Source organism: Lagenorhynchus albirostris, chromosome 18, assembly GCF_949774975.1.
Source record: "Lagenorhynchus albirostris chromosome 18, mLagAlb1.1, whole genome shotgun sequence".
NCBI lineage: Eukaryota > Metazoa > Chordata > Mammalia > Artiodactyla > Delphinidae > Lagenorhynchus > Lagenorhynchus albirostris.
The window spans coordinates 52,627,414-52,771,592 of record NC_083112.1 but is presented as its reverse complement, the minus strand read 5'-3'; the positions used below and the strand labels follow the sequence as shown (position 1 = coordinate 52,771,592).

The following is a 144,179-nucleotide window of genomic DNA, read 5'->3' as shown; positions in this document are numbered from 1 at the left end:
CGCATGCCAAATAAATACCATAAGTCCAAAGACAACTAAGTGGTGACACACATCACAAAGGGTTAATTTCCCTAATAAAGAGAGACAGCCTACAAAATTAATAAGAAAAGGACTGACAACTCAAAAGAAAACGAGCAAAGGATTATGAACAGTAAGCTCATGGAAAGGAAATACAAATAACTCCGACAGTGATAGCTCACTCATAATAAGAGAAATATATAATACATCTGCGACTAGATACATTTTTCATCTATTAGATTGGCAAAATTCAAAAGTTTGGTAACACTCAGTTGGCAATACTATAACAAAATGGCTCCATTGCTCCTGAGGGAATATAAATTGGTATAACCTTCATGATGTCAATATCCATCAACATTACACACTCACATGTCCTTTTACCTAGCAATCCCACTTTTGGGACTTTATCCTTCAGACATAATTTTCACATGTATAACATGGCACATGTATACAAGATTATTATTGAAGCATTATTTGCAATAGAAAAAGACTGAAAACAACTCAAAAGTTTATCAACTGGGGACTGGTAAATAAATTGTGATATATTCCTAAAATGCACTTGCTATCTACTATACAAATGTCGAAGAAAAAAAGGAGTAATCTACAATAGATTTATGGAAAGATTTCCAAGATATATTAGTAATAAAAGCAAGATACAGAATAGGGTATATGATATGGTGCTTTTTGCATAAGAAAAAAATAGATTAGAATAAGACACATATATATCTGTATATTCATAAAGAAATTCTGGAAGGATACATAAGAAATTAATAATGAATGTTTACCCATGAATGTGGAGGGGCTGAGCATTGAGCTGAGGGAAACACGTTTATGTTTTATTACATATGAAAGAATTACATTTAAAATGTGTCATATTTCAAAGAATAAAACCCAAAAGGTTGGGGAGGTAGCCAAAAGGGGATAGTGCTAATACCAACCTGGCTCCTTTGCTGGGAACCCTTGTTATTTTGTTCTGGATTTATCCAGCGCCATATTTAGAAAAGATTAAATAAAAACTGTGAAATTAAAAAAAATACAATTGATAAGCCTCTATCCATATTGGTCAAGAAAAATAGAGAAAAAAAATAAAAAATAAAATGTGTCATATTTTACCTATCATGTTCTATATTTGCAACTGGAAGGTTTTCATTTTAGTTCAGTCTACCTTACCAGAACCATAAATCTTGGTAAGAAAAAAAATTTTTTTAAGTAAAGGCTATTGGAAAAATAAATGGACAGAATTAATTTTAATTGCCTGCCATTTCTAAGTAAAATAAATGACAATGATATCTCTTTTTGTTTGGGAATATATTTATTATTTTAACAAGAAATAGGATATTCTTTTTAGTAATACATTTATATTATTTAAATAATAACTATATCATTTTTCAGAATCCAGCAGCTTTTAAAAGAGAAAATAAGTTTCTTTAGTTAAAAAACAAAACAAAAACGTTTGAGCTCCCTCTGCTGGATCTGTAGTAGCATGTCAGAGTAAATTTTGGTTTTATTTAGAAACAAACTTGCACATGATTAATGCCATTAATTCATTTGCCAATATTTAAGAGAGTAATTCTAAACTGTGTTTTCCAAAATTTTATAAATGTTAAGTTTTGCTAATATGTCACTAATATTGCCAAGTAAGATGAGCATTTCAATACAAATCTTAAAACGTTATTCAGTATGTGCCTTTAATACATCCTTAAATATGGTACCACATAATTGGGTTGTACAGGAACGAATTCTACATACACCACAATACGTAAAGAAGAACTTTAGTTTTTAAATTTATTATGGCTTTCAAGCTACAGTAATCATAAAACCTACCTGTTGGGTTAGCATATTAACATTTAATTGATTTAAAATATATGCATATTTTGAAGTTAGAAGGAATATAAAATATTTGCATAAACAATGATTAACATGACAATTTAGAGTAACTGTAAATATTGTTTTGTTCTTTGTCATGATAGCATAATCTATGATTACGATGTGCCACGCAAAACTACTAGCTACTTCTCTTCTCTTTTTATTTCTATATTCCAGACCATTGATTAGTGTCTCAGTGGTGACCAACTTATCCTTCTATTTATCTACTAAATTATTTAATTATTTTCTGCTTTACTTAAATTTCTTTAACGATGCCTTAAAAAAGCAATTCAGGTTTTCATCTTTCTGTTTTATCAGTTGTATTTTCCAGTTGTTTGTTCTACTGACATTCCTCTTTCAAACTACTCATGCTTCTTACGTAAGATGTTGTTTTTGTTGGTTGGTTCATGGGTTCAATTCTGATTGTTGAAATATTGGGAATTCCCCATGTGGTGGAAGATAAAGGTGTTTCTAGTCAATGTTGTGCTGATGTCAGCTGTTAGCAGCTTATGAAACGTGACTGTTAATTTTTCAAGAATTTTGCAAGCTAGTTGTTAAAAACAGCTTCTATTAAAAATGAAATTATCTAAACTTAAAATAACATTAATTCTATTAAAAAGGCAAAAAAGTACTCAAAACTGATTTCCTAATTATTCTACTTTATTTTATTATTATTTATGCCACTCAGGTTATTTACATCTATTGTATATGTATAGTGAAAATACTGTATAATGGTGTGTTACTGCAAATTTCTTTCCAACTCTGAATTCAGTGACATCATGTCAGTAACTTGAAACTGGCTATGGTGGGAACATTTGGAAATGGCAAGTGCTACAGAGCTGGGCTTGATTTATTGTTTTGTTGATTGTCTAGATGTAAGAAAGTGATGCAGAAAATGTTACACATATAAGCACTTGGCAAAAATCAACTAAAACATTTTGTGAGAACCAATTTGTTGTATGGAATTTATAATAAAGAGTATTGTATATTTCATTATTTGTAAATTGTGTGCTACACATCTTTTGTATCAGTACAACTTATATACATACATATGTATCTATACATTTTGTTTTCTAGAAAGGCAGTTGATAAACATTAACCAACATATCATTAAAGTCTCTATCCCAAAAGGTAGTATAGGCAGGCAAACAGCCAATTCTCTGCTGAGGCTGCTGAAGGAATCACTGATGTGGTATTCACCCAGCCTCAAGGGTAGTGCCATAGCTTTAAAATACGTCCACAAATTCTTTCATACATCTCATTTCTAAAGGTGAGTACTAATTCCTTCCCCCTTGAATGTGGGCTGTATTTGACTCTAATGAGTAAAATGTGGTGAAATTGAAAGTATTAGACTTCCAAAGCTAATTCATAAAAGATATTGTGGTTTCCTACTTGCTCTCTCTTGGATTGCTTGCTTTGGGGGATGCCAGCTGCAATGTCAAGAGGCACAAACATCCTCATGAAGAGGCCCACATGGTGTGGAACGAAGGACTCCTGCCAACAGCTATTTTGGAAGAAGATTCTCTAGCCCCAGACAAATCTTCAAAGACTGTGGCCCCAGCAGACATCTTTACTGCAACTTCACGAGAGACCCTGATCCAGAACCTCTCAGCTAAGCAGCTCTCATAGATCATTATTGTTTCTTCAATTCCCAGTAAGTCTTTCACAATGATAATTTCCACTGGTTTTGTTTGGCCTATACGGGTGCTTGTGTGTTTTACCTGTGATTTGAATTTGCCTTTTGGACATACAATTCCCAAATTAAATTAATATCCATCTTCTGGAAAATTACATGCAAATAAGGTAATTATTGAAGAAAAAGAATCAGAATTTGATTCCTGTTAAAGTGTTATCTGTGATTACATGCCCTGTCCTCCAATTTACGCTGGTAGTAAATCCCTCTTCCTTGGTGAAGAGACAGACATAGACTCAAGCTCAATCGATTAGCTTCTTTATCCTGATCATTTGTATCTTGAACAGAGAAGCCCAGGGTAGGTGGTTGCTATTGTGTCATTGGAATGCAGGAGCACCCTATAGAAAAAGTCCATGAAGGAACAAATATTGGCTGCTCTGATTCTTAGAGGTGTGCTGGTTCCTATTGCCTAGGCTTGCTGTTCAGCACTCTTTGATGCCATAAGTTACCTTAATTTCATTCAAAACATGAATCTCCTTTTTTTTTTTCAGTAAGCGGGCCTCTCACTGCTGTGGCCTCTTCCGTTGCGGAGCACAGGCTCCGGGCGCGCAGGCTCAGTGGCCATGGCTCACGGGCCCAGCCGCTCCGCGGCATGTGGGATCTTCCCGGACTGGGGCACGAACCCGTGTCCCCTGCATCGGCAGGCAGACTCTCAACCACTGTGCCACCAGGGAAGCCCTGAATCCCCTTTTATAAAAGTAAATCAGCTACGAATATTGGCTGAATGAATGATAGAAGGAAAGTTAGAGCTGTGTCATAAGAAAAATACATGTTGATAGAGACCACAAGCCTGAGCATGTGTTTGTTGGGCTCTGTGTCAGTTAGTGTTCACTACATAACTAACCACCTCAAATTAATGGCTTAAAAGCATTTATTATTTCTTATCATTCTGTGAGTTGCTGGGACATTATCGTTTGGGCTGGCTGGGCAGAAGCTGAGTGGTTTAGGATGGTCTTTCTCACACGTCTGGTGGTTCACAGGCTGGATCTAGTTGGGACTTCTTCACATGGTGGTCTGGGGTTCTCAGGGTTCAAAAGGATGTGCAAGTACTTTTCAAGTTATTGACTTGTATCACATTTATCTCAGCATATTTGCTTTAATCTCATTTAGTCAAAGCAAATCACATGGCCAAGTCCAAAATTGCTGTGGGAGGAAACTGTGAAAGTAGATATGGAATGTGTGAACAAATTGCAGGGCCATTACTGTAGTAATTTACCATGGGCTTGAAAATATGAGTAGAGATAGCCTTTAAACTCCTTTGACTTTCTAGCTCCTTAAAATAGAAGACAAACCCAAAAAACCTTTGTTAATTCTTTTTTAAACCAGTTCATTTTATTTTTTCCCCTTTCTCTGGGAGAATGACAAATATCAAAGAAAGGCCATTAAAAAAAAACCAACAATCTCTCTTGTGACTAATGTTTCACTTTCTGGTACCCTGAGAGATAGACCAAGTGTCAATTACCATCATGAGCACAATACCATCACAATTACTATACAGAATCGCCCCCCCCACCCCCGCCAATGACAAATGACAATTTAAAAAAATGTATTATCTTATTATTCCCATTTTAGAAATGAAAAAATTAATGTGCAGAAAGTTTAAATGACTTGTCCAAGATAAATCAAGGCATCAGGATTCAGACCCTGCTGGCCTAACTACAGCTTAGGCTCGCCACATGCCTACCATTGCCCCTGGTAGGGACAACCACAGGGCCAAAGGAACAAGTCAATCTTAGGTTAAGTTAACCAGTTAATGCAATTAATCCACGAGCATACTCTACAGAAAAAAAAAATAATACATAATTTCCTTCATTTCCAGAATGTACAGTTAGGGCTCACTAGCTGCTGCCATTACCTTTTCCCCGACGCTGTGAAGAAGTAGAATGCCATACCCCAAATTAACAAAGATCATCACTTGTCCAGAGACAATGAAGATTTCCCTGTGCCCACAGCTCCTAATGAGGCTACCTGTCATTAGTCAAATAAGAAAATCACTAGGTTGGTAACAGAAAGGTCAACACTAACACATCTGCTAATTGTCTAATGAGCCCATGTCCCAGAAAATCTGAGGGAAGCTCCATTGCCCAAGGGGGATCAGAATTTTATGCCTTAGTTTTTTGGACTATTTCTTGCTGTCCAAGGAGTAACACTGGGTTACTATTTTACTGGACACTATTTAATCGATACCAGTAAATGCCAATGATGTATGCAAAGAGGGGTGGGTCTGATACAGAATGTGCATGGATTAAGGTCCAACAAGTCCCCTCCTCTTGGTCCCACCACTGCTCTTGCCTCTCCTGACTACTAGCTCTCCATGTCATTTGACTGCCTGCTGTGTTTGGAATATTCTGCACTTTCACAAGCTAAAAGAACACACACTTCTTGGGGCTGTATGGCAGAACAGGCTCTGGAATCAGACAAACCAGGTTGAAATCTTGGCTCTACCAGCTCCCACTATGTGACCTGCCCAAACTCCTGAGTCCTCTGAGCCTCAGTTCTCTCATCTATACAGTTGGGTCATGAACGATACCTACCTCACGGGATTGACGTAAAGAGTAAATGCATGTCAGCTCCCAGAACTCCATAAATAAAAGCTACTATTCAAGAATCTGGATTGACTGAAAGCGGTGACATAAGAATATCTCTAAGTAGCACTTTTCCCCTAAAGGTCTCTTTGCTTAACACACTTCTGGACCTTCTCTTTTGTAACTGCCTCCAGCATGAGTACCTTTGGTAATGACATATCTCTTTCCTTTGGGGATGCATTATGACCAGAACTGTTTTTCAGAGCCAACAGTGGTACTGAGAAGAGGAGCATCCTTTTAGTCAAATGTGAGGGGTGACTGTGAAGTCCAAATCTGGTCCCAATACACAAGTCTATCAGCTGTCACCACTCCCCATCCTATGCATTCAGAGTTCCTCAAACCTCACCATTCCCCAAGTGAGCAGAGACTTTCCTGCTCCCAGGGCTTCTCACAGGGCTCCTCCTCCGAATAGAACGGCACAGCCTTGTTTCTCTGACCCATTCAGAAATATCCTACTTATCCACCACACCAGCCCACTCAACCCTTCTGTAAAGCTTCTTCTCTGCCAGGGAGGCATAATGGCACAGCAGTTAAGAACAAATGTAAGAGCCCAATAACAGTGCTCAGGAGAAGCATCAGAAAAGGTGGTGATGTGCATGGACCACGAAGCCAGGCTGCCTGGGTCTGAATCCTGCCTCTACAATGTGGTCATGAGCTCTGTGATCTTAGATGAGTTACTTTATGTCCCCATGTCTCAGTTTCCTCAATAGTTAAATAGGATAAAGAATGGTGGTTACTTCAAAAGTCTATTTTGGAGATGAGATAAAGCACCTAGAATAGTACCCACCAAATGTTTGTCTAATAAAGTCCTCAATCTATCACTTCTTAGCTGGGTGACCTTCAATGGTTTATTTAACCTTTCTGTATCTCAATTTCTTGACTTTAAAGTGAGGATAAGAAAAATAGCACCAATTTCATAGGATTGTTGAGGATTAAATAAAATAATATATGTAACTTGCCTACTACATAATTGTATATAGATCTTTGCATATGGCAGGATTTAAACAAAATGGTAGTTTTAAAAAAAAGTTAGTTATTTTTCCTGAACTCTGTAACGCCTTACTCATATATCTATTACAGCACATATCAGATTATACTGTAATAGCCTAGACTGGGAACTCCTTGAGGACAGGAAGTTTGTCATTAATCTTCTGGTAAAGGGAAAACCAGTTCAGCTGGCAACTAGGATGTGAGGGGGGAACTGAAACAGAAACCACAACTTGCAAAACTATATAATGAGTCACAAAATAGAAAAACTGTACAAAACCATGATATGCAAGACAAACTAAGTTCAGACCCTTAACGACATCTCATGGTGTTCTAAATAAGACAACAAACTAACCTAACAATAACTCCACACAAAGGCATGTCTTCTAAAGATAAGACCGCTGATTATTCCAACAACTTCCTAGTTTACAAATTCTGACCTGTCTCTGCCAAGGCCATCCAATGACTAACTACAGTCCTGCAAACTCTGTAGATAATCTTCCTTAACTTCCACCTGTTAAAATGTTGAACTCTCCATTATGTGTGCACCTCCTTGCTGCAGCAAGCTAATAAACCTTTGTTTGAAAAAAAAAATACTACCTATTGTACGCTGGACACTGGGAATAAAACCGTGAATGGAAAAAGCTTTTGCCTTCAAGGAACCTAATCTTTTAATGTGGTAACAGACAAATATTAACAATACAGTGTGATATAATTATAAGCAAGGTAAGCACTGTGAACACTTGGCCTAGTCAGGGAAGTCTTTCTGGAGGAAGTGATTTTTAGGATATATCCTGAAGGGTGATTAGGAGTTAGGTAAAGAATAGGGTTGGGCATGGTGAACATTCTAAACAGCAAGGGCTCCTTGTTCGAAGAAGAGAATAAAGGACAGCATGCTTGGAATAGAATAAAGGACAGCTAGGAATAGATTAAGGACCTTATAGGCCCTATGCATCAAGAATACTGCTAAGTTCTTCCATTTGAAATTCAAAATAAAAATTAATGCTAATTATAAAACACATGCAGGGAAAAAGGCACACAAGACCCAGGGCACCACCTCCAGGCATTTGGAGGAAGGAGGGTCAGTGCAGAGCTGGAAGAGCACGCAGCCAGGCGGGGGGTCGCAGCTCCTACAAAGGTGCAAAGAATGTCAGTAAGAGGATACTCTGTGGCTGAGACCACTGGTAAGAGGCTTCTGGCACTTAAAATATCAGAGCCGTGTGGCTGACAGGGTCTTGGTGCTCCCGTCGGGTGTCAGGCCTATCCCTCTGAGGTGGGAGAGCTGAGTTCAGGATATTGGTCCACCAGAGACCTCCTGGCTCTGCTTAATATCAAACAGCGAAAGCTCTCCCAGAGATCTCCATCTCAACGCTAAGACCCAGCTCGCCTCGACGACCAGCAAGCTACAGTGCTGGACGCCCTATGCCAAACAACTAGCAAGACAGGAACTCAACCCTACCCATTAGCAGAGAGGCTGCCTAAAATCATTCTAAGTTCACAGACACCTCAAAACACACCAGACACAGCCCTGCCCACCAGAAAGAAAAGATTCAGCCTCATCCACCAGAACACAGGCACCAGTTCCCTCCACCAGGAAGGCTACCCAACCCACTGAACAAACCTTAGCCCCTGGGGGCAGACACCAAAAACAACGGGAACTATGAACCTGCAGCTGGCGAAAAGGAGACCCCAAACTGAGTAAATTAAGCAAAATGGGAAGACAGAGAAATATGCAACAGATGAAGGAGCAAGGTAAAAACCCAGCAGACCAAACAGATGAAGAGGAAATAGGCAGTCTACCTGAAAAAGATTTCAGGGTAATGATAGTAAAGATGACCCCAAATCTTGGAAATAGAATGGAGAAAATACAAGAAATGTTTAACAAGGACCTAGAAGAATTAAAGAGGAAACAAATAATGATGAACAACACAATAAATGAAAATAAAAATTCTCTAGAAGGAATCAAAAGCAGAATAACTGAGGCAGAAGAACGGATAAGTGATCTGGAAGATAAAATAGTGGAAATAACTACCACAGAGCAGAATAAAGAAAAAAGAATGAAAAGAACTGAGGACAGTCTCAGAGACCTCTGGGACAACATTAAACACACCAACATTCGAATTATAGGGGTTCCAGAAGAAGAAGAGAAAAAGAAAGGGACTGAGAAAATATTTGAAGAGATTACAGTTGAAAACTTCCCTAATATGGGAAAGGATATAGTCAATCAAGTCCAGGAAGCACAGAGAGTCCCATACAGGATAAATGCAAGGAGAAACACGCCAACACACATATTAATCAAATTATCAAAAATTAAATACAAAGAAAAAATATTAAAAGCAGCAAGGGAAAAACAACAAAAAGCATACAAAGGAATCCCCATAAGGTTAACACTGATCTCTCAGCAGAAACCCTACAAGCCAGAAGAGAGTGGCAGGACATATTTAAAGTGATGAAAGGGAAAAACCTACAACCAAGATTACTCTACCCAGCAAGGATCTCATTCAGATTTGATGGAGAAATTAAAACCTTTACAGACAAGCAAAAGCTGAGAGAGTTCAGCACCACCAAACCAGCTTTACAACAACTGCTAAAGGAACTTCTCTAGGCATGAAACACAAGAGAAGGAAAAGACCTACAATAACAAACCGAAAACAATTAAGAAAATGGTAATAGGAACATACATATTGATAACTACCTTAAATGTAAAAGGATTAAATGCTCCAGCCAAAAAGACACAGACTGGCTGAATGTATACAAAAACAAGACCCTTGTATATGCTGTCTACAAGAGACCCACTTCAGACCTAGGGACACATACAGACTGAAGGTGAGGGGATGGAAAAAGATATTCCATGCAAATAGAAATCAAAAGAAAGCTGGAGTACCAATTCTCATATCAGACAAAATGGACTTTAAAATAAAGACTATAAGAAGAGACAAAGAAGGACACCACATAATGGGGTGGTGGATCAATCCAAGAAGAAGATATAACAATTGTAAATATTTATGCACCCAACAGAGGAGCACCTCAATACATAAGGCAAATGCTAACAGCCATAAAAGGGGAAATCGACAGTAACAGATTCATAGTAGGGGACTTCAACACCCCACTTTCACCAATGGACAGAGCATCCAAAATGAAAATAAATAAGGAAACACAAGCTATAAATGATACATTAAACAAGATGGACTTAATTGATATTTATAGGACACTGCATCCAAAAACAACAGAATACACTTTCTTCTCAAATGCTCATGGAACATTCTCCAGGATAGATCATATCTTGGATCACAACTCAAGCCTTGGTAAATTTAAGAAAATTGAAATCATATCAGGTATCTTTTCCGACCACAACGCTACGAGACTAGATATCAATTACAGGAAGAAATCTGTAAAAAATAAAAACACAGGGAGGCTAAACAATACACTACTTAATAACCAAGAGATCACTGAAGAAATCAAAGAGGAAATCAAAAGGCACCTAGAAACAAATGACAATGAAAACACAATTATTCAAAACCTATGGGATGCAGCAAAAGCAGTTCTATGAGGGAAGTTTATAGCAATACAATCCTACCCCAAGAAACAAGAAACATCTCAACTAAATAACCTAACCTTACACATAAAGCAATTAGAGAAAAAAGAACAAAAAAACCCCAAAGTTAGCAGAAGGAAAGAAATCATAAAGATCAGATCACAAATAAATGAAAAAGAAATGAGGGAAACAATAGCAAAGATCAATAAAACTAAAAGCTGGTTCTTTGAGAAGATAAACAAAATCAATAAACCATTAGCCAGACTTATCAAGAAAAAAAGGGAGAAGACTCAGATCAATAGAATTAGAAATGAAACAGGAGAAGTTACAACTGACACTGCAGAAATACAAAAGAACATGAGAGATTACTACAAGCAACTCTATACCAATAAAATGGACAACCTGGAAGAAATGGACAAATTCTTAGAAAAGCACAACCTTCTGAGACTGAACCAGGAAGAAACAGAAAATAGAGACAGACCATCACAAGCACTGAAATTGAAACACTGACTAAAATTCTTCCAACAAACAAAAACCCAGGACCAGATGGCTTCACAGGTAAATTCTATCAAACATTTTGAGACGAGCTAACACCTTTCCTTCTCAAACTCTTCCAAAATATAGCAGAGGGAGGAACACTCCCAAACTTATTCTATGAGGCCACCATCACCCTGATACCAAAACCAGACAAAGATGTCACAAAGAAAGAAAACTACAGGCCAATATCACTGATGAACATAGATGCAAAAATCCTCAACAAAATACTAGCAAACAGAATCCAACAGCACATTAAAAGGATCATACACCATGATCAAGTGGGGTTTATCCCAGGGATGCAAGGATTCTTCAATATATGCAAATCAATCAATGTGATACACCATATTAACAAATTGAAGGAGAAAAACCATATGGTCATCTCAATAGATGCAGAGAAAGCTTTCGACAAAATTCAACACCCATTTATGATAAAAACCCTCCAGAAAGTAGGCGTAGAGGGAACCTACCTCAACATAATAAAGGCCATATATGACAAACCCACAGCCAACATCATTCTCAATGGTGAAAAACTGAAACCATTTCCTCTAAGATCAGGAACAAGACAAAGTTGCCCACCCTCACCACTATTATTCAACACAGTTTTGGAAGTTTTAGTCACAGCAATCAGAGAAGAAAAAGAAATAAAAGGAATCCAAATCAGAAAAGAAGAAGTAAAGCTGTCACTGTTTGCAGATGACATGATGCTACCAGAAAACTACTAGAGTTAATCAATGAATTTGGTAAAGTAGCAGGATACAAAATTAATGCACAGAAATCTCTTGCATTCCTATACACTAATGATGAAAAATCTGACACAGAAATTAAGGAAACACTCCCATTTATCATTGCAACAGAAAGAATAAAATATCTAGGAATAAACCTACCTAAAGAGACAAAAGACCTGTATGCAGAAAACTATAAGACACTGTTGAAAGAAATTAAAGATGATACAAATAGATGGAGAGATATACCATGTTCTTGGATTGGAAGAATGAACATTGTGAAAATGACCATGCTACCCAAAGCAATCTACAGATTCAATGCAATCCCTACGAAACTACCAATGGCATTTTTCACAGAACTAGAACAAAAAATTTCACAATTTGTATGGAAACACAAAAGACCCCAAATAGCCAAAGCAATCTTGAGAAAGAAAAACAGAGCTGGAGGAATCAGGTTCCTGGACTTCAATACTATGATGCTACAGTAATCAAGACAGTATGGTATTGGAACAAAAATAGAAATATAGATCAATGGGACAGAATATAAAGCCCAGAGATAAACCCACACACATATGGTCACCTTATCTTTGATAAAGGAGGCAAGAATATACAATGGAGAAAAGAGAGCCTGTTCAATAAGTGATGCTGGGAAAAGTGGACAGCTACATGTAAAAGGATGAAATTAGAACACTCCCTAACACCATAGAAAAAATAAACTCAAGATGGATTAAAGACCTAAATGTAAGGCCAGACACTATAAAATTCTTAGAGGAAAACATAGGCAGAACCCTCTATGACATAAATCACAGCAAGGTCCTTTTTGACCCACCTACTAGAGAAATGGAAATAAAAACAAAAATAAACAAATGGGATCTAGTGAAACTTAAAAGCTTTTGCAAAGCAAAGGAAACCATAAACAAGACTAAAAGACCACCCTCAGAATGGGAGAAAATATTTGCAAACAAAGCAACTGACAAAGGATTAATCTCCAAAATTTACAAGCAGCTCATGCAGCTCAATATCAAAAAAACAAAACACCCAATCCAAAAATGGGCAGACCTACACAGACATTTCCCCAAAGAAGATATACAGATTGTCAACAAACACATGAAAGAATGCGCAACTTCACTAATCATTAGAGAAATGCAAATCAAAACTAATGAGGTATCCCCTCACACCGGTCAGAATGGCCATCATCAAAAAATCTACAAACAATAAATGCTGGAGAGGGTGTGGAGAAAAGGGAATCCTCTTGCACTGTTGGTGGAATGTAAATTGATACATCCACTATGGAGAACAGTATGGAGGTCTTTAAAAAACTAAAAATAGACCTCCCATACCACCTAGCAGTCCCATTCCTGGGCATATACCCTGAGAAAACCATTATTTAAAAAGCTACATGCACCCCAATGTTCATTGCAGCACTATTTACAATAGCCAGGACATGGAAGCACCCTAAGTGTCCATCGACAGATGAATGGATAAAGAAGATGTGGCACATATATACAATGGAATATTACTCAGCCATAAAAAGAAACAAAATTGAGTTATTTGTAGTGAGGTGGATGGACCTAGAGTGTGTCATACAGAGTGAAATAAGTCAGAAAGAAAAATGCATATACCATATGCTGACACACATATATGGAATCTAAAAGAAAAAATGCCTCTGAAAAACCTAGGGGCAGGACAGGAATAAAGATACAGACGTAGAGAATGGACTTGAGGACACAGGGAGTTGGAAGGGTAAGCTGGGACGAAGTGAGGTAGTGGCATGGACATACATACACTATCAAATGTAAAATAGGTAGATAGTGGGAAGCAGCCACATAGCACAGGGAGATCAGTTTGGTACTTTGTGTCCACCTAGAGGGGTGGGATAGGGAGGGTGGGAGGGAGATGCAAGAGGGAGGAGATATGGGGATATATGTGTATGTATAGCTGATTCACTTTGATATAAAGCAGAAACTAACACACCATTGTAAAGCAATTGTACTCCAATAAAGATGTTTTAAAAATAAATAAATAAATAAAATACATGTAGGAAAGTCCTTCTGGTTTTTCTCATCATGTGTAGTTTAATACTTTAAAAGAAATCTTGAATTCTCTGAAAAATATACTCATGTTCCTGCTTTGGCACTTCAGCATATATGACTTTGTCTATTGCATCATGCACTACTGTTTCTTTAGGGAACTACAAATACTTTAGTGTGGCAGCACTGTAGAGTGTGAAAGGTAAGAGATAAAGCTGGAGAACTAGGCAAGCACCAGTTAATGAAAGATCTAGTAAAGATGTAGTTAAAAGATGTGGTCTTTGTTGTCTACTGACCTGGGTTCAATCTCTGCCATGCTTGGGCACTCACTGTATATGACTGGGCAACTCAAAGCCTTAATTTCCTCAGCAGTAAAATGGAAATGCTAAGCTGTGATGATTAACATAATAAATATAAAGTGCTTAGCACAGTGCTTAATATAAAACACACTAAATTTCAGTTCGGTATTTTTTTAAATAAATTTGTGCTTCAGCCTGAGAAATGGGGAGTCAATAAAGAGTTTTAAGTAGTGAGATGATTAGAATGGGATTTTATGGATTTCTTTGCTGCAGTGTATAGTCTAGGTTGAATGACAATGAGTAGATTCTAGGTGTACTTAAGAGGAAGACTCAAATAATAATGGGGCTTCCCTGGTGGCGCAGTGGTTAAGAATCTGCCTGTCAATGCAGGGGACACACGTTCGAGCCCTGGTCCTGGGAGATCCCACATGCCGCAGAGCAACTAAGCCCGTGCGCCACAACTACTGAGCCTGCGCTCTAGAGCCCCTGAGTCACAACTACTGAGCCCACGTGCCACAGCTACTGAAGCCCGCGTGCCTAGAGCCCGTGCTCCACAACAAGAGAAGCCACTGTAATGAGAAGCCCGCACACCGCAATGAAAAGTAGCTCCCGCTCGCCGCAACCAGAGAAAGCCCACGTGCAGCAACGAACACCCAATGCAGCCAAAAACAAACAAATAAATAGTTATAAAAAAAATAATGATTGGATGGAGTTTGAAGATATATATGCATATATCTATATGTTGCATGTATACATATATTACATATTTATACATACACACACATTTACAAAGTCTCCTATATAAACTGCCACAGATGATGATAGGTGTAAATCTCAGTTTCCAGAAGAATCAAATATGTAACATTATTAAAATCATCTGTCAGTGAAATGATGTGATAATCTGTCAAAATAATTTAAAATGGGCTAAGGAGAGAAGATGGAGTGTCAATGAAATAAAATTGACCAGGAGTTGATTACTGTTAAAACTGGATGACAGGACTTCCATGGTGGGGCAGTGGTTGAGAGTCTGCCTGCCGATGCAGGGGACACGGGTTCGTGCCCCGGTCCGGGAAGATCCCACATGCCGCCGAGCAGCTGGGCCCATGAGCCATGGCCGCTGAGCCTGTGCGTCCGAAGCCTGTGCTCCGCCACGGGAGAGGCCACAACAGTGAGGCCCGCGTACCGCAAAAAACAAAAACAAAAACAAAAGCAAAACCTGGATGACAGGAAAGATTATACTTTTTTCTGCTTTTGGATACATTAAAATTTTTTCCATAACAAAAAACATTTTAAAAAATATACTAAGGTAGGGAGACCCAGAAAACAAAAAGATCCCTGGGGGGCCTAATAGACTGGCTAGAATACAAGTTCCATGAAGGCAAAGACCTTGCCCGTCTTGTTTACATCTGTATCTCCAGGGCCTAGAGCAGTTCATACCCACACAGTAGGCTCTCAGTGTGTCTTTGTTGAAGGAATGAACGCTGGAGAACAAAAACCATAACCTAAGTGAGTCTGACAGCTTAGACTGAGAGCCAAGATTCCTGGGGATCATCTTTTATGCTACATATGATATCTCCCTAGCTACTGTAAGGAAAAAGAGCTCGAGAAAACCATCCCAAGAGAGAGCAGAGCAGATTCACAAACTTCACTTTGGTATTCCATGAGAAGTAGGTATTTACAATGGTAATATGCATTTGATCCCTAGAAAGCTTCTCTGGGGACTCTGCCATATCATTCCATGCCATTGCTTTTTAAAAAACAAATACTTATTGTGGAGATGTCTTTGTCTTGTCTTCAAGCCAAGAATTAGAAGAAAACTATGTATATCCTATCCTCTCCTTCCCTCTCTTATGGCTAATACTACTATGGCTAATAGAAGAGACGGAAGGAATAAACAGTCTTTTGAAGAAGGTTCACCTCTACATTTTGTTCTTATTTCCTTAGTAGCCTTAGGACAAAACTGTCTATTACGAAAGTAATGATGTAGAACCTTAATTAGGGTTTTTGAAATTCAAGCCCACTCTTATGGGGGGCAGAACCTGAGCAGAGGAAAACAACCAATAACACTGAAACAACAGACATCAAGTACAATTAAATGCCCACATGAGGCACCCTCTAAAGTTTTAAAGCTGCACTGTTCAGTACCATAGCCACTAGCAATGTGTGGCTATTGAGCATTTGTGATGCGGCTTGTCTGAATTGAGATGACCTGTAAGTGTAAAAATACATGCCAGATTTCAAAGACTTAGTAACAACAACATAGTAAAATATCTCAATTAGTTTTATATTAATTGCACAGTGAAGTGAAAATATTGTGGATAAGTTACAGAAAATATATCATTAAAAGTAATTTCACTTTTTTTTACTTTTTGAAAAAGTAACCACTAGAAAACTTAAAATTACATATGTGGTTCACACTATATTTTTATTGCACAGCATTTTTTTTTGGTTTGTTTAGTAATTTTCCTCTCCTTACGTGGAATAAAATAAAGAGCTCAGGGTATTAATAGCACAACTCCTAGTCTTCTTTCTCTGTACTGTTTTGGGTCCCTTCTATAAAAGTACTGCTATAGGAGTCGTTATAAGCAATTATAGGTATAAATGGAGTGCCCACTGAAGAACTGGTGATTGTCCCACAAACTCTTTTTTTACTAGAAGTGCTCTGAACTTATTAAGGGGGAAATGATAGAATGTCCTCTGATCCCAATTTACACTATCAGCAATTGCTGAAGTGTTTCCTCTTAAATTACCTAAAGATATACCTTACCACAGCAAGCATTATTTTTCTTTCCAAGTCATCAGTGCCTAGTCTCAGATGAGAAAACTGTATTCCCTTTATTAACATGCTCTTGATTCACTTTTTTTTTTAAATAAATTTATTTTTGGCTGCTTTGGGTCTTCTTTGCTGCGTGCAGGCTTTCTCTAGCTGCGGCAAGCGGGGGCTACTCTCCGTTGCAGTGTGCATGCTTCTCCTTGTGGCTCACGGGCTCTAGAGCGCAGCCTCAGTAGTTGTAGTGCACGGGCTTAGTCGCTCTGGGGCATGTCGGATCTTCCCGGACCAGGGCTCGAATCCATGTCCCCTGCATTGGCGGGCGGATTCTTAACCACTGCGCCACCAGGGAAGTCCAGCTCTTGATTCACTTCTAGCGAAATAAAAATCCTTTTTTTTTTATGTTAACATTATTATGGTAAAAGTGATTTGCCTCCCTTCTGTTTTTATTTAAAAATTCCCAAATTTAATTAAGCTTTTTCTTTTAAAAGAAGTATGTACATATGTTCATGTTTTCAATTCATCCTGTCATACTGAAAAACTTTTCAATGGTTGTGTATCATATTTTAAATAAAATCTAGTTCAAAAATCTTAATGTGGCTCTTGTTTACCTAATTTGACCTACAGCCATGTTTCCCCCTAACTTGATACCCTCCTACCTCTCTGGCTTTCTTTAAGAGCCTAGCTCTTCCTTACCTCTGGAACACCCCACAAGCTATTATGTCTGCCTTGAATATTCCTGTCTCTATTTTGTTTCACATGGCTAACTTCTACTCATTACTCCCTTTCTTAACCATTTAAACACTATATTCTAAGAGAAGCCATGCTTGAGTCTTTCCAGTCTAAATTGTTATCATGGTTCATATTTCTCTCTATTTTCTTTCATAATACCTAATATAATTTGTATTAAAATTTAATTACAAAAATTAAAAAAAAATTTCCTATATGATTTTCCGTTAAATGTCTCCCTTTCTAAATTAGGCTATAAGCTCCATAGGGCAGATACCATGCCTTGTTTGTCCATACTGTATTCTCAGCAAGTAGTAGTATATCTGAAACAGAGCCGACCTTCAGTAAACATTCGTTGAGTGATGAATTGGAAAGACTCAACAGAGTACAAGAGTTGCAAACATGAGAAAAGGAAGTAACTGAGGAAACAAGGTACTAAAGAGGCCACAGGGGATAAAGTATATGTGCATTAAAAAATAAAACGATAGGGGCTAAGTCAATGATGGCCATAGAAAGTCAAAGGTTTGTTAGAATGTATGTCCTGAGAGACATCATGTTAAATGAAGGTGGCTAAGGATGGTTTCAAAGAAGTAATTGGGCCAGAAGGGATGGTTAGATTTTATTAACTATAATTTAAAAAATATTTATAAAAATAGAATGAATCAGATGACTTGTGTCATAGGTTAGGTTCTCTAGGACGTAGATGTTGAGGTGGAGTTAGAAGTACAAAAGGTTTACTGGAGGATAGCATTTGTGAAAGAGAAAGGGAGAAAGTAGGATTAGGCAGGGGGAGCCATCAGACTGCCATGCAGGCCTGAAAAAGCCTCTGTCATCATAATGTTGACATTAGGTCCTTATACTATGCCTTACTCAATCTTTAGTTGAGGATGGGCATGGGAGAGAGGGGTAGCCCTGAAAATAGTGTAACTTCAGCTTGGAAGCTGAGGTGAACCCAGAAGAAGTTAATGACTGAAGGCTGTCAGCTAACTACATGCCTTCGGCAGTGAGTCCTTTCTCGAAAGTAGATCTGAGCAAAGTACCTGTGACTGCGACACAGGATGCCAATTCAACCCAAATTAATCTATAAATTCAATAAAGGATCCTTTTTTTTTTTTGCTAAGCTCAACAATCTTGTTCTAGGAAGTATTCAGTAGACCAAGGGTTCACAGTTAGCTAAGTCAAATTTGAAAGACAAGAGCAAAGGGGAGGGATTTTTCCCTATTACATATTAAGACAGTCTATAAGACAATGGTTAATAAAAACAACATGGTACTGGCGTCATCATGGACAAAGAGACCAACTGAAAAAGAGGTCAGAACCAGAGCCATACATAAATGGAAATATGAATATATGATAAAGGTGGCATTGAAAATCAGTGGGGAAGGGAGAGACTGTTCAGTAGAATTATAGAGAAGAATTGGCTTGCTGTTTGGAGAAAAAATAGGCTAGATCCCCACCTTACACCAAATAAAGGCATGTATTCCAGAGAGAATAAAGACCTAAACGTGATTCTCGGGACAGAGTACTGACTATACAATAGAAGAAAAAATATAGAATATGTTTGTGATGTTGAAATACAGGCTAAGTGTTTAATCAAGACCCCCAAAGCACCACTGAGAGTAATAAGACTGTCTCCACCAGCTAGGTGAGAGAACTGGAAGAACCTAAGGAGGAGTTAAGTATACTCTAGAGAATATTCCTAGGATCAGGGCAGCTAAGTAAACTATAAGGAGATGGAGGCCTACTGGGAGGTATATCATTATGACTTGCCTATCGAAAATATTTCCCCTGCCTCTACTTCCTTCTTATACCCTTCAACAAACATTTCTGAGTTCCACACACTGTGCTACGTGCAGAAAGAACAAACAGGAATCAACTTGAGTCCTAGTCCTTAAAGAGCTCATAATCTAGTTAGACAGACAGATGAAAAACTAAATAAGACGTTTTAACTCCTATTCTACAGGTAAGAACCAAGAGGCAACAACCTTTGCCTAGGGCATCTGGTATTTGAGCTATAAGGAAAGTCATTCCAGGCAAAAGGAACAGCGCTAACAAAGTCACAGGGCTTTGAAGGAACATGGTATGTTGGAAAATGTTAAGGAGGTAACCTAATAATGGACATTCTGAAATGTTTGTTACTGAATACATAAAGTAATCTATGGGGGTTGTTTTAGTCTTTTCTTAGTTGCACTGCTTATCACATTAGCTAATTATCACCTCTGAAGACAAAGCCAAAGAAGATGAAGCACTGAAGTGATGAGGGATAAATAATAGTTAAGAAAGAGAATCATGCTAGGAAGCACTGATGACTAGTCGTGGAGTGATAACAAGCACTGTAACTAAGGATTTAGAGGTGGAAGAGATTGCTATCAGCTACATTGTTCAGGGAAGATTTCCTGGAAGTGGCAGGGCTTCATTTGATCATTCAAAAAATTGAGAAATGACTGTATATATCAGGGGCTGTGCATGGAACAGGAGATTCAAAACCATAGTCTACTAATGAACAGATAATCAGATAATTGCAAAAATAAAGCAATGAGTGTTACAATAGATGCAAGCACAGGCTGATGTCATAAAACCTCAGAGGGACTCCTGCTTTAGAGCAGGGAAGTCAAGGATGGTTTTCTAAAGGTGATGCTGTATGCACTGAATTTAATGGACGAGTAGGATTCAAGTGTAAGGGAGGGAAACACATTTTGCAATGGATCAGTTTAGTGAGAGAACACACCTCTTTCAAGGAGCATGAAATAGTTCAGGGTGGCTGAAGCGAAGGCTGAAAGGCAGTGAAAGAAGTTTCTAAGGCATATAGGAAGAGTTTGATTTTAAAAGGTCCTTTATAGATGTTAAAGAATGTAGATTTTTTATCCTGAAAACAACGTGGAAGTTGATGAAGATTTTAAGCAGGGAACTAACATGATTAGATCCAAATTTTACAATAACTGCTATTAAAGGCAATGATGATGAAGGCAACTGAAGATGAACTGATAAGAAAGCAGCTAAGAGGCAGAGAAATTAAAAGCCTGTTACTATTGTTTAGGAAAAATAAGGAAGGATTCAAAAATACAGTAGTAGTGGTACTGAGAGAGAAGGATGGGCAAGGTTTGAATAGCCAGAGAAAGAAGTAAGTGGAAGCATTCCCTGTGGAAATGATGTGAATAAATGTTTGGAGGAGGGAAAGGTGAGCAAATCTGTTTCCGTGGATTATATAGCATTTAACAGAAGAATGATGATTAGCTGGAGTGCAGAGCCAGAGTTACCCAACAGTTGGTGATGAGGTTGAAAACTGGTGGAGTCAGTCCGCGGCAAGGCTATTAAACAGGCAGGCGAAACAATTGGGATTTTACATTTTCCCTAGCAATATTAAATTTATAAATCATTTTTTTATTGTGGCAAAATATACAAAAATTTACCATTTTAACCTTTTTTTTTTTTTTTTTTTGCGGTACGCGGGCCTCTCACTGTTGCGGCCTCTCCTGTTGCGGAGCAGAGGCTCCGGACGCGCAGGCCCAGCGGCCATGGCTCATGGGCCCAGCCGCTCCGCGGCATGTGGGATCTTCCTGGACTGGGGCACAAACCCGTGTCCCCTGCATCGGCAGGCGGACTCTCAACCACTGAGCCACCAGGGAAGCCCTCACTTTAACCATTTTTAAGTGTACAGTTCACAACACTCACATTATTGTGCAACCATCAACACCGCCTATCTCTAGAACTTTCTCATCATCCCAAACTGAAATTCTTTACTCATTAAAAAATAGCTCCCCATTCTCCCCTACCCCTCTTGCCCCTGGCAACTAAGTGATAACAAGTTGATAAAAATTCTATTTTTCTGTCTCTAGGGGTTTGGCCACTCTAGGTACCTCACATAAGTGGAAACACAGAATAGCTGCCCCTTTGCATCCAGCTTATTTCACTTAGCTAAATCACTTGTTAATTAACACCTGGCTATTCAGTAGCAGCCTTCTAATTTGCATACTACTTTATATGCTATAGTTTAAAACAAATGTCAAGCTTTTCTGACTTTATCAAATCTTTTCCACTTAGTGCTTAAGGACACTTCACTCTAGCAAATTATAAACTCAGAGTTCTTAACAATTTAGTCTACCACTGTGTCTGCCATAAAAAGCTTTTTATTGTTCTACTTTAAATGTCTATATTGTGAATTATTTTCATTACAGTTAACAGGCACTAGACTTTTTGTAAAATTCCACCTAGTACCTTAATGGAAGTAAATAATAGCAAATAGAACAACTGAGGCAGGAATCAAACTTATTTGACCACCCAGGAGAAAGGAAGTTACTTTATTTAGGATGCTGATATGAAGGCTCTCTTTTGATATTATGTAATTTCCCTATCTGGGGCTGAATCGGCTCTAAACGGAGGGAATTAAAAACACTAACACTAAAAAAACACAAAAAACCCCCCCAAAACCACAAACACTCATCTCCTTTTTGGCTGGGGAAAAGTCCGAAAGTTTCAGATGTTTGGAAACTATTTCAGAACTGTCAAGGGTTGAAGGAATCCCTAGGTCATTAGTGCTCTGCCCATGCATGAAGTCGAGTAATTCTGGACAAGACTTAACTAAGCCTCTGGCAGTCTCAGTGCGTTATATTAGACCAGCCCGTTCTTCCCAATCTTGTCCACAGCACATGCAGAATATAGTACTGCAGGACCCTGAGGTAAACGGAGGAGGCAGCACAGCGCAGCACACCTGTAATCCCCAGGTCGTCTGCATCCCGCCACATCCGAGTGGACGCTCTCAGAGGAGCGCTCCCGTCGGTCGTTCCAGCCGATGCGCCACGCCGTCAGTTACAGAGGACGGGCTGGGGTTCCCGCTGATTCTGAAATCAGCGGCCTTTCCCTCCTTGCAAAAAAAAATAAAGCCTTTATTTCTTAAGAGAATCAAGGCGTGAAAAAGCAAAGGGCCCACAAACCACGCAAAGACGCAAAACTCGCCGATCTTGCCTAGCGCGCTCTCCGCTGATCTTACGTCTCTTCCCAGCAGGCTCCGGGAGTCACCGCGACACTTCAATAATTCTCGCGAGATTTATCGGCAGCCATCTTCTTGGGGGTGCTGGGAGCCGGGAAGACCCCCCGAACCGTTCCCATTCAGCTGCCCTTCGTCTTCGCTTTCTTCACTTTTGCCTCTTCTGCGTTGCCAGCCAGCACCTGGTCTCAAAGCTGAGAGAAAGCCCGGGTCTAGGAGCGTGTCGCGCTCTGGTCCAGGAAGATTCGCTGGGGTGGAGAGAAGGGGGAGGGCCCGGGCAAACAGTCGCTGCCTCAGCCGGGGCCGGGGTCCGGGGAGGGGAAGTTCCTGGCACCCCGTGGACTCGCGGCCTGCGGCCGTCCCCCCGGAGCTGTTGGCCCATCGGGGCTCGCGGGAGCCTGCCACCGGCGCCTCCCACCGCGGCCCACGCGGGCGGCGCGCGGAGGAGGGGGCGGGGGCAGCGGCGGCTGTAGCGACCGCGACCTGGGCGGGCGGACTAGTGTGACGGGCCTCTGGGCCGCTGTGGATGGTTTCTAAAATGATCATTGAAAACTTCGAGGCCCTCAAGTCCTGGCTGAGCAAGACTCTCGAGCCCATGTGAGTATCCGGGGGCTATTTCCTTGCAGGGGTGGAAGTGGGAGATAGGTGGCCTCACGGTTGCCTCAAGTGCCTTCCGTGGAGGCCGAAGCGGTGAACGCAGGTCCCAGGGCTCTGTGTTTTCTCGTCCTCTACCACCCTCGTTCCCAGGTTCAGAATACGCCTGGGAGCCTGAGCTGACCTTTACCTTATCGCTGAGTTGGTTCTTAAACGAATGTCTCTTCCTCTTGTTTTCCCGTTATTTGTGGACCGACCCCAACAACCTACACACACAACTCGTATTTGCCCAGGGCCCCCAGATCAATTTCTTCTGGTGAATCCGAGCATAATCCGCTGTCCACTAGACTATTTTTGTTTCTTTAAATGAGGTGAATAGCCCTTATTACGGATTAGAACAGTTCTTGTCTCAGCCACTCACGTTTTACCTACATACAATCCCTGAAAGAAAGGCCATGTCTCCCATGTGCTGTCTGGCTCATCAGCACCTCTGTTAACTGAAGATGTAACAGGTGCTAAGGTGCCCAGTAAAATTCCCCTTTCCCACCTACACGTTTCTTAGCTTGGAGGAAGAAAATGCAATCTATCCATATGGACTATTTAGCAGTTTTAAGTAGGTTTCTATAGGTGGACTCTGTGCATGTGTGTGTTTGAGGGGGTTCAGAGTGCTGAAATGCATTAGATTGGAAAAATGGAGTGTTTTAAGGATTTATCTTTTAATACACGCAAAATATGGGCCAAGTGTTTTATCAAAATTGGTTGATTTACAATAAACAGCTTAAAATACAATGGGGAATATCCATTCATTTAATAAATTTATTAGGCTCCTTCTATGTACTGTGGGAGGGTCAGGGCTAAAGTTTTTAAATTCCAAAATCAGTAAGACATAATAAACAAGTAAATAAGGTAATTTCAGGTAATAAGAGTAATGATGATTGTAACAGTAGAGAATCATGTAAAAGAGTGATTAGAAGGCCTCTCAGAGGAGGTGACATTTGAGCAACACCTAAGGAACAGAAGGAACTATCTGTGTAAAAGTCTGGAGAGAGAATGCTCCTTACAGAAGGAACAGCGAGTGCAAAGCCTCTGTAGTGGAAATGATCACGGTGTGATCTGGGAAGAGAAAGCAGGCAGTTGTGGCTGCAGGGAACCTTGTGATGGGGGAGAGGATGGAAGGTTGTGAAGTTTGAGAAGTATGCAGGGGCCAAATCATGTAGGATCTTCTAGGCTGTGGTCAAGAGCTAGGATTTAATTTAAACTATAATGGGAAGACATTAGATGATTTAAAGCAGGCAGGGATTGATTTGATTTTGTTTTAACTCTGCCTGCTTTGTGGAGGTTAAGGGGTCAAGAAGAGAAGTAAGGAGACCATTCTGAAGGACGTTGTAGGCAGAGCTGTAGATAGTTTGCATTAGAGTGATAGTGGAGACAGAACTAAATATGTTTAATGAATAGATCTGGTAGAACTTGCTGATCGATTGGGTGTGAGAGATAAGGGAAAGGGAAGTCAAGGGTGATAACTAAGAAGTTAGCCTAAGCAACTGAATCCATGTTGGAGAGAACAGGTTGAGGGGAGAAGAGTAGGTTGGTTGGTTTTGATCATTAAGTGTAAGGTATTATATACCTAAGTGAGATGTCAAATAAGTAGTTGGTTATGAGTCTAGAACTCAGGCCAGGACTAGAAATATTTGGAGTCATGCAGATAGTGTTTAAAGCCGTGAGACTGGGAAGTTTCTGAGGAAGAATGTGTAGATAGGGAAGCGAAGAGAGTCCAGGTCTGAGGTAGGAAGAAAATTGGGATACATGTCACTAATGAAACAAATGTATGACAAAAGAGGAGGGTTGTCAACTTGATGTGATACTGCATAATGGATGAAAAAGGTGGAGGCAGATTAGTGGCCCTTAGGTTTGTCAAGGTAGAAGTCATTGGTGAACTAAGTGAAAAGTTTCACTGGAGTAGGGTGGTATGGATAGAAGCCTTGTTTAAGTGGATTGGAGAGAGGGAGTAGGCAGGAGTGTAGTAATAGTGGTTGAGAGGGAGAACCCTGGAGCCAGAATGGCTGCCTTTGAATTCTGCCTCTGCCACTTAACCAGCTGTATGATACTAGGTAAGTTACTTAGCTCAGTGCCTCCTTCCTCATGTCTAAAATGGGGAAAATAATGAGTATGCGTTAAGAAAATCTTTGAACACTGCCTGGTTTGTAATTAGCACTCAATAAGTGTTCGGTGAACAGAAAACTTAGAAGAATGTTTTGAGTTAAAATAGCATTCCCGGGGCTTCCCTGGTGGCGCAGTGGTTGAGAGTCCGCCTGCGGATGCAGGGGACACGGGGTCGTGCCCCGGTCGGGGAAGATCCCACATGCCGCGGAGCGGCTGGGCCCATGAGCCGTGGCCGCTGAGCCTGCGCGTCTGGAGCCTGTGCTCCGCAGTGGGAGAGGCCACAACAGTGAGAGGCCCGCGTACCGCAAAAAAAAAAAAAAAAAAAAAAAAAAAATTAGCATTCCCTTTTTTAAGCATTCAATTCTCAAATTACTTATCAGCTTTATTACCATTTCCTTTTTTTTTCCACTAATTGAAGATTATAGCTACTTTGCTTGTAATTTTTCTTGAGTTTTAATAAAGCATCTTCGGGTATCATATAGCCTACTCAGATGACTGTAGCAGTGCAGTCATTACTGCTGGAATAAAGCACTACTTGTAGAACCTAGACAGTGATAGGAGCTGGGATTGGTCCTTTTATAATGTACACTACTGTGGTAAAAATGAGCCCTTATCCAAGTTCCTGTCCCTTTAATTGCATTTCAGGTGAATACTTTTTTTTTTTTTTTAACAAGCCTGCATCTGACGTTAATTTATTTATTTTTGCTGTGTTGGGTCTTCGTTTCTGTGCAAGGGCTTTCTCTAGTTGCGGCAAGTGGGGGCCACTATTCATCACAGTGCTTGGGCCTCTCACTATCGCGGCCTCTTTTGTTGCGGAGCACAGGCTCCGAACACGCAGGCTCAGTAGTTGTGGCTCACGGGCCCAGTTGCTCCACGGCATGTGGGATCCTCCCAGACCAGGGCTCGAACCTGTGTCCCCTGCATTAGCAGGCAGACTCTCAATCACTGCGCCACCAGGGAAGCCCCTCAGGTGCATTCTTTTAGATGACTTTTAACGCTGATTACAGTTATTTAAGATCTATGGTTTCTAACCTTGGTTTTGTGAAACTTGAAGATGTATTTGTTATCTAAAGAGATTTTTTTGCTTTACTTCGTAATTGCCATATAGCACCTATTTGAGGCAGGACCATATGAAGCACAAAGGATAAGACAGAACTCGAAACGTGTATAGAACTTTTTTAGCTATTTGTGCTAGTAAAGTATCTGATGGTTTTGGACTTGCCTCGTAGTTTAAATGTATTAATTCAGCACATATTTATTGAGCACTTAATCTACTCTGTGCTAAGCACTGTGTTAGATATTGGGGAAATAGTAGGAAACATGACATGAAATGACCATCTTCATATTGTTTACCGCTTAGCACGGAAGACCGATGGTGAACAAGTAACCATAAGACTAGTGAGTGTTATAAATCCAGAATGCTGTCAAAATATATGTCTGGATGTCTGGGAGGTCAAGAAAGGCTTTCCTGGCATGATAATATTTCATCTCAACCGGGATGGATGAAGAGCAGTTTGCTGGGGCAAAAGGATGGGAATGGAGAGCTGTGACAGCAAGGTTTTAGAGGGCAGATGGTATGAAGGCCCTAAAATAAAGGGAAAAAGAGGTGTCTTGGAGGAATTGAAAGAAACTGAAAAAAGAGCCAGTGGATAGCTCCAGAGAGAGGAGCCAGATCGCACGAGACTCTTGAGTCATTTTAAGGATTTGGGATGTCATTGAAGGGTAGTGGGAAGCCAGTGAAGGGTTTTAGGGGAGGAAAGTTTTCATACGGACATTAAGAAAAAAAAAAAGTCAACCTGGTTGCAGTTTCAACATGAAATAAAAGTTGGTAAATCTGTATTTATTTGATTATAAGGTCTGTAGGTATATCAAGATTCTGAGTTTTTTTCATAATTTATTGAAAATATAGGTGTTAAAATTGTCATCTTGAAATACTTGATGTTTTTGTTCTCCCAAACATTTGCTTAGTCATGCATACTAATAATCAAATTAGATGTTGGTCTTCCCTTTTACATTGATTTCTTTTTCATAATGTGCAGTCCTGGAAAAGAATTAAGCTATCTTCTTTCGATTTTTTTTTGTTTTTTTAAACAGAAGAGGTTTTCTGCTGTATTTTAAAACTTTTTCTGAGTTTACACATCACTGAATGTGGTGATTTAATAAAATCATGGATTATTTTTAGTTTAGGGGAAACCTCAAAATCTAATCAAACCCCTTAATTTTTCAGAAAATAAAATTGAGAGACAGATGGACTTAATGATGTGCCCAGATTTTGTTGAGTTTAGTAGTAAAGAACAAAACGCCTAGTTTTGTGCTCCTGCTACTATGTAGTGCTGTGGAGGTAGCATTGTGTAGTGGAAAGAAAACATTTTTGTGTCCACATAGACCAGTGTTCACATCTCAGCTCTGCCACTTATTAACTGAGTAATCTAGGCAAATGAACCTCCCTTTTCCTTGTTGGTGTGATAGGGAGAATTATACTTGTTTCTTTCTGTAGTTGAAAGGATTAAATGAGACATTTTAAAGAGCCTAGCCCTTCCCTCCTTTCTTAAATACCGGATTGATTAAGCACAAATAGGTTACATTACTATTATTGCTACCATTAACATTTGAACACGTTGTTAAAGTTTTGTATTTCAAGTTCTGTGAGGTAAATACTGTACCTCCATTTTGCAAGTGATGACCCCGAGGCACTAGAGCATGAAGTTGAGATACTTGCCCAGAGTCACAGCTTTTACATGTGACTAAACAGTGATTTAAACTCAAGTTTTTGACTCTGGAGCCTTGTTCTTAATTTACTACAACACAATACAATGTATTGTTTCCTATTACTCTGTGTGTGTGTATACACATTTTTTTTTTTTTTTTTTTGCGGTACGTGGGCCTCTCACTGCTGTGGCCTCTCCCGTTGCGGAGCACAGGCTCCGGGCGCGCAGGCTCAGTGGCCGTGGCTCACGGGCGCAGCCGCTCCGCGGCATGTGGGATCCTCCCGGACCGGGGCACGAACGCGTGTCCCCTGCATCGGCAGGCAGACTCTCAACTACTGCGCCACCAGGGAAGCCCTATACACTTTTTTACTATTACATTTTTGGAGTAGTAGCTGCTATTGTAAAGGAACAAAGTTCTAAAGCATCATGGTTATCAGTGCTTTAGAGTTTAAGAAAGAAACCTAGAGTTTTTGTAGTCTTTTCCTCTTCACCCACGCTTGTTATTAAACCTTTCTTACCACATTAAAATTTATTTTTGTTCCAGTTTTACAAGAAGAGCTGAAAGGTGATCTTGTTATTTCTGAACTTTATACCTGTTTCCCTCCCTTGATCTTTTTTTTCCTACAGACTCCTTTGGGCACAGAGTCAGTCTCCCATTCCTTAAGGAAGAAAAGCTTAGCAACAATAGCAAAAAATAAAACAAAAAGTTAAATCATACTTCTAGTCACTTTGCTAGCTTTCTTTTCCTGTCAGTGTTAAATCTTGAAACAGTAGTCAGCCTTTAATTTTTCACTCATTTGCCCCAGCCATTTACTTCTTAATGCCTGTAATATAGTTTCTTGCTACTTGTATTCAACCAAAATTGCTTACCTCAATGTTACCAATGAATTTGTTTATTAAATGTAAATACTTTGTATAAATTTTAATTCTTTGACCTCTGTATATAACATTAGACAGTGTTGATAGCTGCCTTTTTCTTTTTTTTAAACTTCTCATGCCTTGGATCCATAATATTTTGGTTCTCTTCTCAAATCATTCCTATCTCCTTAAGTTCTTTTTCTTGCCTTTGAATTGTATTATTGTTAGTTCTGTTCCCAAGACTTTTTTTTCTTAATCATTCTACTCCTGCTCCCTCATTCACATTCATTCCTATGGATGGTTTCCATTGTAATACGTGCCTGTGGTTTTTAAGAACTTTGTGTGTGTGTTGTAGATGCTTTGAAAGTTTGATTAAAGACTGTTTTCCCCAGGATATTGCATATACACATTTGCATTTGAATTTTAGAGCTTTTCCAACACATACCTGTATGCATTTATTTTTCACACAATTATGTTTAGGCTTAACCACTTCAAAGTTTTAAGCTCTTAACTCCGATTGCTAGCTCTGAACCTGATCCTCTCATCTGAACTTCAAACTATTGTATGTTTCTGAAAATAAAAAGTTCACTTATTTCCATTTCATTTCTCCAAATTATCTGGGCTTGAAGTTTCATTTTTTTGGCTTCTCCTCCCTTCATTTCTTTTCTCCCATTCGAGTTGGTCATTGGGTTCTGTCTCTTTCTTTTAATAATTCTTACTAATGACAGTGCTCAGTAGGGGACTCTTCACTCCTTATCTAAACCATTGCAGTTTGTTTCCTAACAGACCTCCCTATCTCCAGTCTTTTTCTCTCTTCCAGTTCTTCTGGCCTGGATGCCCAACTTGTTTATATCCTATTGTTAAATCAAAATCTTCAGGACTCCTAAGTAATTAATTGCATACTTTTAAACTTGGTTTTCAGGACTCTAATGTCTGTTTCAAATTATCTTTCCAGTTTATATCTTCCTACTTTTTAATGTAAGTCTTAATTTCAGCAAAACTGAACTTTACATTCTGATTCTTTATCACATTGGTCATACTGTCCTTTTCCCCTCAACTTTAAGTAGAAGGTAAGTGCTTCTACTTCATTGAGTGCTATTTGCTAATGCTTGTGCATTCATTGTATGTGAGCTAGGTTCTGTTATACCAATTTTAAGGATGAAGAAGTTGACTCTTAGGAAGATTAAGTAATACACTTCATTCATAGCTTATAAATGATAGAGACAGGATTAAAAACAAGACACTTATATTCCAGAGCTTTGTTGTGCATTATCATGTACTGCCTTTCTCCGTTTCTTTTTTATATGTTGAAATCAAAGGTCAAGTGTGATTCCAGTTCTTCCAGAAAGCCATTTATCATCTATCCAGTTGGAAGCAGTGACTCTCCTCCATGACTCTCCTCTCCTAGCTCTAGTTTGTACTCATCACTTGCAAACTTGTTCAGTAGTTAATTCTTACTTGTTTTAAGGGTACTGTTAAGAGTCTAAGGTCCTTGAAAATAAACTCCAAATCTTAAGGTTAAGTGTTCTCCTGTTCTGTGTGAGCACCCAGCACAATGCCATGTGTGGGGTGTGCATCTGAGTTTCAAATGCATTAGTTGAAATTTCTATTTTGTGCACCCATGACTTAAGAGAGAAGAGGCATTTGTGTAAAACTTTTATTTCAGAGAAGCAGATAAGTGAGCAATTTGAAGATTTACTAATCTCAGGGCCTGTTTTACTTTATTTTTACCTTTTAGCAGTTTCAAATTTACTAAAGCTTAAGTGATTTTTTTAAGGGGGAAAGGACACTGAAGAGTATTAACATTTACTCATTAAAGTATTAGTGAATGCTGCTGTATGCTAGATTGCGCACCTCCATGGAGCTGCACAAAAAATTATGTATGGTAATTCTAGTCTGATGAATTTTACAGCTGGTAGAAGAGTTTTTCTGTAATTAATTATTGGCTAAAATATTTTTCATGACCTTCATTACCACATTTTACTGCTGCAACCTTAGTTGGGTTTTCCATCTGAGTGATGAGTAGTTAAAATGCATTTAGCATTTTCTGTCTATTTTAGCAATTCCTTTTCTTTGGCTTACAGTTCTTTTCAAATGAATTATTTTACATGCATAAATCAAGATATAGGGATAGTATTATGAACAAAATGGAAAATAAGATATTACAGTGTTTGGTGTGTACATATTGAGAATGAATAACTCAAACTTGAGCTAAATGTAGGCTTCTAGGAATTTTTTTTCTTCCTCCTGCTTCCTTAGTCCCAGAGAATAGAGAATGAGTGAAACGAGTGGATGGTAAATGCTTCCTACTAGACTTACTCACTACCCTCCTACCACCTTGTTTCTGTGGGAAAATCCTTTTCAGTTTACAGATTGTAACTTCTGAAATAGGTAAAAGTTTATTTTTTTTATTTATTTATTTTTTTTGCCGTACGCGGGCCTCTCACTGTTGTGGCCTCTCCTGTTGCGGAGCACAGGCTCAGCGGCCATGGCTCACGGGCCCAGCCGCTCCGCGTCATGTGGGATCTTCCCGGACCGGGGCACGAACCCATGTCCCCTGAATCGGCAGGCGGACTCTCAACCACTGCGCCACCAGGGAAGCCCAAAAGTTTATTTTTAACTTAGGGTTATATTTAGTATTTTGTGTGTATATGAAACAATGGAGTATGTTGGAGATATGTTACTCATTGGTTCTCACTGCGATATTTTGCTTATGTACAAGCAAATATGTTTATATATATTTTTCTCTTTTTTTATATAACTGGTTTCATACTTGGAGGTCATTCAATATAATACATAAGAGACTTGCCCCCTTTTTAACGGTTGCATGGCATTTTAATGTAACGTGTGTACCATAATTTATTTAACCAGCCTTTATTGATTTACTGAAAAAATAGTACTATGGTGTATATATCTATCATGTGTCAATTTATACTTAACATAAACATTAGTAGCATAAGGTTTTTTTTTGGCAGATTCTTTTTTATTTTTTAAAATTTTTATTTATTAATTTTATTTATTTTTGGCTGTGTTGGGTCTTCGTTTCTGTGCAAGGGCTTTCTCTAGTTGCGGCAAGCAGGGGCCACTCTTCATCGCAGTGCTTGGGCCTCTCACTATCGCGGCCTCTCTTGTTGGGAGCACAGGCTCCAGACGTGCAGGCTCAGTAGTTGTGGCTCACGGGCCTAGTTGCTCCGCGGCATGTGGCATCTTCCCAGACCAGGGCTCGAACCTGTGTCCCCTGCATTGGCAGGCAGATTCTCAACCACTGCACCACCAGGGAAGCTCAGTTGCATAAGTTTTGACAGTTATATATGCCTATGTAATCACCGTATAAAACAGGATCTAGAACATTCTCTGGAACATTCTCTTGTGCCTCTTTCTGGGTTTTTCTTTCCCTCTCCAACAAAGGTATCTACTTTCTAACTTTGGCATTATGAATGTGGCTGCTATGAATATTCTTATTCAAGTCTTTGTGGAAATATTTTTTTGGGGTAAATACCTAGGAGGATATTTGCTAGATCATAGGGTAGATAGATGTATGTTTTCTGTTATAAGAAACTGCCTAATTGTTGCTACCTGTGATTTATGAGAGTTCCAGTTGCTCCATATCCGCAGCAATATTTAGTATTGTCAAGGGTTTTTTTTTTTGTTGTTTGTTTTTAAACCTTTAGAGTGAGTATAAAATGGCATCTTTCCTTTTTTGGACTGACAGTTTAATTCTCTTTATGGTTTTAATTTGCATTTTCCTGATGACTAATGCTATAGAGGACCTTTCCATGTGCTTATTGACTGTCATATCTTTTGTAAAGTATCTAAGTCTTGCTTATTTTTAAAATTGGGCTGTCTTTTATTGTTGACTTATAGGAGCTCTTTATTCATATACAATACATGTACTGCAGATTTTTTCCCCACTCTGTGACTTTTATACAGTAGTCCCCCCTTACCTGTGCTTTTGCTTTCTGTGGTTTCAGTTACCTGTGATGAGCTGCTGTTTGAAAATATTAAATGGAAAATTCCAGAAGTAAACAATTTATAAGTTTTAAATTGCATGCTGTTCTGAGTAGCATGATGAAATCTTGCACTGTCCTGCCCGAGATGTGAATTAATCCTTTGTCCAGCATATCCCACCTGTTAGTCACTTAGTAGCTGTCCTGGTTATCAGGTCAGCTCTCATGGTATTGCAGCGCTTGTGCTCAAGTAACCCTTATTTTACTTAACAATGACCACAACACACGAGAGCAGTGACGCTGGCAGTGTGGATATACCAAAGAGAAGCCATAAAGTGCTTCCTTTAAGCGAAAAGGTGAAAATTCTCGACTTGATAAGGAAAGAAAAAATTCAGTACTGAAGTTACTGAGATTTACAGTAAGAATGAATCTTCTGTGAAATTGTGAAGAAGGAAAAAAATTCTTTCTGGTTTTGCTGTCACACTTCAAACTGCAAAAAAGTTGCAGCAACAGTGTGTGATAAATGCTTAAGATGGAAAAGGCATTCAATTTGTACTAAAGTATTTTGAAAGGAGGAGAGAGAGACTATACTTACATAACTTTTATTCCAGTATATTGTTATAATTGTTCTATTTTATTATTGTTGTTAATCTCTTACTGTGACTAATTTACATATTAAACTTTTTCATAGGTATATCTGTGTGGGAAAAAATGTAGTGTATATAGGGTGTATTTGTGGTTTCACTGGTTTCACACCCCCCCCCCAGTGGGTGTCTTGAAACATATTTCCCCCATGGATAAGGGGGGACTATTGTATAATGATGTCATTTCGTGAGCAGAAATTTTTAATTTTTATTAAGTCCAATTTATTTTTCTTTTATGGTTAGTGCCCTTTGTGTCTAAGAAGGCTTTATCTCCTCCAACATCATAAAGATATTCTATGTTCTAGAAATTTTCTGCCTCTTGGTTTTATGTTTAGGTCTGTTCATCTCAAATGAATTAAAAAAAATGCATATGGAGGAGTTTGGGTTTTTTGAGCACAAGCCACCTGTTCTTACTTGGCCCTGCAGTAATCGTTTCTCAGTGCCAGACTCCGACATTTTGGTTTGTTTGGCCTAACTGTGTGTCTCTCAGGCAAACGAACTTGCGTTTGGTATCAGTTTTGGTGAGCCAGCCCAGTAGTCTATTCCTGTGGCAGGTTGACCCTGGCCAGGAGCAGCCTCTTCCCTGAGTCCCCAGCAGCTGCCAAAGCTCATTTCGTTCAGAGGCACTCAGAAGGACTCCCAGACAAGCACTGGCTGCCCTGGCTCAAGGCTGTTTGGAGTCGAGAAACGAAAAACAAACAAACAAAAATGGATGTGGAATGAGATAGGGCTAAATGGCTCCTTTTTTTTCTTTAATAAGTATATTAAGTTTTCCAGAAATGGTTCCTAAAAAGACATTCCTTTTCCCATTGGGTGACTTGGCACGTTGGTTGATAATTAAGTTATGTATAAGTCTATTTCTGGATTCTGTCTTGGTCCAATGATATTTGGCATGTTGGTTGATGATTAACTATATATGAGTCTATTTCTGGACTCTGTCTTCGTCTAGTGATATTTATTTATTATGATGCTTATACCACACTGTCTAAAGCCAACTGCCTTTATAATAAGTTTTAAAATCAGGTTATATAAGTCCTCCTAGTTTGTCCTTTTAAAAGATTGAGTTATGCTGGCTTCTTGGCATTTCCCTATAAAGATGAGAATCAGCCTTTCAGTTTCTGCAAGAAAGCCTGTGTGATTGTTGATAGGGATGTGTTGAATGTAGAGATCAATTTTAGAAGAAAGAACATCTTCATAATATTTAGTCTTCCAGTTGATGAATGTGATAATCTCTCCATTTATTCAAGCTTAATTTCTCCTGGCAATGTTTTGTAGCTCTCCGTGTGGAGTCCTTGTAAATCTTTTGTTAGATTTTTTTCCGCTGGGTATGTGATGTTTTATAAAATCATTTTAAAATTTAATTTTTCAATTTTCTTTGTTATTTATAGAAATATGATTGATTTTTGCATATTGACCTTATTCTGCAACTTTCTAAGTACACTTATTAGTTATAGTAGCTATTTTATAGATTCTTTGGAATTTCTTTTACCAGTCATGTCATCTGTGATTAATGACAGTTTTACTTTCTGATTTTTTATGCCTTCATTTCTTACTGAACTGGTTAGGAACGACAGACAGTACAAGTTAAATTGATGTGGTAAGAGTGGACATTCTTGTTTTGTCTCAGTCTTAGGGGAGAGAGACTTAATGTTTCAGTATTAACTGATGTTAGTGCTAGATTGTTTTTTTTGGCCGTGTCAGGTCTTAGTTGCAGCACGCGGGATCTTTGTTGAGGCATGCGGGATCTTTTGTTTTGGCATGCAGGCTTCTCTCTAGTTGTGGCCTGCGGGTTTTCTCTCTCTAGTTGTGTTGTGTGGGCTCCAGGGCGCATGGGCTCTTTAGTTGTGGCGTGCGAGCTCAGTCGTTGTGGTGTGCGGGCTTAGTTGCCCTGCAGCATGTGGGGTCTTGGTTCCCCGACCAGGGATCGAACCTGTGTCCCCTGCATTGGAAGGCAGATTCTTTACCACTGGACTACCAGGGAAGTCCTCAGTGCTAGATTTTTTTTTTTTTTTTTTGCGGTACGCAGGCCTCTCACTGTTGTGGCCTCTTCCGTTGCGGAGCACAGGCTCCGGACGCACAGGCTTAGCGGGCATGGCTTACGGGCCTAGCCGCTCCGCGGCATGTGGGATCTTCCCGGCCCGGGGCACGAACCCGTGTCCCTTGCATTGGCAGGTGGACTCTCAACCACAGCGCCAGCAGGGAATCCCTAGATGTTTTTTATAACTGCCTTTTAAATACCAGATTGAGGAAATTCTCTTTTATTCTTACTTTGCAGAGTGTTTTTGTCATGAAAAGGTATTGAATTTGTCAAATTCTTTTGTCTACATTTATTGAGATGATCATAGGGGTTTTCTCTCTTTTTCTGTTAATATCGTGTATTACATGGATTGGTTTTCAAATGTTAAGCCAGCCTTGCATTCGGGAGATAAACCCTGCTTGGTCATGATGTATTATCGTTTTTATACATATTACCGGATTTGATTTGCTAATATTTTGTTAAGAGGTTTTGGTTTTGTTTATGAGGGCTATCTGCATTTTATTTTTTCTTTAAAATGTTTGGTAGACTTCACTGATGAAGCCATCTGAAACTGAAGATTTTGTTGTGAAATGGACTTTTTATTACGAAATCAGTTTCTTTAATAGGTGTAGGTCTGTTTAGGTATTCTGTTTCTTCTTGTGTCACTTTTGGTAATTTATGTTTTTCAAGGATTTTCCTTTTAAGTTGCCAGATTTATTGACATAGAGTTGTTTCTGTTGTTGCCTTACTATTCATATAATGACTAGAATCTATTGTGATGCTCCCCCTCCCCTTTTAAAAATTATACCTGACGTTGGTAATATTACTCTTTTATTGACCAGTTTTGCTAAGTTTATCAATTTTATTCATCATTTCCAAGAACAGTATTAGCTTTGTTGATTGTTTTCTGTTTCAATATTATATTTTTATTATTTCCTTTTTTCCTACTTTGAATTTAGTTTGCTGGCCTTTCCCTCTTTATGTCATTGGTTTTATATTTTTCTTTTAGTTTCAAAAGCTTGGAGCCTGGAGGTAAAGCACAGGCAAGTATCCAGAATCTTGTTAATGCTGAGATTCCAGTTTTTATGAAAGGGAAAATCCTGATCATGCCCTCAAAACATTTGAAGCCAGTGGTGAACTGAATCAAACTAAAGCTTCTTACAAAGCCCAAACCATGTCAATTACAGAACAAGTGACTCCACTCTAGTGGCCTGACGAAAGGGCCTGGCATTTACTGAAGGTAAATCTTATTTACTTCAGTCTCCATTCACCTCAGTGTTCTTTTACACAAAACGTTCAACATAAGATCAAATAACAAGGAACACAAAATAGTAAGAAAATAAGATCCACATGAGAAGAAATAGTCAATGGAAACATACCCAGAGATGACTCAAATAATAGAATTATTAGTCGAGGACTTTAAAATAACTGTGATAAAAATGCTAAAGAATTTATTTGAACATGTGGACAGCATGCATAAAGATATGGGGAACTTCAGCTAATACACGGAAGCTATTAAAAAGAGCTTAATGGAAAAACCTAGAAATGAAAACTGTAACAGAAATAAAGAATTCTGCTTTGCAACAGACTGGACACCATAGAGGAAAAAAACAGCAGTGAACTTGAATGTAGGAAAATAGAAAATATCCAAACCGGAAACAAAGGGACAAAAGTAATTTTAAAAGATACATCTGAGATCTGTAGGATAGTATCAAGTAATCTAAAATACAAGTTACTGAAGTCTTAGAAAAAGGAAAGAAAAATGAGGCAGAAAAAATGTTGGAAGACATAATGACCAAGGACTTTCCAAAACTGATGAAAGACATCAGAACATAGATCCAAATTGGCAAAACCAAACAGGATAAAATACACACACACACACACACACACACACACACACACACACACACACACACACACAGCCTTAAGCATATTGTAGTCAAACTGCTGACCAAATAAAAAGAATCTTAAAAGTAGCCAAAGGGAGAAAAAAAGACAGATACAGGAAAACAAAGACTTAAATGGTCGCTAATTTCTCTTCATAATCATTGGAGGACAGTGGCAATAGAACAATATCATAAAACAACTAAGTGTACAACCACTCAACACTTACCAACTAAAAACACAAGAGTAGTTCTGCAAGCAAGGAAGGAGAAGTAGAAGAGATCTACCAAGGCACTCCCAGCTTTCAGCTAGCAAAGTCTGAGAACAGGAGGGCTGAGCAAAACTCCTCTTAGGCATTCCAGGCCTTCACAGAGAGTTGGGTGGTTACCCTACAAAAGAAAAGGGAAGGAGCAGCAAAACAACTGCTTTGCCTATATTCTCCATTTATTAATTTTCCACTGCTTACTGGCAGTTTAAAAGTTGATACGGAAAAAAAAAACCCAAATCTTGAAGTCAGTTGTTATAAATAAAAAACATTTGAATGATGTCAAGTCCTGCATATAAGCACTAATAGCAGTTCAGCAGATCATTTGTTGCTCTTTTTAATATAGTTTAAGTGCAAGAAGTATTTTGAAACCTATAACTTAACCTTTTTAGGGCATTTTAAAAAGAAATTATCAGTGTGACTCTTGTTATTTTTATATATTTTCTTTAATGATAGCTGAAGTACTTATTTTACATTTTCAAAACGTTTAATTTTTTATAATAACAGACTGTGAAAGAGATATATCTTATTTTGAAAACTGTTTTATAAACTTGTACTTACCAGGCTGTGAAAGTTTTTCAAGAACTTTCTCAAATTGGATTGTGTTAAAGTTTTTTTTTTTAATTAATTAATTAATTTATGACTGTGTTGGGTCTTTGTTGCTGGGGGTGGGCTTCCTCTAATTGAGTGGGGGCTACTCTTCGCTGCGGTGTGAGGGCTTCTTATTGCAGTGGCTTCTCTTGTTGCGGAGCATGGGCTCTAGGCGCATGGGTTTCAGTAGTTGTGGCACATGGGCTCAGTAGTTGTGGCTCGTGGGCTCTAGAGCACAGGCTCAGTAGTTGTGGCGCACAGGCTTAGTTGCTCCGCGGCATGTGGGATCTTCCCAGACCAGGGCTTGAACCTGTGTCCCCTGCATTGGCAGGTGAATTCTTAACCACTGTGCCACCGGGGAAGTCCCTGTGTTAAAGTTTTGAAGCTCCTGATGACATTGAGTGCCCCAAATTGGATGAATAGTTATGTTCTATGAGGAATTATGACCGTTCATTATGGGTAGGAAAAGGTTTTTGACTCCAGCTAGCCTTTGTTGGTTTCAAATTAAAAAGATTTTATTACCATGTTGAAGTGTTTGGACATTTTGGGGACTAGATTATGGGATACTGGGAAGGTTAATTAAAGTAGCAGAGTAACTTGGTCACATCTCTTTTTAAGAATGAAACTATGGTGTTTAGAGATTTGATTAAGTTGTAACATTTTGGAGACAAGGAAGATTAAATCGTTTTTTAATTCTAGTTTTAAGAGTGAGTTGTAAAATGCCTAAATTTGGGCTTTGGCAGGAGGTAGGAAGAGAGAGGTAATATACTTAGAACATATGTACTGGATATATATGAGGGCCATTGAAGCAGTCAGAATATGGAAGAAAAAGCAACTAGGAAGGACTTGTCAGAATGCTTGTGAGCTTTTTTATTGACCTTTTTTGGTATCTGTGACAGCTTTTTAAACTGTTGGCATACCTTTGTATTTGTAATAATTGGGTTTGACCTAAACTGAGAATTTTTTTTTTGTGAGTTTTGGTTGATACGCCCCTGACTTAGTATGCTGTTACATACTGTGATAATTAGTAGATACTTCTCAACCAGTGTGATTGGTTCTAGGGAAAAGGTAGACGTAGTTACCTAGTCTGAAACAGACGAGCACACCAGTAGTAACATTTGAACAGTGGTAGAAATATGTGCAGATCTTAAGGTCTGGCAATTCAGAAAAATTATGTAAAGTGTTTCTACCTAGTAGAATTTAGTTATTCTTTATCCTTCCCAGAGGCTCAAACTTTGCTCATGAGTGTTCAGAAAAGGGAATTATATGGCTTTTGAAAAAGACCTAGAGGAAAAAAATTTTTTTTCAGATTACATACTGAATTATTTTTAAGTTCAGTTAAAGTTCCTGGGAATGAGAGTAGGGGAGTGCAATGACGATGAAAGCTTTGCATCTTATTCCTAAAAAATGCCCCACTTTGTCAGATTGTATGGTTCAGCACCTTTGTTTTAAAAATGAGAAAACTGAAGCCTAGAGAAATAAAATGCTAACCCAGAATTATATAACTAATGAATAAAGTAAGATGATATCAGACTAGAAATCTGAAAACCCCTGGGCTTTTGGAGTTCATTTCTGTGCTTTTTTTTTTTTTTTTATAATACCAGACTGCTTCAAGGAAAAGCTGTTAGTTTGGCTTAGAAGACAACATAGATTTGAAAGGGAATAGTGCTTAAAATATAGTAGCTAGATTTTAACACTTATTCTAAGGGGGTGGCAATAATAGGCATCTTATTACTTCAAATTTTTATTTTATTTCATTCTTTAGTGGTCCATTTGTTCCGGTGTTTGGCAGGTTAATAAAATGCTTTCTTATTTGCAGTCATATTTATTTGTAATTATTTCTAATTTGGCAGAGCAGCTGTTCTCTCAGATAAGGAAACTGAAGCTTAGTTTCTTTAGTCCTGAGATTTGTGAGGTGAAAAGTATCCCCTTTTTAATGAAAAAATTTCGTGTGATTTGATAGCAGTATTAGAAAACTGTTGTGGCAATATTGGAAAAAATCCAGAAGTATACCATACAGCCACACAGCATTAGCCCGAATTTTTTTTTTTTTAATATATGAGGAAACAGTTTGTAAGAATTTAGTTGAAAACAGAATGACAGAACTAGGTTTTTCACATTTCTAGTCTTAGTGCTATTTCTTTTGGATAATTCTGCCCCTTCTTGGTCAAGAGAGAAAATGTTCCTTAGCCTCTCCTGTCTCTTAGTAACTGAAGGGAATAAGCGCTTCAAATCTGTTTTGTAACTAGGTAAATGTGAATCCACATATAAGTAACTGAAGGGGTGGCCTCTGGAAGCCCCAGAGCCCTTTCCCAGAGAATTTGATTCTTCCTCAGCTGTGAATTAGAGTGTAAAACGTACAAGAAATAATGGAGTTTTGTTGTGGGCTGCCATATCAGCATTTCATCTGCAGTTCCACTTTTCTTTTAAGAGAGAATTCTGTGACATGATTCTATAACCACACCTATCTGTGCTCAATTTGCTCTTTGGGCTACTGCTTTTTGCACTGAGCAGTATACAGTCTGATTATTGGGTCTTTGGGAGTGTGAAGACTGACTTTGTCTTTGAATTAGACGCTTAACACATACTTTCTGAATCACTTCTAAAGCAGCGATTCTCAAATGTGGTGTGAGGACTCCTAGAGCTTCCTGAGACCCTTTCATGGAGTCTGTGAGGTCCCCACTTTCCCAACTGTATACCTGTGTGAGGCCAGATTTTATATTTCAACCAAAACAGGGTATCACAACAGATTGAATATAAAAGTAGATGTAAGTATCAGTCTATTATTTAAGGCAGACATTAATAGTATTTGCAAAAAAAAAGAAAAAAAAAGAACCATTGTCAATCTTCTTACTAAATTTTTATTTTGGTGTGGGAATGTAACTTTATTCACAAAAAAATATAGGGTACAGGTTTCCCCTGATATCTGAAATAGAGTGTTCCTGTGAAACTTTTCGTAAGCTGAAATGGCGTAAAGTGAAGAAGTAGTTACTTTAGGACACATCTTGTCAATGGATGCACAAAATAAATTGAGATAAAACATAGCTGCTCACAGATACAGTTCAAAGCTATGGCAGCTTGATGCTGAGATGCCCAGTGTAGTTCTTGGGGAAGGATCTGGGCAGTGCCACTCTGGCTGCTTATGATACGGGCTACCTCTATACAACTTGCTGCAAAACAAATGCTGGACACTATTTATATTTTTCACCTTTTCTCATAAAAGTGAAAATTCTTTCTGAATTTCTTGTGGTTAGTAGTTACCAATGTAGGTCTTCTGTAAAAGCTTCACAAAGGGGCATAAAGCAAACTTTTGAAAAGCAGGGGATTCCTGTGTTTAGTTTCAGGTGAGGCTATTAGTTATCGAGCTCTGCCCATCCCTGCATTGCAGTGGGGGTATAGCTCAAACTGGGAGAAGGTCAGTCATTTTCAAGGACCAATATGATGCTCTGGGAGAGAGGGGAGGCTATTTTCTCTGGCTTCACTAGCTGTCAGAATAATGTAAGCCCAGAACTGATCAGGGCTATTTTTGTTGCCACATGTGCCTGCCTCAAAATAAAGCAAGTTCAAAGGAAAGCAGAATAGAAAGGGAGTGTCCTGGTAACATCATTTGAACTCCTGGATCCAGCTCTGCCTAAAGTCAATCCTACTCTTGGACTTCCCATTTATTTATATCAATAAGTTCCTCCTTTTGATTACTCCTCCTACCCCCCACCCCCAGGTATTTATAGTTAAATCATAATGGATTTATTTAGTTATTTTAAACTAAATAATTTAGAATTTTCTCATTTTTAAATTTTAATATGGTAAATACTGGCTTTTAAATAAAAGCTTTTCCGGGTCCTCTGTCATTTTTAAAGTGTAAAAAGATTCTGAGACCAAAAAGTTTGAGAACCACTGCTCTCAAGGTAAGGAGGAATTCCTGCCATTTCTTGGGGGTAATATAAGGGAATGAAGGAACTAACTGAATAGTATTCAGCATTATAATTACATGTTTTGTACTAAGTTTGTGCAGTGATAAGTGGTTCATGTGATGCTCATGGATGTATCACGTTTACATATGCTTATTTTGTGGTGGTCATTTTATTTTGTAGAATAAAGTGGGTATGTAATAATTCTTTATGAGTAACCTTTGCTGTAACTAATTACTACATACAAATAATCTATGTTTTACTCTTTTTTTGAATTGGATGAAACCGTATAATAAACTATGGTAATTGAATTTTTCAATGTATATAGTATGTTTGTTGCAATGGAATTTGGGTTTTTAAAAGAGTAATTCTGTGTACAGAATATAATTGCATGACTTTGATGTAAATTAGATATTTTTCTTGAATATAAAGTGAAAATTTGGTAGGAACAGACGTGGGTGTATATCCGTGTTCTAAAGTGACTGAGTTAACATATTTAAATTTAATTTTTAATTCCCACTGCCACCTCCAGCTCCTCCTTCTCAAGATTACTGAAAATGGAAGCTTGGGTAAAATTTCATCAGTTATCTTCCACTGAATTTCTAAAGCCTCCAAAAAACTTGGGCAAAACAAAACAAACTTCTTTTTGAAATATTGTACTGGTGTGTTAGCTTTTTTGTTTTTTGCTTCACTGTCTCGTTACTATTTTGAAAATACTAAATTAAAAAGTAAAAACTAACGATGAGTGTGTTAGGAAGATTAATTAGAACCTTTATATCTAGGGGTGATTCTTTTTTTAATTGAGGTATAGTTGATTTACAGTGTTGTGCTGATCTCTGCTGTACAGCAAAGTGACTCAGTTATTTGATTCATGTTTTTTGAAGTCTTTCTTAAGAAAATTAAGTTCTTTTCGGAGATTTTATTAAAACATTTGATTTTCTGCATTGCTTTGGCTTTTCTAACTTATTTAGTGCATGTGCTCTCCTTCCCAGATACAGCTGGAGGAGAAAGACCCTCTTAGATATTCACCCATGCTTTTCAGGGGTATTATTATTAGTTGTATCCTTAACTGAATATATTCAGAGATTGATACAATTTTATTTTTATGCCTTTAAAATCATTGGTTTGAATGACTTCATAGTGATCTGATGTAAATTTTAAATCCTTAACAAAGGTGAGAGATTAGAAATCCAAATGTGCATGACACATTTGGATGGAATGGAGCACTGGACTCCTATCCCTCATGAGTCAAGTATCAGTAGATACCCACCTCAGCCCTTTCCTGTTGGTTCCCTCTGCCTGGGCTGACCTTTTTCCAGAAAGCCAAAAAGCTTGCTTGCACTACATTCTGTTCCCTATTTAAATTCTGACCCTGTTTAAATATCCTTACCTGATAATCTTATCTAGGATCTCCTCATTCATTCCTTCTCCTCCCTCCGTTTTCTTTCTTCCTCTTTTTTTCCCTTCATTCCTCTTCTTCTATACTTTATCCCATTACCTGGCATTTTTTTCTCTTCGGAGCACTTGTTTATATGAGAATGCCTTCTGTGTGTGTATTGTCTGGCTACACAAGAATCCCTAGCAAGTTATCTGATAATGATATCCATTTACCATTCTGGTCATTTTCTAAGAATGTTTGACTTTGTTTATATATTTATAAAAGGTGGCACCTAGAAGTGAAAGCAGTGGCACTCCCTACTGCATGGGAGAGCTGCACTGTTTCCTCTCTGGTTATGATTTGTTTTCCTCCATTTTAATGCTTTATCTCATTTGACTTTTGTAAGTTGAAATACTTAGTTGCTTCCCCTTCACCCCACCTTCCACAGTGCTATTGGTAAGCCATGTCTTCTTTATTTTGTAGTTTCTGGTTTTTGTTGTGTTTTCCCTGCTCCCCTCCTTCTATCCCCTCACTGCTCCCACCCTCCTACCCCAACACACACACAGAAGGGTAATTGAAGTTGGAGCACTCTGTGGTCAGAATTGTACTTTACTGGCAGATTATGTTTTTGCTGGGCTTAGAAGTACTTATGGAACAGAGACTTAGTGGGAATTCAGCCTGTTTTCTAAGGTAGGAGTGAAGTTTGTCACTGTTTCAGTATTATTTTTTTGTCCTTAACATTTTCAAAATCTGATTCTTTTTTTCTCTTTCCCTGATCTGAAAGAAGATTTCAGCCCCACTTTTCTTTCACATGTTTCTAGAATGCTGGCAGTGTAGCAGAGGGTAAAGACTAGCTTTGACAAGATAATGTGTCATTCAAATCACAAACCTATCATCAGCAGTACCAACTGGTATAGTAAAGTACCTCGTGAACAATCTTGCTTACCATGGAGACAGTTTTTAAAAGTAACCCCTTACTATCAGAATATAGTTTTCTTTTGATTCAGTAATTTAAACATTTTTACTTCATTAATTTTGCATAGCAGATTATTATCGCTAGATGTTCAGATGAAGTAGCATTGGTACTTTTAATTAAGATAAATAGAAAAGAGAACACACAGTTTGCCTTTTGTCCCTGATCCATAACATTTTGGTATATTATTAAACTTCTGTGGTTCAAATTATTTTTTACTTAGCTATAATTTGTAACTACATACCTTTTTTTGTTTTCAAAAGTTATTAAAATAAAAATGAAGTGGCTTCCTATAGGACTTAAGAAAAATTACCTCCCAAATGCATATTTACCTGTTCTGTTGTTAAATGTGAAATTGTAAACCTTGCTTCTACTATGTAATTTGCAGTCTAACAAATTTTAAAAAGTAATCTACCTTTCAGACTGTTTTAAGTATTTAACATTTTTTGGTATGGTAGTTAATTCATTATGATTGTTGTGGCTTTTTTTGGTTCTTGATTTGGTTTGAATTGCTTCTAATAGAAGATGTTGAGCAAAGATTGTTCAGGAGTTTATCTTGCTGTTTTATAAAACTGCATTCTAGGCCACAATAATTTTTTAAAAATCGCAAAAGTCTTTCTCCACATTTTTAGCTGCTAACATTTTAATTCACTTTTAAAGTGTCCTGTTTAAAAAATAATGGAGGGAATGGAATAGATTTGGTGTTTAGCTAAGAGAAATGTAAAGTGACAGTTATTAGAAAGGCTGTTATTAAGTTGAAAATTCACTACAACAATCAAACCAATACTCAGTCAGACTATAGCATTTGGACTCAATGTAGAGATTCTGAATTTGTTCATTAACAGTTGCAATAAAACTGTATAACACAGTGATAGTATTATGTATCACAGTGATTTCCAGTAAACTGAAGTATGTTCAGCTTGGTGTCTAGTTAGGTTAATGTTTAGTTGATTGTGCTTATTCAGGTTACCTAACATGAGAAAGTACTGTTTCATGGTCTCTCATGCAGTGTTACCAGATTGCCAGATATAAGTGTATCTATAGATACATCATGAGGTTATTGTCCCATTTCTTCATGCTTATTTCATCACAGAGGCTGACCCCAGCCTCTCCAGTTTCTTTGAATTCGTTGTCCAGCTCTTTCCTATATCCTTATCTGTGGACTTTTTGCTAAAGGAAATTCCTTGTTTAATTGGTGTTTCAGAAAAATGGGAAAATTCATGGCCCATTGTCTCTGGAGTCATATCATCACCTTCACTAGCAATTAAGTGAAAAGCAGGCTCTAAAATTTTTCTCACAAAATTACCGACATGAATATTATCTTTAATATTGTGCATTTAATATTAATGCACAATATTAACGTTAGCATTATTAATATTAGCATTATTTAATAATGCTCATTGTGATAAACATGAAAAAATTAACTTACCACAAATCACTTTGTCTGCATTTAAAAAATTGTTGGTATAAATAAATACATTGAAATAAATTTCAAAGAGAAAGTGTTTAAAAATCTCATGTACCATTGAAATGATTTTTTTTTTTCCTGTTTAGGTTATAACCCACTTCAAGTCTTTGTAAATAAATGGAAATAGATCTATGAGAAAAGTTGATATATAATTACTAACAGATTACCCTGAAACTTAACTTAGTAGCACAGCAGACCTTTATCATCTCATGACATATATCATTCCTGTGGGTCAGAAATTTGGAGCAGGTTAGTTAGGTATTTCTGGCTCTGAGTCTTTCATGAGATTGTGGTCAAGCTTTTGGTCAGTGCTGCAGTCGTTTCAAGGTTCCACTGGGTCTGTAGAATTGGCTTCCATGTTCATTCATGTATGGGTCTTGGCAAGAGACCTTAGTCCTCCCTGGAGCCCTCATTTCATAGCCACATGGTGCTCTCTGTAAGGCTGCTTGAGTGTCCTTGAAACATAGCAGCTGATTTCTCTAGAATATATATATAATTGCAAATGACCTAGATGGTGTCTGACCATAAACATCAGACACCATCACTTCTGCCATATTCTGTTTGTTTAGAAGCAAGGCACTAAATTGAGCCTACTCTCAAAGAATGGGGAATTGGGCTCTGCCTTTTGAAGGGAAGATTAAAGAGTTTGAAGTCACAGTCACCACAAAGATGTACACTAAGGAGTCTTAACATTATATAATAAATACTGTACTAGTTCCTTAATAGAGTAATTCTCAACTCTGATACTGTATCAGACTTATCTGTACAGCCCTTATAAAACAAACAAAGCAAAATGCAGATGGTTGTATTAGACCTGTTGATTCACTTGCAGTCAGATTTTCCATAGGTGCAGCCTGTGCAGCCAAAGCTGTCCAGTGTCTTTAAGATGTACTTTTTGATTCAGTGACATGTTACTGCTATAATTCTGTAAAACTGTTACATTCCAGATATGTATAGGAATTAAGACTTTTTGGTATATGTATTAAAGTATTTTCTAGCTTTAATGTGTATAAGTTCCTTATTAATATTCTAGCATTTGAACTTTTGGTAGAACATGTGGAATTTCTATTTTGTGTTTAGTATTGTTAGAGTTAAAATTGCTAATAGTTGTTACAATAAAGAGCGATAAAAATGAATTGAAGGATGTCATGTATCATGTATGTATCTGTTTTTCCTCAAATGAACTATTAGGTTATCCTGTCTCTCCCCCTCATTTGTAGTCATCTCTCCCTACTGTAATTCCCTAATGTATTTGTCTTTTTTTAAAAACTGTAATTGGTAAGTCTTTTTGTGTCATCAGTGTCCTTTGAAAATTTAATTTACTGAGCATTATTTATGTTACTGGCATGAAACTAAGAGAAGCTAGGAAGTTAAATCTAAGCTGGGGGTGGATTCTAACTTGGGATTTTGCCAAGTTGGTGGCATAGAAGAAGAGTAGAAAGAAAGTGAGGCAAACGTGGCTGAGGAATTTAGAGGTTGTTTGAAATAGTGGACTCTGAGGGGAGAGTACAAGAGGAAGTAAATTAGAGGAACTGTGCCTTGGACAGCAACTAAGGGAGGTATTGTAGGGGGCTTTTACTAGGATGGATAGGGAGTTGGTGGCTGTAACTAGATGTTTGTAGCAGTAAGTAAATTGGAGGTCTGGTTTTTGGGTAGCTTGTTGTAAGAGCAATTTGGTGTAGTGGTTAAGAGAGCAGACTTTAGAGTAAGAAATTTAGGTTTAAATCTTGGTTCTGTTACTAATTTACATGTAGTCTTGGACAGTTTGCTTAACTTTTTCCTGAGCCTCAGTTTCATCAGTAAAATGAGAACTAAATATAGAATGTAAAGTGTGGAGCACTGTTCATGGCGCAAATGAGGGTTCAGTAAATGTTAGTGCTTAGCTATTGCTATTATTTTATTATTATTTACCCTAACTTGTAAAATGATCTTTAATTAAATAGGTAGCAACTTTAGCTTAGTTGAAAAACAATTATCTGCTTTTTAGCAATTGGATGGGCATGGTTTGGGCATCAAAAACTTTCCCTCTTCCCTCCTGACCCTGTTTCTTTTTCACTTCCTACTCCTTACCCCCATCAACAAATAACCATAGTTACTTGTTTATACTTATAGCTATTCATTATTCAGACATAAGCCAACCCAAATATATAATCTCCTTTTCTTCCCACACAAATGGTAATACGCTATACAAGTTTTTTCTCTATCTTGCTTTTTAAACTTAACAAATTGATAGGAAAATTTCTCCATGATATGAAAACTTCCTCATTCTTTTTTGTCCTTTTGCTGTATCCCATTCCCTTGTGTAGATTTAGTATACTTTCTTTTTCCAGTCCTCTGTAAATGGACAGTTGCAGATTTTTGATTTTACAATCAGTGTGACACTGAATGACTTGTACACATATCATTTTGAACATGTAAGTATATCTGTAAAGTTAATTCATTGAAGTAGAATTGCTGGGTCAGTTGTATTTGTGATCTTTTTACTGCCATACCTTAGGAGCTACCAGTTTACTCTCAGCAGCAATAATGTATGAAAACTGATTGTTTCTGTCTTGCCTCCAGAATATGTTTCCATATATTTAGATTTTATCAACTTTATAACAGAAAAATGATATTTCAGTATAGCTTAAGTTTGAATTTCTCTTATGGATGATGTTATATTTTTACTCATATTTAAGAATCATTTTTATTTCTTTTTCTGTTTAGTATTTCATTTGGCTTTTAAGTCTTTTTTACATTCTTAAGTTTTTGCTTCTTTTGTATAATCAAATTACTCTTGTGCAATATATGGATTTTCTCTCGTAATTCAAAAGGTCTTCATTACTCCAGAGTTGTAAAATAACTTTTTCTTGTTTTCTTCTAATACTTTAATGGTTTCATGTTTTTACTGTGGTATATGGAATAAGTTATGGGTCCAACTTAATTTTTTAGAAAGACAGCTGCCAAGTTTTCTCAGTACCATTTATTTTGTAGTTCATCCCTTCTTCCTTGACTTGGATGTCACCTTTATAAAATTTATGTTTCTATATATATTTGGGTCTATTTCTAAATTTACTTTTCTTTCGTTAAAATTCTGTATTGTGTGGTATGTTTTCAAGTTTCCCTTTATTGTCCTCTTCTTCAGGGTTTTTCTGACCATTATTTACCTTGTTCTGGGGGAGAATAGCCTCTTGGTTTTTTTTGTTTTTGTTTTTGTTTTTTTTTTGTGGTATGCGGGCCTCTCACTGTTGTGGCCTCTCCCGTTGTGGAGCATGGGCTCCGGACGCGCAGGCTCAGCGGCCATGGCTCATGGGCCCAGCTGCTCTGCGGCATGTGGGATCTTCCCGGATCGGGGCACAAACCCGTGTCCTCTGCATCAGCAGGCGGACTCTCAACCACTGTGCCACCAGGGAAGCCCACCTCTTGGTATTTTTATTGGTACCACACTAATTATTAGTTTTTGATGTTTTGGTGTTGTTTATAATTTGTCATAACTTCTTTTTTTAATAATAGAGCCTACTGAATCTTTAATACATGTATTAGTGTGTATTTGGCAGAATACTGAATGATGACTACATATACCACGTAAAGCATATTAAGATAAGGGAGAGAAACTTATATTTCTTCATTGCTTTCTATGAACCAGATGCTTTTTTACATATATTAACTCATTTAACTATCATGCTATTAGTTTGTAACTGGAATTCGTAGAATGTGCAATTGTTTATGGTTAAATTTCCTTCAACATTGCTTTTTTCTTCAGCTGTGATGCAGATCCATCAGCCCTGGCAAAATATGTTCTCGCTTTGGTAAAGAAAGACAAAAGTGAAAAAGAATTAAAGGCGTTATGTATTGATCAACTGGATGTATTTCTTCAAAAAGGTAAGATCTTTGGTTTAAAAATACTAATTTAAAAAGTTATTTAAAATAAGATTCAGAGAGTGTTAAAGGAATTCAGTAAGAGACAGACTCTAACTGTAACAAAGTTGAACAAATAGTATTATTACTGATTATATCCATAGCTTATTTATAATGGAAATCTTTTCTTTCATTAACGTCCATATGCTTATTCTTAAAGAATGCTGTTATTTTTTTCTTGAGAGATTAAGAAAATGACTGAAAGATAGTACTGCTTAGGAACCTACTTTGGATGTTGTCTAGCACAGTGCTTCTCAAATTTTTTCACCTTGCCAGCATTTAGGTAACGATAATATTTCTGTTTGGCACACTAGGCAGGATACATGGAGACTAGTGATGGCTGGGAGCGACTGACCCAGAGGCTCTAGCCATTCTAGCCCTCAGCATCCTGAGAATTGAATGGATCAGTATTACCATGGGACTTGTGCCATAGTACACTGGTTGGGAAGCTGTTGGTCTTAGTATAATTTTTAGATTTATAAAAATCAAGGCATATTTCATCATACTGATGTGGAGAAGTAGAGAATAAATATCTTAGCAAATGATTTTTAATCTATGCTGGTTTTGGTTTTATTTTTAGAGACACAGATATTTGTGGAAAAACTTTTTGATGCTGTGAATACAAAGAGTTATCTACCTCCTCCAGAGCAGCCATCATCAGGAAGCTTAAAGGTAGAATTTTTTCAGCACCAAGAAAAAGATATAAAAAAAGAAGAGGTAAGAATTTGTGTTAAACTTTACATGTTCTTTAAAAACATATTTGGAGTGATTAAACTGAGTTTTATTTTTTTTAATTTATTTTTAGTTTTGTTTATTTTTATCTGTGTTGGGAGTCCTCAAGACCACCTCCAGGTTTGATTATTTCACTAGGAGTACTCACAGAACTCAGAGTGTATAGTCATACTCATGGCTATGATTTCTTACAGTGAAAGGATACAAAGCAAAATCAGCAAAGGGAAAAACGTATATGGTGCAAAATCTGGGGAAAAACAGGAACAGATTTCCAGAGGTTTCTTCCAGTGGAGTCAAAGAAGATGCACTTAACAAGTAGTGACAACATGTGTGAACCAGGGGCGCTCATTAGAGACACAGTGCCCAGGGTTTTTATTTAGCGCTGGTTACATAGGCATCTTCAGCCTCATATGTACCAAAATTCCAGACTCTGAGGAGGAAAGCAGATGTTCAGCATAGACCATATTGTTTATCCAGACAGTTTAGGCATAGTGAGCTATTGTTATCAGGGAATGATGTGAACCTTCCAGAAATTGTTGTTTGCAGATGCCAGCTAAGGGCTTACCTTATCAGCAGGTCTTTCTAAAGATAACAGTCTCAGGAGTGCTTTTAATTCTTTTCTGCACAGTATTTATAGGTATGGACTCTTATTATCTGTGTTCTATGAAAATAGTTAGATTGTCAGTAGACTGGTTTGCTTCTGCCTACATGCATTTTGTAGGGGACTTTTTTTTTTTAATAGATTTATTTATTTATTATTTATTTTTGGCTGTGTTGGGTCTTCCTTGTTGCACACGGGCATTCTCTAGTTGTGGTGAGCGGGCGCTGCTCTTCGTTGCAGTGCACGGGCTTCTCATTGCAGTGGCTTCTCTTGTTGCGGTGCGCAGGCTTCAGTAGTTGTGGCACATGGGCTTAGTTGCTCCACGGCACGTGGGATCTTCCCAGACCAGGGCTCGAACCCATGTCCCCTGCATTGGCAGGCAGATTCTTAACCACTGCGCCACCAGGGAAGCCCTGTAGGGGACTATTTTTAAGGTAGTCAAATAAAAGGACCTTCACAGGGCAATGTAAATGACTTCATACTTTAAGAGGTGTTTACCTTTCATACAAGATTACCCTCTTGTTTAATAATCATATAATAGTTCAAATTTCCTCAGTTTGATGTTTAAAGATTGTAATTTTAACAAAAATAATCATTGACAATTAAGCTATTAATATAACATATCCATGGTTAGCCTAGTTTTAGGTCAAACAAATCTTGGTTAAATTTTTACCACTGTTTGGGGCTTCCCTGGTGGCGCAGTGGTTGAGAGTCCGCCTGCCAATGCAGGGGACATTGGTTCAAGCCCTGGTCCGGGAGGATCCCACATGCCGCGGAGCAATGAAGCCCATGTGCCACAACTACTGAGCCTGCGCTCTAGAGCCCACGAGCCACAACTACTGAGCCTGAGTGCCACACTGCTGAAGCCCGCACACCTAGAGCCCATGCTTTGCAACAAGAGAAGCCAGCCAATGAGAAGCCTGCGCACTGCAACAAAGAGTAGCCTCTGCTCGCCGCAACTAGAGAAAAGCCTGTGCACAGCAACAAAGACCCAATGCAGCCAAAAGTAAAAATAAATAAAATTAATTAAAAAAAAATTTGACCACTGTTTTGTGACCTTGAAATTATTACTTTTCCAACCCTTAGTTTACTCAGCCGTGAAATGGAAATATTATAGGACTGTTGTGAGGAATAGTAAACTAAGGTCTGTGAAGCACTTGGCAGAGTGTGTGGCACAAAGTAGGTTCTCAGTAAATGATAGTTGCTATTGTTGAGACATTGTTGTGTGTTGTGTGTGGTTGTGGCCCTTGTTTTTTTTTCACCTGATAATCTGTTTTTTCCAGATTATATAAGTAATATATGTTCGTTATGTTTACATATGTGTTATATAATAATATTTACATATGTATGATATGTATTGTAATTTACATATGTATTTACATATGTATTATATAATTCTCAAATGTATTTTTGTCTCTGTATATCTGAACATATTTGCACACATGTGTGTATATATATATATATATATATATATATATATATATATAGTTACATGCACATATACATAAGACACCCCCATCACTTCTGTCTTCAGAGGAAGACCAGAAATAATTTTATAACTGCATGTTTTGTACCTAACGGTATAGGGGGTCTGTTAGTAAGGAAGAATGGGATAGTGGATATTGTCTTGGCAACTGCTTATGCAACATAGAGATATACAATAATTTATTTAAATTTTACCCATTGATGGAAGTCTGGATTGGTTCCAGAATTTTTTCCAGATAATTGCAAATTATATTTTAATTCTTGGAAATCTTGAGTAAATCATGGGCTCTTTGTTTGAGAAGCAGTAAGCCTTAGTCTTACATCTGTTGATATAATAATATTTCACCACAGTTGTCTTGAGCAGTTGTGAAGGATATTTATCCCTCATCTTTCAGAACCGAAATGTCAGATGGCAGTCTGGATTTTAAATGCTGTGGGTGTTGTGAAAGTTCGCAGTTGGGCAGGTACCATGGAATGTGACAGTCTGTCAACCTAACTTACTTACAAGAGTGCATGGAAGCAAACTGAAGGGAAAAAGTGCATCAGGAGGGTTTTTTGTTTTGTTTTGTTTTTGCAGGGGGGGAAGGTTGAAATGGATAGGAAGAGTAGAACAAAAAAAGTACTTACAAGAAAGAAAAAGGCAAACTGTTAAAAGAAGGCTTTTAAGTATTATTTCTCAGAGTTTGGTCTGTTGATAGGATTTCCATTTAATTTATCATCCAGTGTGAGACACTTGACAGTGAGAGGCTTTTACCCAAAGGAATCCTGAAACAGCTGGCATAAACTGGGACATATTTATGCTATCTGTAGACTATGTGCATAAGAATATCTTAGGGTTTTTATTAAACATGCAAAATCTTGAGCCCTATCATATTTACAGAAGCTCATGTTCAATATTTTCTGAATTTGTTTATGCTCTGAATCCTTTTTTCTCTAATAACACCTCTTAATGTCCTGTGGAACCAGTTTTTTGGGCAGCATGGAAAACTGGTCTAGAGAAAGTAGCACTGATCAAGGGAATGTTTTTCAGGGCTGCATTATATTAATTATATAATATGAATTGTAGGAAAGAGGAATGTATAGCTGTCATACTGCTGTGAGAAACTAGAGAACTGTTTTCACTTGTTTATTTTCACAGGTATTTTTTTCTCAAATGTTTTCTTTTTCTATGACTTGGTTAGTTCTAATGCATTCTCCTTTAGTCCCTAATGTGTTTGGTGCCAGATCAAATCCATGAAACCAAAACTTGAATGGACTTTTGAAAGAAGGAATAAAATTGGCTTTCCATTAATGATGTGTAAAATGAGGACACTTGCTTAAAATGTTTTTCTTGCTACTGTTATCTACGATAAACATTTATGAATTTCTTTACCATTCACTTTAACTTTCAGCAAGCCTGTCTTTTATTGTTAAATTAAATGATTGTACTTAGAAGACAAATTTATTTTGTTTAATGCTTTCACAAGAAGACTCTATTGCTCATATTTTAATATCAGTTAAGTCATTGAAACAGTAACATGGCAAGGAATAACTGTTGTTAAATTTGCACACATTTTTCTTTGTGTATCAGATCACAAAAGAGGAAGAGCGAGAGAAGAAGTTTTCTAGAAGGCTAAATCACAGTCCTTCTCAGTCAAGCTCCCGATACAGAGAAAATAGGTGATTGATTCTTTGAACCATGTTCAATGTTTAGACATTACTTTTATTTTATATGAATATTTAGACTTGATTTTCTTTTACATAGGGGTAAGTAATATCTACTCTTTTATTGGTCTAGGAAAGTGATAACTCACTCCTTTTCTACCAAGAATATCTAGGTGTGATTTGTTGGTCCTGGAAGTGAGATTTAGAACAGTGCTTGGCATATGTTGGTTATTGTTATTATTTTTATTCCTAACTGCAAATTCCAGTGAAGTCTTAATGTGAGACCTTTTTTGCCCAAAGTTTCCCTTTAGAGTAAATACATTATTTTTCCCATTAAGGCTTCAAAAGCATTTAGAGTGCAGTGCATGTAATATATACCTATAAGTATGAGACTGTGTACAAGACAATATATACTACAGGACATATGTACAGATCCCTTAATGTATAGATGCATTTGTGTATAAAATGAAGACTTCAAAAGAGTTCTTTTTTTCCTTAGAGGTTTTAGAGTACTTTAGCAGGTCATGTTCAGGTTTTCAGTTTTTTGAGTTTCCTATGTTTGTATTCTGATGATGGGATAAAGAATCATGGTACAAGAATAAAATAGAACTTTTGCATTTAATTAGAGTTTTTCCTGTATCCACTTAAATATTTTCATAAAAGTGATCATATATTTCTTTAGAAGTCGTGATGAGAGGAAAAAAGATGATCGTTCTCGCAAAAGAGATTATGATCGAAACCCTCCTCGAAGAGATTCATACAGAGACCGGTACAATAGAAGACGAGGGCGAAGTCGCAGTTACAGCAGGAGTCGGAGTCGAAGTTGGAGTAAAGAGAGGCTTCGTGACAGGGATAGAGATAGAAGCAGGACTAGAAGCAGAAGCAGGACCCGAAGCAGGGGTAAATAATCCACATATATGTGTATTTTGGTTGGCACTTTCATTGTGAAAAAAATTCTGTATTTGAGGGTTTTAAAAATTGTTTTAATTTTGTCAGTGTTATCTTTATTTTTTTCTATTTTGATGTATTTTGTGGGTCCAAGTGAATACTTTTTAAAAATTTCTTTAAAAATTTTTATTTTATACAAATTAAAGCTACAATGAATTACCACTGTACACCCATCAGAATGATTGAAATTAAAAAGACTTGCTTTACCCAGTGTTGGTGAGGATGGAGATAAGCTGGAACTCTTTGGAAAACACTTGAACTGTATCTTAAAAATGTTAAGCCTGTACCTACCAAATGATCCAGTCAGTCATTCCACTCCTAGGTGTTTACTTAAAAGAAATGAAAGTGTATTTCCACACAAAGACATACACAGATGGTCATGGCAGCTTCATTTGTTATAGCCAAAAGCTAGAAACAATCCAAACGTCCATCAACAGGTGAATAGATGAACAAATTATGGTATATCCATAGAATGGATAAAAAGGAAAGAACTATTGATACATGCAGGAAAATGCATGAATCTCAAAATAATTATGCTGATTGAAAGAAGCCACACCAAAAAGTGTGTGTGTGTGTGTGTGTGTGTGTGTGTGTGTGAGAGAGAGAGAGAGAGAGAGACAGACAGACAGACAGACAGACAGACAGACAGACAGACATAGAATTTTAGAAAATGCAGACTAATCTATGATGACAGAAAACAACTCAGTGGTTGCCTGGGATAAAGTAAAGGAGAGATGGATCATAAAAGGGAACAAGGATACTTTTGGGGGGTGATGAGTATGTACAGTATATACCTTATTTTGATTGTGATGTTTGGTTTCACAGGTGTATACATCGATCAAAATTCATTAAATTGTACATTTTAAGTATGTTCAGTTTATCATATATCAGACCTCAAAACTATGAAAACAGTTAAAAATTTTCATTTCAGATGTGTGAGTTTACAGGAGTGTCTCATTTCCAACATGCATATTTTTCTTTCAATGTGTATTATTGAAAGGGATATATTGCAGGCAGTAGAACAACTAAACACCTTAAGAGTAAAACACCTTTACTCAACTTAGATTTTTACTACCCTTGCGACCTTTATTGTATAGTTACTTTTAGTCTTTAGGAAATAATATTTATGGCTTTTGTATAAGCCCTGTATTTCTCTGTTACTCTTAGAGTTTTTCCCCGCCCCGTGATCTAGGTGTATTAGGCCTTTCTGCACATTGCTTCACTTAACTGATCTCCTTAATGTCTTTTCTCTTTCCTTGGTAAATTTTCTTTTCTTGGCCCAGTTAATTTCTTTGTGTTTATTATGTACTCCTTTTTCTTCCTCTTTACACATCCATTCTCATCTTCAACAAATAGTGTTCAGTGTATAAAGAGCCATGCTAGGACCTTTGAATGGATGACAACTAAATATTCACCACAGAAAAAATAACCATACTTGTATATTTTGTTTTGTTGGCTAAAGTTATGCATACTAAGATTGCAATGAAGAAAATTTAAAAATTCTCTGCTAAGTAAAGCCCAAAGAAAAATCTCATTAAGTACAACAAGTTTATGTGTGGTTTTTTAGTTTAGGTCATATTGAAAAGAAATTGCTTATCTTGGAACATTGTATATACATTGAATAGTTTTTAAAAGGAGGATTGTGTAAAATTTGAACTTTTTCTCTATGTTTAGCAAAAATATTGGGTTGGCCAAAAAGTTCATTGGGTTTTTCCATAACGTCTTATGGAAAAACCCAAACGAACCTTTTGGCGAACCTAATATCTATTTCTTAGCTTGGGGACATGTGTGTTTTTTGTTTTTTTGTTTAATAGAGTGTAGTTTTATAAGTCATTTATATTTTATTGCAGAAAGGGATCTGGTAAAACCTAAATATGACCTGGATAGAGCAGATGCATTAGAAAACAATTATACTCCAGTCTCTTCGGTACCTAATATTTCATCTGGCCACTACCCTGTACCTACTTTGAGCAGCACTATTACAGTAATTGCTCCTACTCATCATGGTAATAATACTACCGAAAGTTGGTCTGAATTTCATGAAGACCAAGTGGACCATAACTCGTATGTAAGACCACCAATGCCAAAGAAACGGTGTAGAGACTATGATGGTAAGCCTGTCAACTATTTCATGAGGTATCGAATTAATATTTCCAGCTGAGTAACTTCTGTAAATTTAGGTTATACACACTCAAAGACTTAACCTATTGGAAATAGTGGGAAATTAGTTTTAAGCACTTCATGAATTCCTCAGTATATTACTGAAGTCTTCATTAGTCACCACTGACTATTGAATATTAATTTAAATAGCGTTTATTTGCACCAAGTCTTAACATATTTTTGGAATTTGCCAAACAAGAGTAATATCTACTGGGTAACCTACCAGGGAATTGGCTACTGAAACATTCTTGACAAAACTTACTTCTTTGGAAATCAGTGGTTATTAGAATGTTAGTAAAACCTAGAAATGTGAATATCACCTATATAAGCATTTTATAAATGAATTGAAGACTCTTTAAGATTTTACTGTAAAAGTTTTGTAAACTGTATTAAAGCTGTATCATGTTGCTAGCTGGGTATACTCATTTTAATTTGGTTATATTTTTTAGTGGGTATGTTAGCTATATTTTCACTTAATATATATTTTATATTACTGGAAATGAGTAGGTAGCTCTTGTGATATGGTTACTTATATTTGCCCAGTATTAAAAATATTCCTATTTTTAAATATCTCCACTTTTTTTAACTTAGAGAAAATGTATATGTCCAGTGGTTTTCATATTTCTTTCTAATTGTTCTTCCTCACAGAAAAGGGTTTCTGTATGAGAGGAGACATGTGCCCTTTTGATCATGGAAGTGACCCGGTAGTTGTAGAAGATGTCAATCTTCCTGGTATGCTGCCTTTCCCAGCACAGCCTCCTGTTGTTGAAGGACCACCTCCTCCTGGACTCCCTCCACCACCACCAATTCTTACACCCCCACCTGTGAATCTGAGACCCCCAGTACCACCGCCAGGCCCATTACCACCCAGTCTACCACCTGTCACAGGTAAGTAAATATGTTTGCCTATGCTTATTATCTATCCATTCATAGTCTTTTATAAAAGTTGATAGTTTGATGCTTGATTTTGTTAAAAGTATCTAAAGTAATCCTATAGATGCCTGTTAGGAACTAAGAGTAAGATGCTCCCATCTGGAATATACTCCTTATTTTTCAGGCTGTGCCAAACCTATGGTTTACTGTGGTTTAGGGTGGCCCTGAATTATGCATGTTACTGATGAATCCCAGCTATCTGTAGTCCTTTATAGCTTAAGACAAACCTGTTTTGGAATACATTAAATGAATATTTTACCCTGAAAAACTCATATAGTTGTAAGAGCTTGGTGTTTGTAGATATTATAATTTGCTAAAGGAGAATATCACGTTTGGATATACAATAACTTATTTTATTTGTTTGCTTTCAGATGATATTTCTTATTCTTTGGTTTTGACAGGACCACCACCTCCACTTCCTCCTTTGCAACCATCTGGCATGGATGCTCCCCCAAACTCTGCGACCAGCTCTGTTCCTACTGTGGTAACAACTGGCATCCATCACCAGCCTCCTCCTGCTCCACCCTCTCTTTTTACTGCAGGTGCGGTTTTGGCCCTCTCTGTATTAATAATGTAGTATAGTTTAGAGAAGAGTTTTAGGTGAGGAATTTAAAAATGTCTAGAGAGTGAATTGCTCTATCAAGTCTGTTTTTCTTACTAAAATTATATGGAATAAAATGTAGACATGGTGAATGCACATTAAATATAAGTTCTCAGTTACACTTTTTAAAAAACTAAGTTTTTAATAACATTTAATTTTTATAAGACTATTTTTAAAAATACATATGCATGTTAGTTATGAATTAGTAATATGTTACGTAGTTGACTTTTTCTATTATCAGTATGAAAAAATTACCAAGAGGAGTTTTATAATTGTTTTTTAATTGCAGTTTTTGTATTACCAGATACATATGACACAGATGGCTACAATCCTGAAGCCCCAAGCATAACAAACACTTCCAGACCAATGTATCGACACAGAGTGCATGCACAAAGGCCTAACTTGATAGGACTAACATCAGGGGATATGGATTTGCCACCCAGAGGTACTATGATGAATCTTTTCTTCTTATCATTTTCATAATATCAAGAGTGGCAAAGCATTTGAAAAGAACAGTCGGTCCTGTGTTTATTGGAGTTGAGTAAGGGATGATGCTTATGTTTGTTCCTTGGATCCTTTGGTCTCACATGAGAGAGAAGGTAATGTGTGGTACCCTATTTGTGGTGTTGGTGACATTTTATTCTGTCATCCAAGGGGAAAGGAATTTCCCCAAAGTCCTTATTTTCTAGCTTTTTGGGGGTATATGCTATCATTTGCAGTCTTAATTGGTTCATTTAAACTCTTTAAGAATAATGCTTTAATTCCTAAAGATAAATTCTTTTGTAGTTTAGATCATGAAATTAGCTGTACAAATTTAATGCTTGATACATATTTTATTTTTGTTTGCTTTTGACATGTTAGAATTTGATACTGGTTTGCTTATAATACTTTAAGCAAAAAGAATTATATTTTAGAAAGTGACTTGTTAGCTTTTAAAATTTTCTTAGAGGAGACAGACTTTTTGGTATAATTTCTAAATGGGAGAAGAATATAGAATTTAGACTGGTCCACAAGCCAGGGCAGGAAAAGTGCTATACAGAGGTGCAAACTGATACAAAGGTTCAGAGGAGGGAGAGTTCACATTAATTTGAAAGATGGAGCAATGTTGTCAGACATTATAGAAAATATTATACAGGCCAATAAAAATATATCTTTTTTCCTAACTACTTCAACTAACTTTTAAATCCCATTTTCTTTCCAATCTTTCCTTGCCATCTTTTATTTCTAGTAAAAAAAAAAAAAAAGTCATGCATTGTCAGTTGTGAATAAAAGTCCAACTTGTTTAAATAAGTAACAGTCTGTACCTAATGTGGTTTAGTAAACTTGTGTTCACTTACACTTTGCACTTTTTTTGTTTGTTCATTAGAAACTGTCAGATTCTGAGCATCTACTTTGAGTGTTCAGAGAACTTTCTGTGGTGGAGGACTGAGGAACATTTTAATTTCTATCCTGTGAGATCACAGGACAACATTTCATGTGGATGTCCCTTTCCCCCCACACCTTTTAAAGTCTCTTTGAGGCATTCTAATGACTTTCATTAATAACAGCAATAGAAAAAAGGTTTCTTAACAATTTTTATGTAAGGGAAATAAGATTGTTTGTAATTGAAAAGTAGCCACTTAAGATTATGGCTGTTCATGGTATTTACTCATCCCTTGAGTGTCTCCTACCTGACTAGTTCAGAGAAAAACCCTTCCTTCTTTGGGTCACTACTTAGCACTCATTTTCTTTTCATTATACCAGTATTCCTTGCTCTTGCTGGAACCATCAAATCATCTCATTCTTACCTTGCTGCTTTGGAGTGGCATAAATGTATGCCACTATAGATCAACATTTATTAGATCCATCCCAAATCTAGGACAGTTTTTTGCTGGTGATTGAGAGAAGACAGAAGGATCAAACCCCTTGCACATAAATCTTACCATATAGAAGTTGGAATTGTGGTAATTTCAGCTCCACATGCATGTAGTTACAAGTTATAGGAAATGGCTCTATTGAGATATAAATGTCTGGTATGCCTACTTAGAAATTTGAATGCCTTTTCTTATAGAATCATTATACATAATGATTATTTTATTACTTTTTAAATTTCTTTAGGTACATCATGTACTATTTCTGTAAGCTGGTTTAGGAATATATTTTCCATTAATAACATTGTTTTTATGTACCAGACAACTGATTTAGCAAACCATTTAAATTGAGGATTACCTATACTTCTGGTTGCCTTATCTTTTTTCAGTCCTCCTCCCCTCAAAATGTTCTCATCTATTGCCCATTTGGTTTGAAATTTACTGGCCTGGATTGGGACATATACATAATTAAAAGTTTATAATATTCATTATATAATTATTATACATTTCTAATAGCCTATAGATGGCCTCATTTACATTTGTCACAGACTATTATGTGATAACTATATTTTTATGCTTCATACTTTCAACTTTATAGGAAATTATTGTTATTAAACAAATGAAAAAACTTTAGGCCTTTTGATGCCTTGGAATCAAAAAAGTGATAATTGTACTTTCTAGATTTCTAAGGCAGTGGAGAACTTGATAGACACTCCCTTGACTGGATATAGATAGGTAGGAAGAAGGGCTAAGTGGTTTTTCATTTGCCATCAACAAAACCAGTGCTGAAAACGTTAAGCAGAAAAACAATTTATTAAAAAGATATCAGGGGAAAACACAGTAAATACAACTAATAGACACATTTACTAATTGTATATCAAGAGGAACTTGCTTCTGTGTGTTTAGCACTCCTTTTAAATAAATAACAGTGAAAGAGAATATGAGTGAGAGAATACAGATGAGTTGGAGCAAACACATCACTGCCTTTCTTGGTGAACCTTCAGATAAAGAATATATTAAAGTACAAAAGGATATTGGATAGCTCAAAGACTCTTTAAAAGGGCTAGTGAACATGTTTGGGAGGCAGGAATAGGCCAGAAATTCTGTTGCAGAACTGGTCCTGTGAAGATACCACTCGGCAAAGAAACTACAACTTGCACTGTGAATGCCAGCAATGCCAGATACTGGATGTTTCCACCTGATCTGCTGTAGAGATGTGGGATAAGTCAGAGTTAGCCGGAAAAAGGGGGTCAATAAAGCACATATATCCTGTGCTACTTTTGTGAAACTGGAAGATCTTTTTGATTAGGAACAGAGGGAGTAAGGGATATGGGAACGGGGAGGTAGGAGGCCAATTAAAGGCGTTTGAAAAATTCTAGAAAAGAGATGATAAGTAGCTAGACTAGGGTAGTAACAGTGGGAAGTAAGAGATTTAAGTTTAGTGGAAAGAGTTGACAACACCTTTAATTTATTGAATTTGGGGACTTAGAATGGGGGTAATGGAGAAGGTGAAATGAAAGACCAGGTTTCTGTTTTGGATAATTGGGCAGATGATAATATCATTCATTGAGAGGAAGAACAGATTTGGTAGGAGGATCTCCTGCATGGAGACTGTAGTGGTAGCCATAAGAGAGATTGTGCTGAAACAGATCCTAAGTTCTTTTGGTTAGTTATATGTTTAGAAATACTCAGAATAGGAGTTATATAACCAATTTATCCATCTTTTAAGAAAGGAGTTTTAAAATATATTTTTTCCGTGTGGACTAATGTTAGCATGTTTTAAACTTTGGCGTCATTTGGGAATAACAGGTTAAATGTAGTTTTGTGTTTGTCAGACTCCATCTAAGTGTATGTAAAATGTTGAAAGTAGCACATATTTACAGCTCTTTTGCACTGCATTTCAATGTTGAATATTTACCTTTTTTAATTTAACATGATTTTATTTTGTTAATATGCTGATGTTTAAATAAGCAACTCATTTCAGTCACAACTACAAGTTATTGAGTCTTAGGATTACTAGACTAGTGTTAAATTTTAAATCTTGTAGATTGTGCATTTAATTTCAAAACTATAAACTCAGCCCCAAGATGATTTATTTATTATTAATTTGACATATGAGAATTACTGATTATTGTTCAGTTAAGCGTGAAAGGAATTCAAAATAAGTTAAAATCCCTTAGATGACTGTATTTAGATGTACTTATATTTCTATTTCTTCTAAAATGTATATTTGGACAAAAATCCAGAACTTTGTTTTTAATGCAGATTTAAGGAGGTGGCTACGATTAACAGAAAATATTAATCTATGCTTTCTTTTCTTTTGTTTCAAACAGAAAAGCCTCCTAATAAAAGCAGTATGAGGATAGTAGTGGATTCAGAGTCAAGGAAAAGAACCATTGGTTCTGGGGAGCCTGGAGTTCCTACAAAGAAGACTTGGTTTGATAAGTAAGCTGGCAGGGGAAATTGAGGAATTTTATTATGCAGTGATCTTTAGGATCGTTGCAGTATTATTGTGACAGTATAGTGGTCTCTTTCAAAATAAAATTTATTCTGTAGGCAGTCCCCAACTAAAGTGTATAGTATTTGTTTTCTAAAAATATGTAAGTTAGTAGTCTGGTACTTGGAAGGTACTTTCTTATAGAAATGGTGTGGTGGTTGAGCACATTATTTTTCCTATTTGTACCTCCCCCTACCTTCACAAAAACAACAACAACCCACCCCTTAATTTAGCAATGTTGTTGAATACTAGCTGTTTAAAGGATAGTCATGAGCCTACTCTTAGGGAAGGAAGGAAGGGTTAGGTATGAGAGGAGACTTTACATGTGGGCAGTTCCTGTTAGGAGTTAGAAAGCAGCCTTTGTGGGGGTAGGGGAAGCTGTGTGTTTGATGATTCATTTGCATGTTTGAGGAAAGACTGGGATCACACTTTTAGAGCTTTAACATATGTTTAATAATGGATAATTTCTAGTTCTGTTTCTGCCTTTAATTCTGTGATTTAGGGCAAGCAATGTAACCTCCCTGGGCCACAGTTTTGACCCCCTTTCTTCAAGTGTCAAACGTATGGTCTACAATTCTGACTTTTTTTTTTAATTGGAAGGAGGTCAAGACAGTCATTTCTTGCTTTTAATCAATGTTTTGAAGTAGGAAATATCTCAATAAGTTAGCCTTTGCAGAAATGGCAAAGGTTATATAGGCAAATTGACTGAAAGAGGGTGCTAAGAACTTTTCTGCTAAGAATTTTAAGTAGGAGTGGAATAGAAGTGAAAAGGAACAAATGATGGGGAAGAAACCTTCTCATTTGGCTTCCATGAAAGATAATGAACACTACTCATTTGGAAACTTCATTTTTTGAGGGAAAAAAAAATTCCCTTTATCAACTAGCAATTTCAATTTTGAAAAAAAAATTGAACTTAAGTTGCAAAACTTTATTCCTTTGTACTTGATAGGGATCAGGATTTATAAATGAATGTATTAATTAACTTGATTTTTGTTACAGGCCAAATTTTAATAGAACAAACAGCCCAGGCTTCCAGAAAAAGGTTCAGTTTGGAAATGAAAATACCAAACTTGAACTTAGAAAAGTTCCTCCAGAATTAAATAATATCAGCAAACTTAATGAGCATTTTAGTCGATTTGGAACCTTGGTTAACTTACAGGTAAGAGCTTTGAAGTGATTCTGTTGTCTCTGCTTAATTTTCTAGAGAGGGAATCTTAATATAGTAAGAAAAATAGTTTTATAAGAAAATATTATGGAAACTTTGGTAATATTCTAAGTTTAGAAAATTGGATATGAAGTGAAACTTTTTATTTTAGGAAAATGTGATTTTGAATAACTATTTACTTTCAAAAGGCAGGAGACTTGATTGATCTTATTATACACGTTTTACCTAATAGAGATTATCATAAAATTACAGCAAAGTTAAATAACCACAGTGGTAAAATCTAATCTTAAAGTAGTTTTCATTTCCTTAGTTTCACATTAGCAGAATGCTTCAGTCAGATTTATTTTTGCTGCCGCTATGGTGGGACACATTTAATAGATACTTTGGGGGCCCAGATACCAGGTAATCCATAATCAGTTTAAACATTTACTTTTTACTCTTCCACTTTTGAACATCTTTTAAGATAAATATCAGTGTAATTTGTATTTGATTTCCCCTAAAATTAGACCTTGGCTTAGCTATATGTTACTTGTGAGGTTATTTAGTATTGAGTTTACATTATGTAATATGTTGAAAGTTCAAATAATGTTGGGCTTCTTCTCCAGTTTGTGCAGCATTCTTTTGAACTAAATTATTTCCCATAATTGGATAAGAATAAATGTTAGAGAGTACAGCTTAAGTTGATATTTGGAAAAATTTGTTTTCTTTCCATTTAAAAAATAATATTATAAAAGTAATAGATGAGGGACTTCTCTGGTGGTGCAGTGGTTAAGAATCCACCTGCCAATGCATAGGACACGGGTTTGATCCCTGGTCCAGGAAGATCCCACATGCCGCGGAGCAACTAAGCCCGTGTGCCACAACTACTGAGCCTGCGCTCTAGAGCCCACGAGCCACAACTACTGAGCCCGCGTGCCTAGAGCACGTGCTCCGCAACAAGAGAAGCCACCGCAATGAGAAGCCTGCGCGCTGCACCGAAGAGTAGCCCTCGCTCTCCGCAGCTAGAGAAAGCCCTCAGGCAGCAACGAAAACCCAACGCAGCCAAATCAGTCAGTCAGTCAATCCCTAAAATGAAAAGAAAGTTCAACAAAAAAGGGTGGGGCAGTAGAGATTTACATAGAATTTAAAGAAAATGTGTTCAGCTCTCTGTCTCTTCCATTCTTCTTCTCATATATACCCATAATATTATTACTTTATTGGTAACAATTTACCATGTGTTATTTTGGATTTTTTGTTTTGTATTTCTGTGAGTATGTATCTACCTATAAATCAGTATGCAAACTTAAAAATATGTACATATTTAAAAGTATGTGGGTCTCTAGTATACATATTACCCTGTAGTTATTTACTGCATCTTGAATATCTCTAAATATCTTTTTATGGCAATTCGATTTATCTAGCACGTTTAGATCTAGACTTTAAAAAGTTCTTTTCCTTACACAGTTAACTACATTAGTAATATTAAATTTAAAGAAGTTTAAAGCTGAGGGTTAAAACATGGTATCTCACCATTGTTTCAACTTGTATTTCCTCAGTTACTGGTGAGATTGGTATCTTATCTCTGTACAGGTCCTACTGCTGTATCTGTATACTACCTGCATTATTATTTATAAAATACATATATTTGAAAGTTAGTTTAAAAAAACCCTTTAGCTTTATCCTAATATAACTGCCCCCCCCTCTGTTTTACATGAATTACTATTTAATTCTTAACAACTACTGAGTGGGTATTGTTATCTGGAGCGAGGTTGCTTGATTCAGGGTCTGTGTGCTTAATCCTTATTTTGTATTGCTTTGCATCACCAGTAGTTTATATAACATACTTCGGAAAGTACTGGTATTATTGAAAGAACAGGAAATTGAACACTAAAAAGCCCTGGATCTACTACTTACTCATTGTATGGATCTACAGAATCACGCACTCTTTGAATCTTAGTTTCCTTATGTGTAAAATGTGATTGTTGCTATTGTTTTGTAGATCTTACTCCCCCTGCCCACCTTAAATTTTCTTACGCTCTTGGAAATATTTTTGTGAGGGTTACCAATTTGGAAAATTTTACAGATGGATTTTTCTGTGATTTTCAATTAGAGATCACTCCTTTCAAAGTAGTTTACTGACTTTTTCTGACTCTGGGGATCTAAGTCATGTCACTCAGTGACATAAGGATTATTTCTCATAGCCTTAATATTGGGGGTAAAAAGTGAAACATTCTAATGCTTGTATTTAACATTTGTGCAGTGAGCATTCTCTACTAAGTGTTATATAGAGGAGGCTCTGATTCCACTCTGAACGGTCCTCAGTTACCATTTCTTCTGGAGTGAAAGTAGGCTACGGTGATAATCTAGATATAAGGAAGTGTAAAGGTAGACTCTTACTTGGAGGACCAATATTTCATTTCTTGGGGAATTTTACTGTATAAAGCAATAGATTCATTCGCAAATTCACTGTGCTTAATATTTTAAATTTTAGGTTGCCTATAATGGTGATCCTGAAGGTGCCCTTATCCAATTTGCAACATATGAAGAAGCAAAGAAAGCAATATCAAGTACAGAAGCAGTGCTAAATAATCGCTTTATTAAGGTTTATTGGCACAGAGAAGGAAGCACCCAGCAGTTACAAACTACTTCTCCAAAAGTAAGAGAGAAATTTGTGTGAAATTAAATGCTTTTCTTGGAACGCTCTTGGCACAGTGTTTTTTTTTGTTTTTTGTTTTTGTTTTTTTGCGGTACGCAGGCCTCTCACTGTTGTGGCCTCTCCCGCTGCGGAGCACAGGCTCCAGACGCGCAGGCTCAGCGGCCATGTCTCACGGGCCCAGCCGCTCTGCGGCATGTGGGATCCTCCCGGACCGGGGCATGAACCCGTGTCCCCTGCATCGGCAGGCGGACTCTCAACCACCGCGCCACCAGGGAGGCCCTTGGCACAGTGTTTTTTAAAAGCAACTTCTCTAACCTGTTCTCTCATTTTATTATGACATTAATCCCTAGTTTAGATAATTATAAGATGATATGTGTAAAGCCTATAGAACAGTCCCTGTTACATGGGAGATACTCCAGTACATGGTAGCTGTGTGTATTCTAGAAACTCAGACTGTGGGTTCATATTGGAAATCCTTCCTTCGCTCTCTTTTTCTCTCTTTCAATCAGTGAGCCAATGAATATGTAAAGTTTAATTGTTTGCAGATGTGTACTACAGCAGTTTGTTTTTCTGTTTATCTTTCTTCTGTTAACTAAAAAAAGAGGCAAGATAGTGAAGGTCAGATTTTGATTTTTTTCCTCTACTTTGTAAATATTTTATGCATCTGTATACATGCATGAAGGAATTTGGGAGGTGGTTAGGTTTTGATTATAAGCTGCACTTTTAAAACTTTCTCTGCATGGGCAACTTAGTAACAAAATAACAAAGGTTACCTTCCATGCTCATGAACTAATCAACTTGTTTAACATGTTTTTCTTGTTCTGAGGTAATGCAGCCTTTAGTCCAGCAGCCCATTTTGCCTGTTGTGAAGCAGTCAGTCAAAGAGCGGTTGGGTCCGGTACCTTCAAGTACTGTTGAACCAGCAGAAGCCCAGAGTGCCAGTTCAGAACTTCCTCAGGTAAATGAAAAGTCTTACTGTGCTTGTCCTGTAATAGGTTCTCAGTCAATTAGTTTCCCTTGGTGATTTGAATTATAATTAATTGTGTGTCTGTGTATGTGTGTGTATATATATATATATATATATATATATGTATTATATATACGTTTTATGCAGAAATATGATTGTCTATTCGTATTTGAACACCACTTGTAAAATTTTTTTTTACCATTACCATAACGTTTTCACAGTCTACTTTTCCTATAGTATTTGAATCTTAAATTCTTTCGTATAGCTAGTACTTATTTATGAGAATACTTTTTCACTTTGTAGAGGAGACATTTTCCAGCAAAACTGTCTAAAATGTAAAGTTTTAGTACATTAAATCTTATTTTTCCCATCATCTTTTACTTAACTAGAATGTTGTTCCAGAGATAATTATGCAGTAGACTAAACTGAAAGCTTTTGGAAAGGGAAGGCTTAAACCTTGAAGTTACTTATGCAGCTCTCTCAGAACTTTGCATCACTTATTCCTGACTCTCAAATTCTCTTCTCCATATGCCATTCCCTTCCCTCCCTTCCACACTTGAGTGGCACTTTCTTGTTTCTGCACCCTCAGTCTCTTATGTTTCAATATTTGCTGTGTGAAATAGTTAGGATGTCGTATCCTACTTAGCTAATGGATGCCACCTTGTTAAAATAAGTCTTTGTAGATAATTCCTGAAGAGTAAGATATTGAGATTTTACAAAAACATGCAGAATGTAAATTAGTGAATTATTAGGTACTAAAAAAAAACTCCTCCAATCCTGCTATCCCAAATCATCACCAAATACAGTGTATTTGGCTATAAAACAAACGTAATTTAGGAAAGAATGGCATTTGTTTTAAGCTCACAAAGCAGGCGTGTATTTTAACTACTCAGATCTAATATTTAGAATGTACAAACTTTCTACTTGTCAACATAGGATTCTAAGAATGTATGGTTCTGTATCACTGGAGGGGACTTTAGCAACCACCTGGTTCAAATCTCTTATTTTACATCATAATTTTCCATGATTGAGTAATACTGTATACTGTTCGTTTTTCCAAACATTTTCTTTCTGTCTCTGTCTTTGCAGAAGGCCCAAGGTTTTGTTATTAACATCAGTATACTTACAGAGTCAGTATATGTTAGTAAAATCAGAATGTTCAAAATCCCTACAGACTTATATATGTTTGGGGAAACACTGAATATGTCCATTTTAATTTTTTTAGAATGTAACTAAGTTATCTGTGAAGGACAGGTTGGGTTTTGTATCAAAGCCATCTGTTTCAGCAACTGAAAAGGTAAGAAGAATAGCATGATGTGTGTGTCTTGGCTTCATAAATGTTTTCAGGTGGCATCTTAATTTTTAAATTTTTTTCATAGTTCCAAACTCTTGCTTCTTAATTGTATCTTTTATTCCTACCTTTTTGCTTTCCATTTGCTGAAAAAGAAAAATATTTGCCTACCTCTTTTTGCTTTTTGCATCAGCATTTTAATACTTGCTGCTCACTGTATTTCCTTATGCTCCATTCTTTTTGTTTTTATTTACTATTTTTTCTTTAGAGATATCATACATTTTAATTTGAAAACTCTGACAACCTTATAGAGAGGGCCATGAATTAGGAATTTTACCTGAGTTTGAGCTCTGGCTCTTCACTTACTAACTGCATGACTTTGGGCAGTGCTCTTAACCTTTCTGAACCCTTTTCCTCATCAGTAAAATGGTGATGGTAATATTTGTCTTATGGGGTTTTATGATGATTAAATAAAATCAATTATTTAAAGAGTATTTTGTAAATTAGAATGATATAAATAAGTTTTTTATTTATTACAAACAGCTATTGTGTATAGCCTGACAATATAGTTAGTTATTTCTTTTTTTAAATGAGGGGAGCAAATGCTGATTAAATTGAGAACATTTTTGGACCTGTCTTATAGTTCTGTGTAGATGTGTTATTTTTTTCTGTTTAGGTATGAGTGAATGGCCCTGATCTTTAGTCTTTTTTGAGGTATGTCGAATCACAGAATATTAGAATTAGATGATCTTTCTCATTTCTTTATCCTCACCTTAAGGAAGGTAACCCCCAAATAGTTTTATGATTGATCTATACACTATGAGTTACTGAGCTAGGACTGGAATCTGGGTCTTTGATTTCTTTCTAGTCCATGGCTCCTTCCATTATGAAGATTACGTGGGAAATTGACATTATAGTTAATTAGAGCATCCCATGAAATAGCTGACCTGCTCTCTTCACTGGTTCTTCAGTATATTATTTTCCTATTTACTGTGTTAAACTTTGGCAATTCTAGAAATTTGAGTATGAATCTCATTTTGTATATCACATTTTCTTCTTGGGTACCTCAGCATTACTTTAGGCATAAAATGCCTAAAATGATTCATTATTTCCCCTATAAAGTAATTTCTCCTCCTAGCCACCCACCTCTGGAAGTGATGCCACCATTTTCCTTGTTGTGCAGTCTAGAAGCCTTAGAGTCATTCACTTGTGTTTGTAGTCCATTTGTCTCCTTCAGTTCCCTGGCCTCTGGACTGGCATCCCCCTCCTCTAGTTTACACTGCCACCATTCTACTCTCAGACTTTTTTTTTTTTTTTTTTTTGCGGTACATGGGCCCCTCACTGTCGTGGCCTCTACCGCTGCGGAGCACAGGCTCTGGACACGCAGGCTTCGTGGCCATGGCTCACAGGCCCAGCCGCTCCGCGGCATGTGGGATCTTCCCACACCGGGGCACAGAACCCACGTCCCCTGCATCAGCAGGCGGACTCTCAACCACTGCGCCACCAGGGAAGCCCCAGACTTATTTTAATGTTAACTTCGTACAGAAACTTTCATTTCCTCAGCTGAATTTGCTTGATTCATAACTCATCATACCTCAATTATTGTGGTTCTGTTACCTCTGCTTTAGTTGTTCCTTTCTACCCTAATGAGCCCTTTTCTGTTCATTGTCTCTTGCTATTTCCTGCCTCTTTTTTTTTTTTTTTTTTGATGGTGGTTTTTCTGGAGTAATTTCCTTCTGCCTAACAGATTTCTAGTCATTCTTTTAAAGATTGAAAATCTCTCTAACCCCTACTATGAAACCTCCAGAGTTTTCCATATATGCCCCCCTCCCGAATTTGTGTGGCTTAGTCTATGCCACTAAATTTAGCAGCATCTAAATATTTACTTTGATTATTTTTATCCTCCTTGATAATAAGTAACTAAGGAATAAAATAACAATATAAGGGCTGTTACTTAGTATAGTGCTGAGCAATTCTGGTGAGGTCTACAACCCTGATTATGTGTAGGATCTGTTTATGTCAAGATTTGGATTCTGAAATTGAAGTGTACTAATTATAGCTTTTACAAAACTTTTCTAGCGTGTTTTGCTACTTGTTCTCATTATTGTTTTTTAACGTGTTTTATATAGCTTTAGATGAAAGGTGTCCAAATTTGGAATTGATAGTATAAATTTGCTAATATAGTTAGCATTAAGTATATTTGTGAAAAATCACTAATGGTAGTGGGCTATTTATGAAAAAAAACCTACTCAGTAAATATTGTAAAGAATCTTCTAAGGAAAGCAATTATTTACAAGTATGTAACTTCCTGTCATCTTCAGTGAACGTGTTTACAGAATAGCATTTTGTTTTTGCTTATTCTTGGTTATTTCTGTTCCCCTAGTCCATAGGGGTTTTTACTGCATAATCCTTAGAGCTCAGTGATTCAGAGAAGTCTTAGGAAGAGTAGGAGAATGTTCCCCATCATCAAATGTTATTTCAATTTTTTTTTTAAATTGAAGGCTGGGAAAAACTCAAACCTTGCATCCAAACAATACCTTTTGTCATTGTTTTTGCGGTACGCAGGCCTCTCACTGTTGTGGCCTCTCCCGTTGCGGAGCACAGGCTCCGGACGCGCAGGCTCAGCGGCCATGGCTTACGGGCGCAGCCGCTCCGTGGCATGTGGGATCTTCCTGGACTGGGGCGCGAACCCGTGTCCCCTGCATTGGCAGGGGGACTCTCAACCACTGTGCCACCGGGGAAGCCCTTTTGTCATTGTTAAAGCAAACAAGTACACAAATGTAAAATTTTATCCCCTTCCTGTAAATAGCACCCACTAAACTCTCTAGTGATTCTTTGTTATTCTAAGATTGCATGTGAGAGGGCTAAGAAAGAGGAAACTTAAAACCTAATTTTTACTGCTAAATATTAAGATACTGTAATAGCTATTAAATAGGTATTGTTTGAGTAGAGTGATCAGTAAAATGATGTTTGAGTGCCTCAGCTTACTCTAGAGAGATTTATGAAGAATAAAGGTGGCACCTGCATATACCATCCTGGTTAGTTTTGTTTTTTTAAAAAATAAATTTATTTATTTATTTATTTTTGGCTGCATTGGGTCTTTCTTGCTGCACGCGGGCTTTCTCTAGTTGTGGCCAGCGGGGGCTACTCTCATTGTGGTGCATGGGCTTCTCATTGCGGTGGCTTCTCTTGTTGTGGAGCATGGGCTTTAGGCGCACAGGCTTCAGTAGTTGTGGCATGCAAACTCAATAGTTGTGACTTGCAGGCTCTAGAGCACAGGCTCAGAGTATTGCGGTGCATGGGCTTAGTTGCTCTGCAGCATGTGGGATCTTCCCAGACCAGGGATCGAACCCGTGTCCCCTGCATTGGCAGGCAGATTCTTAACCACTGCACCACCAGGGAAGTCCATCCTGGTTAGTTTTTTAAAAAAGGTTTAGACTGTCCAAATTATCCCCGTAAAGCTCTTCTAAATTCTAAGAAGGTAAACTGACTAATCAGTTGAATATTTAATGTTCTTATATCAGTTTTAGGTATATCATACTTATGGTACAGGATGTTATTGTTCCTTAGCAGGGTTTTTTTTTGGTAATCTAAAAATATATCCTGGTCCCCTTGCATGATGATAAGCTGACATCTGTACCATGGAACTTTTAAAAGGGAAATTGTGTGGCATAATTGAAGGAACATTGCATGTCATATAGAGAATTTGGCTGTTAGGTTTTAGCAGCTGATATTCTGGATGATCCTGGATAAGTCTTACTTTCTCTGTTTCCTTAACGATAAAATACAGTCATTTAAGTAACCCTTTGATTTTTAAAATTTGTATTTGTTGTGTAATTTTGCTATGTTATTATAAAGATGAAGGAAATGGATGATCATTTCTTTTCATAACTGTTATTGACTAATTTTAATTTTAAAAAATGGATTGGCCTCTGTCAGGATTATTCTGTGGATTACTCAGTCAGTATTATTACCAGGATTATTTTTCTTACAGAGAAATATGATTTATATAAAATTATTTGCTATGCTGAATTTTCTGGGAACCGAGCTGTTGTAGCAAAAATTGATTACTGACTTAAACATGTTTTTCTTTGATGTTAAGATATTTCTCTGCAAGATCTTCAGTCCCTTTGTCTCTTTTAAGCTACTTGGTATTCTTGTAAGAAATAAAATCGTTAATTCCTGAAAATATTTGATAAACTTAATTTTAAAGTAAACTCCTGTCGTCCTCACTGGAATTCCCAGTTAAGTTTTGCTACAGAAAACACATCTGTATGCTGCTTTAAGGGAATGTCATAAGTGAACATTGAGATTTATTGAAAGGCTGATTATTTACTTAATATAAAAGTTGACTATATGGTAATTATATATTAATAAGTTTCCTACACATAACTCCTCAGAATACTGTCTTTTTTTTTGTGGTACGTGGGCCTCTCACTGTTGTGGCCTCTCCCGTTGTGGAGCACAGGCTCCGGACGCGCAGGCTCAGTGGCCATGGCTCACGGGCCTAGCCACTCCGCGGCATGTGGAATCTTCCCGGACCAGGGCACGAACCTGCGTCCCCTGCATCGGCAGGCGGACTCTCAACCACTGCGCCACCAGGGAAGCCAGAATACTGTCTTTTTATTGCATTTAAGCAAGGCACTTCTGCTTTAGACACCTGTGAGAACTAGCTTATTGGGAGTGTTGCTTTGGGGCATCCTAACTATGTTTCTTTTGTATTTGATTTTAACTTGGGCACTGGTTATTAAAAAATGATACTTGGATGACTTAATTTGTAATAACCTTCTTTTGCAGTAGGTAATTTTTACAAAATACTTCTTTTATTCCATTTTTATCCGTGAGAAACATCTATTTTTCTTTTTTTTACAAGTACTAATAATAGTCATGGCTTGTAATATTTTATATAGGAAGTAAGATAAGGAGGTGTTAATGGATTATAACCTCTATTTTATTGGAGAATTGGCTTTTATCTTGGGAAGTAAGAGGTATTAGTGATGCATATTTTAACAACAAAGCGTGTGATACTTTTCAGCTCATCTTACGAATTGAAGAGAGCTTTGATACCCGACCTGACAAGTGTACTACAAGAAATGAAAATTACAAGCCAATATCTCATGAACATAAACGCAAAAATCCTAAGTAAAATGTTAGCAAATGTACAGTGATATGAGAAAGATAATACATCCTGACCAGGTAGAGTTTATTCCAGAAATGCAAGGTTGATTTAACATTTGAAAATCATTTATTTCACCATATTAACAAAATAAAGGGTTGGGAGGAGGTATGTGGTAGATGTTGGAGGGAGGGAGAAGGACCCCATGTGATTATCTCAGTAGAAAAGAAATGTGGTAAAATTATTTAGTCACATTAAGCATTCTGCAAACTAGGAATAGAAAAAAACTTCCTTAATTTTGACAAAGTATATTTGCAAAATAACAAACCCCTACAGTTAACATATTCAATGGTGAAATATTGAATACTTTCCCCCTGAGATCAGGAACAGCAAACGATGTCCACTCTTGTCACTTTTTTCCAGTAGTATAGGGCCTAACCACTACAATAAGGAAATAAAATAAAATAAATGGCATAAACATTGGAAAGGGAGAAACAGAACTGTGTTTACTCACAGATGATATATGATTGTATATGTAGAAAATCCAAAAGAATTCACAGGCGATTGGAATTAATAAGTGAATACAGTAAGGTCACTGGAAATAAGGTCAATATGTAAAAATACAGCACATGCAGAAACCATTTTGGAAAACAGAGGTGTGGTTGTTTAGAAAGACCACTATGTTTTTATTATATTCTTAGAATCGTAGCATCATCTTTTCTTTTGGGTTCATTACATTCTTCTCTTTTGTGACAACTCTATCCTCATCTTTCGAAAAATACAGATATTTCTTGTTATTCAAACTCTTACTGTCTAAACTCTGGAACCTAATAGATTCAGATAGTGAGCAATATTTGTAATCATATAGTTCACTGTTTCTAAGACATTTTATTTTCACATTTTTACACCTCTGAAATTGGGCTACATCTTATAGTTGTTGGTATTTATGATTATAATTGGCAGCCTTTTCCTTTAGTAGGGTTATATTAAATGACAGTGTGTCTCCTAGGCAGTGATATCTTAAGCTCAGTGAAATATATTAGCTGATGTTCTGTTTTTACAGAAGGAAGTTCCTGGAAAAAACAAGGAAGTAAGATGCTTGTAGCAATAAAGGAGTCTTCTTACTGTTATCATATACTTTTTTTTTGCGGTATGTGGGCCTCTCACCACCGTGGCCCTTCCCATTGCGGAGCACAGGCTCCGGACGCGCAGGCCCAGCGGCCATGGCTCACGGGCCTAGCCACCCCGCGGCACGTGGGATCTTCCTGGACCGGGGCACGAACCCGTGTCCCCTGCATCGGCAGGCGGACTCTCAACCACTGCGCCACCAGGGAAGCCCTATCATATACTTTTATTCACCTTGCAACAGCAATCCTTAGTGTGATATCTGGTGTTAATAACAGTACTTGGAAAGGGAATGTTCCCTACTCACTGAAATTGGAGAAATGCTGAATTAAACAAATTATATAGGTTTCTTTACTTCTGGCTTTCTCACAGCTCTTACGATAATATACATTTTGAAACTAGAAAGTAGGGTTATGATATTGTTTCCAACTTTATTTGAGTATAGAAATCCTGTTTTGGTCACAACTGTTCAACTTGTTATGGAATGAAACATGACGAAAACAGTTTATAAACACTCAGTCACTTTCTTATGCAGATTATCTTACGTTTCTCCCTTTATAAAGTTATTATCTCACCCTATATAATCATACAGTTTGACATTGTATGGTGTGGTAAGGTAGCATGGAATAACTTTTCCTCTAGAGTTACAGAGAATGTGACAAGTTAGACTATGAACTAAATCTGTGTCTACTTTATGTTTTACTGAATGCAACCATTTCATACTTGTTAGTGATATCTTAAGTATTTTCATTATTGAAGAAAATTATCAAAGTTTGATACACATCAACTGTTGTAAAGAACCTTTATTTTTAAACGTCAGCTGTGCTATATGGAACTAGTGTAATTACAGTATTCTAGGTTTTTATTTCATTTAGAGGCTAAGGCATTCTTGGATACTTAGAATAGTGATGAGTTGCCTAAGCTTTGTGATGTTCCCTAATCTAATTTCATGATAAAAGATTAGAAAATATTGTCCAGATTGCTACTTCTCTGATATACCCAGTTATTTACATTTTAGTACCGAGAAAGTAGGGCTCTTTTTCTCATTGATACTCTTCTATTTATGTAGTTCTTCTAACCTCTTTTAGGTCATGAACTCCTTTAAGACTTTGGAAACTATGTTTTTTCCTCTGGGAAGTTACACTCTTCACACACATGGTTTCATGTTTAGATTTTATAGCATTCATAGCTCTCTTTGAAGGGATCTCTAAACTCCTTTCCAAGAACCAGTAACCAACCACTCTTTGGAACCTACAACTTTCTGCTTTCGGAGGATAAAAAAGGCAGCCTATACACTTTAATTTTCTTAAATTGACCTTTGTGTGGAAAATATTATCCACTCTGATCTACCATCATTTCATTTTAACTTGGTGCAAAAGTGTTTATTGAGTATTTGCTGTGTGCCCCGGTGCTGTTCTAGGCCCTGAAGGTAAAGCAGTGAACCAAGCAAAAAAATCCCTACCCTCATGGAATGAATTTTTGGGTTTGTGAGGACATTAGGCACCATCAGGTTGAACTTCTTATTTAATGAGCAAACTGAGGCCCAAGAAGGTACCTGAATTTACCCATTGTCTCATAATTAGTTGGTAGTAAGGTTTAGGTACTAGAAGAAGCACAAAGAGGAGAAAGACATGTTATTTTTGTTTCAGGGCTCTTACAGTGAAGATAGGGAGAGAGATATAAAATAAATTAATATGTCATCAGGTCATTTTTACTAAATATTTTAATAGGAATAATATTTCATCAAAGGACCTAGGTAGAAGAAATAAATGATTAGAGCTTTGTGGAGGTCTGGAGTGGTTGTGCTGAACCTGAGCTGAGTTTAAGGGAATAAGGTCACTTAAAGTAGGAGCAGTGCTAGCAAAGGAATGGAGATAGAAAGCAATAAGGTTAATTTCAGAAATGTAAATTACAAATGATCATTTTAAATTGTTTGCAGGACAGTGTCTGATTTCCTCCTGTGCTGTGTTCTTGTGTACAGTTTTTGCTTTAGTCACTAGGAATACTAGTAATGTATTCAACAACTAATATTTTCTCAGTGATACAGTAATGGCAGTGTTTTTTATTGATTTGAAGTTTCTGTATGTTTGCTTTTTGCTTTTCTTCTAAAGGTATATGGTGTTAATTAAAAATTTTTTTACTTTATAGTTTATCCCTCACTCATACCCTTTCTTTCAAATCACTAATGTGACTTAGTTATTACAAATATATAATACTTTTAGTTCAGTGTGGTAGATTTTGACAGGAGTGCTTTAGAGTTTTGAAGGAAATAGTACTCAGGAAATCATGAATGCTTGATACATTTTTTGAGAAATTGAATTTGTATTGGTAGGTGTTGTCTACATCTACTGGCCTAACAAAAACGGTGTATAATCCAGCTGCTTTGAAGGCTGCACAAAAAACCTTACTTGTTTCCACCTCTGCAGTTGATAATAATGAAGCACAGAAAAAAAAACAGGTAAGTATAGTAGTGTACAGAATTTGCAGGTCGGGAAGCTTTTCTGCATGTATGTGTTTTTTCAGTGCTTATCATAAAATAGAGCTAAAAGAAAGGTATATGTTGGCTGCCACTGAACTTTTATTTTCCCTAGTATATTAGTAAATATTAATTTTCATCTTGGAATGAAAGGCTCTCCTGATTGATTTTTGAAACTTGTGTACTTATTTAAGCTTTACATAGGAAAACTTTGCATTTCATTTTTGTTGCCAAGCTTCTTCAGTTACAACCAGTTCTGTCTTCTTGGGTAATTTCATTTATTGGAAAGGTACATGGTAAATATTCTAATAATATTTTTGATCCCTTCTCTAGGAGGCACTGAAACTTCAGCAGGATGTAAGGAAAAGAAAACAAGAAATTTTAGAAAAGCACATTGAAACACAGAAGGTAAAATATTAAAGTTAGATTTGGCAAAATATATTTATAAGTGTCATAATTTTTAGTGAATTTAATCTTACACTCTATAGATAGTCCTGAGAAACATATTTACTGTAATTGATAATGGTAAAACTGAAATATTTATCAATAGTAATGTATATATTAATTGATAAAATGTTGGTGATGAAGTGTATTACATTGTGTAATATACATTGCACAGTGGACTGGGAAATGGATTAGTTTAAATGGAGCTATGACTATCAACTTGAAATGAAAATAAGGAATATTTATCCAGGTATGTTGCTGCACAGTAGTTCAATAGATAGTAAATGGAACCTTTTTCTCATTGTTGACATATGTACCTTTCTTTAATTGGCTTGTGATCCTCTAGCCCTATGTTGTCTGGTACAGCAGCTAAGAGCCATATCTGACTATCAGGTACTTGAAATGTGTCTAATCCAAATTGAGATGTGCTGTAAGTGTAAAATACATACCAGATTTCAAGCACGTAGTATGAAGAAAAATGGTAAAACATCCCAGTAGTTTTTGTTGAAATGTTACTTTTGATAAAATGAGTTAAATAGAATATGTATTTAATTAACTTTAATGTATCTCTTTTATCTTTGTAAGGTGGCTGCTAGAAAATTAAAAATTATGTGGCTTGCAGTATTTCTTTTGTACAGTGTTGCTCTAGTTATGGCATTTAATTAGTGTCAGTTCTTGATTATGTCTGGTAATAAAAGTTATGACACTTGAAAATATTGAAAATACACAAACTTTTTACCTTTTGGTTTAAAATGTATGTCTTTTCTAATTTAAATTTGTATGTACTTGATAAAGAGACATCACAATGCTTTACACCCAAAACTGAAACCATCTTGACTCAGAGAACCTATAATACTTTGTGATGTCTTCTCCATATTACCATGTTTATCTTCTTACTTCCTATCTATGTTGGGCATATTGTTCTTAGCCTAGCCAGTTACTGTTCCCTCTGACAAAGAAAGTAGGTAACTAAATATGCCATTTTTCTAATATCTCATATGGAGGGAAACCGTAAAACTTTTCCTCTGATTCTTTCTGGGTTACGGACTATGTTTGGAGTGGGAATACTTAGGATCAGTAATATCAGCAAGTGGATTAGAAAGTAAGATTGTTGCTATTGCAAAATGACAACTTTTCAGGGATTGAATTAAATTTCTTGTGGTTGTATGCTTTGAACTTATGTTCTAAGAGACTTAAGTAGTAATATAGTTCTTCACAACGTAAACCAAGATTAAGACTTGAATTGAGATAGTTAGCATCACCAATCTGCTCTTCTGCTATCTCAGTGATTGTAAGCCTTGTCATGAATACATAAACTAAAAGTAGCAGTTATTTATATTTACTTTGCCATGTTTGCTTTTTAAATAATAGTAGGAATGTATCATATATTTGTTTTTAAAAATTTGCCAGATGTTAATTTCGAAACTGGAGAAAAACAAAGCAATGAAGTCTGAAGATAAAGCAGAAATAATGAAAACTTTAGAGATTTTGACAAAAAATATTACCAAGTTGAAAGATGAGGTCAAAGCTGCTTCTCCTGGACGCTGTCTTCCAAAAAGTATAAAAACCAAGACTCAGGTATTTCAATTTGTATTGTTATTCATATTACTACTTGTTAAAAGAACATTAAAACACTACATTATTTAAGATTCAGTTTTCCTTTAGCTAATATTCTTTGCTCAAAATTTGATCATTATATACTACCATTCTTCTCCTTCTCTAGTAATTAATAAGTAAATAAACACAAACAAGCAAACTCTACTCATCTTTTGAACCCTGCACATTGTAGTTAGAAAGTCAATTTTAGTTAGAAAGTCAGTAATTAGACAAATAGTTATGGATAATCTTAAAAAGGTAGCTAGAGGACAAAACAATATAGGTACTGGAATGCTTGACTGAGGAGTTTGAGATTTATTTTGTAAGTAATTGGTGGTATAAAATATTAATGAACAGAGAAGTACCAATCTGATGTCACTGTACAGAATGAATGATATTTTCTTTTAATAAATTTATTTATTTATTTTTATTTTTTGGCTGCATTGGGTCTTCATTGCTGCACACGGGCTTTCTCTAGTTGCGGCGAGCGGGAGATACTCTTCGTTGTGGTGCGCGGGCTTCTCGTTGCAGTGGCTTCTCTTGTTGCAGAGCACGGGCTCTAGGTGCACAGGCTTCAGTAGTTGTGGCACACGGGCTCAGTAGTTGTGGCTCGCGGGCTCTAGAGCACAGGCTCAGTAGTTGTGGCACATGGGCTTCATTGCTGTGCGGCATGTGGGATCTTCCCGGACCATGTCCCGAACCCATGTCCCCTGCATTGGCAGGCAGATTCTTTAACCACTGTGCCACCAGTGAAGTCTCCAGAATGAACGATTGAAAGGGAGAAAATTCAGGTAGATTAACTGATTAGATACAAAAAAGTGAGCAAGTTAATTTCAGATGACAATAAGTGATTTTAAAAAAACCCGTGGAGTTATACAATACTTATACTTAGTGTGTGTGTATGTGTGTATTTGTTGTGTGTGTGTGTATGTATATATGTGTGTGTGTATATATATATGTATATATATAAAATTATGAGTTTATATTGATATTTCTCATTCTAATCTAATACCACAGCGTTCTTCTTTTCTTTCTCTTACGCCCTATCTCCCTGTTCCCATGATGACAACTTGGTTCCCACTAACATCAATACAGTATGCGTTTGCACAGTCCTGTAGTCCATTCGAATAGTTCCAGAATTGCTAAAACAATACCACTTCCAACAACTAACTAAATATAAAACTAAGAATTTGTTTGCATTCTTTACAACCTCATAATATACTCCACTAAGAGTATAGAGTCAGACCCGTGGTGTAGGATCATGTGTTCTTCTGTTCGTGTGGTTATGTTATTAATTTGATAAAGTTAGGTTTATTTCTGTCTGTATTCAGTTTTGGATCGCTCTCCCTGTCATTCTTGCTGATTTAATTTTATTTTTTGAATAAGTAAAACATTAACATGATTCAAAAGTTATACTATATAAAAAGGTTTATATAAACAACCATTCCCCTTTGAGCCCTGACACTCTGTTCCCCACTCTTCCCTCCCTCTTGGTGTGTGTGTATGTATTCTTTCTTACATAAAAGCGTACTGTATATTCCTCATTAACACCTTGGTGTTTTGCTTTTCTTTTCAGTTATTTCCTGAAAATTACTCCATATCAGTCCGTAGAAATCTCACTCTGGCTTCTGTCTGGAAAATGAATTATAGGGAAATCAGTGGAAGTAGGAACAAGTTAGAAAGCTGTTGCAGTAGTGTAGACCAGAGGTGACTGGTGGCTTGAACTAGGATGGTAGGACTGGAGATAGAGAAGAAATGTACGGATTAAATGAGAATGTGTAAAAAATTCTTTGTAAGAAGTTTGGTATAAATGCAGGATATTGATTGTCATCACCTAAAATATTTATTACTATTTTCTAGATGCAGAAAGAATTACTTGACACAGAACTGGATTTATATAAGAAGATGCAAGCTGGAGAAGAAGTCACTGAACTTAGGAGAAAGTATACCGAATTACAGCTGGAGGTATGTTTCATGATAGCCACACAGTACGCTAAAGAGGAGTAGTTACAGTCTTGATGGTTTATTTGAAAATACATTCCTCTCATTCTGGCCAGCAGTCGTTGGCATGTTGGGAGTTGATGTAGAAAAGAGGGAAGAGGTTAGCAAATCTTTCAGAGCTAATAGAAAATCTCTTAGTATTTAATGAGGGGTGATAGCCATTCTACTTTTATACACAAGTCCCTCTACTTCTAGTGAATTTTGTTCCTTTTCTATTTTCGGTTTGTTTTTCTTCTTAGGACCAAAATCTATTAAAGGCTTTTCATTTATTCTTAGGGAGATATTCTGTGCATGTATAGGCATGTTACGTTGAGTTCCTATAAGGATCAGACTTTTAGTGGTAGAATTATATTGAAGAACATGCTTACTTAAGTTTTGCCTATAGATGGTGCTGTGGATGTTAAAGAGAAAAAAAACTAACTTCTTATAATTTAGTTATATGATTATATAAGAAAAATCTAGTAAAATTGATCTCTATACATGAGAATTTTTAACATTTAGCAAAAAGATGTTTAAGAATCAGAATTACATTTTGAAGTACAGGGACATTTATGTCATTAGTGTAGTTGGTACTTGCCTATATTTATCGTTGCCACAATTTAATTTTTTGTATTTTAGCTTATTCCTTTTGCTTAATCTGAAAATAATGCTTTTCTTCCAAATTCGTTAGCAACTTGATTTTCTTTTTCCAACATAGTAGAAATCTGTATTGAGTACTGGTATCCAGCTATTAAAGACTTTAACATTTAGCAGCCATTGTTCTTGTCTTAAGGCTCTTGTCTTGTCTGTCATAGGAAGCCATAGGATGGTATATTAAACCTGCATATATTTTGCGTTCTCTGGAAAACTGATATGGTTGTCTGTGTGTCCTGCCTAAGATAACAAGTTTTGGAAAAGATAGGTTCCTTTTATGTTAATATAGAAATTGTGTTTTCACCATTCTGAAGATTTCGTGCCTGTGTTCATGTGACTTTAAAAAAATACATTATCATTTTTAAAATTTTGGCCCATAATTTTAGCAAATAAATAATAGTATTACTAATATCCTTTATATTATTGGTCCATGTTTTCATTCTTATCATGATATAGCTAAACACTGAATGACATCTTCTGTTTTTCTTTTATGATGGCCAAACTTTAGTTTGCAATTAATATTAGTATATGCAGTAATGCAGTGTTTGCCAGAGTGTGTTCATTCACCACATCAATTCCATATTTTGTTAATAGGTATTAGTGAAAAAAGCTTTTGAGGCCAAATAAGTTTGGAAGAGGTTATAGTAAACGTGTGTTTTTTTTTCCCCACATTCTATTTTTTATTTTTTTTAACATCTTTATTGGAGTATAATTGCTTTACAGTGGTGTGTTAGTTTCTGCTGTATAACGAAGTGAATCAGCTATACGTATACATACATCCCCATATCTCCTCCCTCTTGCGTCTCCCTCCTACCCTCCCTATCCCACCCCTCTAGGTGGACACAAAGCACCGAGCTGATCTCCCTGTGCTATGCAGCTGCTTCCCACTAGCTATCTATTTTACATTTGGCAGTGTATGTATAAACATGTGTTTTGTATATGGTTTTCTAGAGGCTTGTAATCTGTGAATCTCCAGAAACACATGTTTAAATACTCAGTATTGCTCAAACTTACTTGTCCAGGGACCCCTTTTTTAAGGAGCATTTTGAAGTTCCTAAGAGTATACTTTTGTATATGCTGTGCTGTTATTGACATTAATCCTTGACCTTTGAAGTTTGTTATTTGGATTTTAGATGATTACTTTAGCTAATGTTAAAATTAACTGTCTTGAGATGAATAAACTAAAATATTTATACTTGCAGAGATTTTGGCAGTGGTGCCTGCTTGACATTTTCACTTGGATGTCTCACATCCTCAGGCTCAACATGTTCAAAATTGTGCTTATTTTGTCCCTAAACTCATCTACACAATTACCCAAACCAGAAATCTGGGAGTCATCATTGATTTCTCCCTTTCCTTCAGTATTCATACACATTTAATTACCAAGTTTTATACATATTACTCCCCAGTGTATCTTTTTTTCCTTAGTTAATCAATTAATTAATTTTTGGCTGCGTTGGGTCTTCGTTGCTATGCGCGGGCTTTCTCTAATTGCGGTGACCAGGGGCTACTCTTCATTGCAGTGTGCGGGCTTCTCATTTCAGTGGCTTCTCTTGTTGCAGAGCACGGGCTCTTGTTGCAGAGCACGGGCTCTTGTTGCAGAGCACGGGCTCTAGGCACGCGGGCTTCAGTAGTTGTGGCTCGTAGGCTGATTAGTTGTGCCTCACAGGCTCTAGAGCACAGGCTCAGTAGCTGTGGTACGCGGGCTTAGTTGCTCCGCGGCATGTGGATTCTTCCCAGACCAGGGCTTGAACCCATGTCCCCTGCACTGGCAGGTGGATTCTTAACCACTGCGCCACCAGGGAAGCCTCCTCAGTATGTCTTAAAAGTGTTTATTTTACTTCTCTCTATCTCCATGGCCACCATTGTAGACTAAGCTTCTATCTTCAGTTGTTGGCACTATTGTAGTAGCCTGACTGGTTTCCCAGCTTGTTCTCTTTTCCTTTTACCAGAATAATATTTTAAACATTGATTTGATTACATCACCCTACATCTGAACTTTAGATGTTTTAATTGATTTTCATGGCTCTTGGGATAAAATCAAAATCTTTAACGTGGTTCTTAAAGTTGTTCATTATCTGGCTCTGCCTGTCTCTCTAGCCTCATCTCTTCATCACATGTGGTCCAGCTGTACTGGATTTTATTCCTTCTTAGAAGTACCAAGTTCCTTTCAGCCTTGGTTCCTTTGTTCATGCTCTAATCCCCACCCCTCACCCTTGCCTTGCTTGTTCTTTGTACCTTCTTTGATGCATTGAACAAATAATTAAGTTTCTACAATCTGCTAGCTGCTATTTTAGGTGCTGGGGATAAAGTAGAGAGTAAAACAAGGAAAAATACTCCTCATGGAACTTTTATTCTAGTAGTTTATTCATTGCAGATCTTTAATATTCTATTCAAATCTTTAAGTAGAGCATTTCCTCATTTTTTGAATCACTTCTCATTAATATAATCAAATAACTAGATTGCTTAATGTCTCTACCCTTCTAGGATTTGAGCTTCATGAGGGTAAAGACTAGACCACAGGAAGTGCTCATTAAATATTTGTGGAATGAAGGAATGGTGTGCTATTCATATAGAGCGATAAAGTGGAATGTGTTACTGTGCTACTTTGGTTGTATGATGGTGTTAGTGTAAATGATCAAAATGATGAATTTGAAATAACTGTACATATTGAAGTCAACGGGCAAACAAATGGAAACACTGTATTTGAAAGCCATAACTAGAAAAAATACACTTATATATATAGGTATCTTGTATGTCTACATTATGCTAACTTCTTTTTTTTTAAATAGATTTATTTACTTGTTTATTTTTGGCTGCGTTGGGTCTTTGTTGCTGCGCCCGGGCTTTCTCTAGTTGCGGCGAGCAGGGGCTACTCTTTGTTGTGGTGCACGGGCTTCTCATTGCGGTGGCTTCTCTTGTTGTGGAGCACAGGCTGTAGGCACGTGGGCTTCAGTAGTTTTGGCACACGGGCTCAGTAGTTGTTGCTCGCGGGCTCTAGAGCGCAGGCTCAGTAGTTGTGGTGCACGGGCTTAGTTGCTCCGTGGCATGTAGGATCTTCCCGGACCAGGGCTCGCACCTGTGTCCCCTGCATTAGCAGGAGGTTTCTTAACCACTGCACCACCAGGGAAGTCCCTATACTAACTTTTGAAGTAACATTCAGCTCTGGGCCTTATTTGGAACTCAAGAATTGCTGGTCTTTTTGTGATATAGTTTGATGTCTTAGTAGATAAGGCACATTTATTAATTTCAAAACATTGCTTAAATTAATGTTACTTTGTTTTCTAAATTCATTAGCTGTCTAAATTTTTTTTCACTTTAGAAACTAAAACCCTAACTTAAATTATGAAATCCTTTTGTAGGGCATTATTTGAATATGTAAATATGTATCAAATTGTATAACTCATGTCAGATTGTATGACTCATCTGACTGAGTATAACACTTGGCTCGTGTTAGTAATTGTGATGTTTAACCTATTTGTCTAATCTCTTCTAGGCTGCGAAACGGGGGATTCTCTCATCTGGCCGTGGTAGAGGAATTCATTCAAGAGGTCGAGGGGCAGCTCACGGCCGAGGCAGGGGTCGAGGTCGAGGTCGAGGTGTGCCTGGTCATGCTGTGGTGGATCACCGTCCCAGGGCATTGGAGATTTCTGCATTTACAGAGAGTGATAGAGAAGATCTTCTTCCTCATTTTGCGGTACTTTCTTACTGTCCAACAAAACAAATACTGATAATCATTGTTGGGGATAATGGATATTAAAGGGAAAGTATGAAAATGAAATGAATAAGCCCATTAATCTCACCAAAGGTTTTGATTAATCTATAATAATCCTTTGTTAATTACTTAAAAAACAAGCTCTAGTGGTTTTTTGTTTAATCATTGTCTGGAAGAAATGTTACTATTCTTACACTTAGTAGGCCTTCAGCTTATGAAAGGAATGATTTAGACCTTATTGTTTCAGAGAGGGAAGTCCTATCGTTTAGTTTCATTTGATATTTACTTTTAGGAAAAATTTAGCATATTGCATGGGCCATCCAGATTTTTAAAAATTAAGATGGAATTTTATTTGTTAATACTGTATTCTTGACCTAGCCAACCTAGAAATGACACAAGACACAATTTTGGAATACGATCTTGACATTGCCTTATTTGGTGCCAGGGTATAATTAAAGGGAGTCAGTCTAATTGCAATGGACTTCCTTCTATGAGGAAGGAGAATAAGATTCTAGTCCCTGCTAATCCATTATTTTACTTGGATTTCCTGGGATCTGTTGGGTTCATGTGCAGAATGGAGATCATATCTGCCTAAAGCCCTTTCAACTTAAATGTTATGATTCTTAGTGGTATCCCAAAGGTTAGTTACTAACCATTGGTCTTGCCTGCAGCATTAGAGTAATTGCTCTGGAGATAAAAAGTAAATAACCAGTTCTTTACCCTCAAGGATTTTACATATAATGGTTTAACACAAACCAGTTAAACTACAAATAATTTAAAATCAAGTTAAATTTATTAAAAACTATAAATACTTCAGTAACTTAGAGAAGTATTTTTCACACAGACATATGATGGTGAAAGCACAGTAGAGGAAAGTTTCAAGAGGTAGTAAAGCTGGAGCTTGGGTCTTGAGGGATAGGTAAGCTTATAGATAGGTACACAAATAATTTAACGTTTTGAATATTCAGATTTAAATATTTGACAGTTATATTCCAGACTGTTAACTGCAGTTACAAATGTAAAACTGTACTTTTTCAGGACATAGAGAGGTATTGAAAGAAATAGTATATGTTTAAGAAATAACTAAAATGATTAATATTTAAGGATGGTGAGTCTGGAAAGTCTTCTGCTTTATGGCTTCAAAGGGAGAAAATAAGGAATCAGCTTTCTAGCTTGGAAATAACTGTAGCTCGATTCTTCCCTACTACACACCCTGTTTCTGCACCTTCCCAAGGGGAAGAAGATCCAGATAACTTAGGTGTACTACATATCGTTATACAGCTAATCAGGAAATTATCAAAGGATATGCTCAAATAATCCAGACAAACAAGGTGAGTTTAGGAATGTGTTTTGATGAGACTGAAATGGTTTTGGTTTTAGAAACAGTCAGAGCCTCTAAATGGATATTCTTGGGTGTATTTGGAGATTCGAACTCTTCTCAAAGTTAGTAGTGGTAATGCACATTTAAAAAATTGCCAGTCTTTAAATAAGATAGCTTCTCTATCTCAACCCGTGATTTGAACATATGACAGGTATCAGAGAAAAAAAATCTACATTACTAAAGGATCATTGACGGTTACAAATTGTGATTAACAAAATGCTTTCTTTAATTTATCCATTGGAACCAGTAGCAGTAATAAACATTACAGCTAAAACTTACAGAGCACTTATTTTGTGGCAGGTATTTTTCTGAATGCTTTTTATATAACTCACCATATTATGAGTTATTTTGACAACTCTATGAGGTAGGTACCTTTATTCTTATTTTAGAGATCGGGAAAATGAAGCATGAAGAGATTAAGTAACTTGTTCAAGTTTACACAGCTAGTACTAACAGAGCTGGGATCTGACTGATTCTGTGGTCGTTTTCTTTACTATGCCCTACAGAATTTTTCTGTGTGGAGTGTGTGTATTTAATGAGATTGTGGTTATAATTTTATTTGGGGGTAAGAAATAAGGAGGTATTAGTAATGATATATAAAGGACTAAAGTTTTATGTGATAAAGGTGCTGTTTTCTGCTGTTTGCAGAAAAATCTTCCTACACAGGGAAAAATAAAATCCAGCACACCCAAAACAAGCATAATTTAATATGTTTAGCTTTTGAATGTCCTAAAAGAGTGTGGTCTAGAGGAGGGTAAAGTAAGAGTAAAAGCAGGGTCAATTAAAGTTTTGAATCGAAAACTTTTGAATGAAAAACTGGACTCTCATCCTGGTAATTAACTTAGTTACTTTGGAAAAATTACTTAAATTCTCTGAACCTCCCCCCGCATCTTTAAATTGGGAATGATACAAAAAACTCACACAATATTCTGAGGATTAAATATTCTGCTTTAGAAAGAATTTAACATACTCTGGAATTGGAATAATGAGTATAGAAGGAATGGCAATAAGGAAGCTCAATCTTTCACCATTGTTTCCCTATTTAAAGAATAGTTCAATCAAGTGTAAGTTACCCTGGTTCTAGAAAGTATAGAATTGTAAATAATATTGGAAAATAGGAACACCCTTTATCATACAATATTACGTCCTAAAATGAATTATTCATAATTTCTTTCTGCTAATCACCCTGAATTGTTATGCATTCTGGGTTATATTTATTGGTGTCTTAATATTTTAAAAACCATTAGGATTTTGGATGTTTCAAAATATTTATTTGGAGGAAATACTTTTTTTTAATTTAAAGCAATATGGTGAAATTGAAGATTGTCAGATTGATGACTCTTCACTTCATGCAGTAATTACATTCAAGACACGAGCAGAAGCTGAAGCAGTAAGTATTATAAATATTCTAATTTATTAAAATTCAGATTTAAATGTTCTATAAATATTGCCTATAAGTTTTAATATAAATGAATTTTTTTTGACTTACTAAAGAACTACACTGTGACAGTAGATAGACCATAGGAAGTGGAATTCATGGCTACAAAGAATGTCCTAAAGCAGTTAGGCAGTTTTATATATAACATGAATATTTAGAATATATAGTTAATCACCAAGTTGAATGTCAAGTTGTACTCTCTTGAGACATCAGGAATTCTTCCATTCTCTTTCACAGGAGATAGGGCCACTCCACTTTCCATTATCCCTTTCTCAGCTGGCCCAGAACAAGTCTGCTTTGGCAGAATGAGTGGTGAGGGGTAAGATACAAGCGGAGATAGAATCCTGATGGCTGCTCTTCTTAACCATCCCTCATCTGCTACTTCCTAGTCCCAGTTGGCTGAACCCTACAGTGTCCGTAGCTCAGCATACCCACAACTAGGCCTCTACAACTTTTTGCCCAAGACAGGAATATATAGCGCTAGCTTTTAGGGTCCTTTTAGTATAGTTGTCTTAAAATGTGTATCTTGAATTATCTTTCTAAAGAATGACCATAAGTATATGCAGCCTTGTCTGTCTTCTGTGTTTAAAAGATTTAAAAAAGGAAAATGAGTGCGAGGTGTAACGGGTTCATTGGAACATTTTTAGCCCTATGTATTCTTTGTTCAAGGTTGTAGAGAAATAGATGTACCATTTTGACCTTGGAAAAATGCGTTAAGCGTTCCAAACAGTTAACCTAATGTGAATGAAAGAGTAAGATGGTTTTCAGAAGTTTTAAGATGATTGTGGTCTAAGTAAGTTTTGAAAATCTTCTAAATTGATTTATTCTCTTTGTAGTGAATACTCCCTGCTGGTACATTGCTGGGAACTTACCTGGTAGGAGTTGCTCTTGGCACATTGCAGCCTATAAAAAAGACTGTTGGTCTGATAAGTCTCAGAAAAGTGTTTAACTGGGCCCTAGAATAACGTAGTTTCAGGGTTAGGCGGGTGGGTAGTGGATAGTTTTATAGAATAGGAATTCCTCATCCTAGAGTTTTATTAAGTTTTAAGAAATCTTCTATTTAAAGGTCTTTTGTGAAAATAAAAGGTAATTTATAATTGATGAGAGTTTAAAACTTTCTTATAAGCTTATATGTATATGTGTTATATTGAAAAAGTAGATTTTTGATCAAGTTTTCTCTGAGAGGTATTATTGAATATAAGTTAAGAATGAGCCTCCTTTAAATGACAGCTTCAGTGACAGTTTTCAGTGTAATGTTGGATACGTTGCTTGAGTACCATCTTTTTATGTTCTATTTACTTTCTAGGAAGTAGTCTTATTATAAAACAATGGTAATTGTTATGTTCAAATGGTTACAGTATTACCAAGTTTGTGAATTTAGTAACTGCTTTAAAAATATATATTACTACTTGTCCCTGTTTACTTATGTGGCTGAGAAAAAAAAAACAAAAACGCTCCTGCCTCTTAAATAATTTTTGGATGTTTTGCTTTTGGTAAGTAGGACCTGTTGACATATATCTTCTTGGGGTTTGCTTTTTTCTATCTCAGATATAAATTCTAATATATATTTTTATACTATGTATATATCTTCCAAATGAATAGCAGTTATTTCAAAGACCTGGGATTAATGTATAAAGAAAGATTTTAACAGTGAATTATATGAAGGTTGAATAAGTGGCAGAATAACTTAGCTTAAGTTAGATCTGATGAGAGTTAGCTTTTCAGGGTAAATACCATTTTAGTTGGATTTACGTAACAGACTAAAAGGAACAACTACCATTGCTATGATAAACATTTGGAATTAGGTTATAGAAGTTGTTAAACATTTCCTTAAGCCAAAAAAATTTCTTAAAATTTTGTAACATTCTATTTTAGAAGAGGATAGAAAATTAAGTTGAAGCTAATCTTATACAAGCAGAATATAGGCTAAAATAGTGTTTTTCAAACTTCTGGATTTTAGGGAACAGTGAGGTTTAGGAATTTAAAAACTAGTGTGTTTGACATTAGGTTTCCAGTGTTTAATTTTGTCAAGGAAGAATGCTTAAAAAGTACAAAAAAAATTGTACCATCATTATATAAAATAAAGAAAAAATTAATACCAAATGTAGGTGGATATAAACTCAAGGTAAAGGATAGTCCTTCCCAAGAAAAGAAAATTGTAAACCTTTGCTAATGTTTATTTCCAAATATTTCATTGTTCATAATTTCTGAATCATTGTATTAGATGGCTGAATGTATGTCTATTTCCTTAAGTCAATAGATGCATAATATTTCAAAGGAAAGTACAGGAATAAGATAATCAAGACATTCAAATATGACTGAAAAGTAAGAAATTTTCCTCAGAAAAGAGATTGAAGTATTTTAAGGAGTAATAATATAAACAGAACCATTTTAGCTTTAGGTTAAGATGGCTAAGGTTTGATTCTGGTTAGTTAGAAGATGGATCCTACTGCTTTATTTTCTGTTTTCCAATTTGTCTGTCACCACCCCTAATGTACTAAAGGTGCATAAGTACCCAAACAGGACAGAAAAAAGTAACCTCTTCCCATGACTGGTTAGAATGTTAGTTTTCCTACTCTGAATTGTTCCTATACTTTTGTAAGAAACCAGGATCCAGTTTTAGAATAGGAATAGTTAAGTTCCTGTTTTATAAGAATCAGTCCCAAAGATGAAACTCTACAGTCCCAAACTCAAAGAAGGTATATAGCTTTTTATATCACAAAGAAAGAGAATCTTGTTCTACTGGTGCGTTTTTGACACCCATGCCTCAATTCCCAGTAGTTGTGTGGATTCACTGACTCAGAACTTGTAAGGTATACTTAGACCAGTGCCTGGAACATAGTAAACCCTCTTAATGTTAGCTATTTTTAATATTTGTGTGTGTGTGTATGTTTAAGAATGAGAATTGATTGGTAAATCAGTGAAACTGAATACAAACAAGATAGAGTGATTTCAAAACTCTCATTCTTTAGACCTGAAGATAGAAGCACAAAATTGGATTCATAGAGGATAGTGCAGCATGAAGAGTAGAAGTTGATGGGGCTGACTGAGTAAATAGTAAATTTATAGCAAGAAGTAAATGTATAAGTGGATTCATTCAAGAGAAATCAAATCATGTATCTCACAGTCTTTGTGTGTGTGTTCTTGCTGATTTACTCAATAGTTATTAAGTGTTGCTATGTGATGGGCACTGTGCTATGAGAATTAGTAAATCTAAGTCTGAAGCTTGTGAGACAGTGGCCATGTAGTCTTTCCCTATAAATTCTAAAAATCAGAATTTACATGTTTTTGTGGTCCTTTAATGTAACTTCTGCCTAAACATTGTATACTGTGGTTATTACAAACATTAATAAGCTTGGTTTTAACCTTCTTTTATAGATAGCTTTATCGATATGGTTACTAAAAAAAAGTTAGGTACACTAGGCTTGCAGCTTTAGCTCTTCTGGCCTTAGGTCAGATTTCCCCACATTGTTTTTACAGAACACTGGTTCTATAGGAGCTCCTCTAGCAAAGGATTCTCTTGTCAGTAAATTTGTGAAGAGCTGCATTTTGTATATTCAATTTAGAATTATAATCTCAATGACTTGAAAAGGCAAACACACCTGTTTAATTTTGCTTAATCCAGCCTTTTCCAGATGTTAATTGTTTCCAGAATCATTTTCCATGTAAGATATGGAACCTACCTCATAACTACTTCTCATACTTTTTTTTCTTCCTTCATTTGTCAGGTCTTCAAAGCCTTTTTTAAAATTTTTTCTTCTGTCACTGGGTGTGCCTGCTTTCCTTACGTCCTAATATGGTGCAAACTTTGAATGACTATGCAAGACTAAATAGGCAAATGTCTAAAGCAAGCCTATGAATAAAATGCTTCAACTTTTAAACATACTTTTTATTTACACTTCAAAGCATAGAAATGAGAGAAAATTGTAAAATGAACTTCTACACACTCATCATCAAGCTTTAGCAATTATCTACTTATGGCCAATCTTATTTTGTCTGTATTCCACCCACTAACAACCCTCTGCCTCCTTATTTTGGAACCATTCCCAAGTCATCATATCATTTCAGCTGTAAACCTTTCAGTGTTTATAGTGAACCTGTTCTCTCGATATTAGAGCCTTAAAAAAATAAAACAATACTATTATCGTACCTAAAAATGATTAATATTTCTTAAGTATTACCAAATACCAGCGTTTACATTTCTCTGGTTTGCTTATAAATATTTTACTTACTTCCTTTAAGGATTCAAAATAAGATTCATATTTTGATTTAACTTGATTGGTATTGTGGAATTATAAATTCATAGATTTAAACATTTCATGGGCATTGATCCATTGTCCTCAGTTATTGATGTCCCATCTTTGGCTAGTGGCTAGTATATAGGTTTGTTCCTGAGTTCTTTTGACAGGACTCTAGTGGGTTATGATACTTTCTCTGCTTTCTGGTATGAAAAGGTGTTCTAGGTTCATCTTATAAATTTTCTCTTCCAGACTAGGAACTGGCCATTTCTCTAAGGAGCTCTGATTCTTTTTACTGGGAAAGGTATTTAAAGACCACAATCTGAGTACTAGGGATGCTCATTACTACTGAGTTTGTTACTATAACTAATCTTTTTCAGTGGTAAGAGCTGGGAGTGGGGAAAAAAATGCATATGTTCATATAGACACGTGTACATATACATACATATCCTACTGATATTTCCCATTTAATTCTGTACTATATGGTTTTTATACACACACGTATACAGGTATACCTTGTTTTATTGTGCTTTGCTTTACTGCAATTTGCAGATATTGTTTGTTTGTTTTAACAAATTGAAGGTTTGTGGCAGCCCTGCATTATGCAAGTCTGTCAGCGCCATTTTTCCAATAGCATTTGCTCACTGTATGTATCACATTTTGGTAATTTTTGCAGTATTCCAAACTTGCTTCTTCATTATATTTGTTCTGGTGATCTGTGGTTATTTAGGGGCACCATCAAACCATGCCCATGTAAGACAGCAAATTTAATCAATAAATGTGTGTTCTGACTGCTCCCACTGACCAGTCATTCCCCATCTCTCTCCCTCTCCTCAGGCCTCCTTATTCCCTGAGACAAAACAACATTGAAATGAGGCCAGTTGATAACCCTGCAGTGGCCTCTAAGCGTTCAAGTGAAAGGAAGAGTCACACATCTCTCACTTTAAATCAAAAGCTAGAAATGATTAAGCTTAGTGAGGAAGGCATGTCAAAAGCCAAGATAGGATGAAAGCTAGGCCTCTTGCACCAGTTATTCAAGTTGTGAATGCAAAGGAAAAGTTCTTGAAGGAAATTGAAAGTGCTACTCCAGTGAACACATGAATGATAAGAATATGAAATAGCCTTATTGCTGATATGGAGAAAATTTTAGTGGTCTGGATAGAATATCAAACCAACCACAACATCCCCTTAAGCCAAAGTCTAATCCAGAGCAGAGCCTTAACTCTCTTCAATTTTGTGAAGGCTGAGAGAGATGAGGAAGCTTCAGAGGAAAAGTTTGAAGCTAGCAGAGGTTGGTTCATGAGGTTTAAGGAAAGAAGCTGCCACCATAATATAAAAATGGAAGTGCCGATATAGAAGCTGCAGTGCGTTATCCAGAAGATCTTGCTAAGATAATGAAGGTGGCTACTGTAAACAACAGATTTTCAGTGTAGATGAAACAGCCTTATATTGGAAGAAGGTGCCATCTAGGACATTCATAGCTAGAGAGGAGAAGTCAATGCCTGGTTTCAAAGCTTCAAAGGTCAGGCTGACTCTCTTGTGAGGAGCTAATGTAGCAGATGACTTGAAGTTGAAACCAGAGCTCATTTAGCATTCTGAAAATCCTAGGACCCTTAGATTTATGCTAAATCTACTCTGCCTGTGCTCTGTAAACGGAACAACAGAGCCTGGATGATAGCATCCAGTAAATAATTTTAAAATTAAAACTTTAGAGAGTTGTAGATTCACCTTACAAATTTGAAGTATGTGCTAAATATAGAGATTTACAAAATTAGGTCATAAGAAATTTTTAATAAATTTATGTATGTATGGCTGTGTTGGGTCTTTGTTGCTGTACGCGGACTTTCTCTAGTTGCGGCGAGCAGGGGCTACTCTTTGTTGTGGTGCACAGGCTTATCATTATGGTGGCTTCTCTTGTTGTAGAGCATGGCTCTAGGTGCGCAGGCTTCAGTAGCTGTGGCTCGTGGGCTCTAGAGCACAGGCTCAGTAGTTGTGGCGCATGGGGTTCGTTGCTCCGCGGCATGTCGGTTCTTCCCGGACCAGGGCTCGAACCCGTGTCCCCTGCATTGTCAGGCGGATTCTTAACCACTGCACCACCAGGGAAGTTCCCATAAGAAATTTTTGAAGAACTTACTATAAAAAAACATCACTTAACATTTTTTGCCTTTTTTAGCTGGATGAAAACATGAGTTTTATGAGTAGCCATTTTGCATGAGACAATTGGAATTCCTTACAGGAATATATTTTTATGTAATAGTTATAGCTTCAAAAAGATTACACTTTGTTTCTGGCCTTAAATATTATATATAAGTACTTAAAAATTTTTAGTTATATGACATGAAAACTCCTGAGCTGCATTTTAATAGGCATGAAATATTTTAAATTTATCATAAATTTATATGTGCAGGTTTAAAATTTATACCTGGGGACTTTAATATCACACAATTCATAGTCAGATGTCATTGAACATGTAATTGTTTCTACATATCACATTATGCTGTACTTTGAGATTGTGCTATAAATCTTTTGTGACTATGAGTTATTTTGGTATGTTGCTAACATTGATTTATGTTAGTTCACATTACTTTAATTTGAAAGCATTCTTTCTAAACCAGCCATTTAATGTAACAAGTACTTAGACTTGACTGTTTACTCAGTTTTACCATATGCAGGTCTGAAAGCTTTGTAGGGAAGTGCTTTAGTTTTCAATAGAAAAGTTCAGGGTTTTTGTTTGTTTGTTTTTTTCTTCTTCATTGAGATATTTATATTTTGTAATAGTGATACGTCAGACATTTTATGGTATTTTTTGATGTAATTTAAAAATAAATACACATGCAAAATTATTCTTATATTTGTTAAAGGTTTCTAGTTTATAGTTATTATATGAGCCATTTGTGAATTAACAAGAATTAAGATCTACAGCCAGAATCTTGAAGTGCTTTGAGATTGTTGCCTTGAGTAGCAGTTATCCTTTTACTGTAGACATGGAGACATAGTTCTTCTAGTCAGATATTGGCCAGTAGTGAAATAGCTCTACTTGATTATGAGAAATTGTTCCTGTTTTCTTTTTATAAAGGAATTTACAATCACTAGGCTGATTTTAGAAGTAAATAACAGTATAAAGTACATTATAAATTGCAATAATAAATAGTAAATAAAGAAGTAAACCACAAAGCAAAAATACACAACTGTCTTTCACTTGTGTTTAGCTAATTTAGTTTAAATATTAGGTACTATAACATTTCATTTTTTTCTTCACAAATTATTAATATTCTATATTCCAATGTTCTTAATTGTTTTAGGCTGCAGTTCATGGAGCTCGTTTCAAAGGGCAGGATCTAAAACTGGCTTGGAATAAACCAATAACTAATATTTCAGCTGTTGAAACAGAAGAAGTTGAACCTGATGAAGAGGAAGTATGTTTTTTTTCCACTTGTTTTTACCCTTAAATGTTTACGTTTTTATATAAAATGTGATTTTATGGCTGTGATTTTAACATAAAACTTTTATTCCTGAGCCATCTTCCAGGCAGGGGATATCAGATAAATGCAGACAACTTTAAATTTTATGTATTAATGAGAACTGTGGATTGCTAATCCAAAAAGAATATATGAAAATCATATATATACTCAGTTTTCATTTACTCTTAGAAAACATTAATTATTCATTAGATTTTTATCCACAGGAAATCTTGTGATATTTTAAGTTTTAGAGTATATACTCTATTCAGTTGCTTTATTAACATTTCAGGTTTCATTTTAATTCATACCATTTTAGTTCATTAGAATGAATGCCTGCTATATGGTAGATACTGTGATAGGCACAAAAATGAATAAGACACGGTCCCTGTTATCAAGGAGCTTATAATATGGAAGAGGGGGTGGTGACAGACACATAAGAAACTAATTATAATAAAAGGCAGACTGATATGGTAAATAAAGATTTGAACAATATGCTGTGGGAACCCAGAGGAAGGAGTGATTGTTTCTTTCCAGAAGAATCTTGAAGGAGGTGGTGGCAGTGGAGCTGAACCCTGAGTGATAAAAAAACTTTTCATAACCAAGAGCTGGGACTGGGAGTATAGTTGAGAGAGGCATTTTAAATGGCAGAAGTATAGGTGTGGAAGAGTATATTTTTTCTTGGGTAACAGCAGGTAGTCTGATGGCTGAGAGGTGAGAGCATGAAGAACAGTGAAGTGGAGAGCCCTTTGAAACCAAAAACCTAAAGATAAGCAACTCTGTTTTGTTTAATCATGAAATAAGCTGTAGGAAAAAGTTGAGGAAGTTAAGGAATGAAAGGTAAGGTGGGGAAACTAAATGGTTCCATGTTTTACATTGGTTAGATTTTCATAATGGCACTTCATTTTGTTTGAAGAGCATTCAAGGCTGTTATACATATCCATAGTCAAATGCAAGAATAAAATGTGTATTTTGAAACTCATATACATGATTTGTCATTTTATATTTTAGATTATACCTTTGTCCTTCCATGAGTTTGAATTGAATGGGGAGAAAAGCAGGAGAGCTCCTGGTATTAGGTATTTTGAAAAGTTTGAAAAGTAGACTGAGAAGCTTTTATGAAGGGAATGGGGAAAAGAAAAGAATGCTATAAAAGAAAATGTTTGTTACATATAGCAGAAAAGAAATATAAATATTGATAAACTTTATTCAAGTTGTTGGTTGATTTAGTGTCAGAGAAGACTTATTGATGTTTTCTTTAAAACAAAAAAAAGGTGTGGAGCAATGTTTTGTAGGTATAGAAGATGGCATAATTTGATAAAGAGAGGCAGGAGAAACGGCATGTACAAAGGCTTACTTTGATATTTTTTTAGTGTCTATTTGATGCAAGCAATAGAATAGATAGTATTGAGAAACCATTGAGTAAAGATTGCTTTTCTTTGTTTCTTGAATGTTCTAGCTATAGAAATACCTTTTGTATTCAACTCTGTTGAGAGTAATCAGTGTTTAAAAGTGTCACCTTTTTTCTTTTCTTTTTTTTTTTTTTGGGTAAATTCCTAAATGCATTTTAACCTAAAGTTTCAGGAAGAGTCTTTGGTGGATGACTCATTACTTCAAGATGATGATGAAGAAGAAGAGGACAATGAATCTCGCTCTTGGAGAAGATGATTTGACTGATCATTGATCTGCATATGATAGAACTCTACCTGTGTTTCATTAGTATTATCTAATGTACTTTTACATATTTGTAAAAACAATTTTTGGTAAAATGTGATGAAGATGGATTTCACAAATAGACAAAAGAGAAGAAAACTACCTTCTGAATCCTGTATTTTGAAAGATTGATGTTTGAGTTTTATTTCAGTAAACAATTGGTAAAGACATCACACTAGAAACATATGCAATGTTTTTATTACATACTTCTACTGAACATTACAGAATTCTTTGGGTTCTTTGTAATTTAATGAATAGGTCTGAAGACTTAATGACCAATACTTGTTATAACTTAGAGGATTTTGTTTTACTCCAAATAAGGAATGCATTTGCATTTAAGATCTTAATGAATGTTTTCAAAAATGAGTAGGTAACATAGTACTCTAACTAAAGTCTCCAAGTTATGTATTCATAATATTACATAGTAGTATGCTTAGGCTTTACTATGTATTAGCCTTTTGTTGGACTTGTGTATGTATTTTACAATATGGGTTTTAATGATAACGGTGTATGACTGCTTTGCATTTGAGTCCTTATGCATTCAGATGTTAAAAATAAAGTGGAATGGTCTCTTGAAAAGAAAAGAAAAGAAAAAAGCAATGACAAAAAAAAAAGACAATGTTCCTTGATTTAAAAAAAGAAAAAAAAAAAAAAGAAAAAAAAGTTAAAATAAATAGACCATTCCAGATGGTGATCTACCCTTCCCCCCAATTATCACAAAAGGAGCTATAATCACTAACTTATTCTTAATAATAATAATAATGGTTACCAGTACCTTTACAATAATGTTCAATCCATTGTTTAAAATTTATACCACTTCAGTTTGGTTTGATCCTATAAACTTTCAACAGATGTCTTAAATTAAAAGCAGGCTGATTAGTTTGGAACCAGACTTCAAGTAGAGCTAACATTTGGTGAATAAGAAAACATCACATTACATTTTGGATGTATGAAAGAAAACTTGACCATTTGAAGATGTATGAATAAAGAAATGTACTATAGATACTACTTTAGGAAAACACTGTTTGGTAAGTGTTCCAGTCTGATATTTTAAGTGTGCATTTCCTATACTTGTATAAAAAATCTTTGACATTTGCAACAATATTGTGATTTTTAAGTGGCTTTCTCTGACAAGTGAACATGATCATTGAACGTTGATACAGCAGTTTCCAGGAAATAAATGCATTCTTTGTAGAATGGAGGGTGGAAGATTACATATTTATCTTTTACAGTTTATCCTTTTGGTTGCAAGTGTTTCTACCCCTCCTGAGAATATAGTGATTATATTAAAAGTCACATAAAAAAAAATTACTTTCTTCCCATACTGGGGTCCTCACAATCACAGACTGTAATTTCACCACCATGGTCTTTTGCCAGTGGATAGCTAGTGGATGCTGTTCCTCTTTTCCTTTTCTTCCCACACTTAGGGTTAAAGTTGTATATATATTCTTGATGGTATTATATTTCATAGGAATGTTTTGGCTTGCAGTTGATGCACATGTTTATATTTAAAATTTCACTATCAGATTTCTTTTGTCAAAATAGTGACTTTACTTGAAACTTCTTTACTCTACTTAGAGCTGTGATATATTTTGATGTAGTCTCTTGTATGTTGACTATGTGCTATTCTGATTCATTAGGTAAGTTTGTTTTCTTTTCTTTTTAGTAGTCGTGAAAGATGCCAAATTGGCAGAGGCTCACGTTTCTTCTCTTTACACCAAACAGGTATTATAAAGAAAGAAAATCTTGCAAAGGCCAGTTAAATCTCCATGCTGATTTTTGGCTTTATAATATGATTAGTAAATTTTAGCATGATGTTTTGCAATTATTGTAAAATTCCCTTATAATGTAACTGAAATCACATACTATTTACTTAAACCCATAAATAGCTAATCACTTTCCCTAATCTTAAATTCTGTAGTAACCTAAAATTAAAAGGTTTTACACCATGTTGCTTTGAATGAATCAGAAGACAAGTATGTTTTGATAGGGTCCTGCAGTATGGGGATTAAATATTAGCAACAATCATTAGGTCCATAATTATATTTTTATTATCATTAATATGATTTTAATTATAAATATTACGTAGTATGAAATTGCTATTGGATTTTTTCAAATTAATGCATATGTTTATAAATACTAGTACTCTACATGTACTTTCATGTGTTCTCATTTAAAACTTAAAATATCCCTTTGAAGTAGTTGTTAATTCCCATTTTACAGATAAGGAAACTTAGGCTAATAGAGATGAAATGACTTGCCCAAAGTGACAGCTAGTAAGTAGAAGGACTAAATTTGAATTGCAGGCATTCTGATTTCAGTGCCAACTTTTTTTTAAACCTCTACATTGCTACCTCCTTCCTAATTATTGATTGGGCATGAGATTGTGTTCACAATAAATGTGGTAGTTGTTACACAAAATTAGTAGACTTCTTGGTCATTAGCCAGTTCATACCTTAACCATCCCTTTTAACACAGCACTTTGTTCATATCTCTGTTACAGTACTTACGTTGTAATATAATTTATCTGGTTTATATGTCTGTCTTCCCCACTAGATTACAAGCTCCTCTAGGAAGGGGACCATGTCTTATTCATCTTTTTATCTCTAGTGATTATCATAAAGCCTGGCTCATAGTGGGCATTCAGTTGTTTGTTGGATGAATTAATGGATGAATGCATATTTAAATCTCCAACAATGGAGTGACAATTACCTCCCTTGTTAATTCTTATCAATTTTCTAAAAATCTCTCTTGAAGGTCTTCTCAGTCATTGGGACCGTCTTAGTAAACAATTGATACTGTTAAGTATTTGCACCAGTGGGGGTTACAAATACTGATGGAGGAATATACAAGTAGTCTTAGTGGAATTTCCATAACAATTAGTAGGCTATTAAAATTTTGGAGTTTTAAATGTTGTCCATTCAGGAGTAAAATCGCCTTTTGGTTTCTATCAGTGTGTAAGAATAGAAATGTCAAGAGCCACTAATCTAGTCCATCCCGGTTAATTTTTTATATCCAAAGATGAGCTAGTGTAGAGTACTGGACAAGGGTTAAGAGATTTAGCTTTTGGTCCCTAGCTCTGTGATTTGACTCTCTGGCCTTAGACAAGTCTCTTAACTTATCCAGGGTTGTTTCCTTGTCTGTAAAATGAAAGGGGTTGGACTAGATGATCTCTGAGGTCCGTTCCACGTCTTTAGTTTCCCTGGTAGTATATTAGTGTTTGATCTAAAACAATTTAACATATCTATATCAATTCTCCCTACCTGTTGTTGCTGTTGCTGTTTCTATCATCTTATCAGTGGAAACAACTTAGATTTGGTTATGATAATTCATACAGTGTGTCTTGGTACAGTTTTGTATATAGTGTTCCCAAATGTTTGCCTTTGCTACCCAAATTCCTTTTAACCTGGGAAGTGTAGATTAACTTCTGTATTCACACTTTTTCTTCTTGCTTGTAACTTTCCTTTCACTTCCAAACTTAAAGTTTAAAACTCTTTCTTATTACAGTATGCTACCTAAAACTTGATACACGCTTTTAAATTTTGCAGTTCTAACAAGTTCTTTGCTGTAGTATAGATCTGGGCTGAGGTGGGAGTGAAAAAGGGATTGAGACGTAGGTAGCTACTTTTTCCAGGAAAAAATTGAAGGAAATTATGTATCATTGGTTTAAAAGATTGATTAGGATTACCTCAAGGGATGGTTGAGTTGTCATTTTACATACTTCACTCAATATTTTATGTCTCTACGTAAGCAGTGTTGCTTTAACTGTTATTGGATAATTGTAACATTTAAAAATTAATTTTAGTATTTAACCAGTACTCAAGCATTTAATGAAATCATGTTGCATGAATGGGAGAGTATTCCATAGCTCTTGTTTTATTTTGTAATATAATCAAATGTATCAAACAGTAGTTTACTATAAAGATAAGACTTCACTGTTTTAGCTGATTGCCTGTAGAAAGTATGGCTGAGCTTAATTGAAGGAAATTTCTTGTTACTAGAACTGTTTTATGGGGACTGTATTTTCAGTCTTACTTGGAACACTAATCACTGGCTCTAAGGGTTACAAAAAGAAGGCAAACAGTTGCTTGTTTGGTATGTTGAAATATCAATGGCTATTGTAGAATATTATACAAACTTTATCAGTCTATATTTTCTTTCTTTTTTCCCCTTACCTATAGTGTGAACTAATTATAGAAAATCAGTTTTAGTCCTTCCAGAATTTATGTAAATATTTGTAAGATTTTCTTTTTTCTTCCCTTACAAGAAGTCTTTTAGCCTTTTAAAACAAAAATGTCCTGCATAAAATTCTGGCTTATTAGGTTAGTTCACCTTTTGGTCTTTTGCAGGGCTTTTCTCATTCTTCCAAAACCATATAATTAAAGCAGAAATGTAATCTAGGAATAAATTGTCAGCATACAGTATCTGTAAGGCAGAAAGAAAATTTCCTTTTCCCAGATCTCAGGAACTACCTTGTTCTTGTTAACTTCTTGAACTGGCTAGTTGCTCCGAGGTATGTATACAGCATACAGGCTTTTAGAGAAGAGTAGATTTTTTTCTCTCTGATCATTGTATACCTATCAGATGACAGCAGATTATCTTCCAAAATAGCTATCTAAAAGACCTAAGAAAGGAAGAAACCTTGGTGAACATGACTGACATACTCAGTAATTTCTAATGAAAACTTGTTCAAAGAAAAATTTCATACTTGTTCAGTAGAAAAATTCCTGATTTGGTTAATAACTTTCTTACAGTTTATCAGTATTATGTACTCATTACTTAGTATAATTAAAAGCATTTTTATTTTACTTTTTTGTATCAATTTATTATATTTGCTTCTTCCTCATCCCTCCCTCCCTGTCACTTTACTTCATCCATCCTCTCATCTTCCCAATCATCCAAGTTCGTCTTCCTTTGTATACGAAGCAGTGTCTCATTTTGATATGTTCCTTTTTATTTACTTTTGTTGTTAATCATTATGCTTAGTATAGTATTTTATGTCATATAGTGTGATTGAAGAATGAAATGGTTATCACATGGAGTTTAAGGAAATGAAGTCCTTGGGAAACTTAAGACAATTGTTCTTGCTTTTATTTTATATCAATATTTTGGAATTTGTTCGTGATTTCTTAAAATTACTACTTTGCCAACCCACACTGATAAAAATTTACTATGTGGTCAGTTATGACATTTCCTAATCAAAAATTTTAGATCGTAACCATGTTGCAGAGCTGTGATCTTTGCAGCTTAATGTTTCAGTGAAGCATGATGCAGAGAAGTTTTGTTAAATCATTTTAACCCAAGGCTGATCTTTGTGAAATTTGTCTGGAACTTTCATTTTGATTCCTTTCTCAGATTTTATTTAATGTTAAAAAAAATTAGAGTTCAGTGTATGGTATGATTCAGTTTTTAGATTTATTTACTGTTTTCACAGTTTTTTTTAATAGTCTTCTCTTTTTCCAGCAGAGAGAGATCATCATTGCCTGAATTTAGCTTTGTGACTACAACAGCAAGACCTGTTCCTGTCTGGAGACGACTGTTATAATAATATGATACTATCGTTTTATGTTTGCCCTTTATCATTTTGAATAGATGTTTACATGTACCATAATTAGCATTTTATCTTTACAGTTCTTTTAGGGTACATCTGAGTCCAGAAGTAAATCTGATTGTGTGCTTTGTCTGACCTTATTCTTAAATGTTTTCTCCCCTTTATAGCCATTTATTTTTAAACAGTCTAAGAAGGAAAAAAAAGAAAATCCTCTTGGTTTTCCTAACCTGAGATAAGTTTTCAGTCTCAGCCAAATTGAAATTGTGTCTAGGAAGTCTGTAAAGCCATGATACTATGTTCATTAGCATGAACAACTTAGAATGATGAAAATGATTAAAAAGTTAAACCTTGGTTTGGCTTTAATTTTCCTGGGTTTTTAGGATACATTTCTGGAGTTAGGATAGTCACTTAAAACAATTTTGAACAATTAGTAAAATACTTTTTTCACATGGTGATAACTTGCCTGTTTCTTCTAAATATACTTATTGAAGTCACTGCCAAGGCCACTTACCCAAATAATTTTTAAAAAACTCTTAACTCTTCAAAGTAAACAAGGAAAATAATTTTCTTTCTTTTAAAGTAGTATAAAATGATCTGTGGATTGTAGATATTGAGAAATATCTATTAAATGTCTAATTTACACAGTTTTTCCTTATTTTCCTCAGTTGCAACCAAGATATCAAAGACAATTTTAAAAGCAAGGGGAAATAGTGTTGTGTGTCTAGCATTGTTAAAACTATAGTTTCCCTGCCTTAAAAGGTGTATGTCCGTATCATTTATTTATAAGCAATATGGCTTGGAATTATTTATAAAGAGTGTGATTAAATTTTATTCTAAATATTCACCCAAAATACCCTCTTTATAATGGGCACCATAAAGTTTTCAGAAAACTAATTTCTTAGTATTCCTTCATAGATTCTCATTAGCATTTGAGAAGTCGGAAGTTACACTTGATAGCAACTCCTTTAGAAAAGTCCAAATTATACTTGATTCTTTTCTCCCTTGTTTTTTGTGTTTTTTTTTAGTTTCATTCAGCCATGCTCATATTTTCACCTTTTTGTGCAAAGTTAACTATTCTGCAAGCACTTTTTCTTGAGTATGCATTGCATTTGTCTTCATGAAAAAAAGAATGAACCCGTCAGACGTAATGTAAGTTATCTATTTTGATCCACGTTAGTTGGAGACAGCATGGTTAATGTAGGCTTGGTTTAAAGGAAGGTCTTGTTAACATAATTATGACCTTATAGCCTACAGGGCATTTTAAAAATTGGACTTCTCTTTTAGTTCACATTTATGAACAAACATATAGTTGCTGGGAGTTCACAAATACTTTCCCAGATTAGTTCAGTAGTTTTTTCTTTTTAAGGAAAGATTCTCTGCCTGTGTAATAGAATAGTTCTAACCTGCTGGGCTAAAAACCCAAAAAACATTCTCTGAAGGGACCATACTTGCTGTTAACAGTTTTGGTTGGTTAATAGATGTGGATCATATCCCACCGCTCTCAATTTTATTTTGTCATCTTCCTCCCCCCCCTTGCTTTTAAATTAAAAACAAACTAAATTGAACATGCCATTGGGAATCAGAAGTCGAGATGATTTAATTCTCATTGAGATCATTGTACTTTCTGAAAATTGCTGTGAGATCTGGTAGGTCAGGTACATATTTGAGTTCCCATATGTTTATTAATTAAAAATAGGGATTTTCATTATTTCATTTTCCTGAAGAGGATTCTTACGGAGCTATGTGTAGATAACTGTACAGAATCACTTTTGTGTAATTGAGTGAAGCAGTTTACCTCTGCATGATTGCATTATGGAAGCCTTTTATATATCTTTATATTTTTCAATATACTTAGATTTTACACTATCAGCTGCCCTAGTCATGCTATATTTGTTTTTTTTTAATAGAGTTTATAAATATTTGTGCTCAAAATACAGATCAATTGAATATTTTTGGTCTTGTTTACAAGATAAATAATACTTTAAAGTGATGCAGCCCCTCAAGTGTCTTAGGAAAAAGTCATTGGTGCTACAAAACCTTTCAATATCATTTTCAACCTGTTATCTAGACTTTGCTAGGCTTAAATCTATGATTGCTTATAACTTAATCTAAGCTAGCAGCATAATTATAAAAGTGGTCTGCGGTGAGTTGGGTAAAGAGCCCAGCCAATTAGAAACATCCCATAATTTAAAGATAAGATGGAGAATGACATTATACTAATTTGTGTCCCGCTTCCCCAAAAGAAAATAGTTTCTTCAGTTTTTCATTAGCTCTTTTGATAAAAGGAGTGGTGTGTTAATATGACTAGAATAAAGAAAATGATACATTCAGCATGGCTCAGTTTTCCCACATTTCAAATGGAAAACTTTTCTAGTCCTAAAATATGGTGTAATCCTGTTCTGCTTTAAATTCCCATCTGTCTTTTACTCAACAGGAGGCAGGGTAATTCTTAAATATTTATAGAACATTTGATAAGTTCTAAAGAGATGTATTATTTACATTGTACAAGTTTTGTGTTGATGTGCAGATTGTTTTCTACATCTGCAAGACTTCATTCCAGCACCTTAGTGAATGTTCTTAAGATACAATTTTTAAGTATCAGCAAAGCATTCATAGATGTTTACTTTTGATTCTCAGAATCCTGAACCTGTTTTGGGTATGATGTTACTTCACAACATGTCTGGCACAAGATTTCCTTTAATAGTGGTTTAGTCTAACTCAATTTCTGTGGATTGTTGAACCGAAAAACACCAAAGGAGTTCTTTCTTGTCTGGAGACTGGATTGTTCCAGTTTTTAATACCTGTGCCCATAAGTATCCCATTTCACGAATGTGTGTTGGCATGGGGGAAAAATTCCCTGCTCTTTGAGTGGAGCGAAAGTAATTGGTTAAGCTGTAGCAGCTTTTTTTGTTTATTTTTTAAAGTGATAATAAAACTTGAACTGAAAATGGTAAAACTTGAACTAGAAAACTACTCTTGTATGCTTAGAATGTTTATAGTATTACGTGTTTATGTGAGGTTGTCAACATTTTTATTATTTATAGTTGAATTATGTTTTGTTTGTTAAATATCCATAATGTTTATTATTTTTATATTTTGAAAAATTTTAAAATAAAATAGTCTTACTAAAAGCAGTTGTTAACTTTTTAAAATTGTCTTGCATTTTGCATCAATTATAGTAACATAGAATAGAAAGGAAAACTTGCAGCCCTTGGGCACTGCACAAGTAGAAACATGAAGTGCTTATACTGTCAACTTCCAAGGCCAATGAAAGTTTTTGGAACTTCCCTCCATAATTTTCAGTTTTCATCTGAACATTTCTTCTCCTGATCTAATTTGATATACTTTTCCAGCATTCAGCATGTTCATTTCATATTTATTTTTATTGAATGATAAATATTGCAATATTTGTTTTTTGTGTTTGTTTTTCATTGCAGATATCCCTTCCATCATCTATAACTTGGGTTAAATAAGTTTGGTAATAACCTGTCTTCCACTGCTTCTACAAGAAAATACATTATCATCTCAGTATATAAGTTTTGATAAAAATCTAGTTAAAGAGATCTGGTTATGAAATAGTAGAAGTCTCTGGCTTAAAATAGAGGACTTTGGTTAATAAATAATGATACTTGGTAAAATTATTAAAAAGAATTATATATATAGATATATACCTATATATAGTACAAATTACACACAAAAATGTAAGCCTTTAAAGTCTTTCACATTTTGAACCGTGTTTTAATCTTAAAATGACATTTGTCCCTAAGATCTCATTTAAATCAGAATTTTCAGGGACATTACCAACCCATTATTTAAAATAATAACATCTGTGATTTAAAACTTCGTAGACAATCCTGTATTTTTTATTAGAAGTCAGTGTTAGGAAGAAATACTTAGAAGTTATAGCCGTCTGCAAGTTTGGAGTTGGATAGCTTTCAAATTTGTACTAAGTTTAATGCAGTATTTGTTGTTGTTTAGGGTTTTTTGGGGGATAAATAACTGGATAATATGCCAACTTCATATTTTTTTTCTTATCAAGTTGATATTCAGAGTTAACAGAAATTAAAGAATGATGATAAAAAGGAAGATCTCTGGCATTTAACAATTGTCATGTCTGAATGAGGTAAGAATTTACATAGAAACCAAACAGGTAACTCTTTGACAAAAATATTGAATACTGAGCTGATTATTAGTCATGACAGCCCTCACATACATCATATTTATAATATTAAATGGATGAAAACTGCATATACTAATGTAATATAATCCTAACCAACCATTTTTTGGTCAACCTAAAAGGAGTAGGTCGTTAAAATTTTGTTTTGTCAAGGTTTCCAGTGAAAAAAGAGAGAATCCCCAGATTGGGAGTGCTCACAAAAGAATAGAGCCATATAAGGTGCCAAGGATGGGAAGAGGAGGATGGATTATAGATTTAGTCCTGCATTTGTGAAAATTCTGACTGAAGCAGCCTGGAAGCAAGTAGTACTTTTTATTTTTATTTTTCTCCTCGACTGATAAGCTTTATGGAGCATCAAAAGACATGAAAATTTCATAGAAAAACATGTATCCAGGGCACATCTATTCAAGGTCCTGCTTGTGTTTCTCATGGGGATCCACTTAAGGAAGGGATGATGATAGCAACCTGAGCGAGTTACATTGCCCCCCACCCCAATAACTCCCTCTTATCTGCCACAAGAGCACCTCAGCACAACTTATCACATAAAGCCATAAGCCACGCCACTCAGACCTAATGTCCAGACTCAATGTCCCAAGATTTTTACTGTGCTATGTATGTAACCTACCTGTGACTGCCCTTACCCACTTGGACCTGGGAACATTCCAAATGTGAACAATTAGGGCCTTCCTGTGTGCAGTCCCAACTATGGCATACTGCAAACTATAAACTTAGAAAAATCAATTGCATTTCTATATACTAGCTCTGAACACCTGGAGGCTGAAATTAAAAATACAGTGCCAATTATAATAAGCGAAAAAGTGACATACTTGTGTGTAAATCTAAAAAACTGTGTACAGGACTTGTATGCTGAAAACTACAAAATGCTGATTAAAAAAAAAAGAAAAGGAGACCTAAGTAAATGGAGAGACTCATGGGTCGGAGAACCCAATGTAGTAAGTGTGTCACTTCTCCCCAGACTGATACACAGGTTTGACATAAGTAATTTTCTTTTTGGTAGATACAAGATCATACAAGAATTTATATGGAAAGGCCAAAAAGAACTAGAATAACTAAAATGATTTTTTTAAAAGAAGAATCAAGTGGGTGAAATTATCCAATTTCAAGACTTATAACTATAGTAATCAGGACTGTGTTCTTGATGGGAGGGATAGACATATAGAGATCACAGAAGTAGACCCACATGAGTGTGCCCAACTGATTTTTAACAAGGTGCAAAAACAGTTGAATGGAGGAAATAATTGCCTTTTCAACAAACAATCCTGGAACGATTGGTCATCCCTCGGCAAAAACAAAATGAACCCTGACCTAAATCTCACACCTTACTCAACTCAAAATGGATCATGGACTTAAATATAAAGCTATAACTTTTAGGAAGAACAAAGCATCCAGAAAAATCTTTGGAACCTAGGGCTAGGCAAAAAAGTTCTTAAGACTAGATACCAAAAGCTTAATCCAAAGAAGTATGATAGATTGAACTTCATCAAAATTTAAAACTTCTGCTCTGTGAAAGAATCTGTTAAAAGGACAAAGAGATAAGCTACAAAGTGGAAGAAAGTACTTGCAAACCACATTTCTAGTATGTGTCAGGATTGGTATCTAGATTGTATCATTAACTCAAAGCAAAACAATAAAAAAGCCAGCAATCCAATTAGAATATAGGCAAAAGACATAGAGACATTTCCTCAAAGATGACATTCAGATGACAAATAAGCTTGTGAAAAGATATTCAACATTCTTTGCCATTAGGGAAATGAGAAAATTAAAACCACAATGTGACATCACTACATACCTATCAGAATGGCCAAAGTAAAACAGTGACAACACTAAATGCTGTCAAGGATGCAGAGAAACTGGATCACAAATACTCAGTACATTGCTGGTGAGAATTGGATAGCAACTCTGGAAAACAGTGTGGCAGTTTCTTAAATAGCCCAACATACAACTATCATATGAACTAGCAGTTATACTCCTGGGCATTTAACTTATTTTCACGCAAATACCTGTACACATTCTCATAGAAGCTTTATTCATAATAGTAAAAAACTGGAAATAATCCACAGCATTCAATGGGTGAATGGTTACTGATAACATCCGTTCCATGAAAATACTACTCAGCAGTAAAAAAAAAAAAACTATTGATACATGCCACTCCGGGATGAATCTCCAGAGATTACACTGAATGAAATAAGCCAGCCCCAAAAAGCTACTGTGTGAATTCCATTTATATAGTATTCTTGAAATGACAAAATTATAGAGATGAACAGACTAGTAGTTGCCAGGGATTATGGAGGTGGTGGCGGTAGGAGGAAAGCAGATGTGGCTGTGAAAGGGAAACGAGGGATCCTTATGGTGATGGAAACTGTTCTCATCTATCAATGTAAGCATACTGGTTGTGATAATTGTACTATAGTTTTGCAAGATACTACCATTGGATTAGCAGAAATTTGGTAAAGGGTAATGGGACCTCTGTGTTATTTCTTACAGCTGCATGTGAATTTTAATTATCTCGAAATCAAAAGTTTAATTTTAAAAACAGTAAAGGCAGAATAACATCTAACTAGTCCCATTTTAGGGTGCAATCTAGGGAAATGCCTTGGATGTGTGCCCCCCATAAAGAATGAGGTTTTGGGAATTCCCTGGTGGTCCAATGGTTAGGACTCCGCACTTCCATTGCAGGGGGCACAGGTCCCCTGGTCGGGGAACTAAGATCCCGCATGCCGTGTGGCGCAGCCAAAAGAAAAGAAAAAGGTCTTGAGAACAAGTATTTGAGGTGTATAAAAGCAATGAATTGAGTTTGCACACTTGAGAACTTTTGGAATTGCTGCAGACTTATTTCTCTCACTGGTTACACCACAGCCAGTGCCAGTAAATGAAGTAGTTCTATATATATGTTGCGTGTTAATTCTTCCCATCAGCATTGCTGCCTGAAAGGGACTTCAGACTGAGAAATGGCACAGCTCACCTACCTATGAAAAGGTGGGTGAGGAGTAAAACAATTGATTCTTATCTCACTCTTCCTGCCCTTTATCATAGTTCAGGAGGGTTGAAATTATCCAAAAGGGGAAGGAAACAGAACAAAAGCAAAATTTTAAATGCTCTGAAGGAACAGTTTCATGAAAGTATAAAGCAAATGGATCTGACTTAGGAAAGGCTTCCCGTAACAAGTGATCTTTCACTTGAGATGAGAGCTAAGCAGTCTACTATGGGGGAGCATATTCTTGAGGGAGTGAACAGTTTTGTACAGAAGTACTATAGAGGGACCAGATGTGCATTTGAAGAATGAGAGAAACCCAGTGTGGCTACAAGGCAGAGATACACAATTTGAGAATTACTTATTACAGAAATCTTAATCTGTCAGCATGAAATTCCTAGAGGTCAAGTATAGAGTGAGGAACTCTACATTTAATCCAGATAATGTGGACAGATTCTGCAAAGGAAAATTAGAAGGGGCAATGACAGAGGTAGAAAAAAACCCAGGAATGGGAGTTACAGAGGCCAAAATAAAAAAAGCCCACTTTGCTTTATAAGGAAATGATCAACAGTTTTAAATGTTGCAAGGTAAAGTAAGATGAAATGTGAAAATGTCCATTGGATTTTAGGATAAGGAAGTCATTGATAACCCTGGAATGTGTTTTTGTCTTTTTTTGTTTTGCTTATTTGCTTTTTAATGATGGATATCGGAGACAAAATGTATAGGCTAAGGAGTGAAATGAGGGTAAGGATATGGAGACAGAGTATAGACAAGTTTTTTGAGAAGATTTTTAAGGGTAGAAGAGAGATTAGTAGTTTGCAAGACAGATGAGATAAAGGGAGGCCAGAGGCCTAAACATGTTTAAATCACTGCAGAAAGGAGTCCCAATTAGAAGACAGAGTAGACAATAATGATAGTTTACGGTGCCCAAAAGATGGGATGAGAAAAGATCCAAAGCACAATTAGAAGGACTGCTCCTAGGTAGTAATACACACAAGTCGTCCACTGGAGGACTAACTGGAGACAAGGAGAGAAAGAAAATTTCATTATGATTTTAGGTTTGGTAATGGAATTAAAGGAGTTCCCATCAAATGACTTCAGTTTTCTTTACAAGTAGGAATATCATTTGCTACATAGCCCTCACCTGTGTAACTGCTGTATAGCATCCCCCTTTTACCATCTTTCTCAGTTATACCTGAGAATCTCCTAAATATCTAGTCTTAACTAGTCCCCTCACATTCTTCCTTACCAGAATCATCTGGACTCTTCACGAAGGCCTCTATCACTATGTGGCCTCTGTTAAAACACTGCTTTACTGGTAACCCTCATAGTGTCCTTCTCCCCTACCCAGGACACCAGAGCTGCACTGAGCTGTGAGAAAGTCAATGACCCTTCTCCAACTCTGTCAGTCTTTGTTCCTGGGATCCAGTGTATAGCATCTGCTCAGAGCCTGTCTCTCTTGAACACAGCTCTTCTATTTCCTGCCTCTAAACCTCTCATGCCAGTGGGTAAACAAACATCTTGCTATCTCAGAATCCTTTTTTTGCCCTTTCTACTCTCTTTTTTTATATTTAGGCGAAAAAGTAGTTTTCATAAATATCAATTAATGAAAATAAGCGGTCAGAGGAGTGGCAAAAGCATGAAGTAATTAGAATGTAAAGGGTTTTAAGGAAAATAGAAGGATAGAAGGAGTCTGAAAAGAAACAAGGTTTAGAGCATGGTAAGAACTTTGAACTTCATACTGTGGTGTTGCCACTGAAAGGTTTGAAAGTTTATAAGAAAGAAGGTGATGGAATGAAAGGAAGACAGGGATGAGGGCAGGGTAGTGTTAAATGATTATATTTGCAGTTTTGAAAGATCATTTTTGCAGTGGTAAGGAGGGTGAATTGGAGGCAGGGAGGACAGTGAGCATAACAAGGGCAGAGAAACCCCAGGTTTCTGGGCTGAGCAGTAAACCTGACTGGTTGTGGGATTGGGAACTGGCTTGTAAAAAAGGAAAGAAGTTGAATTCATTTCTGACATGTTGAGCTTCAGGGCCTGTAGCATATCAAAATGGAAATAACCTGTGGGCAGATGTCTGCTATCTGAAGCCCAGGAGAGAAGTCTGGGATGCAGATACAGGGCTGGGAACCATATATAAGAATGAGATTTCCCAGTGAAGGACACATAGCATTCAAAGAGGGAAGACAGGATGGTGAACTCCATTATTTGCAAGGACTGGAGGAGGAGGTATCCATGAAGTAGATGAAAAAAGTTGCTAGAAGAAGACCAAACTGAAGTGATGTCACAAAAGCCAGTGAAGGAGAGAACTTCACAAATGGGGGCTTAATCAAATAAGTCAAGTAAGGTCAAGATGGATTGACAATTCATAAGTCTGTACGTAGCTTAATGGAAGGAAAAGACATGCTGATGTGGAACGAAGAGTAACTGGGATGCTAGGTGGAGACAATGTAGGAAACTCAAAGTGGAAGGCAAAATTCAGTGTGGTAGCTTGCTGGGTAAAGGAAAGGTGGTGGTTGATTCTTTTTAGAATGGCAGAAACATGAGCTCATTTTATAGACTGAAGGAAAAGAGTCAATGGAAGGAAGAGATTAAGAATGTAAGGGAATTTGTTTATAATTGATAAGGTGTTTCAGGGTACACCGTGGAAAGGGATGACAGAGCAGTTGTGAGAAGAGTGATGAGAGTATGCTAGAATGTGGTCGCCAAGGCCCAAGTGGAATGTGGCAGAGAGTAATGCATGGAACTAGCCAAATTCTGTATTTTAAATCAGTTTTGATAGTGCTTTTGGTCATTACTGAGGCAGGTGTCAGGTGCTGGGGGATGCTGGTTGTCATTTGCAACCAATCCCCACAAATATAAACACAACTGGAATATTGTAATTGTCCATTACAAAATGTAAGTACTTTGCTCATAATAAGCATCCAAATGGATTAGGCTGCTCTGGACTTTTCTGGAAAAGAGAGAAGGGAAATTATTAAGAATAAACGTGTAGGAAGGGGTAGTGAGGAGAGGGAAAATACCAAGGGAAGAAAGATGAAATAACAAAGCCTGGCACCAGAATTAAAAAGACCCTGTGTAAGAAAAATGTGTTTGTCTATGCTTTCCAGGAATAAAAGAAAATTTTGGGTTTTTCTTTTCTTTTCTTTCTTTCTTTCTTTCTTTTTTTTTTTTTTTTTTTTTTTTAACTCTGAACTGTTTATTTCTTTCAAGCTGTGTCTTGTGTCTTGATGCCTGGAGTAATGAAAATCTTCCCAGGGCAAGAGTTGTTAACTTTGGCTCCTGCTACTGCTTCCTAGAAATGAGTAATGTAAGGTAAGTAGAGAGAGGAAGCACCTGGGTTTAGTAATTGTGTGACCTCCAGCAAATGATTGGAGTAAAGATCTGTCTCCTCATATGGAAAGTGGAGCTAAAAACAGCACCTTTCTCACTGAACTATTGAGAAAATCTGATGAAACCGCAAAAAGTAAGGATTTATTTGGGGCATAGCAATGACTCAATGGATTAGTAATTGTTTATAAAGACTTGGGGGTTGGAAAACACTGCCTATGAGCTCCCTGTCTGGGGGAAAGGAAGGCCCAGAGGAAGGTCAATGAAAATGGATGCAGGATAGTTCCATCATCCACTCCCAGTGCCTCATCTGGGAAGGTGAATTGGATTTACCTTCTCATCTGCTCTGGTTTAGTTGTAGGGAATCCTGGGAAAAGTCTCGGTATTTCCCCTTCTTTACTCCAGCTGCTTCTAAATACTCTGGAGCCCTAAATTAAAGGGGCATGGAGCCTGTGGAATAGTGATAGCTGAGCTTTTTGTATTGCAAGGAGTTAAGGCTGCTTCAGGTACTCCCTATGAGCTCTGTGTCTTGGGGGAAACTGGCTTGAGAGTTTGGTGAGGAATTCCAAAATTATTCAAGGTTAAAAGATGTGGACAAATTTCCGTTACCACAGTTTACTTAAATAGCGCCAGTCCCCAAATGCCATGATTCAAAAATTAGTTATCACAGTATATTAGCATGTAGTTGTGTTGCCTTCTTGTCTCCCAGTGATAGACTCATGAAACAGTTTACAAAAATGGGTAATGAAGTGCTAGTTACAGCAGTTTTAAAATGGCGGAGAGGGTCTTTGCTGTCTCAAGAGTGAAGAATAGAAGGGGACAGTTAACTGTCATGGAAGAGGGGCTGGCTCACAGGGGCTGCTTGGACTTCTGAGGAGTTCATACACGGCTGATTCTGAAAGTGATAAAAGATGCTGGAAGGATACACACAAGAGCTGGAAGTGGGAGCTTCTTTTCTTCCTTTCTTTCCCTGGTAGTCTCCCAGTAGTGCCTCCCATTGGCAGTTAGTCTGGGAAATGTAGCTCGCAGACACCCAGCGTTACAAAGCCAAGTATAGAGGGGTTGGATTGAGTCTGAGAGGCAGTAGGTAAATAACAGCATAGCTGCCATCACCATTTCTCCCAGGGATTGTTGGAAAAATAGGATTGCTAATGCCTTGCTTTGACACCTCAGATCTTTGAAGAGGCATGTCCACAGGGCCACTGTCATATGTTTGCAGCGCTTGTAAGTCATGCATTGAAATAAATGGACACTTTTTGCCCAAATATCAACCAGAGGTCAGTTACAACTACTTTTTTTTGGTCTACAAAAATCAGACACTTTTTCCCAAAGGCTATCATTGTTTTTGGTAATAGTTCATTTCATTTCTGATCCTCAAATGGCTAACCTTTGTGTGATTCCATGTCCAAGAACTTTGCTGGCCGCCTTTTATCTATTCTCAGGCTGTGGGTTTGCTTTTTCTTTACACCCTTTCTCATTTGCCTCTCTATTTCTGGTAATGAGGTATCCTGGGTGTTCATTCTTTGAGAGGATTTTTCAGTATGGTACTCAAAGAAAAAGAGGCTAAGGAATCTGAGATTTTAATTCATTTCAACTTTGTTTCTTTGTTATACCCCTCCTGACCCACTGGGAAGAAACAAATCTATGCCTTTGGAGAATTTTAAGCTTATGCTCTGGAAACGAAAACAGAGGCTTGCACATACTTCTTAATATATTTCTTGTTTTCTTTTACATACATTCATTTACACATAAGCATTTGTGTGTGATAAAGATGGAGAACCACAGCATTTGAGCGGTTTAAAAATACTGTTAAGACAGTTCTGGGATCCTACCTGATACCTGCTTGTACTGGTGGCAGTGACACCAGGATGGAAGAGGATAATGTGAATATACAGAGAAAGTTAATGAAAATTACTAAATGAACTATAGATGACAAGTCTTGCTTATATTCTAATTTTCATAGCTATTTTTTTCAAATACATCTTTGATATGCTAAGAAGCTATAAGAAGGATACCAAACAGTTAAACTGATGAGTGCTTCTTTTTCATTGCATCATTTTGTGCTTTATAACTTTTTATGGAAACTTTTAGAGGTACCTCACTTTTTGACTTAAAAAATGGAATATTTGTCTCAGAGAGCTAGACCTAGCTGCAGTCAGTTTTTGAAAAATTATGCCTCTATGGCTTTAAGGGAAGACTGTCTTGATATAACATCCCAAGGAAGTCTTTATGATACATTGGTTTGCTAATAACACCATCGGCTAAGAAGTAATAAGTGAAGGTTCTAAACTAGTACGTATCATACATAACATGCACATGTACATAAAATGAGCAAAACTAACATGTTCTATGAAGTGTTCATTTTTATTAACTGACTATAACAATAAAACGTGTATTCTAGTGGAAAGAGCCTTTGGTGACCAGGGTTCCATTCCAGTTCAGGCTCTACTACTAATTAACTCTGTGACCTAGGCAGTCATTTAACCTCTCTGGACCTGACTTTGCTTATCTGTGATAAAAGAAAATGAATCAGACTAGGAATAAGCAGGATACATCCTGACCACCAACTCCAGAAAGTAGCCCTTTAAGAGCTGAGTTGAAAATTCTAAGGCTGAGTCTGGGCTTAATGAGGAGTGCCATGATCGATTAGTGCTGTCTGCTGTGAGTGCAGGATATGGAGAGCAGCAATGTAAGTGCCAGATACTAGCTGTCTCCCTAGACTAACTTACCTCCAAGGCCACTTGTGCTATGCCATATAATTCAAGTTATTCATCATTTAAATTTAATTTACAAACATAAAGCAAACTGGAAAAACAAATCTTGAGGTTTCCTGACCTAAACATGGATTTTGGAAAAACACAATTTTTCCTTTTGGAAGTAGAAATAAAAAAGGAAGTTTCTGCCAGAACTTTTTTGAAAGCGTTTTAAAATAATGTAAACTTATCTCCCTTCACGCTTTCATTATCGCATGAAATATTAAGTACCAACTTTGAAATTGTCACAGTGTGGGTGTTGAATATTTGCTGAATTGAATTGAATTGGGGGATAGAAAGATGAATAGACACAGCCTTTGCTCTTGTAGAGTTCATGGCCCAGTGGGGAAGGCAGACATCCTAGCAGGTAATTCCAATACAATATGTTAAATGCTATAATGGTTTTGTGAAGCTTAAAAAATGAAATGACCAACTTTTTCTGAAGGAGTTCCTGCAGGTTCCACACAGAAGATGACATCTGAGCTGAATGTTAAAGGGCGAATAAAAATCTGTCTGGTGGAGCAGGGTAGCTTAGGTATTTTGGCACTGTTGAAAAAGAATTCCTTCCTACAAATTATTTGTATTTTGGGGGGTTTTTTTGGTTAAGTTAGAGTCTAGAAAATTGAACTGTAATTGTTAGTGATTATTCTTGCTTGTTTAAGAAAATATTGTCAAATCATGTAGGCCTGGAAATGCAATTTGGGCTGCCTGGGAGAGTAGGGATGAAGCATTTAGATGGAAGTTTAAATATCTCTGGATGACAACCGCAGGGAACAATTTGGAAGGAGAGATGACAGAACCATTCTGATCAAAACTGGAGACTCAGAGAGAAGGGTAGAGGGCACACTGGATGAGAAGGGGCTTGGGGGTTGGAGGGGTTCATCAGAGAATTTGTGTAAGGATTTGGAAAGGGATTGTCCTAAACCAACGGCCTCCCAGGAAAGGACTTAGCATCTCCAGGAATACAGAGATGGAAGCAGTATCTCATGCTGGAATATGACAGTGAAATAAAGTATTAAGTTATGAGAATGACCATCAAAAGTCAGGTGAACAAGAGAACTCAGTCACCAGAAGAAAGGTTATGTAGAACCCATGGAGGGACATGCTGACTGTGTATTAGTGGGTGAAGCCTTCATTTTTTATTTTATTTTATTTTTTTTGCGGTACGCGGGCCCCTCACTGCTGTGGCCTCTCCCGTTGCAGAGCACAGGCTCCGGACGCACAGGCTCAGCGGCCATGGCTTACGGGTCCAGCCGCTCCGCGGCATTTTGGATCTTCCCGGACCGGGGCACGAACTCATGTCCCCTGTCCACTGGCAGGCGTACTCTCAACCACTGCGCCACCAGGGAAGCCCAAAGCCTTCATTTTTAATACTTGCAAAAAACGATAGAAAAAATTTACTCTATAGATTGTGATGGTTTCCAGGGTAAAGTGGGGAAATTCTCGGACCAGGTGCTTCCTTAGAGGGAGTAGTTCGAGATCTCAGCTCCCTCTCCCTTGGAGCTATTGAAAACTGTTGGGGAAAAGTGAAAGTGGACCAGACTGTAAATTTCCCCGAAATAGACTTAAATGTTGCTCAGAGGGTTTGGTTGCTGATGCTCTGAGTTGTGACTATGTGTTGGCACGCCTGGTAAGTAGAGTTAGCAATTGGATTTGCTTTTTAAGCTGCATGTACGCATTTGGGCAGCAGATGAGCCTTACTCGTGCAATGATTGGCTAATAGTATTATCCAGGCCCTCTCCTGTGCAAGACGAGCTGTGACACTGAACTGTGAGGACTCTGTCCATTTACCCACTGAAAAAGCACATTTATAGATTGAAAGTGCAACAGGTCTTTTGTTGTTTTAAAAGGATAAAATCAGATGTGTTAGATGAATAAAAATGTGGCTCATGGACTTCCCTGGTGGCGCAGTGGTTAAGAATCCACCTGCCAGTGCAAGGGACACGGGTTCGATCCCTGGTCCGGGAAGATCCCACATGCCGCAGAGCAACTAAGCCCGTGCGCCACAACTACTGAGCCTGCATTCTAGATCCCTCGAGCTACAACTACTGAGCCTGTGCACCTGGAGCCCGTGTTCCGCAACAAGAGAAGCCACTGCAATGAGAAGCCCACCCACAGCAACGAAGAGTCGCCCCCGCTCGCTGCAACTAGAGAAAGCCCGCACACAGCACCTAAGACCCAGTGCAGCCAAAAATAAAAACAAAAAAATGTAGCTCATGTTCTGAATGAAATAAAGTGGGTCCTGTGTCTGCAGCATAGAATTGGGATTTGTGGGCAGCTATATCTAACTTTAGTTGCGTAGCACACTTTTGGGAAGTCACTCAACAAACTGATCATTTTCCAGTCCATTTAATGAACTCCTTAAGCAGACGGCATCAGAGTTGCAGCTTGGACTGCCACTCTTTCTTTTCACAGCAAGTCATATACGATATTGGCAGGGTTAGCAAATATTAACATTCAGATTTCAACTCAGGCACGTTATTTTCTGGCTGAGAATTACATGTGTGGCATGTGTATTTAATTTTAGTCAATTTCTTTTTCTTGGGTTTTTTTTTTTTTTTGGTAACCTAAAAGAAAATTTCATAGGACATAGTGAAATTTCCTTACTATATAAAAAGGGCTTTGTTCTGCTTTAGAAGACTGTTAGGCAGGATCTACTAAAGCTGAAGAGTCGTATTCAAATATATGTGTACACCCAGTGACCCAGGAATCCTGCTTCTAGGTATTAGACTCCATAGAAATTAAAATACATGTGCACCAAAGCAAATGTACAAGAATGTTCCCAGCAGCAATCCAACGGTAAGAATATGCTGTGCATACAACAGAATACTATGCAGTGAGAAAGTATAAACTACTGTTACACAACACAGATAAATGCCACAAACAATATTGAGTAAAGTAGTCAGGCACTCCCACCTCCCCAAAAAAGAAGCCAGACCACAAAAAGTAGACTTTGTAAGATTCAATTTATATGAGTTTCAAAAACAGGCAAAACCGAGCTATGCTGACGAAATTCGGAAGAGTGGTTATATTTGAAGGGGTTAATCACTGAGAAGAGGCATATCGGGGGCTTATGCGGCATTGTTAATGCTGCATTTTTTTTTTTTAATCTGAATGGTGGTTACACAGGTGTGTTTACTTTGTTAAATGTCATTGATATATACACTTATGATTTGTGCACTTTTCTGTATATGTATTTTTACTTCTATAAAAAATTTAAACGGGTTTTAGTAACAAGCATTTACATTTGTAATATTCTAGCCTTGTAAAGTTAGGTTTAAAGATTTCTTTCTCATTAGCATAGTAGGCTCAAGTATTTTGCACAGGAATCAGTATTTTTATTTTTATTTTTCATTAAATACATGTGTGTACCAGTTAGTATTTTCTGAATTTTATGACATTCTCTGTAGTAGTTAATCCTGCGGTAAGCAATGATGATTTTAAGAGATGGACTAAGGTAGTAAATTATGTCAAAGTTTCTTGCAGAGCCAAAGATGTCTATTAGCTAATAGTATCAGTTGCCTGTAACAAAGTATATTTTAACATTTGTGTATTTATTTACTTGAATATGAGTACTATGTAACTCATTTAAACATGGTTTGCCTTTGTTACTATCTTTACTTTCTGCATCTCTTCATAAAGTATTGTATTGTTTGGTATCCTCCCTTTTTATAAAAAGAATTTAAGATTACATTGCCTCTTTATATATATATATATATATATATATATATATATATATATAGCCCCTATATATATATCCATAAAGTACATACATGTGGGCGTTTTTTTTTTAACATCTTTATTGGAGTATAATTGCTTTACAATGGTGTTTTTCTGCTTTGTAACAAAGTGAATCAGCTATACATATACATATATCCCAATATCTCCTCCCTCTTGTGTCTCCTTCCCACCCTCCCTATCCCACCCCTCTAGGTGGTCACAAAGCACCAAGCTGATCTCCCTGTGCTATGCGGCTGCTTCCCACTAGCTATCTATTTTACATTTGGTCATGTATATATGTCCATGCCAGTCTCTCACTTCGTCCCAGCTTCCCCTTCCCTGTCCCCATGTCCTCAAGGCTGCGTCTTTATTCCTGTCCTGCCCCTAGGTTCTTCAGAACCACTTTTTTTTTTAGGTTCCCTATTTACGTGTTAGCATACGGTGTTTGTTTTTCTCTTTCTGACTTACTTCACTCCGTATGACAGTCTCTAGATCCATCCACCTCACTACAAATAACTCAATTTTGTTTGTTTTTATGGCTGAGTAATATCCCATTTTATATATGTGCCACATCTTCATTATCCATTCATCTGATGGACACTTAGGTTGCTTCCATGTCCTGGCTATTGCAAAGAGAGCTGCAGTGAACATTGTGGTTCATGTCTCCTTTTGAATTATGGTTTTCTCAGGGTATATGTCCAGTAGAGGGATTGCTGGATCATATGGTAGTTCTATTTTGAGTTTTTTAAGGAACCTCCATACTGCTCTCCATAGTGGCTGTATCAATTTACATTCTCACCAACAGTGCAAATAAATGCTCACTCCAGCATTTATTGTTTGTAGATTTTTTGATGATGGCCATTCTGACTGGTGTGAGGCAATACGTCATTGTAGTTTTGATTTGCAATTCTCTAATGATTAGTGATGTTGACATCCTTTCATTTGTTTGTTGGCAATCTGTGTATCTTCTTTGGATAAATGTCTATTTAGGTCTTCTGCCCATTTTTGGATTGGGTTGCTTGTTTTTATGATACTGAGCTGCATGTGCTGCTTGTAAATTTTGGAGATTAATCCTTTGTCTATGTAACTCATGCTATGTAATTCATTTAAACATGGTTTGTCTTTGTTACTATCTTTACTTTCTGCATCTCTTCATAAAGTATTGTTTGGTATCCTCCCTTTTTATAAAAAGATTTAAGATTACATTGCCCCTATATATATATTTTTTAATATATATATATTTAGCCATAAAGTACATATGTGTGGGTGTTTTCTGTCTTTTTTTTTTTTTGGCTGCATTGGGTCTTCGTTGCTGTGCGCGGGCTTTCTCTAGTTGTGGCGAGCGGGGGCTACTCTTCATTGTGGTGTGCAGGCTTCTCATTGCGGTGGCTTGTCTTGTTGCGGAGGATGGGCTCTAGGCACCTGGGCTTCAGTAGTTGCGGCATGCTGGCTCAGTAGTTGCAGCATGTGGGCTCTAGAGTGCAGGCTCAGTAGTTGTGGTGCACAGGCTTAGTTGCTCTGTGGCATGTGGGATCTTCCCAGACCAGGGATCGAACCCATGTCCCCTGCAGGCGGATTCTTAACCACTGTGGCACCAGGGAGGTCCTCCGTTTTCTGTCTTTTTGTCTAAAATCAGTGATGTCTTCCCAGAAAGGTGTGTGTGTGTGTGTGTGTGTGTGTGTGTAGTGATAATTAGAGAAATTGTAAAATCAGATATTAAAAGGAGCTGAGGATAATAGTTCATATTCCTGTTTTCAGACAGCAGACACTACCCTCTGAGAAATTTGGTGTTGTAAAGCATTTTATTGAGAACTTTTAGAGACTACAGAATTATAAAGCCTCAACGAAGCAAACTAGGTAACAAGCTCTAGTGTTTTTTAACCCTTCTGGCTTCATAGAATCATAGACTGTTTGTGCTGGTTGGGACAGAGGTCAAACACCCTCACATTCATGGAAATTGTCCCTCAGAATCTCCTGGTTGCTGGTGATTGTTCTCCAAGGTCCTGAGCACAAAGGAGGTGCCACCCTGAACCTGAACCTCTTTGCAGAGACACACTTGAAGATGAACTGACTACATTAACTACAGAGAGGACCTCTACCTTGGAGATGGAAGCCTGTTAAGAGAAAAGCTGCGATGTCTCGGATTTCTTTCCATTGTGCTTCGCTTTAAAAATTTTAAACTTTGCTTCAGTCCTAAAGCCTGTGGTACAAGCTTTCCAATCTTATCTATTTTCCAATGTAGGATAAACATGTTGGGTTTAGTTAAATTATGAATGCTGATAATATTCATTTGGTACAATTTATATTCTTCTTTTATCTTTTTATTTTTGACAGTTTAGGCTGGGGCATAAAGCATTATTATATTCTTGGCATCGTCCCTTAGAAGTTTTAAATCAGTTCATGAGGCTTTCAGCGCGCTTCCTGTCATTCATCCATCAGCATCCAGTCCATTTAATCCCGGCCTCTCAGCCGAGCTGCCCTAGCCCCTGTTGTGAGTGATTGGCCTGCTCCAGCGCTCCCAGCTTCTCCTGTCACATCGCATTTGCATAAAAGAGGACAGATAACCAAATTTGAGCACACAAATGAAAATGCTAAGCGCTAAACCTGTCACAGTTGTTGTTCAACTAATTGTGAAAAATTTGATTTGCTTGCCTTTCACTGTTTGTCATGTGGACCCCCTTCTCAAATGTGCCTTGGCTTCTGCCTCTGTACATGTAGCTTTTAAACTCTTGAGCACAAGCAGCCCACCCTGGGGATTACTTACCTCTCCTACCAGCTTTTAATGTTGGCTCATCTTCTTGACTAAATTAGGCCACCATGGCAAACAAACACATAATTAAAAACCCAGGAAAGACAACTGCAGTTGCACTTCTTAAATTGATTTTTACAATGCTGATGGATGCCTCTGTGTGTTCTTCCATTTGATAATTTTATTTCTTTATATAACCTTTTGGTAGGAGAAAATTAAGAATGGGCGTTGTAGAAACCTTTATGTTATTTTAAAACCTATGTGTTATTTTGCTCCTTTCTGTTCCTCAAATAACAAAACTTGTATAATGGGTCTTAAAAAGCGTATTTCTGTTCCGTAATACTTTACCTGCCATACCAGTATACATTTTTAATCAAGGTTTCAAATGATTCCATTTGAAATTGTATTAGAAACAATGGATAAAATTCCTTTGCTCACAATACTCAATCACATGAGCTGTTTAAATGGTAGGTAGTATGAGTGTTTTGAAAATTTGTATGTGTACTATGTACAGTCTCGTTCAATATTTGTTATAAAGAGGCTTTAACTTGTTTTTACAGGCATTAAGTTGGTAATTTCTTGATGCTCATTAAAACAATACATAATGGTATCTCTATAAAGTCAAAAACCTTGTTTTCCAGGAGTCGCACGAGAAAAATGTCTCTTTCATTTATAACAATACCTCTCATTGCTTTACTGCATTAATTTGTTTCTAATATTTTAGGTATGTGATGTTCAAGCAACAAAGAAGATGGCATTAACTAAAGTTGAAACCTTTTAGGGTTGAATACAGCTTAAATTACCTTGAAGAATTGGAGGGTTATATTCTTGAAATTGGGTTAAAATGAAATGTGACATTACAGTGACAGTTTGTGGTTTGCAAAAGTTGGATATAACATCATTTATTGCAGTATTCCTTTGGGATTTATTTTTAGTAGGTCATATGAAATGGATTAAAGAAATATTTGAACGGTATAATTTTATACACTCTTATCCTAAAGAAAAGAAGGTCTTTCTTTTTGCTACAACCCCCTAAAATGCTGAGTGGTTAAATCTAACATGAAAATTTGAATGCACACTAATCTCTTTACAATGCTTAATCCCATTTTAGTTCAAAGGAGTTAAATTATGGTATGAAATGCTCACCACTTTAACACATACATGATAAACTTAAATTTTTTTTTAACAGCTAGAGGAATAATTTCATCCCTATTATATTTTGTTTATACTTCACTATTTTTATGTCATCGTAATTTCTTACTGTGTGGGTGAAAGTCTCTATGACCCTGATGTATACATTTCAACTAGATATGGCTAGTCACATATGAACAATATTGATTATAAGATATTTTAATATCTCTAAACCAAACATCTGGAAAAGACCACAAAAATTAATTTAACACTCTAGGAAGGGTTGAATGAAACTCTTACCAGAGAACTCTCTTATTATAGCATTTAGCACAGGACCTTTTACAGAGTAGAAACAAAATAAATTAATAAGTCTAAACCATGGTCTACCTTCATTCTACTTTCATGTTGTTCTGATTCCTCTTCAGTAATATTTTTCCTTTATCCACATATATTTTCATTTTGCATTAGTTTAATTATGGATCATTTAATTATGGAGGTAGCATTAACACTGTGGTTAATAATTTGGGTTTTAGAACCAGGCATGGGTTGGAGTCCTGTCTCATGCTCTCAGTAACTGTATGACCTTGGGAGAAACTCACTGTTATCTCCAGATTTCTCTTTGACATCTTTGACAGGAGGTGATAATAACACCATCCTCACAGATTAGTTATTAGGTTTAAATGACTTAATGCATGTGATACTTTTAGATTATAATTTGGCACATAGTAAGTGCTCAAAAGTAGTAGCTATTATTGTAGTGCATACAAAATTAATGCTTTACTTTTGCCTTTGACCCATTTTAAATACCTTTTAAAGGTTTCTGAGCAATCATATTTAGTATTTTAATGGTTTTATATAATATTCCATAGTTTACCCAATATTTCCCCAACAAGTGGATGTTCATATTATTACTAGTCCTCTTACTTTTATAAATAAACACTGTTATCTGTATCTCTGTTCATTCAAGCCCCCTACCCTACTACCCCCACCTTTTGTATTATTCCTCTGAGCTAAGTTTCCAGAGTGAGATTCCTGTTTCATATGGCATGAACTCTTTATGAATATTGAACTATATTGCAAAATTGTCATCTAAGAAGTTGAACCACTTTACAATGTCAACTGCAATCTCTGCCCTCACTAGTGTTGGTCTTGCTTGCATTTCCTGCTTTGGTGTGTTCATCCCCTCAAAGTCGCATCCCAGCTCGAAACTACTGCATAGTTACCCCTTATTCATTTCACATTAGAATAATTCTTCTTAACCATTGTCTGTCTTTTGGCACCATTAGAATTATTTTTCTGTGGCTTCTTGAATAAAGTTAAAAGTTTTTATTAGTTAAAATAAACCATTGAATCAATTGCCTACTAAGTCTACCATTAAAATTTTTTTTTTTTTGTATTAGGAAACTGCACAGCCTAGTTCCAAGAATACAGGCTTCAAGTCAGACAGATCCGGGTTTAAATCCTGATGTTATTATTTACCAAGCTGGGTAACCTCAGGCGAAATCTGTCAACTTCAATTCCTCATTTAAGATAAGAGCAACCATACCAAACTTGTTTGGTTATTGTGATTTAAGGCATGTGAAATCTTGGTTGGCTTTAGGCACTCAATAAATATTAGTTAATTTACTCTTTCAATTACTACTATGTTCCTACTCTTGCTCTTTTCTCAGAATATTTCCTGGAAATATTTTTCCTCTCCCATTTCCAAACCATTGCAAATGCTGAGATTCTTTATTCTCTCTGCTGAATTTTGGTATTTTTTTCTTTGAAATCATCTTTACTCACTTCTCCATATTAGACTCACCTGCTTCAATGACTACTCTTGTTTGGGATTTGAAGAGTATATAGAATTTTTTTTATTGAATACTAAGCTTATATTGGGATAAAATACTGAAGGAATCCATGAGTTAATATGAAAATATAAGCTGTCATTTGGGTGGGGAAAGCAGAAAAGAGGAGAGAAGACTTTTATGAAATCACTTCTCTTCCCCAGTGAGTGAAACCATGTTGGTTCCTGAATGGCTCTAATATATACTCCTGGTCTTGGAGCTAGCAGAACTTGAGATAAAAGAGACTCAACAGCTCTTGGGCTAATTATGTTTACAAAGTGCTTTCCACTCATCTTAGCCTATTTAAATTTTTAATTGTATAAAAACATTTCCCTGACCTTAGAAAACTTACAAGATGGTTAGAAATATAAACAAAACATTTTTAAAAATCACAGATAAAGATTAGGAAATAACACCAGCATGACATGCGTAGACCAGGATTTTCAAACTTCAGCAGTATGGGAACTGAAGAGTGTATGTGGTCCCTGAAAGTATTAAAATTTAATCAGTAGCAACAACAACAACACCATGTTGACGAAACAAAATACATCTGTGTGACATTCTGTGGGATGCTGCTTTCTAACTACTTGCATGCAAATTATGTTTACAGAACCAGCCATGGTTCAGGAAGAGTTTATGAAGACATTGGTTTTAAGCTTTAAATGACAAGTGGGACTTGAAAATAGGAGGCCATATGCTAGGTAGAAGTGATGGAAGGGGAAAGGCAGAGAAAGAAAAAGTAGATGATCTTTCCTAAGATGAGTGAATGCTTTGATTTTATTTGAGAGGAAATTCATGCCCAAGACAAAAGCTCCAGTGGTGAAAAGGAGTTGATGTTTATACTGTGTGCAGGGGCAAATTACAGAAGGGGATGCCTCCCCCTCCCCTCCCCCCTGGAGATTAACCTAATGAAAGTAATATTTGGTTTAGGATGATTGTGCAGGTGGTGTGCTGAAATTAGGGGACAGAGAAAAGCCTGGAGAAAAAGAGACCAGTTTGAAGATGATTTCAGTGGTCCAGGTACGAGGTACTAAGTATAAAGGTGGTGAAACATGGAAACGGAAGAGCACATAAAATGAAGGTTTCATAAAAAGAATTAATAGGTCTTGAGACCAGATAAAATTTGGAGCTCAGAAAGATAAAGAAATCAAAGTTCATTGATGTTTCAAACTCGGGCAGAATATTAACTAATGAAACAGAGCTAGCTGGCTTTGGGGGGAAGTTCTGAGTGTGATTCTAGATTTATAAAGTAAAATATTTAAGTGATGTCATGTATAGGTAGTTGTGGTGATTGAGATTGGAAGTGCAGGTGTGGAGATCAAATATGAAAGTTACATGGAAGGAGGAAATGAAAAATGATAAACTAGAGTCAGGGGATATGACTTGTTTCAGGACTTTGACAGTGAAAGAAAAGCTAGAGAGATAGCTTGAGCAAGTAGGAGAATTATAAGAAAGTTATTATTTTTCAGGAAAAGGGAGGAAAATTGGGAGGGGCCAGTAAAGTAGGGACACCTCTTTCTCTGCCCAAAGCAAATCACATGATCATATTGTAAAAAAATTAATAAACATAAACCTCAATTAAAGTAGATTGGGGAAACGAGAGAGAAGTGGAGGGGCTCTTCTGTGATGATACTGGAGCCCAACAGAAGAAGAATGATTCCTCTTCTTTCCTGGTAACAACTCAACCAATGAAAAGCCATTGGACTCTTTGTTTACTAGAGTCCTCTCAACTTCCTTTTCCCCTCTATAATAGAGTTTTCCTTCTCTTGTCAAGTGGGGACTTGTACATGGCTCACAATGGTTGTAGACCACGAATTGCAATTCTTTGCTGATCCTGAATAAATCCATTTTTGCTGGAGAAGTAACTGGCAGTCTGTTTTAGGTAAACAATATCAATAAAAGTCCAAATCCCACACTGGATTAGATTCAAGAATTAGGTTCCTTTTTTTTGCTGCTCTGGGGACAGCAAAGAAAGGGAACTCCCTTTCTTGTAGCAAGAGGTAAGATCAGAGTTCAGAGTGGGAAACTACCATAAATTCCTGAAATTGTGTGTGAATTAAAAATGTTTTAGTAGGATTCTTTTTTCACGACCTTTGATATCTGCTTTAGAATTTTGTTAAATGTTTTATTGGGGTTGTAAGATAATAATAGCTTTTTATTAAAAGCTTTGAGAAATTATAACTGCCAAGACCCAGTCACTGTAGTGAGTGACTACAGTAAGTGATTGTAGTGAGTGACTACAGTAAGTGATTATTGTGATCATTCACAACCACAGCAGGCATTACCACTCCTCTTCAATGTCTGGTTTTCCTTCACCTTTGGGCAGGCAGATGGGTGGGCAGCTTTTCCCCACCCTGCTGTCCTGAAGATAGGTATGCATGCAATTTGCTTTTCCCAGGGCGTGTGAGTGGAAGTACTATGTGTTAGTAATGACTCAACTCTTCAACCTGCTTGTCCTTCCCATTGTGATTGATCACGGACATGCATGTTGATGTGAAGATGCTGTAAGACTCAAGCAGGTGATAATGAAGCCAACATGTGAAGGTAAGCTGCCCCAGAGTACTGTCTGTTGTCTGTTGTCTGGGAGAGTGAGAGAGAGAGAAACTTTTGTTGAACTTTTTTTTTTTTTTAAACCGCAGCTTAATCTAGCTTATTCTGATAAATAAAATGACTGAATTGAAAAGTATAAAAAAGGCAAGTTACAGAATGCCTACAGGTCTCCCTTCACTTACCTGAAATGTTTATAGTGGTTCCAAGTATAAATCCTTATACTTAGAATGTAAAATTTTATAACAATAGGTATAAACAGGGTAGTAATAAGAGCTAACATTTAATAAGCTCTTTCTGTATGCCAAGACCTGTTCTAAACCCATCTAAGCTCTGTACATTCTCTCATTTAACCCTCATGACAATCCTAAGAGGAGACTTTTATTAATAGGGCCATATTACAAATAATAAAACTAAGGACAGAGAGGTCTGGGAACTTCTCCATGGCAAATTCAGTGTTCAAACCCAATATGTCTGTTTTTAGGTTCTTTGTGCTTCCAGATGTGTGCGTGAAAGGTGCACAGCAATTGACACTGATGTCTGAATGTCCTGAATCCTGTGTTGTCTGAATATAAAACCCAGCCTTTTCTTCTACTATAATTACATTCATCAGAATTTCAAACTTGAGATCCTTTCTGCTACTAATTAGTAACTAAATCTTTGAACTAAAAGACGTGATACAGATTATTTTGAAGAATTATAACAGTTTGACAAAATGAGAACCCTTGATTAGCCTATGGATGGAAATCAGTCAAAGCCTAGTCAAAATGATTTACATGCAAACCTTGAGAAGTAATTTGACTGATTAGTTGATTCTACACATACATGAAAAACAAACATCACAGATAAGGTGAGAAATCTTTGATTATGCAGATCACTTCATTTATTTAGCACTTCTGATGTGCAAAGGACAGTACTAGGGGTGATGAAGATTCAGAGATGGATAAACATAGCTTAGGGAGCTCACAACTAGGGAGTATGTGACATCAATAATAACAATAATAATAACAACAATATCTCTGAGCATTAAAAATGCGCCAGTATACCAAAAACCATTGAATTTGCACTTAAAAATATGTGCTAGGCATTTCACATACATTTCTTATTTAATCTCCAAATTAATCTTATTTAATAGTTGTCCACATTATAAAATATCCATGGCTCAGGGAGGTCAGGTAACTTACCTGAGGATACACAGTAGGTGGTAAAGCTGGGATTCACATGGAATTTTCTTGGACATCAAGGCCTATGCCTTTCTTTACTAGTATTTCTAAAGGTGTGTTAGATCTATACTGGTGGTAAATCAGAGATTTTAATGTGGTACAAAAATAAGCAGCTTATTTGAAGAGTTAAGGGTTTTACAGTTAATTTTCTACTTACTAAACAATAAGAATATATAGTTTTATTTTAAAGTAAATGTTTTTAGGTAGATAAAATTAAATTGATTTAAATGAAAAATAGTATTTAGGTTTGCAAAAAAATGTGAAGATAGCCCTTGAGTGCTTAAGTGTTGAAAATATTGCTCTAGGCCACACTAGTATGGCTGCAGGAGGGCTGAGGGTCAGGAAAGGCTATGCTGCTGTAACAAACAAGCCCTGAATTCAGGAGTGTAAGAAAAATGGCTTATTTATTTATGGTTCACATTATATACCCAACATGACAGGAAGGGACAGTTGGGGGTGTGGAGGTGTCTCTTTTCCAGGTAGTCACTCAGGAACCTAGGTCCACTAGCTTATGTCACTCAATGGGAGTCTGGAGGATTAAGCAGGGACCATCCATGAAAGGTTAAAGAATTTGGACTTTATCCTGAGGGCAAGAGATCAGTGCTTTTAATGCCTTTTGCTCTATTCACTGCAAGCACAGGCAGTGTCATGGCTAAGAAGATAATACAATATGTTGCCTGGGGACCCATCACTAAGATTTTTGTGATTCAAACCTAATATATGAAAATCCAGGCTTATACTGCAAATAAATATGGGGATTGCTCAAACTGCAAAAAGATTCTTTGCTTAAATAAAGGATTAATTGCAGGGTGCTCTTTAAGAGTAAATATTCCTTAAATAGGCTATTAGAAATGAATATTTATTTAATTCTGTGTAAACCCAGCTTTTTAGAAGCTCTTCTGTGATGCGGAGTTTTACCTGTTTCACAGTGAAGGTAACAATGTACATATTTAAGATATGTGAATATTGTTTTCATTAACATTAACAGCAGAATGGAGTTGTTGGTGTTTTTTTTCCCCACGTGAATGCAATAAAAGCAAGTGTAATTTAGACTGTAAGCATTGGAACAAATACAATTTTGAGAGGCAGGAACATTTCTTTAGTGATTATTTGAGCTCTCAAACTCATAGTTTATGTTTCTATAATACCCCTTATCAAGTAGAATTACAGACTTACAGGGCTATCTTCTTTACTAGCTCTGTCACTGAGGACAGGAGATGTTAGTTAACTTTGTCTTTCCAACACCTGACACAGGTCTGGGCTCTTAGTAGGTGCTCAATAATATTTGCTGAGTGACTAAAAAAATACCTTGCATTTTTCAAACCAAATTCTAAAGCAGAAAGCTTTTCTAGTCAGTTTTGCCTCTGCCGACCATGACTTTATTCTTAATTCATCAGTCCTTACCTCTCTTTAGTTTGCAGGTTTGCTAGAGATAACAGCTAAATCTTTCCTCTAAGTAATCCAAGATAAATAAGAAATACACTTCAAGAGAGCCAATGAATTCTTAAATTGTTGATTCCTGTGACTAAGTGAGAAAAATGAATGTATCTGTGTAGTCAAGAAATAAATTCCAGGCAACCTTAGCATAGTTGTCTAGTTTTGAAACATTAAGGCCAATTTATCAGCCATTACACTCCAGTTAAGTACTAATCAAGTTTGTGTCCCCTCCAAGCTAAGTAATAGAGAAGAACTCTGATTACAAGAGAACACTAAAACCATCTATTATACAGTCTTAAAATGCTTGTGACTTTAATTTCCATGAAGAGCATATGCTTATTGTGTTTAAATGTCAGTTTTACAAAAGGCATACATCACAAGTGGGACAGTCAAGTAATTGGAAAATAATTTGCAAAAACTTGAGTCCTTCCTTTATCACCTCCCACTTTGAAATTTTTTTTTTCCCTTTTAGGTAAATTTCTATTACATCTCTTTATGTCCTAAAGTGTATGTATTGACGCAGCTTCAGCTTTCAAATCCGTACCACTTGTGCTGTTGAGAGCTCTGATTCCCAGATGATCTCCATTCCCTCTGTTCGAGCTTAAGCATCATTTGTTATCCTTGAAATTTATGTGACAAGCCAGAATTGTGGCCATGTATGCATTTGCTTCGGAGAGCGCAGAACATACAAAGCAAAGAGGTAGAAAGCAGATGCACTCAGGGCTCAGATTAGCACTTGAGCTCAGTAATAAAGGACCTGCCAGTAATTAAACCACTTCAGAATAATAAAATGATTGTACACAGTATGGAGGGAGGCCCACCATTAGATTGCTCATCATAGCTAAAGGAAAGGAGGACCTGGGCTTCCAGGGAAGAGGTATTGACCTCCAGATGCTTTCTTTCGACACCTCCAAAACATGACATTGTTCAGGGGTATTAAATCAGTGCATCTTTGTTTAGATGAAATATAATGCTGGGCTGTTAATATATTGATACTTTCTCTATGTTTTAGAGCATCTAGGTCTAGAGACCAAATTTTTTGGAGTTCTTTGTTAATCAGAGAGGCACTATGTAAACTAGAACAAATTTCCTGTGGGTGGGGACCAGCCGTTGTGTACAAGCAGGCAGAGTGAGTCTTCCTCCTCCTGTTATTGTAGTTTCCGTTCAGAAAGCAACACTTAAAGCTATTTAGATGGAGGGGACTGAATAGGGATGAAGAGGCCAATTAACCAATTTTTCTTGGCCTTTCCTCACACATAGACACATTCTGTACAACACCCCAGTTTTGATGTATTATTTTAATTAATCCCAGTCTTTTGAATCCTGCAGAAAAAAGGTTAGCAAATGTAACAATGCTCGGGAGTTTCTTTATCGTAAAAGACACATAATTTCAAGCATTTAATAAGGTAGATTTATTCTGGGTAGTTTAGCTTGCACATTCACTCAAACAGCCCTCCCCAAAGACAACATTAAAAATGTGATTAGTTAGCTGCCATCAATAACACAAAATAGGAAAATGCTCTCTGAAGGGACAGCTTTGTGGAGGGCACTGCACAGTGTGTAGTAAAAATATATGGCCTAATAAGTTTACATTTGCAGGCTCATTTGTTAAAACTCTTGAATTTCTAATTTGTGTCGGAAAGATAAATGGATGGAGCCACAGTAAAGTGTGAGATTAATACTGATGGATGGGGATTCAGTTTTTTGCTAGCCTCTTAGTTCCACACAACCCAGTAGGCAGTTTATAGGAAAACCAAATGTAAATAAAAAGAAGGACATTATTTACTCCGGTTGAGACCAATTACCAGTTATTTTGTTCCTTTCAACCTTACAGTTAAGGAAATTTCTATGTAATTTAATTATTATACTTCAGTAATCAGAAGGGCTACAATTTATAATTTGATGTTTCTAAGATTGGCCTCCAGAAGCTCTATTATGTGAGGAGCAATTAGGGATTGCCCGATTCATTGTTTTTCATAAAATATTTCCCCAGTCAGATTGTCCCTAAAAATTTTTTTCTGGACACAACATGGGAAGAAGACATGGGTTCTGAGGAAAGGCAGAAGAATGGTAGGCTTTTTCACAGCCAAGGGTTTAGGAAAAACCAAATGTGATTTCTGTAGCTGAAGTAAATTTAATGCCTCTTTTTGTTGTCTTAAACCACTCCCCTTCCTCTCCCACTCAAGGCCTTAAGCAGCCCCCTGGCATGGAGTTTCCTAATGCCTCAGGAACTTCCTCTGTATCACTGTTGGCCATCAGATCAGTAATGGCAACAATGGTCAATGGCAGAGAGGGAGGGAAATCAATACCCCAAACACTTAGTTTGATAAAAATCACTCTAAAATCCTGAAATGGGTGCTCAACACATTTGTAAACTCTAGCTCCTTTTACTGAAGCTAGACATATTTCTAATTATGAAACATGTTCTACATCCTGTGCCAACATTTTATAGGATCTACTTGGAGGGGTGGGAATCAGCAAGTTAAATTCCCCTCCCCTCCTCTTCCCTTCTCCTCCCTTCTCGGTCTCTCTCCCCGCTCCACCCTCCTCTCTATCAGGGCATCATCACACACCTGAAAGCGGTCTCCAGGAGGGACTCTCCAATTGTCCCTGAGTTCCTCACTGATTCCACTTGCCTCAGCAAGTCCCAAGAGGGAGTGTAGCACAGAGAAAGGTTTGGCCAAGGGAACAGAACAATCTGAGAGGTGGCCCTGGTTCCACTACCTAAAAGCTGTGTGATGGTCAAATCCCTTATCTTCTCAGAGTCTTATTTTCCTCATCTCTAGAATGGGAACAGTATCATAAAGGCTATATACGTTATATGCATGGAATAAACATATAGTAGTGCTTTAAAAAGTAGTTTAGGGCTTCCCTGGTGGCGCAGTTGTTAAGAATCTGCCTGCCAATGCAGGGGACACGGGTTCGAGCCCTGGTCTGGGAAGATCCCACATGCCACGGAGCAACTAAGCCCGTGCGCCACAACTACTGAGCCTGCGCATCTGGAGCCTGTGCTCCGCAACGGGAGAGGCTGCGGCAGTGAGAGGCCGGCGCACCGCGATGAAGAGTGGCCCCCGCTCACCGCAACTAGAGAAAGCCCTTGCACAGAAACAAAGACCCAACACAGCCAAAAAAAAAAGTAGTTTAATTCCCTGTCTTTAATTAGGCTGAAAAATAACCTTTAAAATGTTAAAAATTGTAAAGGGGAATTAAAAAACAATCAATGTAGAGTTAATTGTGTGACCATGTCTGGAGGTGGTGACGTTCCCCAGAGAGCACCTCCATCCACAGGATGCCGAGGGCACTGCTAGCAGGTGCTGGCTGGCTCAGGGGGGCTGCATGGGGGCTTCTGATGTGGGGTGGGAGCCGGGCTTCAGCTCCCTCTGCTTCTCAACAACATGAGAAGCCCAAGCTGTAAGTGTGACATGCACTGGCCTCGGGCCAGTGGCCTCCAAGCCTGGACTGACCTCTCCTGAGTCCCAGTGGCAATTTTTAGCACAGAGCTCTCTGGCGAGGTTTCTGAATAAACTACATCTGTCCCTCTGGCACTGTATGGTTCAGCTCTTCAAAGAACCATCTCCAGCCGGCATTCAGCTAAGGCTAATTTTAGTGCTGATGGTTTTTGTGTGCTCTAGTTAGATCTGCCCCGGGAACGTTGCCTTGTCCGGAGATCCGATCCGCTGCTCCTCTAATCTGCTGAGAAATGAGCAGGAGGTGCTCACAAGTCCGGCAGTTAGCATTTGTTGAGCACTTACTATGTTTTTTAAAAAGGATCTCTTTTCACAGGAATGCAAGAAAATGACTTTCGTCTGTGTTTAGTATGTGACCCAGGGTCAAATGTTTGCATCTGAGGTGGAGTGTGAAGGAATGGAGGCATTGTCATGACACATAACCACAAATTGGATTGGTAAAAGGGCAAAAAATCCAAATGCACTGAAATTTTCTATCGGGAAACATCGGTCCTAGAGAAGGAAGCAGTATGTAGTCAGGAGAGGCTCCTGAAAGTTTTCTTTGGTGAAAGTTATTTGTAGAAAACTGAAGCTGTGGATTACTTTAGGAAATTCTAGGAATAGATTTAGCATGCACTTAAGGCTCCCTTGCTTAGGGCTAAGTGGAATTAGAGGGAGTATAAAGCACACAGAAGAGAAGCATTCTCTCCGTTTATGGGCCCTTGATCTTAGGCCACGAGAGAAATTTGTGTTGGTGAGTGAATCCTCCTATCAACTCTAAAATGGAGAGAAGAGCCTTTTCAGAGTTTTCTTAGGCGAATTTGTGGTAAAACACGAAGAAGCAGATTAATCTTGAAACTTCTAGAACTATATTCTCTTACTTAAAAATTCTGAATGGTTCCCTATTGCCTATAAGATAAAAATCCAAGCTCCTTAGCTCCACATAGCAGACTCTGTCATTTTTGTAATATATAAATTTATTTATTTATTTCTGGCTGCGTTGGGTCTTTGTTGCTGCACACGGGCTTTCTCTAGTTGCGACGAGCGGGGGCTACTCTTTGTTGTGGTGCACAGGCTTCTCATTGCGGTGGCTTCTCTTGTTGTGGAGCACAGGCTCGAGGGGCGTGGGCTTCAGTAGTTGTGGTGTGTGGGCTCGAGAGTGCAGGCTCAGTAGTTGTGGCACATGGGCTTAGTTGCTCTGTGGCATGTGGGATCTTCGCAGACCAGGGCTCAAACCCATGTCCCCTGCATTGGCAGGCGGATTCTTAACCACTGCGCCACCAGGGAAGTCCAGACCCTTTGTCATTTATTCCCACAACTTTGCAGCCTCATCTCTTTCATTTTCTACCAATGCATTTTGGCCTCAGTTACACGGAACCCATTTATGGGTTCCTGAGAACACTGTTCAGATGCTATTCCCCAGACGGGAATGTTGCCCTTGGCCCCTGCTGGCGCCCCTGCCTGCCCTGCCCTTCAAGGCTGCCCTCAAATGCAGTCTCTACTGGAGCCCGAGTGAGCACCTTCCTTCCCTCTGCTCCTCCCTCACGCTTAGCTTAGTCTCTTCTAGTCCTCAGCTATTACCCAGAAATTGTGTTTGGCTGTTGTTTCGGCACATAAACGATGAACCCTTTAAAAAGAGAAACCTGTGCCATTGTCCTCACACATAGTGTAAGAACAAAGGCACAAGGAGTCTGAAGGAGAGCCATTGTTCCCAATTAGTGCCTTGTGTTTTGTGACTTGGGGCAAGACAAGACAGATTGAGGAGGGTGGTTGCCAGGAGAAATCGGTCACTTGTGTGTCATGGTTAAACACATTTACAGACACTTTTTAAAGTGTGTGTGTTTGGGGTAGGTCGGGGAGGTGGAGGGTTGACTAAGCCACAAAGCAAAGGCAAATTTAAGTGTTTTCGTTGACTAATTGGCACAGAGGTCTGAGATAATGTTTCCCATCATTGCTCTAAAAGATTTATATGTTTTCAAGGGACTTTTAGACTCATTAATGAGCATGTTTGTGGCCTTTTGCTCTTTAATGTGATAAAAAGGAATACAGCTCTTCAGGTGACAGCTCTCTGTCTGTTATAGGTAGGAAGAGACTGTAGAATGTTAGTTTGAATACACCACACCCAAAACGAATGTCCTTTATCTAGAGGCCACACACTTTCAAATCTGAAGTTCCGATTGATCAGACCATGAGTAGATCAAGTTCCTACGTCAGTAATCAATAACTCGAATCCCCCCACATCCAGCCACCTGTCAGTTCCTTGTTTAATCAGAATTTTAGGAAGGATTAGTTCTGCAATGAATTCTTGTGAATTTGCTTTCAATCTTCTATACGTTGATGACATCCTTGCATATGTATATCCACATTTGCCTCTCAGTGGGAATGCATATTTGACATTTCAAAGACTACAAAATATGATCTGGAAAATAAACACTGCTGTAGTAATTTTGTTGGTTGATCATCTGTTTAATGTAATGTCAGTTAACTTTGAGACTGAAAATTAGGCTGGCTTGATTTGTTATCAATTTTCAGTGCTGTTTTCATCCTGAACAAAAAACAAAACAAAACCTCCATAAGATCTAGGGAGGATGAAGAGTAAAGATGGATTTTAATCTTTATGGGAATAACTGTCAGGTATTTTCCAGCATCTAAATGTAGGTTACTTAGATTAATTCTAAGACACAAAAGGCATTTTATGCTTTCAGATTTAAGGAAATGATATTCCAGACAATGGACCTATTGTTTCATTCTCTATTTTATTTCATGGTATTGGTGAGCTTCCCTGCATGGAGAAAAACAAGGCCTTTCTTTTAGGTTGTACTGATTCATAAAAATAACCTTCTGTGGAATTCTGTAAATAAGGGTTTGGTGAGTTTTGTGTTTTTGTTAAAATGTTTAGTCTTTTTTTTTTTTTTAACTGAATGCTTTAATGTCATACAGACCTAGTTTTACAATTGAAGTTGTTATTCTATTTTAGATCCTGATCATGTGGAAAACTTACTTGGAACATAGAAACTTTTATGACTACCAAACTCCATTTTCTGAAAACAAAGATATGAATTTAAGAGTCCCAGGTGTGACAGGATGATAGCATTAATCAAGATAGAAAGATTCCTAGACTGGAGTAGGAGAATGAAGAGCTTCAGGAGTGAGGATGGGGGTAGGGCAAGAAGAAGAAGGATTTGCTAGATGATCAGATATATTTGATCACTTTAAAAATTGTATTGAGATGATGTTGGTAGGATTGGGAACAATTAATGAAAATAACACAGAAAAATTAGCAAGAGAAAAAACTAGCAATCATTAATAACAGGAAAATAACTTATATTAGAAAAGAAATTTAATCGTAGTACCCTATTTTGCTCAGCAATAAAAATTACATTGTCGGAATAATGTAAACAATAAAGTTTTTAATAAAAATTATGGCATAACTATATTGAAGAGAGGTGATATAACTATATTGATGGGGGAGAGGAGAGTGAAGAGAACTATATCCTCATCTACCACGGTAGCAGGTCAATAGATGGTTCTCATAGTGGTTAATCAATTTAAATTTGATTAAATCAATTTAAGAAAATATAATAGCAATATGAGCATATTATCCAGAAGTACAGAGGTAAGGACCATAAGGAACAACACAAAGGCTTGAAGGTAGTTGTCTCTGGGGAACAGGACAGAGGGGTAGATGGCTGTGGTTTCCATCAAAAACTTTGATATTTCAAATTATGTGTGTTATTTTTGATAAAAACAGAAATTAATATTTTGAAATTAATTTTCTTTTCCAACTATTCCACTCCCATCTTCTTTCCTTTCCTAAAATTCTAAATACCCATAAACACATACCTTTATATTGAACCACACAGGGCAGGAAGGCAATAATCATACTGGTTATTCAGTAGCATACACCACAGGATTGTTGAACTGGATTGGGGATTATCTGCCCTTCTTAGATTTACGTTACATATGAGACTCTTAAATTCATCTTTATTTTCGAAAGATGGAGTTTGATAGACACAAAAGTTTCTATGTGCCAAGCAAGCTTTCCACATGGTCAGGATCTGAAATAGAATAACAACTTCAATTCTAAAACTAGGTCTGTATGACATTAAAGCATTCGGTTTTAAAAAATGAACATTTTAACAAAAGCAATAATGTCATATAAGCACAGAATTCACCAAACACCTATTTGTAGAGTAGAAACTTCATTATCAGAGATCTAGTGACTAAAGGGTTGAGGGTTTGATGAAGAGCTGGGATCTTTCTGTTTACAATCTGATATTTCACCTCAACCTGTCCTTGGTGACTATAACCTCTATGATTCAATTTACCCAGATCTCAAATGCTTTGATAAACTGTCTTGAGGGGTTGGGGAGGAATGTTAATTTGGTGCCATATAGTAGAGGTGGGTTATTTGGGCATTTCATCCATTGCACCTTTTTTCAACCCCATGTCTAACCTCCACTTCATATGTACTTGATATCGCCAATTATTGAGACTTTCTGGGGCTCTGTGGCTGGAAACTGCTTGCTTCTTTTTGGAAGATACGCAGGTTACAACTCCTGTAAGTCAGATAGAACACCTTCAAAAGTGTTTCATTTTCTGTCCTCTTTGTCCCTATGGGTTTATGATTTTCTTTTTTTTTCTCTGTTGTTTTTGTGATTTTTCTGAGAGAGTAAAAACATGATATGTATGTTTAAACTGACCTGTTTTTAAAGAGAAGTCCAAACATTTAACTTATTTAACTTACTAGTAGTCCCACTTGTACTCAGTAAGATAATTTATAGGTATCTTGTCATCGCAACAATCTTAAAAAGGAGATATGACATCTTTACTTTGTTTTTGTTTGTTTGTTTTCTTTTGTTTTTTGGCCATGCAGGATCTTAGTTCCCCGACCAGGGTTTGAACCTGCTCCCTCAGCAGTGAAAGCACGAAGTCCTAACCACTGGACCGCCAGGGAATTCCCAGACGTCTTTACTTTGTAAATGAGGAATCCGAGGTTCAGAAGAAATAAGTGATAGATCCAACATCATATGATAGGTAAGTTGTTCAGATTGTGTTTGAACCTCATCATTTTCTGTGGTGCCATAGTACCTCTTCTTCATGTGAAAGACATGTTGTCTTCATTTTAGCACATCAATAGGGCCCAACGTTGCTCCGATGTTTTTACTGCTTTGCTTGTAAGAAGCAGAGTTAAGCTCTATTCCTAGACACACAGCCTCCCGATGGCGCTGACTATTTAGGACATCCCCCTTTTCTTTTTCTGTTCTTCAGGCAGGCTCCCTGTGCCTTACTCACCCTCTCTGCTGGGCTCTCTCTTTGGTGCATCACAGTCTATGTGTCACTCCCAGTCTTGATCACCTCTGTACCCAGATGTCACTCCATTTTCCTGCTCCCACTCTCCCAGATGAATGTTTTATACTCACTCTGCTCTCCTCCAACTTGAACACTCTCTTTTCCCTACTCATGCTCCACTGATGACCTTGTTTCTTTTATCACTGAGAAAATGGAAGCTACCAGAAAAGAACTTCCACATCCTTCTATCAAATCTACTGACCTGTACCCATACCACTATTTTCTCTCTTGTTGCACTGGATTAACTGTCCCTGATCCTAATTTAGGTGAACTCCACCTCAGGACACAGGATCCCAGCCCTTTTTGCCTACCTGAAGACTCTTGTATCATCATTTTTTCCTTCTCTCTTGGAGGACTTCATAAACATATGTCATGGAATGGTATTCTTCATTAAAGAAAAAAAAAATTCCTGCCTTGACTGCTGAGCCCTCATCTACCTACCCTTCTACCTCTCTCCCCCCTTTTACAGAAAAGTTGCTTGAGTGGTATCTGTTTGCTTTCTTCACTTTCCTTCTCACATGATTTCTTGAATCATCTCACATCAGGCTTTTGCACTTAGCATTCCACTGAAACTACTTTTATCAGGAACATTGAGGGCTGCCCCACTGCCTAGTCCACTGGGCGAGTCCCAGTGCTCCTTTACTCAGTCTCTCAGTAGAATTTCACTCTGCTGGCTTCTTCCTTCTTCTAGAAACACTGCACCCTTCTGGATTTTCTTCTTTCATAAGGCTGCTATCTATCCATTATAGACTCCTTTTCCAGATCATTCTCCTCTTCTTGACCTCTACATACTGGAATGCTCCAGAGCTTAGTCCCTGGACTTCTTTTCCTTTTTGAATTTTTATTTCTTAGATGATACAGCCATTTCTGAGGCTTTAATACATCTCTATACTGATGATGCCAATATTTGTTCTCCACTGAACCTCAAACTTGCATATTCAACTACCTGCTCAACTTTTTCACTCAGCTGCTTAACAGGCTTCTGAAATTCAATGTGCCCAGGAGAACTCTTGATTTTTCCCTTTCACACCCATTCTTCCCCCAGAGTCCCTGATTTCTGTAAATGGTTCCTCTTACAGCCAATATTTCTCCATCTCCAAACCTTGAACTCATCCTTGGCACCTTTTTCTCACACTCCACATCCAATCGATTCAAAAATCCTGTTGCCTCTTCCTTTAAAATGGATTCCACATATGACCATTTTTATTTTATTTTATTTTATTTTTACTGTGCTGTGCGGCTTGTGGGATCTCAGTTCCCCGACCAGAGATTGAACCCGGGCCGCGGCAGTGAAAGCACGGAATCCTAACCGCTAGGCCACAGGGAACTCCCATATGACCCCTTTTTCATCTCTTTCATCGCTAGCACTCTAATTCACATTGTTCTTTTCTCTTGCCTTGTCTAAGAAAATACATTCTAACTAGTCCCCCTGCTTCCATAGTCACCTTACTGTAGTTTATTCTTTACACAGTAGACAAAATGATACTTTAAGAATGTAAATGAGATAACGTTGTACTTTGCTTAAAAGCATCATGTTGCTCTGTTCTATTTTCTTCATAGCACTCACCACCTCACCACAATGGGACATTATATCACTATTTGCTAATTTGATTGTCTTCTTTACCTCCAGAATGTAAGCTCCATGAGGCCAGGGATATTGCTGCTCTTGTCTACAATTCAGACTGCTGAAATAAAAATACCATAGATTGGGTGACTTAAACAACAGAAATTTATTTCTCACTGTTCTGGAAGCTGGGAAGTCCAAGATCAAGGTGCAGGCAGATTTGGTGTCTGGTGAAGGCTTGCTTTCCGGTTTATAGTCAGCTGTCTTCTCTCTGTGCCCTCACATAGTGGAAGGGGTGAGGGAACTCTGTAGGGTCTCTTTTTTTAAAAAAATTAATTTATTTTTATTTGTTTTTGCTGCCTTGAATCTTTGTCGCTGCATGCAGGCTTTCTCTAGTTGCGGTGAGCGGTGGCTATTCTTCGTTGCAGTACGCAGGCTTCTTATTGCAATGGCTTCTCGTTGTGGAGCATGGGCTCTAGGAATGTGAGCTTCAGTAGATGTGGCATGCGGGCTCAGTAGTTGTGGCATGCGGGCTCAGTAATTGTGGCTTGCAGGCTCTAGAGCGCAGGCTCAGTAGTTGTGACTCACGGGCTTAGTTGCTCCACGGCATGTGGGATCTTCCCGTACCAGGTCTCAAACCCATGTCCCCTGCATTGGCAGGCGGATTCTTAACCACTGCACCACCAGGGAAGCCCCTGTAGGGTCTCTTTTATAAGGACACTAAACCCATTCATGAGGGCTCCACTCCCATGACCTAATCACCAGCACCGTGTCCTAATACCACCATACTAGGGATTAGGATTTTGGAGGGACACAAACATTCAGTCGGTAGCAGCCTCCATATCACTAGTGTTTAGAAGAGGACCTGGTACTTAGGAGGTGCTAGGAAATGTTTAATGAGTGAACGAATGAATGAATGGTCTTGAGAGCACTCCTGGGATCCTGTAATTGTTTTTTCAAGTACCATTGCTTACTTCATCCTCCTGCCTTATCCTAAATAACCACTCTCCCATGGATCTCTTAAATATATAAAAATTTAGTGTTATGCAGTTTGTTCTATTGCCCTATTCAATTTATTTAAATATAGTTTAGAATGTTGGATAATGGAATAAAGTGTATAATAAGTAGATGATTAAATTACTTAAATATGGCTATTGTAGATTTTTCTATAAAACTAAAACGGTCTTTCTTTATGAACAGAACTATGTCATCGCGATTTTGGTGGGGAATAAATTTGAGTTAAATTATTTCATCTTACTGAAAGTTTACTTTGAACATGAGCTGTGGTAAAGATGTAGGTATCTTTTTGTGCCTTGCACTGTGTGTGCATGTGCATGTGTGTATGTGTGCATGTTGTTTTAGAAGCGGGGGCAGTTACACGGTGGAAGGTACAGGCTTTGCCTGATCCACGTAGCATGTGTGTAATCTAAATTTTTTAATAAAGAAAAATGCTTCACTATCTAATGCCCTTCATTTAAAACAGAGAAC

The 144,179-nt window shown here is 36.8% G+C and overlaps 1 protein-coding gene across 16 annotated transcripts; it reads left to right on the top strand.

Annotated features, from left to right (window-relative positions):
• Positions 1-22,837: 22,837 nt before the first annotated feature.
• Positions 22,838-107,799, top strand: RBM26 (RNA binding motif protein 26). 16 transcript variants are annotated; one of them, XR_009536631.1, is made up of 24 exons: positions 22,840-23,352; positions 49,893-50,011; positions 50,628-50,764; positions 54,436-54,524; positions 55,192-55,409; positions 57,308-57,568; positions 58,266-58,505; positions 58,952-59,092; positions 59,441-59,596; positions 63,335-63,446; positions 64,498-64,657; positions 67,134-67,298; positions 68,125-68,256; positions 69,491-69,562; positions 78,130-78,255; positions 78,607-78,681; positions 80,128-80,295; positions 82,174-82,278; positions 86,444-86,644; positions 89,347-89,433; positions 97,022-97,135; positions 98,756-99,918; positions 100,557-100,615; positions 104,354-107,799. XR_009536631.1 is itself a non-coding variant. In XM_060128736.1 (22 exons), exons 1-22 carry the CDS (start codon positions 23,282-23,284, stop codon positions 98,279-98,281), a joined length of 3,042 nt encoding a protein of 1,013 aa, XP_059984719.1. In that variant the 5' UTR covers positions 22,838-23,281; the 3' UTR covers positions 98,282-98,741. The 16 variants fall into 16 exon arrangements, 8 of the variants coding, with proteins under 8 accessions (XP_059984719.1, XP_059984715.1, XP_059984722.1 ...); XR_009536629.1 differs by having other exon boundaries at positions 58,922-59,092; positions 100,560-100,615; XR_009536628.1 differs by having other exon boundaries at positions 58,922-59,092; positions 104,357-107,799.
• The last annotated feature ends 36,380 nt before the right edge of the window (positions 107,800-144,179 follow it).

Bases quoted from the DNA above. Each gene is read 5' to 3' on its own strand.
- RBM26 (XM_060128732.1), top strand. From the start codon at position 23,282: ATGGTTTCTAAAATGATCATTGAAAACTTCGAGGCCCTCAAGTCCTGG. The intron at 50,765-54,435 runs GTAAGAATTTGT...TTTGTGTATCAG, and splicing joins AAGATATAAAAAAAGAAGAG to ATCACAAAAGAGGAAGAGCG. The intron at 54,525-55,191 runs GTGATTGATTCT...ATATTTCTTTAG, and splicing joins TCCCGATACAGAGAAAATAG to AAGTCGTGATGAGAGGAAAA.